Source organism: Eucalyptus grandis, chromosome 1 (genome assembly GCF_016545825.1).
Source record: "Eucalyptus grandis isolate ANBG69807.140 chromosome 1, ASM1654582v1, whole genome shotgun sequence".
NCBI lineage: Eukaryota > Viridiplantae > Streptophyta > Magnoliopsida > Myrtales > Myrtaceae > Eucalyptus > Eucalyptus grandis.
Window position 1 is genome coordinate 35714184 of NC_052612.1, and position 144179 is coordinate 35858362.

The following is a 144179-nucleotide window of genomic DNA, read 5'->3' on the forward strand; positions in this document are numbered from 1 at the left end:
GCGACGGCCGGGGTGGGTGGCGGCGACCGGCGGGTGGCGGTAGCGGGGGGGCGGCGGCCGACGACCGGTGACCGGCGGCGGCGACCGGTGACGGCCGGCGGCAGCGGCGACGGCCGGGGGTGGGTGGCGGCGACCGGCAGGTGGCGGCAGCGGCGGGGGCCGGCGGCCGGCGACTGGCGAAGGAGGAGGAGGAGGCAAGACGTCGTAGAGGAGATGAGAGTTACCGAAATTAGGGTTTGTGGGAGAAATTATTTCTGATTTTTTTTTTCATAAATAGAGAAGTAGATTTTTTCTATTTATGATTTCTCTTCCAAACCTATTTCTGGAATAGAAATCTATTCCAGAAATAGAAAAACGGAATAGGTTTATCAAACAGATTTCTCTTCCAGAAATAGGTCTGGAACAGAAAAACTATTTCTGGAACATAAATTTTGGTTATCATGCACCCCCTGAGTTTGCTGGTGGGGTGCCGTCGGTGGAGATGTCGCGGATGCGTGGGGCAGTGGAGCTGTAGCGTTGAACGTTGACTCGATGGAGCTGGCAGTAAGGAAGAAGCATCTTCGACTAAGCTGTTGGGGACGTACGGTAGCTGGCGGTCAACAGCCGGGGAGTCTGCGAAGACAAATGAAGGTGGAGCAGCTTCGGTGGCAGAGGAGAAATGGGCTAAGGAAAGGAGCTGCTACAGTCGCTGCTTGGGGAAAGGTTGACTTGGCAGCTGCAAAGGGGGACAGACATGTGGCAGCTTGGATGGAGATTCTGTGGAATAAGTTGCACAAAGGAAATAGAGGGAGTTACAGGCATGAGGGAGAGAGAGAACGATGTGAAGAGAGTTGCTCCATAGGAAATGAAAGAGAGGCAGCGAAGGTGGGAAGCAGCTGGAAGTGCGAAGGAAGCAATGGTAGGGGGGAAAAGTCAACAAAAAAATATCTACACAATTAATGTTTGGTCCCCCAAAGTCTCCATGTCTATCCCCCTTGTCCCCTCAATTACTTTCTTGCATATAATCCCACAAATTACTCAATTTTGGTGCCAAAGTTGTAGCCCCCATCCAAGGCTCCAAATTTCCCAAAATGAGCTTCAATTTCTTCACAAATTCCCTAATTCGATGTCCACTTTTGCTGCGGAGGAAGCCCACACCGTTTCCTCAAGTTCCCATCCCCAAATAACTCATGAAGGAGGCCAAAAATCCCTTCAATTTGGCCCATCCGAATTTTCGTTCTTTTCCGAATCGTCCGAATTGATTTTTTATAAAAATTTTGAACTCACCGAAAATTCTTCGGAGGATGAGTCGACATTCCTAAAATAAATCGTGACATGACAGAACTTTCACTTTCTGAAATCAAGTTCAAATTCGCGGTTAATTTCAATTTGATGCGATTTTAGCGTGACTTAACCTACCGGCTAGCTTTTAGAAACTTTTAATGCAATTGATCCGTGATCGATTATTTTTTAGCCACATTGTACATCCTCGACACATTGGTGACTCTCGATTTTCATAAAAATCTCAAGATTTCAAGTACGGGCACAGGGTACCAAAACGACAGAGAAATTGGTCTAGTTTCGATTGACAAGAATTGTGCAATTAGACGGAATCACCCACACTTAATCATATACCTTTGTTGAGTCGACCTATCTCCGATCTCTAATCGGTCTGTGCCGTAATGACCATTGCAGATTTGCACAGTCAAGCAGTCGATTCCTGATTGAATTCTAAAGTCTATTGCGTTTAGATACTTTAACAGCTTCACCTGATAGATTAGTTATCCCGTGAGTGATCAACTCAGGGAAAAGAACTATAGGCACGTCGATGAAAAGCCCGACTCATTCAATTAAAAATAGAATTGGAAAATGATGTCATAGAATATTGGAAAGAGTAGAAACAATATTGCGTATAAACCAGCAAGGAAAAGGAAATGGAAGATTTTTTAAAGAAATGATATTCTTTCTTTCATTCAGTGTATATTTCAAGATTGTCTTATGAGATTTTATTTTTATATTCAGACAAAATAGAGCCGTTAAAAGAGCTGTTATAAAATAATGGATAATTTATTTGAGAAATAAATTAAATGTTACAAAATGATTGAAAAGCCGTTATATGACCGTTAAGAAACCATTATATAACCATTAAAAATAATGATGGTCTTCAATGTGGTCATAACTTTTATCGAAACTATTATTATAAATATTTCAAAATAGTATTGAAATTTCCAACAATCCCCCACATACTTCAAAAGATTTTGAAAAAAAAATTAAGAATGATGCTGGGTTATTGGAGTGTAATGCATCAGAACTAGTGCTTGTTAGGCTATAAACTAGCCCTAGAAAAATGAAATATAATTCACGAAATTATTGGTGAAGTTTGAAACTTCTATGAACCAAAAATTTCTTTTGTGAATTATAATTTTCATTAATCACATTGCACTTCCACAAACTTTGTTGTTCAACGCAATTTTGCGCTAATAGTCCATGCGTATGCTTGATTTTTTCATAAATGCTTTAGAGATTTTCGCCAAAAAATTCTCATAGGACTAGCCCCACTCCATACTTATATAGGTGATTCCATCAAGTGTATTCTACAGCTTAATACGCTACCAATAATGGCTATGGAATTTCATCAAGAGCTTAGCTCAACCTCTTTTTCCTTGCAGTTTTGCACTATTCTCATCTTAGGATGGACAATAATTTTTAATAATGCATCACTAGAACAACAAATAACTTGTTATTACCCATATGGACATGGGATCGCCAATCACATAGGTTGGGTTACCATCACTGTTATTTTTCTTCAATTGGCTTAAGTCCCATTCCCCTCAATGTGTCATAAATTAATTTTCTTCCCACAGGTTTGGTCAAAGGATTGGTCAAATTCATTTCTGACTTTACAAAATCGATAAAAAATAATTCCATCTTTAAGCAGCTGCTTTACTACATCATGTCTCAATCAGATGTGTCTATTTTTACCATTGAAAGTTCTATTCTTTGCAATGGCTATTGCCGCTTGGCAATCATAGTGCATAAACACGGAAAGTGTCAGTTTCATTCCCAAATGAATATCCGATAAGAGGTTCTTTAACCACTCAGCCTCATTGCCAGCCAATTCTAGAGCCACAAACTCTGACTCCATTGTGGATTTAGCAAATATTATTTGTTTGGCTGATTTCCAAGTTACAGCACCTCCACTAAGGGTGAACACATATCCACTAGTGGATTTTGTCTCATCTGAATCCGAAATCTAATTAGCATCACTGTATCCTTCTAATACAGTGGGAAATCCACCATATAAAAGACCATAATTCATGGTTCATTTCAAATATTTCATTAATCTACTCAAAGCAGTCCAATTATCATCACTGGAATTTTGTGTATATCTGCTAAATCTACATACAACATAAGCTATATCATGTCGAGTATAATTTATCAAATGCATCAAACTCCCAATAATTTGACCATACTTGGAGAGCCACACCATTCCCTTTATTTTTCACTACTTGGATATTAGAATCATAAGGAGTATTTATATGTTTGACATCAAAGTGATCATATTTTTTAAGTAGCCTCTTCACATAATGCGCTTAAGTAAGCATTAGGCCACTATCACTCTTTACAATTCTAACACCCAGAATAATATTAGCTTCCCCCATGTCCTTCATATCGAATTTAGAAGTCAAAAAACATTTTTTTTTCATTCACAACATCAATACACGTACCAAAAATAAGCATGTCATCAAAATATAAAATAATAATTATAGATTCAACATCAACGGATCTGTGTATACACATTTATCTACTCCAATAGAGAAAATCCATTATTAGCTAGAACCTCATCAAATTTCTTATGCCATTGCTTTGGCGCTTGCTCTAAGCCGTATAAAGATTTAATGAGTTTACAAACTTTGTTTTCTTGGCCAGGAAAAATACAACCCTCATGTTGCACCATGTAAATTTCCTCTTCCAAATCATCATTTAAAAAAGCCGTTTTAACATCCATTTGGTGAACAACAAGTTTGTAAATAGAAGCTAAAGCAATTGAAACATGAATTGATGAAATTCTTGTAACTGGAGCACAAGTGTCAAAAATAATCAACATTTTGTTTTTGATTAAAACCTTTTGCAACTAATCTTGCTTTATATCAATAGAACTATCAAGATTATATTTCCTTTTAAAAATCCATTTACAACCAATCGGTTTTGCACCGGGTGGTAAATCAACTAATTTCCAAGTTTGATTTTGAAAGATAGAATCAATCTCGATTTTTATAGCTTCTCTCCAAAAATTACTTTATGTGGAAGATATTGCTTCAAAATAAGTCAAAGGATCATTATCAATAAGATAAGTATGAAAATATTCCCAAAAGAAGTTTATTCCCTTATTCTTTTGCTCCTTCTCAATTCATCATTTGAATTTTCGAAAAATGTTTCTATGAAGAGGTGCAAGAGAAATAGTATCAATACTTAATGGAAAAATATGCTAAAAAAATTCTGCATTTTTTGTCTCAACTATAGTATTATTATCAAACACGTCACTTTTTAATACAAGAAATCTATATGTAGCACTATGTTCAACATAACCAATAAACATGCAATCAAATGATTTATAGCCTATTTTCATTTTCTTAGAATTAGGAAGCATAACCTTAGCAAGACACCGCCACACTTTCAAATATTTTAAATTAGGACGATAACATTTCCATAATTCATAAGGTGTTTTACCTATTTTTATTATGAGGTATTCTATTTTGGATGTGACATGCAAATAAAATAGCATCACCCCATAAATTATTTGGAGCATTAAAACTAACAAGCATAGAATTCATCATCTCTTTCAAAGTCCTATTTTTCCTTTCAACTATGCCATTAGATTTGGGGGAATAAGGAAGTGTAGTTTCATAAATTATTCCTTCCTTTTCACAAAATTCGTTAAACAATACATATTCTCCACCTCTATCCAATCTAATTTTTTTTATCCTTTTATTCAATTGGTTTTCTACCTCAGCTTTATACAAAAGGAAAATATCAAAAGTTTCATCTTTATGCCTAAGCAAATAAACTTTAGTAAATCTAGAATAATCATCAATGAAGGTCATGTAATATTATTTACCTCATCTAGTCATAGTTTGTTTTAAATCTCCTAGATCAATATGAATTAAACTCAACAAATCTGATTCTCTATTTACATAAATACAAGGCTTTTTTTGTTAATTTTGTTTCGGCACATATTATACATTTATTAAAACATGGGTTTTTAATTCCAGAAATTAAACCTTATTTTTGTATTTTCTTAATATAAGAAATACTAACATGACCTAATCTACCATGCCATAAATCAATAGATTCAACCAAGTAAGCAAAAGTAGTAGCATTTTCATTAATAACATTGGAAACGTTAAGAACAAAAAGTCCTTGATTACAATAACCCTTTCCCACAAAGAAGTTATTTTTTGTCATTACAATCTTATTAGATTCGAATGACACCATCACCCCAACCTTTCCTAAAAGAGGTACAGAGACTAGGTTTGCCCTTATATTAGGGACATGTGATACATCATTTAGGGCTAAAGGCTTGCCATATGTGAGCTTGAGAAGAACTTTTCATTTCCCAAGAACTTGAGCTAATTTTGAATCACCAAGATAAATAATTTATTCTCCTTCCCCTACTAGGGTATAGGAGAAAAATGCATTTTTGTTTGCACAAATATGCTTGGTAACACCTGAGTCTACCACCCACTCTTTCACATTAGCCACGATGTTGGCTTGGGAAATAACTATAACAATTATATCATTAGAGTCATATACTTTAACCAAATTGACTTTTGGTTTAGCAGGATTGTAATTTCCCATTATTCTCTTTCTGCGGTGCGTTGCATGATGACCTAGTTTTCCACAAACAAAGCAAGAGCCTTTCTTTTTGAAGGTGGGGTGAGCAACCTTGGGTTTGTAATCAGGTTTTTTTATTATTATACCTATTTTGGCGATGTTGAAATTTGCCTTGCACCAAATTTGCCCTTGTAGCAATTTCCTTAGCTTTGGCAACTTTAATCTTCTTGCGAGTTGTATTCTCAATGATAATATGCACAATCAGATCGGCTAGTGACAATTGCTTGTCCTTGTGCTTGAGTTGTTGCTTGTAGTTATTCCAAGACTCAGGCAACTTTTCAATGCTCGCAAATAATTCTTGTAAATTGATGTTTTCTGCCTTCAAGTCCTCCACTAGCTTGTGATATTCATTGATTTGTGTCTTGATCTCCTTATCATTGAACATTTCCCATCGATAATAATTTTCGATTACAAATTTTTGTTTGCCCACATCTTTGACAATGTACTTTGTAACATGGAGTCCCATAATTGGTTTGCTTCCTTGTACGTATAGTAGACATCAAACAATTCATTATAAAGAGTACTAATAATTATATGCCTACATACCTTATTAACGTGTATCCATTGATCTCGCAGCTTGTTATCAGCTGATTCAGCCTCCGTAAGTGCGAAAGCCATGCCGTGCATATCTAGGATAGAGAAAACCCTTTCTTGCCACCTTTTGAAATTGTTGCCATTAAAAACTTCGATCTTCGATATGTCGGGGAATGGTTTGGCATAGGACATATGTGGTAGTGGTGGTAGTGCAACTAGACTGGTGGAGATTGAGGCATCAATAGCAGTATTAACTTGAGGCTCCATGGAAGTTATCCTTAAGATTGTTGGAAAAAGATAATGAGAATAAATAAATTTGTCTAAGGCGTGCAAGCGCAAAGATAAGTACACCTCAAGTGCCATAACTTGGCACAAAGGGACACTTAAGTGCCATAACTTACGAAAGGTACATTTAAGTGCCACATTTGAAGAAAAACGGATCACTTAAGTGCCACTCTGACCAAAGTCCGCCCAAAACGCTGACGTGTCAATTTTCCGGCGAAGCGAGTGCAAAACAACACCGTTTTGCAAGTTGACGTGGCCAAATAATGCAAAAACGGTATCGTTTTGGGCTGACGTGGTAAAACAATAATATAAAAATTAATTAAATTTAGTTAAAATATTTAAAAATAATAATTTTAATATTAAAAAATTTAAACAAATTTAAAAGGGGGAGGCGGCGAGGACCGCGCCGCCGCCTCCTCGCTGTCCTCGGGAAGGCCGGCGACAGAGGGGGAGGCGGCTGAGGACCGCTGCTGCCGCCTCCCCGCCGTCGCCAGGAAGGGCCGGCGACAGAGGGGGGAGGCTCGGCCGGGGTTGCCGGCCCCTGGCCACCGGCGGCGAGGGTTTGCGAGCCCTTCCCTAGATTCGGCGAGGATCAGCGACCCTTGGCCCGGTCGGGCGAGGGCCACCAACCCTTGCCGGATCTGGGTGAGGGGCGCGAGCCCTCGCCACTCGCCACAGATTTGGGCGAAGGTTGCGGCCCTCGCCCAGATCCGGCGAGGGTCGGCAGCCCTTGGCCTGGCTGGGTGAGGGCCGCCAACCCTCATCGCTGGTCGGCCGGGGTCGCTGGGCCCTTGGCCAAGGCCCGGCGACCCGGCCGAGCCTCCCCCTCCGTCGCCGACCCTTCCCAGCCACGGTGGGGAGGCGGCGGCGGCGCGGCGAGGGCCGAGCCGCCTCCCCCTCTTTTTTTTTTTTTAATATTAAAATTATTATTTTAAAATATTTTAACTAAATTTAATTTTAAATTTAATTTAATTAATTTTTATATTATTTTTTTATCACGTCAACCCAAAACAACGCCGTTTTTGTATTATTTGGCCATGTCAGCGTGCAAAACAGCAAAACGGCATTGTTTTGCACTCACTTTGCTGGAAAAATGCCACGTATGCAATTTTGCCGGATTTTGGCCGGATTGGCACTTAAGTGATCAATTTTGCTCCGATTTTAGCACTTAAGTGTACCTTTCGTAAGTTAAGGTACTTAAGTGTCCATTTCTGCCAAGTTATGGCACTTGAGGTGTACTTATCTCGCAAGCGCAAGCATTGTCCTTAAGAATAATTCCGCCCCTCAAAGTGTGAAACTCGGTGCAATAGGCTTCTGACAGCTATCTTTCAAGATACAACAGACCATCTTCTATATTCCACACTAAATATTGGAAGGAGCAAAAACAACGTTGTATATAACCTAGCAAAGAATAGGAAAGGAAAGATTTTTTAAAAGAAATGATATTCTCTCTTTCATTCAGTGTATATTTCAAGATTGTCTTATGAGATTTTATTTTTATATTTAGACAAAATAGAGCCATTAAAAGAGCCGTTGTAAAATAATGGAGGATTTATTTGAGAAATAAATTGAACATTACAAAACGATTGAAAAGCCGTTAAATGACCGTTAAGAAACCGTCATGTGATCGTTAAAAATAATGATGGTCTTCAATGCGGTTATAACTTTTTACGAAACTATTATTGTAAATATTTCAAAATATTATTAAATATCCAACAAGCTTCACATCGCAGAGCAACGCCAAGCCTCCACCACTTTGTCCTGACCAAATTGACATGATCAGGAGCCACTTGTTTAGCTCCTGCTCTTGATTGCAAATTTCAACAGCTAAGTTTGCCCTAATTCCTTATTTGTGGAGTTAGGATTTCAAGAGCACGATGACTTTAATCTAAATTGTTAATTTAAGGAAAACAAATGTGATGCAAGACCTCTTTTTTGATTATTTTACTATGTTGGTAAGCTACACCGACGTTTTACATTAAATTAAGTTACGACGGATTTTCCGGATACTCGCCAATGGCACTGAGGTGATCAATTTTCACTAAAATTGCATCAAAGTGATTGGGAAAAAGGTTGTGGCATTGAAACAAGCATTATACGAAAGTTATGATACTCGAAGCATCATTTTCCCAAGCTTTTATTGTTTGTAAGAGCCCCTTGAGCCTTTTACACAGTGTTTGTAGCAACAATAAATGAGCGACGCCGATGTTGTTTTCCACCGAATTCGCCACTCTTGAGCATTATTTTGATGCTTTACGTTTTTTGTTTCGAAAAACAAGCACCACCATTAGACGAGCTAGATTTGGAAATTTCGTTGCCATTCGCTGCCATGAGTGCCCTCATGCGCCTCTGCATTTTTCATTAAAAAAAAAAAGAAATCTGAAATTCTCATTTACAACTTCATTTCCAAGGCCAGTAAAACAACTTCATTTACAACTTCATTTTTCATTATCTCGGGTGGAATTCGCATGAAATGGATGGACTGACCAGCCCATAATGACCCCTGCTTCTTGAGCCATAAAACAACGCCTTCTTGAGCGGATTGCAAACCATGAGAATTCATTATGGAAACGAAAACGTACTACTTTTTTTTTTGGGGTAAAAAGAAAATTTCATTCATCTATCATAATTAAATACAAAAGTAACATAAAAATTTTCCTAGCAAACTAAATCCCAACAAAGACACAAAACAAACAAAATCCAAAAAAAAAAAAAGAGCACGGATGCACACTCTTATCCCAAAAGACGAGATGTATTACAGTATCAAAAAACAATCGGTGGTCGATCAACAAAACCGTTAGTGATAGGCACACATCGATATCTTTTTGTCAAAAAACTACAGCTTGCAATGTGCGCATAGAATGTGCATCCTCAATACCATCTGTCATATGGAGAGAATAATCTACTACAAATCAAACACTTCTATAAAAAAAAAAAAAAAACTCCAAAATCTAGAATTAGATTGAGAGATAAAAGCTTTCAAATTTAGATCTACATCTAAATCGGGATAGGAGAGCTTCCGCCAAATTTTAGAGTAGTTATAACAAATATTTTATTTTCTTTTTGGTTGGGGCATAGCAAATATTCCACGTTCCCCCAAAAAAACGAGGTATAAAATTACATAGGAATTTACGTTGCCCATGGGAGTCTCGGACGAGAGATTCTGAAGCGTCTCTTTTGGGGATGATGACTTCAGATTGTCCTTGCGTTCCCAAGTGGGCCTAATTGCATGTGAAATCCCCCATTTTCGACGTACTGACGAGTCCTATCAATACATTATAAGATTCGAGACTCGAAAGGTAAATATATTATCTTACAAATCTGAGAAAAGGCTTGCAATTATGTGAGTTTGTATTATTAAGCGGATGCTGAGTTTTCTAACAATAATCTGAATATCGATAGATGTATACATACAAGGTTGTCGTACACATAGGATGTGCAGTTGCTTTCTTTAATATAAAATTAGATTTCATAATTTAGTAATTTATCCATTAAGGTTTAACCGTCTCAGCATCTTGAATCAAAAAACAAGAATTCTGTCACCACTTTTGTATTTTCTTCAAAATACTTGAAAAACACAAAGAACAATGAAAATAGATATAACAAAAACTTAGCTGCTCTCTCTCGCTTTCAATGTTCTCCTCTTTATAGGATATATCCAAAATATTTATCTCCTAACGCTTGCAGATAACATTAGGGAACAAAATCAAGAATTCCCTAATTTGATATCCATCTTCCACTGCTTTTTTATTTGAATTTCTGATTTTTGCCATTCGTTTCCTTATCTTCTCCGTATCTCATTATTCTGCATAAACAAGGAAAATTCAAATAATCATAAGGAAATCTAAAAAATTTCTCATAGATATTGCATTAATTGTTGCCTAAAATAGGTAAAATAACTCTATTTTTTATAGAGTTATCAAACCCCCAAACTTAACATTTTGCTAGTTTTCGAGCAAAATCAAGCCATAACACAACCTAACAACCTCGACATATTTCCATAATTGCTCAAATTCACAATTAAAAAAAAAAGCACAAATTTCATCCAAACATTGAAATTGATTTATAAGTTAAGACTAATTCTAACTATGTGATCCAAGTGTGTGTGTGTGTGTGAGTCATCATCTTTTTCGAATTATATACAATCCAAATAAATTCACATTGACATGCAACCTCTAAAAAATTCTCAATAATTATGACCAAATCTCATAAGTTTGTTTTTTATTTCTCTCTCCACTAATGTAAGCTAATCATCAAACCAAAAATCAATAGGACTTTTCTTGGTTTGTAATGTAAGGCTAGGCTAAAGGTGAGATAACGGTAATTTTAAGCTCAAATCATCCATCAACAAGTTGATTTCTAGGATCTAATTAGAGCCAATGTCACTGTCCAATTTCACTCATTCAATATAATTTTTTTGCCACCATATATCATCATTCCTTCTTTTCTTTTTCTTTTCTTTTTTTCTTTCTCTCTCTTTTTTTTTTTTTTTTTTGAATTGCTTTATGGTGGAGTTTCTCCCAAAGTCTCTCCTAATATAACATGAAAATTTCCAACCCATTAAGTATCCAAAAGGCTCACTCAATTAAAAGTTGGATGGGAAACCATAAAAGTAATTTTTTTTTTTTTGATAATACACCCCAAACAACCGTAGCAATCACTTTTTTTTTTTTTTTCGTACTCCATTCCTCCCAAATTTCTATTAAGCTCAAATAACTTTTTATCCCAAAATAAAATCAACTTGTTCATAGGGCATGGGATAATGATATAATTTGATAATGGCTAGACTAAACATATGTGGGTGTCAATGAAAAATTGGGTAATAATTAAGGCTCAACGGAGTGACTAGGGATAAATAAACAGGGTTAGCTTGAAAAGCTCAATCGATCCAAAAATTGCCTAAATCATTTTCTTAGTTAAATGTAGTTTAGGATTTTGCCTCAAGAGTCAAACAAATTCTAAAATTTGGGTGAAATCTAAGAAATCACATACTTCACATGAATGTTCTCTAGATTTATACACAATTCAAAAATTAAGGACTTTTAGTGCTCAGTAAGTGGATCAACATAATCAAAGTTAAAATTAACTCACACATCAATTCCAAGTTTAAATAAAATTTAAATTTCCTAAGAATCGCAAAAATTCACAACTAGGAATGTAATCAGGATAAAAAAAAATTAGCCAAAATTTTTGTCTCCTCCCAAACTTGAATGAAGCAGTGTCCTCAATGTAAAAAATAGAAATAGGAAGAAGAAAACTCCCCTGGTTATAGGATAAGTTCATAGATGACCTTGATAATTAAACTCTTGAAATGTGATCCCTAAAAAAATTAACCTGGATAAAACAGAGAAAAGTTAATCTTTTTTTTTTTCTTTTGAAAAACATAAACTTAAAAATAAATGAAAAAAATAATTAAAATGCTTGGTTACCTCCCAAGAAGCGCTTGTTTTATAGTTTTCAGCCAAACTATCTTAGATGTCGCTATTCTAGAGGATGAAGTTCAATGGTGGTCTTTCGCTTGTTGTAACCACCTTCAAAGTAGGGCTTCAAACGCCTCTGAGGTTAAATAGTGGGTTTATATTGTTCCTCCATCAAAATTTTATGCATGCAAATTGAAGGACTAATTCCCTTGATATCAGCTATTTTCCATCCAATTGCACCCTTATGATCTCTTAATACTCTAAGGGGTTTCTCCTCCATCAAATCTATCAAAGAAGAAGATATAATTACCAGTAAAGAAGAAACTTCATCTAAATAAGCATATATCAAATGAGAAGGTAAAGGTTTAAGTTCAAAAATTGGAGGCTCTTCGGTTGATGGTTTAGGCTTTGTTATGTGTTGTCTCAACTCCTCAAATTTAATTATGTGTTGTCTCAACTCTTCAAATTTTATTGCATTTTGCCTTGAATATGGTGGAATTGCCTTCATGAAATTTGCGTACTTCTTTATCTCCTCATTCTGAATATCTTTGTCATTTGGTCAAATCTAACATGCTTGAAGTGGATCTTTAAAAATATTTTCCTGAAAAATCTTATTCACCAACTTTTTAATTGTCTCAACTCTAAAATAAGAATTAGCATCAGTTGGATATTTCATTGCCTTCAAAACATTAAATGAAACAAGATCATCTCGAACTATAAGAATCAACTTCCCTTATTGTACATGAATAAGAGCTCTTCTTGTTGCTAGAAAAGGTCGACCTAAGATAAGTGGTATCTCAAAATCTTCCTCCATGTTAAGAACTATGAAATTTGCAGGAAAGATCGTTCAAAAAAAAAAAAAAAAAAATCTGCAGGAAAGATAAATTTGTCAACTTTTACCAAAACATTTTCCACAATACCTCTCGGATATTTAATTGATCGATTAGCCAGTTGAAGTGACATTGTGGTTGCTTTTACCTCGTCCAATCCTAATTTCTTGAAAACTGAATAAGACATCAGATTAATACTTGCATCTAAATCACATAATACTTTTTCAAAGTAAGAATCCCCAATAGTACAAGGAATAGTAAAACTCACTGGATCTTTTAATTTCGGAGGTAATTTGTTTTGTAGGATGGCCGAACACTCCTCATTTAACTTCACAGTTTCATAATCCTCCAGTTTTCTTTTGTTTGCCAAAATCTCCTTAAAATTTTTTGCATAACTAGGCATTCGCGTTAGGGCATCTGCAAAAGGAATGTTAATGTGCAATTTTTTAAATACATCAAGAAATTTATAAAATTGCTTATCTATTTTTATGCTGCCAAAGTCGCTGAGGGAATGGAATTGGCGGCACATATGGCTTGGGCTTATCTGGAAAAAATTTACTCTTACTTGTCTCCTTTGATTGTTTATTGATCACATCTTCCTTGTCTTTGAAAATCTCATGTTTTACATCTTCTTCTCCCACTTATTTACCACTTCTCAGGGTTATAGCCTTAATGTTTTCAATTGGATTTTTCTCTGTGTTGCTCAGCAAAGAACCTTGTTGTCTTCCTGACATCATGCTTGCTAACTGACCCACTTGCATCTCTAAGTTTCTGATAGAAGCCTCTTGGTTTTGAAATCTCACATCTGTGCTTTTGATGAAGTCATGAGTCGTATTAGTAAGTTTGGTGACTATATCTTCCAAATTTGACTTTGTCTCTTCTGATTGTTTGAATCCCGGTGGTTTCGTCACATTCTGATTATTCTATGAAAAATTTGGATGATTGCGCCATCTTGGATTGTACGTGTTGGAGTAGAGATTATTTGGTGACCTATTAAAATTCTCAACAAAGTTAAATTTTCACTAGATTGTTTAAAAGTATTACCTACCTAACATTCTATGCTAACATGTCCTCCACCACAAAAATCACATGTCAAATTCTGAATTTTCATGGCTGAAACACTCATTTTATCTAGCTTTTTGTTGAGTGCTTCAAATTATGCAGCAATTGTAGCAAAAGCATCCACTTCGTGAACTTTACTAACTTTTCGCATTGATAGTCTCTCAGTAGGCCACTGATAACTATTTGACGCCATCTTCTCTAATAGATTGTAGGCTTCTTTTTGTGTTTTATTATTTAAAGTTCCCCCTGCAGCTGCATCAATCATAAAACGAAGATTTGTACTAGAGCCATTATAAAAAGTTTGTACTTGCATCCATATGGGTAGTTCGTGATGTGGGCATCTCCTAAGAAATTCTTTGAATCTTTCCTATGCTTCATATAATGATTCATTATCCATCTGCATAAAGTTAGTAATATCATTACATATCTTCGCAGATTTTGCAGGTGGAAAGAACTTACTAAGAAATTTCTGAGCCATATCATTCCATGTAGTAATTGATCCTGCAGGAAGAGAAGAAAGCCAACTCTTAGCTTTGTCTCTAAGAGAGAATGGAAATAATCTCAATCTAATAGCATCATTTGTAACTCCATTATATTTAATGGTGTCACAGATTTCAAGAAGAGTATCAATGTGAGCATTTGGATCATTTCTTGGTAGCCCACTGAATTGCACTGATTGTTGAAGTATCTGAATGAGCGACGGCTTAATCTCAAAGTCATTTGCTTGAATTGTAGCTCTTTCGATACTTGATGTGGCGCCTTAAACTATTGGTGTAGCATAATCTCTTAAGAGTCTACGTGGATTTTCATTATCACCATTTGCCATCTTCTTAGCATGATTTTTCTGTTCTCTTAGTCACCTTTTGAATTTACGCTCGATTTCTAGATCAAGCTCAGCAAGTTTCCCTTGTTGGCTAAGTGTCATAAATCGATGTTCACCCTGAAAAATAAAACAAAACAAAAACTAGATTAAACTTAGAATTATCTGGTATCAATATTAATTAGTATTAAACAAACGATCCCAAGCAACGGCGCCAAAAACTTGTTCGTAAAATTCTAAATGTAAGTGAACGTGTTGAACAAGTAATATAATGATAAGAAAGAGTATCGTCCCATGGAGATCGATGATTAATAAACTAATTAAATACTAAAATAGATTAATTCTAAGATTGATTTAACAGATCAAAATATAATTTAGAATAAATTAAAAATAAAATTTGGAGACTAAATGCAGTAAATCAATTAGATAAATATGTTAGAGCATCTGATTTACCATAACCACTAGATATGAATTTCAAATTGTTGTGGGTACAAGAACGATATCAAACATGTGATAGCGGAATTTCCTAATCTATTTACTATCCTATCTCTAGGTATAGCAAACCTACTCAGTTTATTAATCCACTATATCTCTATGTGAATTAAAATAAACATAAGTACATTAAAAATTATGAATATTCCCAGCTTACAATGAGTCTTTTGGATCACCTTATCACCGAAATCTACACAAATAACGCGGTATATCTCTATCCACGTTTAATTCATGGTTATATATTATAATGAGCAATTGCATATCATCACTTCTTAGTCTCAAACATGCACATAAGATCATTCAAGTGGTGGCAAGTCACTCAAAAGCATTATGTACAATAATATATAACTCACATGAATAAAATCAATTACAAACATAAAAATCATGAAATTCACATCATCATGGTTAGGCTACATCGTAGCCTAAAAAAAAAATTAGAACATAGTAGAAGAAGAAATAAAAATATAAACCAAACCTAGCATCTTGAATCAAAGAACAAGAATTTTGTCACCACTTTTGTCTTCTCTTCAAAATATTTGAAAAACTCACAGAACAATGAAAAACGATATAACAAAAACCTAGCTACTCTCTCTAGCTCTCAATGTTCTCCTATTTATAAGATATATCCAAGATATCTATCTCACAACGTTTGCAAATAACATTAGGGAACAAAATCAAGGATTCTCCTATTTGATATCCATCTTCCACTACTTTTTTATTTGAATTCCTGATTTTTGCCATTCTTTTCCTTATCTTCTCCATATCTCATTATTCTGCGTAAACAAGGAAAATTCAAATAATCCGAAAGAAATCCAAAAAATTTCTCATAGATATTGCATTAATTATTGCCTAAAATAAGTAAAATAACTCTATTTTTATAGAGTTATCATATTTCGACCTCATTGCTTTTGCGACCTTTGTTGATCTCTTTTTATACTCTTCAATAACCAATCTTCTCATTGGATAATCTTTAAGAGGCCAAGCTATCCGTTGGACAATTGTTGACAAGATAAATCTTGCTGATGAAGTCAATGAATTTGAGATTTATGAGATTTGCTCACCTATACTGTCACGCCCCGATCCTCGAGCGCGCGCACATCCCTCACCTTGGTCGATTAATAGCGATATCCTAGGATGCATCACCGACCCTTTCATTTTAATACGCATGCGGAAGCATATACAAAATCCCCATACAATAAAATAATGGGATAGGAAAGTAGGACTAAAAATCTCGAACTTTAAAAACAGCTACACTTATATACAATGTAAACCATAATGCATATATATACAAGGCACACTACTAAGTCAGGTCCTAAACATCAAGTTCTCAAAACAAGTCTACAGACAAGGGGTGGGGTTTCAATCCTCATCCGGATCCTCCTCTACGTCCTCCTCGGGATCCTCCTCGACAATCTCTCCTTCTTCCATGCTCCAACTGAAGTCCACTACTGAGCACTTCGGAGAGTCAGGATCATCACCAAGCTTGAGATCCTTTGGATCCACCACCGATCCACTCTTAGGATCTGTTGTCCCATTCCCGAACGCTACCTCTAAAATGTACAGAGGTACATTAGATTCCGATACATGGCCCACCCTTCGTCCATCACTATAATGGCGATACCACGACCGAAATCAGTGGGGGACCTTTTGGGGTTCACCCACATTATTCCAGACAGTGGATTTCACCAGTACATATTCCAAACTTTCAGGGTGATGGTGTATCGGAATATAATAACATATTTCAGTAATTTCTTCAGGTACACCAAAATGTACGGGAGGAGGTGAAGGTGCTGTCATCTAGGGACCTGAAATGTTGTCCCACAACGGGGTGAGACTACGTCTTAACGAGTCCTAAGACTTGATTAGGAAGAAAGTACGCCCTAAGGGCTGCCTAAGCACAAACATAGGTCGGAGGACTTACCTTTGCCTCTGTTCTATCCTGCAAGTCAGTATATATTAAATATACACAAACCACATCAATTCACCCAATCAAATCGAACTATCGATCAATCGACTCGATCGATTACATGTCACCATGACCTTCCTCTAGTCGATACATTCAATACTATGTATAATGTCCTATCAATCAGGACTGCTCACCCAAAGTTGAAAATAGATAGTATAACTCGTCCAAAGCTAATAATATAGTATATTATATATATATGCTCGCCCAAAGCTGATAGATTAGGACTCACAGGCCATCATAGTATACTATATATACTCGCCCAAAGCTGATAATATGGTATACTATATATGCTTACCTAAAGCTGATAATTATTGCTCGCCCGAAGCTAATGTAATAGGGCCCCCGGGCCAATATAGTATACCACCCAACTATACAACCAATTCATCATTTTTAACATATCCGATAAAAATAGCCGTGTATGGGTACACGGTCGGCCTTAACCAAAATACAGTATTTTCATCCTTGAAAATCCCACAATTTATATGTTCCACTAAAATATTTTTGACGTTGTAAACCGACGCTCGGTTATTTTTTAATCAATTACCAAAATTGATTAATTTTGGAATAAAATGCTAAAATCACAATTAAATCAATTCAGCACAATTTAGAACTCAAATAAATAAATAGATTGCACCACAATAGCCAACATAAAATTCCAGTCACCGGTTATCCCGATCTAATTTTCAGAAAATAAATAATTCATTAAATAATTATGGAAAATATTAAATAAATGCAATAAATCCAACTTAGGCATGTAATGCCTAATTGGACACCGAAATGGATATGGAAAATTTCCGAAGTACGTTAAATAAATATTAGGACATGTTTACTCACTAATTGCACTAACTAACCACCTAACATGCATCGGCAATTAATTAAATTCACTAATCCAATTTAATTTAACCACCTAATCCATCTTAGCCTAAACTAATCAACCCATAAGCGTGATTAACCTACTAAGCGAGGATTAGTGAGTTAAACTCACTTGTTTTGCGAGCTGAGCGATTCAAAACATCGGGAATGCAACAGGGCTCAACACTCTCCAAAGCGAGCCTAAATTTCGGGCTCGGGATCGACCTCAAAACGGGCCACGAAGCTGCTAGAAAACCCTCTCTATTTGTTGCTATTCTTGGTTGAAACAAAGGGCAACAAGGCTGGTTTCAGGCGGGAATGGACCAAGGAAGGTGGAAAGGGCCAAACCGGGCCTTGGCGGGGACTTACGGAGGTCTGAGGCGGGCCAAACAACTCCAACTGAGCTCCACCATATCTGAAACAACAGCTGGATCGGAGGAGCAAGCGAGATGGGGCGGAGACACGCACGGTGAGGCGGAGGGCTCGTGTGCGATGGCGGACGGTGTCCCAGCATGAACGGCGATCAGACGACGGCTGCAATGGCGTGCAGGGTGGACCGGCGGTCTTGCTAATCTTCTCCTTGGCTACTGGTTCCAAAACTTGCACAATGAGGAAGGCGAAGAGGGGTTCGGCCAGCTTGAGAGGGAGAGAGGGAGTAAGAGGGGGCCACTTAGTTTTATTTTTCCAACTCTTAGTCCCCTTGACCATCCTCAGCCACCATCACCTCCTTGGCCCTCATTCAGCCACCAATGCCTTCACTTTGCAACATTGAAATGGTCCAAAAACCATAGACATAGGGGGAGCTACGAATTTCAATGGTTTTCCTCTCAATTAGACACGATTTCCTTCTCAATTCAATCCCATTTGGCCCTCACAAATTCAATTAGCACCTCAACAATCATATTGATATTTTTCCATCCCACTTGCTTCCCAATTGCGCAACCAAAAATGGTCCATGACTTTTTTTGGACAAAAACGGCTCTACCTTGACTTTTTCCTAAAAAGTCGAGGTTTGCAAAAAAATCTTCTGAGACAAAGTTGATGCTCCTAGAATTAATTGTGACATGACAGAACTTTCAATTTTAGAAATCGGACTCAAATTCCTGGTTAATTTCATTTAGGCACGTTTTTAGCGTGACCTAGGCTACTAGGTAACTTTCAGAAATTTTTAGTGCAAATGACCCGTGATCGATTTTCTTCGAGCCACAATGAACCCACTCGACACATTGGCGACTCTCGGTTGTCATGAAAATCTGGAGGATTCAAATATAGACACAGGGTACCAAAATAATAGAAAAATTAGTCTAGTGCTAGTCGACGAGAATTTTCCAATTTAGTGGTGTCACCCATGAATAGCTACACATCTCAATTGAATCGACCTATCTCTGATCTCAAATCGATTTTAAATTGTGTCGTAATGGCCACTAAAGATGAGCACAGTCAAGAAGCCGATTCCTGGTCGAATTCTCAAGTCAATTGTGTTAAAATTCCTTAATGATTTCCCTAGATAGTCTAGTTATTTCGAGAGTGATCAGCTCTAAGTACAGTCCTATAGGCGCGTCGATGAAATGCCAAATTTATTTAATAGAAAACAGGATCGAAAATTTGGGATGTCACAACTCTTCCCCTCTTATAAAAATTTCGTCCTTGAAATTTAAACTATTACGAAACTTAAGCAAAAAGGTGGGGGTACAATTGTCTCATTGACTCTTCAGTCTCCCATGCTGCTCCTTCACTACCGTAGTGTTGCCAGACCACTTTGACCAACGGAATGGTCTTTGAACGCAGAACTTGCTCTTTCTTGTCCACAATCTAGACCAGGCTTTCAACGTAGGACACATGGTCATCCACGTCTAATTCTTCAAAATTAAGCATGTGGATTGGGTCAGGCTCGTACTTCCTCAACATCGACACGTGCAAGACGTCGTGCACTTGCACCAGTCTCGACGGCAACGCAAGATGATATGCTAAGGTCCCAATTCTCTCAAGAATCTCAAACGGACCTACGTACCTCGGACTCGGTTGCCCTTCTTACCAAAGCGTGAAGTTCCCCTCATTGGTGACATTCATAAAAACGTGATCACCAATTTGGAATTCCAAAGACCTCCGACGCTTATCTAGATAACATTTCTATCTACTATGAGCGGTCTTTAATCTGCCTCTGATCGCTGCAACGGCATCCACTGATTGCTGGACCAACTCGGGGCTTGTAATCTTCATTTCCCCAACTTCATCCCAACACACCGATGTCCTGCACACTCGGCCATATAACGCTTTGAAAGGAGCCATCTGAATGCTTTGTTGATAACTGTTGTTGTAGGCAAATTCCACAAAGTGTAACTGTTCTACCCAACTTCCTTTGAAGTCTAATACACAAGCTCTTAGCATGTCCTCGAGATTCTGAATTGTTCTCTTGGACTGGCCATCCGTCTGAGAATGATATGCCATACTGTATTGCAGCTTGGTACCTAAGGCACTTTGTAAGCTCTTCCAAAAAGCAGCGGTAAACCTCGGGTCTCGATTTGAAGTTATTGTAACCGGAACTCAATGTAGACAAACTACCTGACGCACGTACAGATCTATGTGTCTATCCAAACTGAGGTCTTTTCGAACTGCAATGAAGTGGGCCGACTTGGTTAGTTTGTCGACCACTATCCAAATCGAATTATTTCCTCTCTAACTCCTCAGTGGTCCAGTCACGAATTCCATTGCGATATGCTCCCATTACCATTCTGGGATCTCGAGAGGTTACAGAAATCCTCTTGGCTTACAATGCTGAGCTTTAAGCTGTTGACACGTTAAACACTTGGCGACATGCTTGGCGATGTCCACCTTCATACCTAACCACCAATAGCGTTGACGGAAATTCTGATACATCTCGGTACTACCAGGATGAATGCTGTAATTGTTACGATGCGCTTATGATAGAATATCCTCTCTAAGCTCCACATCATCAAGTACAACCAATCATCCTCGGAACCTCAGCGTTCCATCATCAGAAGCCCAAAAGTCAGCCTTCCTTTTCTCAGTGTCCTCTTGAAGGATCTTTTACACCTTAGTCTGTCGGTTGGAGTAACTTGATTCTGATCTGGAAATCCAGTTCAACTCTGAGGGTGGCCATAAGACTCAAAAGATGGCCTATCTCAAACTTGAATACTGAATCTCGAGCTCTCTTGATTAGGTTCCATTGCTTAAAAATATGAGCAATTGAAGACTTTCGACTTAAAGCATCGGCAACCTTGTTCGCCTTTCCCAAGTGATATAGAATATCACAGTCGTAGTCTTTCAGCAATTCCATCCATTGGCATTGTCTCATGTTCAACTCCTTCTGAGAGAACAGGTACATGAGACTTTGATGGTCCGTGAAGATCTGGAATTTTTCTCCGCACAAATAGTGTCTCAAAATCTTCAAGGTAAAGATAATCGATGCGAGCTCTAAGTCATGCATCGGATAATTCTGTTCATGAGGTCTTAACTGACGAGAGGTGTATGCAACAACTTTGCCATGTTGCATCAGCATGCAACCCAGTCCTCTAAATGACGTATCACTATAGATCTCGAACCTTCCAGGACCAGATGGAATGGTTAGCACAGGTGCGGTAGTCAGCTTTTGCTTAAGCTCTTAGAAACTACTCTCGCACTTGTCTGTCTACACAAATTTCTCTTCTTTCTTTAGGAGTCTTGTTAGTGGCAACACTAATGATAAGAACCCTTCCACGAACCGTTTGTAATAACTTGCCAAACCTAGAAAACTCCTGATCTCTATCACTGTAATCGGTCTCGGCCAGTTGATCGCGGCTTCAATTTTGCTCGGGTCCACGGAGATTCCTTTGCCTAAAATCATCTGACCTAGGAAAGTAACACGAGTTAACCAAAAATTGCACTTGCTGAACTTGGCGTACAACTGATGAACTCTCAGCGTCTGCAGCACTAATCTTAGATGGCTTTCATGCTCCTCATCACTTCTTGAATGCACTAGAATATCATCGATGAACACGATCACAAATTGATCTAGATATTCCTTGAATATTCGGTTAATCCAATCCACAAAGGCAGCAGGGGCATTCGTCAACCCGAATGGCATCATTGTGAACTCATAGTGACCATACCGAGTATGAAATGCTGACTTAGGATTGTCCTCCTTCCTGATTCTCAGCTGATGATATCATATCCTCAAGTCGATTTTAGAGAAGATCGACGCTCCTTACAATTAATCAAACAAGTAATCGATCCTCAGGAGTGGATACTTATTTTTGATCGTTACCTGATTGAGTTGCCGATAGTCGATGCACAAGCACAACGAACCTTCTTTCTTCTTTGCGAACAGAACTAGTGCTCCCCAAGGTGATGCACTAAGACGTATGAATCCCTTATCTAACAACTCTTGCATTTGCACCTTTAGTTCTTTCAATTCAAATAACGCCATCTGGTGAGGAGCCTTAGAGATTGGCTCTATCCCAGGTGCTAACTCAATCACGAACTCAATTTCTCTCTCTGGTGGTAATCCTGGCAATTCTTTCGGAAAGACATTTGGAAATTCTTGCACCACAGTAATGTCTTCCATCTTTAGCTCCTCAACTATTGTATCCACGACAGTTGCTAGGTATCCTTGGCAACCTTCGTCTAACAAACGAGTTGCCTCTTGCGACGAGATTAAGGAAATCGAGGGTCCTCCTCGATTCCCGACAAACTCGAAGCTCTCACCCTCTAACGAGTCAAACTAAATTGCCTTGCGATAGCAGTCCATTATAGCTGATTGCTTGGTGAGCCAATCCATGCCAATAATTAAATCAAAGGCATACATGGCTAGGACTAACAAGTCTATTTTCCCCACTTGCTCACCAATCACTAACTTGCAACCAGAACAACCTAAAGTAGCTATTACTTTATCCTTCAATGGTATAGATATGCAACCGCCGACTCTAACAATATAGGACTTAATCCTAACAACTTAACATATTGCTTGGCAATAAAGGAATGAGTTGCTCCTTAGTTGAATAAAGCGTAAGCAAGATGGTCATTTAGTGAAACCATACCTGTGATCACGTCAGGCGCAGCTTCTGCCTGACCCGTGTAATGGCGTACACCGTGCCTTGGATTGGTGGTCTTAGCTGACCTCCTTACAGTGCGTCCTGAGGCGCATACCCTCTAATCTGTCCCATAGGTGGTGGCGGCGGCGGCGGCAACTGTGGCGGCGGCGGCGGCAACTGTGGTTGTCCTCTTGGTTGGTTAGGACAATCTCTGATCATGTGGCCTTGTTGGCCACATCCAAAACAAACACCCGGCCTTCGAGGACACGGCGCTGTACCATGTCACCTTCTGCAAAAGCGACACAGGCCATTCTGACTTGACCCAGACTTTCCAACTCCACCCTTCCTATTGGGCGGAACCCAGAATCTACCTCCAGGCATGGGCCTCTTTCCATGATGGATTCCTTCTCGATACAAAGTAAACCTCGATCCAGACGAGGGGACTTGTTCATTCAAGCTCCTTTCAAGCAGCTGTGCTCGACGATAGATTTCTCGGTAATCGACCAAATCGAATGGCACCAGCGGTTGCTTCAACTCTTATTGAAGGCCATTCTTAAACCTTCGAGCCTTCTCCTCATGATCTTCAATTAGTCTCGAAGCACACTGAGATAACTCCACAAAATTAACCCCATATTGGTCAACGGTCATTGACCCCTGATGGAGTTGTAGAAATTCTTCTATCTTCTGCTCTCTTGCGTTCCTCGAGAAGTATTGTTCAATGAATGCCTGGAGGTATGCATCCCACATCGAGACTACTCCCTCAGGAAATACTGTCTCTTTGGTGGCTCTATACCAGGTGTTGGCATTGCCTTGCAATTGATATACTGTTAAGGTTACCATATCTGCCTCAGTGCACATCAAGAGTGCAAAGGCTTTCTCCAAGTCCTGGATCCAAAATGAAGCGGCCTCGGGGTCTCCAGTACCTGAAAATCTTGGCGGGCTTAGCTTCAAAAACTGTTCCACCAGCTTGTGAATCGACCTCTCTCTCTCTGCACTGCAACATTCTAAGGTTAAATCTTGGCGGGTGCGGCGGCTACGGCAGAACAACAGCGGCTCGATTCTGTGCATGTTGTGCCATCACATCTCTCATGGCTTCTAGCACTTGCATGATCCCCTCAATTCTGGGATCACTAGGGGCTGCTACCCCGGCACCAATTGGAGGTGGTGCCACTCCACTTGCACTAGCCTATGCTGGCGCTTGACCTCAGTCTCCTTGGGCACTGACCCTGGTCGACATTCTATACAGAGTTATGGCCTTACCAGTCCTCTTAACAGGATTTCTAGGCTCCTGATCACTCATGGCTTAGCTTTCTCTACTGAAGCTTGCTTCCAATTCCACGCCGAATTAGAAACAGAGTGATCCAAGCAACAAGCAATTCTACCAAACAACTATGACAGATATGCACTAGCATGAATTTAAAGGTCTTTCCTACCACTATCCCATGGTCCCTCCAATCCTAACAATTGCTCTAATACCACTAAACAGGGATGTCACGCCTCGATCATCGAGCACGCGCCCATCCCTCACCTTGGTCGATTAATAGCGATGTCCCAAGACGCATCACCAACCCTTTCATTTTAATACGCATTCGGAAGCAGATATAAAATCTCCAAACAATAAAACAATGAGATAGAAAGGTAGGATTAAAAATCTCGAACTTTAAAAACAGCCACACTTATATACAATGCAAACCATAATGCATATATTTACAAGGCACACTATTAAGTCAAGTCCTAAACAACAAGTTCTCAAAACAAGTCTACAGATAGGGGGTGGGGTTTCAATCCTCATTCGGATCCTCCTCGGGATCCTCCTTGACAATCTCTCCTTCTTCCATGCTCCAACTAGAGCCCACTGCTGAGCACTCCAGAGAGTTAGATCATCACCAAGTTTGGGATCCTTCACATCCACCATCGATCCACCCTTAGGATCTGTTTTCCCATTCCCGAACGCTACCTTTAAAACGTACGAGAGGTACATCGATTTCGGCACGGGGCCCACCCTTCGTCCATCAATATAATGGCGATACCACGAACGAAATCTATGAGGGACCTTTTGGGGTTCACCCACGTCATTCCGGACAATGGATTTCACAAGTACGTATTCCAAACCTTCAGGGTGATGGTGCATCGGAATATGATAACATATTTCAGTAATTTCTTCAGGTACACCAAAATGCACAGGAGGAGGTGGAGGTGTTGCCATCTAGGGACCTGAAATGTTGTCCCATAATGGAGTGAGACTACGTCTCAGCGAGTTCTACCCTCCAAAGACTCGATTAGGAAGAAAATACACCATGAGGTCCGCCTAAGCACAAACATAGGTCGAGGACTTGCCTTTGCCTCTGTTCCATCCTACAAGTCAAGTATATATCAAATATACACAAACCACATCAATTCACCCAATCAGATCTAACTATCGATCAATCGACTCAATCGATTACATGTCACCATGACCTTCCCCTAGTCGGTACATTCAATACTATCTATAATGTCCTATCAATCAGGATTGCTCACCCAAAGTTAAAAATAGATAGTATAACTTGCCCAAAACTGATCATATAGTATATTATATATATACTTGCCCAAAGCTGATAGATTAGGGCCCCTAGGCCATCATAGTATATTATATATGCTTGTCTAAAGTTAATAATATGTGCTCACCCAAAGCTGATAATATGGTATACCATATATGCTCACCCAAAGCTAATAATTATGGCTTGCCTAAAGCTAATGTAATAGGGCCCCCGGGCCAATATATTATGCCACCCAATTATACAACTAATTCATCATTTTTATCAAACCCGATAAAAGTAGCCGTGTATGGGTACACGGTCAACCTTAGCCAAAATACAGTATTTTCATCATTGAAAATTCCACCATTTATATGATCCCCCAAAACATTTTTGGTGTTGTAAACTGACGCTTGGTTATTTTCCAATCAATTACCAAAATTAATTAATTTAGGAATAAAATCCTAAAATCACAATTAAATCAATTCAGCACAATTTTGAACTTAAATAAATAAACAAGCTGCACCATAATAACCAGTATAAAATTCCAATAACCGGCTATCACGGTCTAATTTTCGGAAAATAAATAAATAAATAATTAATTATGGAAAATATTAAATAAATGTAATAAATCCAACTTAGGCTCGTAATGCCTAATTGGACGCCGAAACGGACCTGAAAAATTTCCAAAGTTCGTTAAATAAGTACTAGGATATGTTTACTTGCTAATTGCTCTAAGTAACCACCTAACATACATTGACAATTAATTAAATTCACTAATCTAATCTAATCTAATCACCTAATCCATCTTAGCCTAAAATAATCAACTTCTAAGCGTGATTAACCTACTAAGCGAGGATTAGTGAGTTAAAATCACTTGTTTTGCGGGCTGAGCGGTTCAAAACGTCAGGAATGCAATGGAGCTCGATACTCTCTCAAGCGGGGCTAACTTTCGAGGTCGAGATCGACCTCTAAATGGGCCATGAAGCTGCTCGAAAACCCTCTCTGTTGGCTGCAATTCTTGGCTAAAACAGAGGGCAACAAGGCTAGTTTAAGGCGGGAATGGACCAAGGAAGGTGGAAAGGGCCAAATCGGGCCTTGGCGAGGACTTACGGAGGTCGGAAGTGGGCCAAACAACTTCGGCTGAGCTCCACCACATCCGAAACAACAACTGGACCAGAGGAGCAGGCGAGATGGGGCAGAGACACACACGGTGAGACGGAGGGCTCGCGTGCGACGTGAACGGCGATCGAACGGCGGTTGCAATGGCATGCGGGGCGGTCTGGTGGTCTTGCTAATATTTTCTTTGGCCGCTAGTTCTGAAACTTGCACAATGAGGAAGGCAAAGAGGGTTCGACTAGCTTGAGAAGGAGAAAGGGGGCAAAAGGGGGCCACTTGGTCTTATTTTCCAACCCTTGGTCCCTTTGACCATCCTTAGCCACCAGCAACTCCTTGGCCCTCATTCAACCACTAATGCCTTCACTTTGCAACCTTGAAATGGTCCAAAAACCATAGACATAGAGGGAGTTACGAATTTCAATGGTTTTCCTCTCAATTGGACACGATTTCCTTCTCAATTTAATCCCATTTGGCGCTCATAAATTCAATTAGCACCTCAACAATCAAATTGATATCTTTCCTCACCAATTGATCCCACTTGCTTCCCAATTGCGCAATCAAAAACAGTCCATGACTTTTTCTGGACAAAAACGGCCGTACCTCGACTTTTTCCTAAAAAGTCGAGGTTTGCAGATAAAATTTTCTGAGACTATGTCGACGCTCCTAGAATTAATTGTAACATGATAGAACTTTCAATTTTTGAAATCGGACTCAAATTTACAATTAATTTCACTCAAACGCATTTTTAGCGTGACCTAGGCTATTAGGTAACTTTCAGAAATTTTTAGTACAAATGACCCGTGGTTGATTTTTTTCGAGCCACAATAAACCCACCTGACACATTGACGACTCTCGGTTGTCGTGAAAATCTCGAGGATTTAAATACAAACACAATGTGTCAAAACGATAGAAAAATCAGTCTGGTGCTAGCCGACGAAAATTTTCCAATTTAGTGGTGTCACCCAGATTAGCTACACATCTCAATCGAATCGACCTATCTTTGATCTCAAATCGATTTTAAACTATGCTGTAATGGCCTCTAAAGATGAGCACGATCGAGAAACCGATTCCTAGTCAAATTCTCAGGTCAATTGCGTTAAAATTTCTTAATGGTTTCCTTGGATAGTCTAGTTATCTCAAGAGTGATCAGCCCGAGAACAGCCTTATAGGCATGTCGATGAAATGCCCGATTTATTTAATAGAAAATAGGATCGAAAATCTGGGATGTCACATATACAATGAATCTTCCGGTTTCCAAAATTAAAGTAGCTCGAACTATGAAAAGTAATCAGTTTTTAGAATGTTTGTTTATCAATCAAAATATCATGCATAATTAGCATACTCCACTTAGATATTTCTTGAGATTGACAATCATTCAATTTCTGGCAATTTCTCCCTTAATATGAAAAATAATAGCTTATTGAAAAATAACTAATCTATTAGAAAACTAGTTAAACGTGGCATAATATTAGCAGATAAGAAATTTTTAAATAGTTTCACGAATTAAGCTATGACATCCTGATTTTCAGATTCTGATTTCGATTGGATAAAGTTGGGCATTTCATCGACGTGACTACAATGCTTTTCTCTGAGATGGCCACTCATGAGATAACTAGACTATCCAGGGAAGCCATTAAAGAATTTTAAGGCAATAAACTTGAGAATTCAACCAGGAATCGGCTTCTCAACCGTGCTCATCTTTAGAGGTCATTACGGCATATTTAAAAATCGATTTGAGATCAGAGATAGGTTGGTTCGACTGAGATGTGTGGCCGATCGTGAGACTTCACTAAATTGGAAAATTCTCGTCGACCGACACTAATTTGATTTTATTGTCGTTTCGGTACCTTGTGTTCGTATTTGAATTCTTGAGATTTTCACGCAACTGAATGTCGCCAATATGTCGAGTGGGTTTAGTGTGGCTCGAAAAAAAATCGACCACGGGTCAATTGCACCAAAATTCCTAAAAGCTACCCGGTAGGCAAGGTCACACTAAAAGCGTGTTTGATTGAAAATAACCGCGAATATGAATTCAATTTCAGAAATTGAAAGTCCCGTCGTGTCATGAGTCATTCTAGAAACGTCGACTCACATTTTGAGGAATTTCCGACTAGTTTGGGATTTTTACGGAAAATCGTTGCGGATGATTCAGAAAACAAACATAAATTCGAATTGGCCAATTTGAAGAGATTTTTGCATTTAGTGTGAGTGAGTTGGCAAATGGAAGTTATTTGGGTTTTTTCTGATTCGAATTGGACCTCAACCAGATTTGTTTGTTCAGAAAATCGGATTCTTAGTAAAATGAAATAAAAGTCGATTTCAAAGAAAATTCGTGGGATTAAAGGACTGTCTTATTTTGGACTTCAATTGTGCAAGTTGACTAAGAAATTGGCCCTGGGGTGACCAATTGACATAGTTGTTTTGAAACCGACCAAGATTACAATTTTAATTTTCATGTGATTTCTTCTTTTAATTCTTTTGGACCCACGCCGTTTTCCTCTTCCTCACGCACGCACACGCTCTTCTCTTTTGGCCGCACAAACCCTTTTCTCTCTCTCCGCATGCGAGCTTCCCACCCGCACGTTCTCTCTTTTTTTCTTCTCTCTCTCTCTCTCTCTCTCTCAGTTAGCTACCCCACCGACGTTTTTTTTTTTTTTCCTGCAGAGTCCAATTTCACTTTCCCATGTTTTGACCAACCCATGCTTATCCAACAATTGGATATTTCTTCCCCGCTGGCGTGGACATTTATTCTTCATCTGCACATGCTGTTTCTTTCTTTCTTCGGCTGAGTCGTGGTCCACCAAGGCTGACGACACTGCTTCCTTCTGTGCCGTTCGCTGTCCCCACGAAGACCGACGAGTGCAGCTTCTTTTTGTGCGGATTTCTGTCCATTTCCTTGCACAGCTTGCCCCACCTGCGTCCTTCTTCCTTCGCCATCGTCACTACCGCATCAACCACGTGCGGGTTGTTCACCACTCCACATCGGGCCGTCCTCGAAGCCCGCCGATTTCAGCCCAAACAATAACTATTCCAGCAGGTCCAGCAACTCAAACTTGGCCTGGTTTGCAGCTGTTTCAGCCACGGGCCATACTCCGACCCGTTACCACCGAGCTTAGTCCAAGCCGTGTTCAAATCAGCTCCACAACAACCTATTTCATCATTTTGCAGCAAGGAGTTTTGTGGGTTTCCAACAACTTCCCAAACCCGTTTTGAGGGTGTTCCAGGCCCCGAATCTTAGGCCCGCTTTGGAGTAAAACGTTCCCGACATTTCAATTTGAGCGGATTGTAAAATGGGTGAGTTTAGCTCACTAATCCTCGCTTAGTTTGCTAATTATGCTTAAGGATTGATTAGTGTTAATTAAGTAGGATTATGTGGTTAGATTAGAATATATTAGTGATTATTAGTTAATTGCAATGCATGTTAGGTGGTTAGACATAGTCATTAGGAAGTAGAAATGCTATAGTATTTATTGAATGTCTCTCGGGATTTTTCCCGACCTGTCTCGGCTTCCAATTAGGCATTACGGGCCTAAATTTGGATTTATTAGTATTTAATAATTAATTTTTGTAATTATTTATTTATTTATTTATTTTTCGAAAATTAGGCTGGGATAGCCGACGACCGAAATTTTTTGCTAATGATCATGGTGCAGTCCGTTTATTTATTTGAGCTTTAATTTGTGTTGAATTAATTTTATTGTGGAATTTTAGGAATTATTCCTAAATTGAATTGATTTTGAGTATTTAATAGATGAATAATCGGGTATCGGTTGTTAGTGCCAAAAGTGTTTTGGTAGACTACAGAGGGTGCGTTTTGGGAAAACTTTTGGGGAAAGTCTTTGGGAAAATGCAAAGACCATTGAGTTAAAGGTGTTTCGTAAATTATAGTTTGAAAGCTCTTTGTGAAGTATTTTGAGTGAAATGGTGTTTGGGGAATTATATTTGCAAAGCCTTTTGTTATTCATTAAAAAAAAAAAGTTGGCCGGCTAGAACAAGTAGTCGCCGACGAGGAGCAAGTGGTTCGGCGAAGGGCGGGGAGTTTGACACAAGCCGTTCGACAGAGGTAGGCGATCCGACGAGGGTTGCGCGACCCTCCGGCGAGCAAGTGCCAGATCACGCGGCCTCGCCGCGGAGGTCGTAGCGCGTCGGACAATCCTCCGCCGAGGGTCATAGGTCGCTCGACCCTCCGTCGCGGCGCGTCACCTGACCCTCCGTCGGGCGGCACCTCCAACCACCTCCGCAACAAGGTTGTGGGTCGCCGGAGGTCACGGCGAGGTGGAGGAGGTCGCACGCTATGACCCAGGCGACCTTCGCGACCCACAGCTGGGTCGCGGCAAGGTCGTGGGTCGCCGGAGGTCACGACGATAGCTCGCTGTGACCCAAGCGATCTCTGTGACTGCCACGACCAAGATCTGGGTCGCGGCGAGGTGGCAGAGGTCGCGTGTCGCGACCCAGGCGACCTCCGCCACCTCCGCGACCTAAGCGCGCGACCTCCGCGACTGGTCAGCGACGGTCACTAGGGTGCCACGACCACGCCAGCCTCTCTTGCCCGTCGACCCATCTCGCCGGCCTCTCTCACGAAGAAGAAGATGAATAGTGCCCGGGCCATTTCTGAAATGCTGAAAGCCCAAGACAACCCCCCACTTGCCTTGGGCTTTCAGCTTTGTGAAGGCTAGCACACTTGCTTTTGCCCAAGGGCCTTAAAGGTCTAAAGGACCTTGTAAAGTGGTTTTCAAACAGACCCATGATGTTACGCTGGCTCGATGACTAAGCACGTCATCTAGGAGAATGGGCATTTTGTATAGTGGATAAATGGTAGGTTATATATCACCTTGGAGAAGGCATGTGGGCTCGGTGATTAAGTTTCGTATCTCGAAAGAGACACGTGGGCTCGGTGATTCGATGCATCAACTCGGAGAATGCACGTGAGCTCAATGATTAAAGTATGACATCTCAAAAGAGACACGTGGGATCGGTGATTCGATGCATCACCTTAGAGAATGCACGTGGGCCCAAAGATTAAGAATGGCATCTTGGAAAAGACATGTGGGTTCGGTTACTAGAAGAGTTACCTTGGAGAATGCACGTGGGCTCGATGACTAGATATTTCATCATGAGGAATGTTCGTTATAAATTGAATGATCAAGTTAGTGGTCGAGTTGACATGTAATCGACTAGGTCGATTAATCGATGTATCGATCTGTGATATTATGATTGGGTGCATATTTAAACTGTGCTAATATGCAGGTGGAATCTGAGGCCAAGGTAAGTCCTCCGATCCGTGTGTGCTTAGGCAGCTCATAGTGTATTGGTTTACTATTCGAGTCTTAGGGGGTAGAACTCGCTGAGACGTAGTCTCATTGGTTGTTGAATAATCATTTCAGGCCCGTAGATGGCAACACCTCTACCTCCTCCCATGTGTCTTGGTTTGTCGAAGGAAATCACCGAAGAGAAGTTCCATGTGCCGATGCCTTGGCACGCTGAAGGATTGGAGTACGTAATAGTGAAGTCTATTTTCTAGGTTGATGTGGGTAAAACCCAAAAGGTGCCCCACCAATACCGGGCATGGTATCGCTATTTTAGCAATGGGCGAAGAGAGGGCCCAATACTGAAATTTGAGGTGCTTGTGTATGCTTTGGAAGTAGTGTATGGGGAGGGCATTGCAGAACCTAGAGGTGGAGAGGTGATTGACCCAGTGACTCCCGTCCTTGAAGGTCCAGGATCATCGAGTACTCTACGGTAGGTTCCAGCGGGAACGTGGAAGGAGGAAAGATCGTCGAGCAAGAGGAAAATCTAGATGAAGACTCAGTGGAGGACTGAAACTCCACTCCTGTTTGGCAAACTCTTAGTTGAGATCTGATGTGTGGTAGACCTGACCTTTTATGAATAGTATTGTAAAATATACTATAGATTGTGCTATGTATAAAAGTGTGGTTGTGGATTTCAATATGAAAAACATGGCTATGCTTTTCTATCCCATTGTTTTATTGTTTGAGGATTTATTATATGCTTCCGCATGTGCATATTAAAAAGAAAGGGTTGGCAATACATCCTAGGACGTCGCTATTAATCGATCAAGGTAAGGGATGTGTGCATGCCTGAGGATCGGGGCGTGACACAAGCTACTAGAAAAATCTCATGTCACTTCTCCTAGTGCTTGAATTTTGATCTAATTTAGTAGATGAGAATATTGCCAGGTAAAAATATATCAATTAGGATATTGCGCGTTGAAAGATAACCGCATCTTCGAAGCATTAGATATATAAAGTTTCATCTACTAATCACATCTTGAACGTCTTTGTACCGCTCTTCAAGCATGACAATGCTGTATAGTCAACACGTTTCTCTCCTCCCTTACGCGGCTCTCGCATATTTGATGCGGTCAATTATTTAGGTCGGAGGTCACTTAAAAAGAAGTCTCCTTTTGAGGCATGATCCACGTGAAATGGACCATTTTGTGGTCCACGCTGTCGTAATTAAGGATTCCAAGCAAACTGGTGGCTCTTGTAATGCTCTTCAAGAATGACAATGCTGTATCATCAACAGATTTCTCTCCTCCCTTAGGTGGCTCTCACATATTTGATACAGTAAATTATTTATGTCGAAGGTCACTTAAAAAGAAGTCTCCTTTTTGAGGTATGGTCCACGTGAAATGGACGGCTTTGTTGTCAACACTATCGCAATTACAGGCTTCCAAGCAAACTGGTGGTTCATAGATTGTTATTTTAAAACATTGTTTCGTGGCCACAAGACAGATGATCGTCATCGAACAAGCCTGACGATGATGAGATGTTTGAAAGTTTGGACAGAATTTGACTTTATCATTAGTAGATAATGTAATTTCACTAGACTAATAATAACAATTGTCCTAGATCCGTCCTATTAAGATTATAACTTTGGTATAGTATCCTTTAGTTCAACGAATTATTAATGGAAGCTCGTTAGCGAGAAGTCGGTGTCACGTTTTGATTATGCTTTCTCAGTCTTAATAATCAACGAGCTTCCATCATATGTTACATCTGCAGAGCAGATTTTCTATTGTGGGCATTGTAGGACACCACATACGGGGAAAGGGTTTTCAATGTGAGAGATGTCCTACAATTCAAAGCAACCCTAACCAAACCTACATTAATTTTGTGTTAGCGACGCCCTATCCAATAGGGGCGGCTAAATTTTGGGGGCATTAGATTTGGCTATTTCTTCAGGGGGTGTGTCTACCAAAAACAATTGCTACAACTGGAGCTCATTCATGGACACCAACTTTGTGTTAGTGACGTCCTATCCATTAGGGGCGGCTAAATTTTGGGGGCATTATATTTGGCGATCTTTTCAAAGGGTATGTCTACCAAAAACAGTTGCTACAATTGGAGCTCATTCTTGGACACCAACTTTGTGTTAGCGACGCCCTATCCATTAGGGGCGGCTAAATTTTGGGGGCATTAGATTTGGCTATTTTTTTAGGGGGTGTGTCTACCAAAAACAGTTACTACAATTGGAGCTCATTCATGGACACCAACTTTGTGTTAGCGACGCCCTATCCATTAGGGGCGGCTAAATTTTGGGGGCATTAGATTTGGCTATTTTTTCAGGGGGTGTGTCTACCAAAAACAGTTGCTACAATTGGAGCTCATTCATGGACACCAACTTTGTGTTAGCGACGCCCTATCCATTAGCGGCGGCTAAATTTTGGGGGCATTAGATTTGGCTATTTTTTCAAGGGGTGTGTCTACCAAAAATAGTTGCTACAATTGGAGCTCATTCTTGATTGATCGTGATTTGGCTATTTTTCCAAGCTCATGATTGATCGTTGCAGGATATGTCTTTCGCTGTGCGACCTTTGTTTGTTTGTTTTTGATGGCTTTTTAATTAGTGATGGGCCTAAGTTGGCCCGTCCGCCCATGCTGGGCCCAAAAGGCCCGGCTCACGGGAGTAGGGCCCGTGGAAGGGGAAGGTCTAAAAGGGAGGAGAGAGAGAGAGAAGACACCTTTTGGCAAAAAGTGACGTACGTCTTCTTCCCTGCGCATTCTCCCTCCAAAAGAAACAGTAAGCACAAAGGCCACTGTGTTCTTCCCTTCAAGCGTCATCGGATCGAACAAAGGACAAATTTCTCTTCCTCGATCTTCGGCAATTGGTGTTTAATCTGTGGCTAACAAGGTACGCTCGAATCCGTGGTGTGCTTTACGATCGGTGATACGTGTTTTCCCGGGCTTCGTCTTCCGCATTGATTTAGGGGTTCGATTTAGTGTCGAATCCGGTTTTCGAGGATCAGTCATTCCCAACATTGGTATCAGAGCCCTAGTTCACGTTTTCCCAATCAATTTGATGTTTTTTGATTGATTTTTCGCAAAAAATCTTCGGCCGTACGGATCGGGGCGAAAATCCCGACACCCGAGCACTGTACGTCCTTTTTTATGAGCTTCAGTAAGTCGGAATCAAATTCTGAAGGCACTGCGTGAAAGGAGTCATCGAGATGAGTCCGACGACATGTTGTGCGTCGCCGGACGACGCCGCACGCGCCCACACGCGCGGCCACAAGCCGCTGCGCGTGGGCGCCACACGCGAAGCGTTGGCTTCGGCCAGCGCGTGCGTCACACGCGTCGGCGGCGAACCGGCGCATCGGCGCCAGCGGCCGGCGAACCGGCACGCGCCGGTCCGCAAACCGACGCGTGCTGACGTCAGCATGACGTCACCCAACAGTCAATAACCACTAGGGTGACGTCATCGATGACGTCAGCACAGCGACGTTATCGCCGGCCGGCGACCCGACCGGCGACCCGACGCGACCCGCGTGAGACCTGGCACGTGCGTGGAACGTGCCGGATGACGTCTGCGTGATGTCAGCCCGCGCACGCACACGGCACGTGCTGTCGGTTCGCGCGAACTGGGCCCACCAGCCCGACCGGCCCGACCGGTCCGACGACCGTTGACCGTCGACCTCCGTTGACCGCCGTTGACCGTTGACCACTGTTGACTTTGACCGTTGACCCGAAAAAAAAAGAAAAAAAAAAAAAAAAAAAAGAAAAAAAGGGAATTTGTTTCTTTTTCAATTATATCTGTATGGGTTATAGGTAATCCATTTTTTTATTCTGCATTTGTTGCATGAATCATGGAAAATTATGTATTTTCCATTTTGTTTATTATGGATTATAAGTGATCCATTTTTAGTTGTGCATTTGTTGCAGGAATTATGATGCGTTATGCAAGGATACCTGCAATCCCAAAAACGGACGAAGGAAGAGCTAGACTGAAAAGGCTGATGAAAGGGTTAGCTGATTATCGGTGGCTTGATGGTGATTTAGTATCACATATGGTCAAGGTCAATCAGATGATACAGAAATCATCGGAATGGTTATCTTATGCCGGACTTTGAGAAGGTGCTGGCTTTGATGAACACTCTTCCACCCGAATGGCAAGCAGCAGTGTTAGATCGGCTATGGGAGGTCAACGTGGTCCCGGATTACGGGGGGCTAGTGGAAGCTTTTGTAAGAGAATACTATAGGATTGAGTTGGCCAAAACTTCAACCCTTAGATTGAGCGCCACATGGCGCAGAGTGAATGCGCCTTGGTGGCGACATGAGAGCTCTCCAAGAGTTTTTTCCATGGTTGGCAAATGTGCCTTCAAATTTCTCAGATATTATGGCTGATAGATTAGAAGGGACATTCCCTATTTATTTCTTTGATTAATTATGTAATGTTTACTACCTGATTGTTGTTGATGTAGCAATCGATATGTTAGTTGTATCATGTAAAAGCATTGTTATTTTATTCGATGTTAAGATTTTATTTGCTTTCTCGCTATTGCTGGTTCTTTGTGGGTAATTAGTGTGGGTAGTAATAGAAGTTTTTGTAACTTCACAGAATTTATTTGCATAAGACAATTATATTAATAATAATTTTGAGTTAGGATTTTTGGAGGATGATTGGAAACATAGTGACCTTTTGATTCTGAAGCCTTACTTGAAATTATTCATTAATATAATGGGTCTATGCAAATAGGGATGCATAAATGATAGGCATTAATTATTCATGCATGTATGTCTGATGTGTTCAGAACGATGGTTCAGCAACTAAGAATGTAATTGCTGATATGAACGGCTACAATTGTGAAATATTGAATATGAAGATTCAATATGTGCTGGAAAAGCAAGAAGCACTAGAAGCTCTTGACCATGTTATGGAAGATCTTGAGAATACTTTGTGGGCTACCTTGAGCTGGTAGAGGACCGCTTAACGGCATGTGAGCTGAGAATAGATATTTGCAATGCTGGTTCTAGCTCATAAAGGGTTTTGAGCTCTAAGCGCAAGCGTATTGATTCGTTCAATATGTGGGAATGCAAAGGATCAAATCCTTATTGCAAGAGATCAAAAGTTAACCAACACAAGAGAGGAAAACGTCCTCAAGTGAAGAAAATGTCAAGGGTGAAATGTTACAACTGTGACAAGAAGGGTCACTATGCTCGCGACTGTCGTGAGCCAAAGAAGGTAAACACCTCTTGTACATTTGAGAACTTTGATTATGTGTCAAGTTCTAAATTATTGGCTGAATCCAATCCTTTGTGGACTGTAGATTTAGGAGCAACAGACGATGTAGCGAAGGATAAGGGATCCTTCGTGGAATTCCGACGAATACCAACGGAACCGAGTGGATCTATGTGGAAAACAATCCAGAGCTGAGGTTAATAGGGATTGGCACCTGCCAACTGAACATGTGTGGTGGACGCAACTTGTTCCTACATGATGTTCTAAATGCTTTGGAGATTCGTTGAAATTTAAGTGTCTGTTTTGCTGTTGGTTAAGCTTGGTTTTAATATGAACTTCCATAATAGAGCTATAGATTTGTATTTGGATACAAACTACTATAGTTGTGGTCACTTTCTAGATGGTTTTATTGTACTAAATGTTGACTGTGGTGATGTCAATATATGTTATTCCTTTGTTTCACGTCTCCTACTTCATATGATAATGATGTGAATGTGTGGCATGCTTGACTTGGTCATATTGGCCAACAACATATGAATAGACTAGCCAAAGAGGGCTTGTTGGGCAATATTGAATAAGTCGATTTGTCCATATGTAAGCATTGCCTAGAAGGGAAAACGACAAGGAAACCATTTGGAAAAGGTAAAAGAGCTGACGTTCCTCTGCATTTAATCCATTATGACGTTTGTGGTTCAATGAATGTGAGAAAAAGGCATGGGACTGTTTACTTCATCACTTTTAATAGATGATTATACTCGATTCGGATGTGTCTATTTGATTTCTTATAAATCTGAAGCATAAGTTGTTTCAAAAGGTTTATGAACTTGGTAGAAAATCAATTAGACAAGAAAATAAAAGTATTGAGATTCGATCGAGGTCGAGAATATTTATCTGATGAGTTCAGAAAATAATGTGATGAAAAGGAATAGAAATATAGTTGTCTATTCCATATACTCCTCAACAAAATGGTGTTGCAGAGAGAAGAAACATAACCCTACTGGAGATGGTTAGGTCCATGATGGTGTATGCTAACTTACATATCACTTCTTGGAGTGATGCGTTGTTAACTACTGCCTAAATACTTAACCGGGTGCCTTCCAAATCAGTTAGTTCCACTCCATATGAGTTATGGATAGGTAGAAACCGGACTTAAGTTTCCTTAAGCCATGGGGTTATGTTGCCTATACTCATATGTCCTCTCACAAGTTTGGGAAATTGAGTCCCAGATAAAAGTAGAGTATTTTAATGAGATACTCAGAACACTCGAAATGGTATGTGTTCATAGGTGAGCAGGAAAGTGGGAGAATAACTGAATTTTGAATCACGGGATGTCACATTCTTAGTGGATGAATTTCCTAAGAAAGGCGAAATAGGGGAAGATTACTTCCTATTTGAAACCTTGGATCAAAATAATGATGTCAGTGGAGTTCGTCCAAGTGGGAGTAATATGAGAAGTGATTAATTGAATTCAACTCATTCTCAAATTACAATCACATGATGAGATGATATCGTTATTATCTAATCCGAGTGGGAGCATAATTGGGAATGATGTGCTAAGTGTACAATCTCCCATACGGTGAAAAAGTTGCCAAAGTATTCCCCGTCGACGTCTTGACATTGAAGGGGAAACTTTTATGATTGCTCCGCAAGATGAGGATGAGCCAAGAAATATTAATGAGGCTCTTAAATGCCCTAGTAAGGAAAAATGGATTTATGCAATGAAAGAGGAGATGGAGTCAATGAAGTCAAACCAAGTCTGGGAACTGGTTGATCTTACAAAAGGGACGCAGAGCTATTGGGAACAAGTGGGTTCTCAAAATAAAGCGAAAGGCTGATGGCTCGATAGAAAGCATAAGGCTCGCCTTGTGGCGAAGGGGTATAATCAACAGGAAGGAATTGATTATGTAGAAACATTCTCTCATGTAGTGAGATTTACCTTGATTTGCATAATTCTGGCAATAGTGTTTGGTATGGATCTTGAGTTACATCAAATGGATGTAAAGACTGCTTTCCTCAATAGAGAATTAGAGGAAGAAATAAATATGGAACAGCCTGTTGGTTTCATAGTAAAAGGCTAAGAAGAAAAGGTATGTCGACTTTGGGGGTCGATATATGGCCTTAAGCAGTCGTCAAGACAATGGTATATACGATTTCATAATGCCATAATAGCATATGACCTTACAATGATAGATGAGGATCATTGTATATATATCAAAATATCCAAGGATCAATTTGTGATCATATCATTATATGTTGATGATATACTAATTGCCGGAAGTAATATAGAGTTTATTCATACTGTCAAAAGTTGGTTGTCTTCCAACTTTGAGATGAATGATATGGGATTGTAAACCCATAAACACTCCTATTGCAAAAGGTGAAGGATTGAGCCATAGAGTGTGTCCAAGGACTCCACAAGAGAAGGAACAAATGAAACATGTTCCTTATGCTAGTGCTGTTGGGAGCTTGATGTATGCTATGATGTGTACAAGACCTGACATATGTTATGTAGTTGGAATGGTGAGCAGATACCAATCCAATCCAGGTCAAGCACGTTGGAAAGCCGTTAAAAGAATACTAAGGTATCTAAAGGGGACTGCTGATTATACGCTGAGTTATTATGGAAAGGATCTGCGACTCTAAGGCTATTCTGATGATATTGGGGAGGAGATTTAAATAAAAGGAAATCTACCTCTAGGTTTGTTCTCTTACCGAATAATGGCACCATGTGTTGGAGCAGTAAGAAACAAAAGTGTATAGCCTTGGCCACGATGGGAATTGAGTTCGTGGCATTATCAGCAGTAGTATAAGAAGATGTTTGGCTTAAGAGATTTTTTGGATCATTTAGGTGTTATTGGAAGTGCTGCAAATTAATTGTTGGTTAATTATGATAGCCAAGCAGCAAAAGCGTACACCAAGGATCCAAAATATCATGGCAAGACCAAACATATAGATACCAAGTATAATTTTGTCATGGATATGATTGCACGAAAAGATGTGAACTTAGAGTACATACTACGCATAGAATGGTAGCAGATCCTATGACAAAGCCGTACCTAGAGATGTGTTTTGTGGTCATATGAAATCTCTAGGACCGCGTAGAGGCTAATGTACTGAATATTATAATTTTCCCTAAGTGTTCACATATGATGAATTTATGTTTTTCATCATTAATGCCTATGAATCTTTGTTTGATCTTTATGCATCTTAATGCTCAGTGCATTACTTTAAGTTAGGAAAGTATGTCGGACAGATATGAGATTAGCCCACTCACATGGGTAATCGCCTCTATTTACTGTGTGATAAATAGAGATAAGACTGTTTTTAAGCTTATTATCTAGGTGATAATCGAGAGCTCAAGCTTAAAACACGTATGTCGCCTTAATCTGGGTGTTAAGATGAGGACATAATACTTACTATGTCCGAGAGTAAAATACCCCACATATTTTACTTTATCTGTCTATGATGCCGGATGTGAGTTCGATGAATTTAGTGAATGAGTAGATACGTGAACTCAAGTTAGACATTGGGTATGTCTGAACTATCATCTGTACGGTGTTGAAAGGTGTAGACATACGCTCCATGGGAAATGAGTTGATACCGTAATACGTATTTCATACTACGTATGCATGAGACGACCAATAAGAGTGGCAAAAGTTTGATCTCAACTTTTTTATGTCGTGTGAGACTCTTGAGGAAAAGAGTTCCTCAATTTTTTAGTCCCCTCATGACTCTTACTTATTCTCAAGATTTCTATTTAGTGTTTGCTATCTTAGGATGTTGCCAATGGTCATGAGTTTGATTCGATCTAATGGGACATTTCTAGAAAAGCAAGCTGAACTGAAATTGAGAGTCTGAAAGAAAGAGGAAGACCGATTTTGGAGAATCACATTGTAGTTTTGTATTCACCGGTTAACCAATTATGACTGTCTTTGTGATAATCATAATTGTGAATACAATATATCATTGTTTGAAAGAGATCAAGAGAGATATAAATGTGATTAATCGATCTAGGGTACTGCATACTAAATCTACTCGGAGTGTGATGCCCATTATGAGCTGCTATATATTCCTAACAGATGTATGGCAACAAGCTCTCAAAGTATGCTGGTCGCACGGATTATTCACCGGTATGAATGTTGAAGAGAGGTAAAGAGAATTCTGTTCAGCCCACCATGTGCGAGTGGGAGATGATGGCTTTTTAATTAGTGATGGGCCTAAGTTGGCCCGTCCGCCTATGCTGGGCCCAAAAGGCCCGGCCCACGGGAATAGGGCCCGTGGAAGGGGAAGGTATAAAAGGGAGGAGAGAGAGAGAGAAGACACCTTTTGGCAAAAAGTGACGTACGTCTTCTTCCCTGCGCATTCTCCCTCCAAAAGAAACAGTAAGCACAAAGGCCACTGTGTTCTTCCCTTCAAGCGTCATCGGATCGAACAAAGGACAAATTTCTCTTCCTCGATCTTCGGCAATTGGTGTTTAATCTATGGCTAACAAGGTACGCTCGAATCCGTGGTGTGCTTTACGATCGGTGATACGTGTTTTCTAGGGCTTCGTCTTCCGCATTGATTTAGGGGTTCGATTTAGTGTCGAATCCGGTTTTCGGGATCAGTCATTCCCAACAGTTTTTTTTTTTTTTTTGGTCGGCTGCTGTGCGACTTTAAAAAGAACAATCATCGAAAGATGATCCTCCGTTAGCTTGGTACAGTTTCGTGAAGTCAGTTGATTTTGCGCTCTGTTTTTTTCTGCAACTCGCAGTTTTCTATTTTCACTATCTAGTCAATCACGACGGGAACATTCCCGCTTCAATCCTTCTCCAATTGTAATAGCAATTCCTCTTACAGTTACCGGTAGATCCCTAAACGGGGAGACACATATGGCCCCGGCTCACTTTGCAGACCGCTTCGTCCTGGACCAAATTCACACGATCGGGAGCCACTTGTTAAGCTCTTGCTCTTCATTGCAAATTTTGGCAGCAATAGCTCATTCACTTCGCAGTGCAACGCGAAGCCTCCACCACTTCGTCCTAACCAAAGTGACATGATCGGAAGCCACTTGTTTAGCTATTGCTCTCGACTGCAAATTTCAACAGCTAAGTTTGCCCTAATTCCTTGTTTGTGGAGTTAGAGTTTCAAGAGCACGATGAATTTAATCTAAATTGTTAATTTAAGGCAAACAAATGTGATGCAAGACCTCTTTTTTGATGATTTTACTTTGTCGGCAAGCTACATCAAACATTTTACATTAAAATAAGACTACGATGGATTTTCCAAATACACAAATCGTCAATGGCACTGAGGTAATCAATTTTTCACTAAAATTGCATTGAAGAGATTGGAAAAAGGTCATGACACTGAATCAAGCATTATACGAAGATTATGATACTTGTTGTTTGAGGAAGAGCCCCTTGAGCCTTTTACACAGTGTTTGTAGCAACGATACATGCGCGACGCTGATGTTGTTTTCCACTGAGTTCGCCGCTCTTAAGTGCTATTCTGACACTTTATGTTGCTTGTTTCGAAAAACAAGCACCATCATTCGATGAGCTAGATTCGAAAATTTCGTAGCATTCGCTGCCACGAGTGCCCTCATGCGCCTCTGCCCCCATCGGGTTCCCACGCCCTGTGCCTTCGTGCACCAAAGCTCCTTCCCATGTATTGTTGACGTCATCACACATCAACATTGGCGAGGCGTCTAGTCACTGCACACGTCATGTATAAAACGTTTTGCATGTAGAAAAAAATAAGTCATCTAAACTTCCATTAAGACCCAATCTGATTGAAATTTAAATTTTTAAGTTCATTTTCACCTTACCTTTTAAATGTTTAAAGAACCCATGTACAACCTGATTGTAAAAATGAGTCAAAGAATGGGTCTATTATTCATTCTAGCACCTCTAATTCCGAAGCACCGTGTTCTTATTCATCCGAATTAATAATGGTGTGTCGAGAAGAGCTGGTTCAGAAAAAACTAAAAATAAAGTACATAAATGACAATGCTTAGAGAATGGCTCGAGTAAATAGGAAAAATCTGCTCTAAAAGCAGCTACAAATTGTCTCCGTCAGGGGGCTCCGCACCAGCCCCTATATAAAGGATGGTTGGCATACTAAGTGACTCGCAACAGAATTCGCAATGGCTCTTCCTGCATTGTCCACAAGCTTCCTCCCCTCCTCAATTCACCATAACCAGCCATCTCTCGTATTCTTTAGGCACCTCTGCTCCTCCTCCTCCGCCGCCACCTCCTCCACCTCCTCCGGTGCTCAATTCGTGACATGCACTTTGAAGATTGAAGCTCAAGAGATCGGGAGACGGTCGGCGAATTGGCAACCTAACGTTTTTGACTACGACTTTCTGCAGTCACTCAATGTTGATTACACGGTAATGAATTTTCTTTTGTTTTTTGGGCATAAAACCCAGCCTAGCTTAAGTACTAAGGGAAATATTCGCATTTGGTCCTCAAACTTGGAAAAATTTCGCAAAAATTTTTTTGGTCATAGTTCTGACAATTTCGAGTTTTTCATGCGCTAGGAGGATAAATACTCAGAGGAAGCCCAAAGGTTGAAGAAAGAAGTCAAGGGTCTATTCGACAGGAAGATGAATTCGGTGGCCAAGCTCGAGTTCATTGACGCGGTTCAAAGACTAGGACTAGGATACCAATTTGAGATGGAGATCAAGAACGCTCTAAGTTCCATCTATAACAACACCGAAGATGCTCAACTTTTGGATGATCTCTATGCCGTTTCCCTTCAATTCCGGCTACTTAGACAACATGGATTCAACATATCGCAAGGTACTCGCCAACTATTAATTTTTTGTGAATTATGTCAATGCATCAAAATTTACCCTTCCATTCCTTTTGTTGAATATATAGATGTGTTTCAAAGGTTTATGAGCAAGTCGGGCACATTCAACGAATCCCTCAATGAAGATGTGAAGGGGCTTCTTGGCCTTTATGAAGCATCTTTTCATGTATTGGAAGGTGAAACCATACTTGATGAAGCTTGGACCTTTGCTTCCAAGCATCTGAAGGATCTAAACCTCGATAAAATTCCCACTAATTTAGCGACCCACGTGGATCATGCATTAGAAATGCCAATCCACTGGAGGCCAAACAGGTTGGAGGCTCGGTGGTTCATTGACATGTGCGAGAAACAACAAGACATGATCCCCTCTTTGCTACGATTGGCTAAATTAGACTTCAATTCAGTGCAATCAATCTACAGAAAGGAAGTCAGCACTCTGGCAAGGTACAAAATCAATCCAGTAGCATGGGAGCGCATTTTGATCGACTTAATCATCATATGACTATTTTTTCAGGTGGTGGGTTGAACTAGGGGCGAACAAGATGACCTTCGGTCGGGACAGGCTAATGGAAAACTATTTTTGGAGCATGATTATGGTTTTCGAACCTCAGCATATAGCTTTCAGAGAAATGAATGGGAAGATCGCTAGTATGGTGACACTTATCGATGACGTTTATGATGTATATGGGACGCCCGAAGAGCTTGAGCTCTTAACAGATTTCATTGTCAGGTTTGCCTAGTATCACCACTGTCATCATTTTCCCATGTAACTATTATTGCCAAGAAAAAAGACGGAATTAATTAGTCTATGAATGCGATGGAAAAAAATACTAAAAATTATATATTGCCAAATATATTCTTCAATGTGCTTTGGACATATCATGGTTTACGTAGGTGGTTTGGGCTAATAAAATAATGGTTGGCATTAATTTTCATTATTCTTATTGAATGACGGTAAAATCCATGAGATTGCTAAAATGGTGATAACTCATTAAGGTGGGACATCACAGACGTCGATAGGCTTCCTCCAATAATAAGGGATAGTTTCATGGCCTTGTACAACACGACCAATGAAATTGGGTATTGGACGATGAGAGAGCGAGGAATCAACCCCATCCCTCACCTGCAGAAATCGGTAATTTCAACTTGCTAAATCTTTCACCCAGTAATTTTTAGTCCATGTCAGTCAGCTCATTTTTCTACTTCTAACTTTCGTTATGACTTCTCTTTGAACTTTTGAGAATCCGAAAGAGTATGAGAAGAGAACGTCCCTCGACTTGGTCACCGACTCACTTTTCCGAGTTTCAATCCTATAGTGGGCTGAAGAATGCAAGGCGTACCTGAAGGAGGTCCATTGGTGCAGCAAGGGCATTAAACCGACCCTGAAGGAATACATGGATGTTGCGACGTATTCAACCGGAGGGCTGGTTATGCTGTTGGCCAGTTACTTCCTAACCACAGACAAATTGACGGAAGAGGGACTTAATTACGTGTCGAAAATCCCGAGCATCATGCATTGTTCTTGCAAGATGCTTCGACTCATCAATGATTTCAGTACATCATCGGTAACTTACTTTTATATTGGTCTTCTCCTTGTAAATAGTGGCTCATAAGAAAAAAAGAGTACATCTTTTTTGTTTCTTTGATACGAAAGTGGGATGAGTATTTGGATTTATGCTTATAACCCAACAATAATTGTCCATGCTTAGTATGAATTGGCCGAGGAGATAACTTGAAGGCGCTGGAATGCTACATGAATGAAACCGGCGCGTCGGAAGAGGCTGCGCGTGAACACATTATGCATAAGGTGCGTGAGGGCTGGAAGTTGATGAATAGAGCCGTGTTTGAAGACTACCCAATTCCCGGATTAAGGCCTTTTCTTGGTGCCTGTTTAAACCAGGCACGAGTTTCTCATACTTTTTACCGATATGGAGATGGATTCGGCCGTCCCGATAATGATACCAAGGACTATCTTGCGTCAGCTATATACAAACCCGTGCCCCTTGATTAGGCATGCATTATTGACCAGTGGTCTTGCTTATGGAGAGACCCTTTGATCTCATGTCTTTCTTAGTTTTTGGGGTGTCTCTGTGAGCTCTAAGATGTCGAAACTATTTTACATGAAGTCTATCGATGGACTTCGGCATAGAAGCACATGCTATTCCGTGCTTTGTGTGGTCGTTGATTATGTAATCACAAATAATATTCGTGGCGATCGAAATTTTTATATTATATTGAATATTTAGCTGTTTGTACTGGAGAAAAATTGAAAAGAAAAGGAATATATAGAACAAAATAAAAATAAAAAATAAAAATCGGTCGACTTTGACCGACGCTGGTTCAATGCCAATTTGAAACGGTGGCTGTACAGAAAGTTTTCTTCTACCATTGAGTTTCATTGAAACGGTGTTACAAAGATTCTCCAACGTCCAGAACAGTGCGAGGCTATTTTGAAAGATTGAAATGTCGATTGATTAGATTGGACCGAGTTTTGTGTTCTTCTCCAACAATACTGCTATCTTTCTATATCGTTCTTTGGGTTTGAATTCATAATCAAAGAAAACTTTGAAATTCATTATTCTACAGACCCGAAAAAAAGGGGGACTACGTTATTGTATTCCTACGTGAGACATTATATCTTAAAGTCAATACTTTCATTGAAGCCGTTTCCACAATAATAAGAATGTAACTATCTAGAAAGTATCCTGAAAAGTGTCTTCACTCGTTCCAAAAACATCCGAATCAGGATAAAGCTTTCGGTGTGTCGTCGACAAGTCAGGTGCATACTACCATCACAAGTCAATAACAAAGACAGATGGCTGTTATTGATAAATTAGAATCGGTGCAAGCTGGAAATCGATAATGCAAAGGAAAGATGCCAGTTGATCATGAAATAGATAAAGATTGCAGGAATAAAGAGGAAGCCAAATGGTAACTACTTATGGATAGGACCCCACAATTGAGCATGAAATAGAATTAGTAGATAAGAAATTTCTAAATAGTTATGCCTATCACGCTACTAAACTATCTCCTGTTATTTCTCCTAATGCTTAAATTTTGATCTAATTTAGTAGAAGAGACTATTGATTGGGAAGATATATCAATTGGGAAGAGACTATTGATTGGGAAGGTATATCAATTGGGAAATTGCACGTTAAAAGATAACCGCACCTTCAAGCATTAGATATACAGAGTTTCATCGAGAAAGCACAAAAATGGGCTTTGCAGGTTCCTGTAGTGTGACATCCTAGATTTTTTACTCTATTTTCAATTCAATAAATTGGGCATTTCATCGACACGCCTATAGTACTGTTCTCAGAATTGATCACTCGTGAGATAACTAGACTATCTAGGGAAGCCATTAAGGATTTTAAGGCAAATAGACTAGAGGATTCGACCAGGAATCGACTACTCAATTGTGCTCATCTTTAGATGCCATTATAACACGTTAAAAATCGATTTGAGATCGAGATAGGTCGGTTTGACAAAGATGTGTGGCTAAACGTGGATGACTCCACTAATTTGGAAAATTCTCATCGGCCGGCACTAGATTGATTTTTCTATCATTTTGGTACTCTATGTCCGTATTGGAATCCTCAAGATTCTCACGACAACCGAGAGTCACCAATGTGTCGAGTGGGTTCATTGTGACTCAAAGAAAATCGACCATGGGTCATTTGCTCTAAAAGTTTTAAAAGCTACCCGGTAGCTTAGGTCACACTAAAATTGTGCCGGATTGAATTCTGTCATGTCACAATAAATTCTAGGAACATCGACTCAATCTCGAAGATTTTTCTGCAACCCGAGACTTTTTAGAAAAAAAGTCGTCCTAGGGCCGTTTTTGTCCAGAAAAAGTCAGGGATCGTTTTTTATCGCGAAATTGAAAAGCAAGTGGGATCAGTTGGTGAGGAAAAATACAAATTTGATTATCAACTCAATAATTGAATTTACAAGAGCCAAATTGAATTGATTTGAGAACCGATAAGTGTCCAATTGGAACAAAACCTTAGCAAATTCGTATGTCCCCCACTCCCACAACATTTGGACCATTTCAAGCTTCTAGACGGGGAGCATGGGTGGCTGGATTGTGGCCAAGGAAGCCAAACTTGGCTGAGGTTGAGTCAAGGGGACAAAGGAGCAGAAAATTAAATCAAGTGGCCCCTCCAACCCCATCTTGTTCCCCTCCCTCTCGCAGCTACCGTCCACAACTCTTCTCCTCCCTCCTCCTTGCCGTTCAATGCAAGTAACCACCTAGGAGCACCGCTCGAACCAGCTAGCAGCCTGTCCGACCGCTTGGAAGCCGGCGCCGCCATTGCTGCTAACCGGAGACACACGCAAGCCCACGCGAGCCGCACGTCTTTCCACTATCTAGCGATCGCCGGAGTCCCTGCAGCCGCCGTGAACCCCTGTTCAACCACCAATTGCCTCGCCAAGCCGTCCGCCCGCCTCCGCAAGCTTCACCTCACTAAATCAACCCCAATTCTTTCTTTTCCAGCACCAAACAGAGAGCAGGAAGAGTGGCTCTTCAGGTCATTGTTAGGCCCGTTTTGAGATGGTTCTGGGCCCCGAAAGTTAGGCCCACTTTGGAGAAAGTCGGTCCCCATTGCGTTCCCTACATTTTGAACTGGGTGGATTGCGAACCAAGTGAGTTTTACTCACTAATCCTCAATTAGTAGGTTAATTATGCTTAGGATTGGATTAGTCTAAGTTAAGATTGATTAGGTGGTTAGATTAGATTAGATTAGCAAATTTAATTACTTGTCATTTCATGTTAGGTGAATAGTTAGTGTAATTAACGAGTAAATAGACTCTAGTATTTATTGAACGAGTCTCGGAAATTTTCCGGGTCCGTTTTGCTTCTAATTAGACTATAACGGGCCTAAGTTGGATTTATTGCATTTAGTTATTATTTTTCGTAATTATTTATTTATTTATTTATTTTCTGGAAATACAACTAGGATGGTCGGTGACCAGAATTTCGTGCTGATTGTAATGGTGTTCTCTGTTTATTTAATTAAGCACCGGTTTGTGAAATTGAGTGAATTGGTGATTATGGAAAATTATTCCAAAAGTGAATAGTGTCGGTGTTTGAGAGGGAAATAATCATGAACGGTTGTGAGTGGACCTAGAAAGCCGCCGAAGTATGGCCATGCCCAATTGGGCCGAGATTCGCCAACGAATTTGGAGTCGGTCATGCCTAATCAAGCCGTGATTTGCCACCTATTAAAGGTTGTGCCCATCGTGCCGTGATTCCCCACCTGTTAGAGGTTGTGCTCAATTGGGCCAAGATTCGCCACCGAATTTGGAGTTGGTCGTGCCTAATCAAGCCATGATTTGCCACCTATTAAAGGTCGTGCCCATTGGGCCATGATTTGCCACCTATTATAGGTTGTGCCCATTGGGCCGTGATTACCACCTAAGATAGGTTGTGTCCTTGGGACCCTAAATTATAGCTAAGAATTTTATAGACTCGCTCATTGAGTCGTGAGTAAGAATTGAGATTGAATAGTTGAGATGACCGTGTGATGGTCTTGATGACATGTAATCGACTAAGTCGATTGATCGATGGTACGATATGTTTGAGTGGATGATGTGATTGTCATGTTTATGAATTGAAGTGACTTACAGGAAGGAACTGAGGCCAAGGTAAGCCCTCTGACGCCTAGTTGTGCTTAGGCAACCCTTAGGGCGTAATTTTCTTCCTAATCGAGTCTTAGGAGGTAGAACTCGCCGAGACATTGTCTCACCGGTTATTGTATAACCATTTCCAGGTCCTTAGATGGTGTTGATGAAGGACCAAAAGCCCCAAAGTTTAAGAGGTGAAGCCCGAAGAATCAGCAATCTTGTCCAACTAGCTAGTCGTAGGACAATTCTCTTTTATAGCGAGCCGATCACTTTTGTAAACCTTTATGTATAGACTTGTGTTTTTATAAAAGATTGGTTTTGGTTTGAAAAATTGGTCCTACTTTCCTATCACATTGTTTTATTGTTTGGGGATATATATCTGCTTCCGCATGTGTATATTAAAATGAATGGGTCGGCGATGCGTCCTAGGACACCGCTATTATATCAACCAAGTAAGGATGGGCACGTGCTCGGAGGATTGGGCCGTGACATCCCAGTCTAGTGGTATCAGAGCGTGGTTGTTAAAAATTGGAGTGATAAGGTGCGATGGATATGGGATAGTAAGTTGGAGAGGCCTTTAAATTCATGATCGGTGCATGTCGATGATAGTTGTGTGGTAAAATTGTTTGCCGTGTGTGTATCGCTCATCTTCTAATCCGGTGTGGATTTGGAAGATAGGTTTAAGTAGAGATTGAACCATGAACGAGCCGGCGAGAACTCGAGTAAGAGAATTGTTAGGCCTATAGCTCGGGTTAGGACGCCGACCAGGGTCGGTACCCGAGGAGGCAGAGGTAGGGCACAGGCACAGGCCAATGCCAGTGGAGTAGCACCACCTCTTGTTGGTGCTGAGGTAGTAGCCCCCAATGATCCCAAAATTGAAGGGATCATGCGGGTGCTAGAAGTCATGGGGAATTAGATGGATTAGCAAGCTCAGAATCAAGCCACCGCTGTTGAAGCCGTCGCTCAAGCCACCGCTATTGCTGTTATTGCCGTTACTAAAGCCGCCCCGCTACCGCACCGCCGCTACACCCGCCGTCGCCCCGTTAAAGTTTCACTTGGGAATATGGCGGTGAGAGGCCGATTCACAAGTTAGTATAACAATTTTTGAAGCTGAACCCGCCAAGGTTCATTTGTCAAGGAGAACCTGAAGACGCATCGCTCTGGATTCAAGATCTAGAGAAAGCATTTACACTGCTGATGTGCAATGAAGAGGAGAAGGTGGTACTGGCTATTTACCAACTTCAAGGCGATGCGAACATTTGGTGGAGAGCCGCCAAGGACACCGTATTCCTGGAAGGCGTGGTCCAGGTGTGGGACACCTTCCTCAGAGCTTTTAATGATTAGTACTTCTCGAGGACTACCCGAGAACAAAAGATGGAGGAGTTCCAACGTCTTTGCCAAGGGAGTATGACAATTGACCAATATGGGGTCAAGTTCGCGGAGCTTTCACAGTATGCTCCGAGGTTGATAGAAGACCCTGAAGAGAAAGCCCGAAGATTCAAAAGTGGTCTTCGTTCTGAGTTGAAACAACCTCTGCAACTGTTGGATTTGATTGATTATCGAGAAGTCTATTGTCAAGCTCAAATGATAGAAAGATGATTGAACGAGCAAGCTGCCTCGTCTGGATTGAGGTTTAGTTCTTTCAGAAAGGGGATCCGTCAGGGAAAGAAGCCCATGACGGGAGGTAGATTTCAGATACTGCTCAACATGGAGTGAACCAATGCCCCCGAAGGACAGGCGCCTGTTTTGAGTGTGGCTAGCTGGGTCACATAGCTAGGAACTGTCCTCAAAGATAGGGGAGACCGCAACAATTGCCGCCGCCGCCACCGTTGGGTCAAATCAGAGGGAACATGCCTCTGATTACACTGCAAGGAGGACAGTTTAGACCTCCAATTCAAGGCACGGTGTATGCTATCACTCAAGGCCAGGCAAAGGCTGCACCTAACGTGATCACAGGTATGGTTTTGCTGAACAACCATCCTGCTTATACTTTATTTGATCCAAGAGCAACACATTCCTTTATTGTCGAGCAATTTGTTAAGTTGATAAGATTGAATCCTGAATTGCTAGAATCTGCTGTTAGCATATCTACACCATTAAAGGATAAGGTGTTAGTTGCTTTGGGTTATTCTAGTTGCAAGTTAGAGATTGGTGAGCGAGAGGGGAAAATAGATCTGTTAGTCCTAGCCATGTAGGACTTTGATTTGATAATTGGCATGGACTGGCTCACCAAACAACGAGCTAAAATGGACTGTTATCGCAAGTCGATTCAATTTTACCCATTAAAAGGTGAGAGCTTCGAGTTTGTAGGGAACCAAGGAAGACCCTCGATTTTCCTAATCTCGTCGCAAGAGGCAACCCGTTTGTTAGACGGGGGTTGTCAAGGTTACCTGACAACTGTTGTGGTACAACAGTTGAAGAGTTGAAAATTGAGGATATTGCAGTTGTGCAAGATTTTCCTGATGTTTTCCCAAAAGAATTGCTAGGATTGCCGCTAGAGAGAGAAATTAAGTTTGTGATTGAGTTAGCACCCGGGACAAAGCCAATCTCTAAGGCTCCTTACCAGATGGCTTTATCAAAGTTGAAAGAACTGAAGGTGCAGATGCAAGAATGATTGGATAAAGGATTCATACGTCCTAGTGCATCACCTTGAGGAGCACCAATTCTCTTTGTCAAGAAGAAAGATGGTTCGTTGCGTTTGTGCATCGACTATCGCCAACTCAATCAAGTAACGATCAAGAACAAGTATCCATTGTCAAGGATAGATGACTTGTTTGATCAGTTACAAGGAGCGTCGATATTTTTGAAAATCGACTTGAGGACAGGATATCATCAGCTAGGGATCAAGAAAGAGGACATTCCAAAGTCAGCATTTCATACTCGGTATGGTCATTACGAGTTCACTGTAATGCCATTCGGGTTGACGAATGCTCCAGCTACTTTCATGGAATTGATGAACCGAGTATTCAAGGAATATCTGGATCAATTTGTAATCATGTTCATTGATGATATTTTGGTATATTCGAGAAGTGCTGAGGAACATGAAAATCATCTGAGATTAGTGCTCCAGACCTTAAGGATTCATCAACTATATGCTAAGTTTAACAAATGCAAGTTTTGGCTGACTCGTCTTGCGTTTTTAGGCCACGTGATTTCAAGAAAAGGAATCTCCGTGGACTCGAGCAAGATAGAAGCAGTGATTAATTGGCCGAGACCGACTACAATGACAGAAATCCGAAGTTTTCTAGGTTTGGCAAGCTATTACAAAAGGTTTGTGGAAGGATTTCCAGCTTTGGCGTCGCCTCTAACAAGACTCCTGAAGAAGGATGAGAAGTTCGTATGGACAGATAAGTGTGAGTGTAGTTTTCAAGAGCTGAAGCAAAAGCTGACTACTGCACATGTGCTGACAATTCCATCTAGTCTTGGAGGGTATGAGATCTATAGTTATGCATCGTTCAGAGGACTGGGTTGCATGTTGATGCAATATGGTAAGGTTGTTGCATACACTTCTTGCCAGTTGAAACCTCATGAACTGAACTACCCGACGCATGACTTGGAACTCGCAGCAATCATATTTTCGTTAATGATTTGGAGACATTACTTGTATGGGGAAAAATTTCATATCTTCACGGACCATCAGAGTCTCAAGTACTTGTTCTCTCAGAAGGAGTTGAATATGAGACAACACCTGTCGCGACCTAAATTTCGGGTGTACCACCTAAAACTAGGTTAATGGACTACTAAGTCTTTAAACTTAGATCGGGCTCTCCCAAGCCCATACCAATTCGCGACTTAAGGTTCAAATATTTAACATGCAAAAGATTATTAACTAGGAGACGCTACTAATCAGTTTATGGTAGGTCGATTAGACACCTAAGTAAAATAAATGGAGATTTATTTTACTCCTACGAACCAAAGATTAAGGGTACGGAGACTTGGTTACACTAGATTTCTCTAATGCCCTTTCGGTACCATTTCTTTTTAATTTTCAAAAATGTTTTTTTTTTTTTGCAGGCAGCTAATTTATTTTAACCTAAATTACTATCAAAAATGCGGTGACCACACGGGTGCTCATCCATTATTAAAACATTCAAATAAATAAATTGCATCACACAAAGCAAGCAAACATTTTTTTTTGGGTTTTCTTAAAAATTAGAATTCTTTTATAAAAATGCATTTTAAAACTAAATGACTTAATCTTATTAATGTGCAAATTCTAATTAAATGGGCCTATTATGCAAACTAGTTATTATGCACCTTATGACCTAACTTTACTAACAAATTCTAATTAAATGATCCTATTATGCGAACTAGTTAACATGCACCTAGATTTTTGTATTTTTGCATTTTTTATTTGAAATTCAGAATTAATAAAAACCCTAATTAAACTATCTAAGAAGGGATATTTTTCTAATTTATTCTAGGGATTAATTTGACTTAAACCCTATCCTATCTTAGAAAACTATTTTTTGAAAAAAATGAGATAATTAAAATGCGCGAACATTATCTAAAACTACTAAAAAAATTATTTAGGTCCAACCCTAACTTATTTCTAAAAATGCAATCCTAAAAAAATTATAATTTACTAAACCTACATGTATGATTTATTAAACCTATATGCTCATGTAGAATTTTGATTTTCTGATTTTTTTTAGTTTTCTTTAAGATAAGTGATTATTAAATAAATATTAAATCTAAACCATCAACAAAATAAAGGATTAAAATAATCAAAAAAATAACCCGTTGTCTCACAGGTCAAATTAACGATTATTCTAACCCTAATTATCACGACAAAGAGTTCAAAATAATTAAAAATCCGATCCGAAGTCTTACGGATCAAATTAATAATTATATTGATTCAACAATTAAAATCCTATTAAAATGCCCAAAAATTAATATAATTAAAAAAATGATCCGACGTCTCACGGATCAAATTAATAATTATAATAATTTGGACAAAACCCTGCAGATAATGCTTATAATATACATAAAATGAACATCGAGATCTAATGTTCTAATTTACACAATAACAACTAAACCTGATAAAAAAAATAAAAGGTAAAATAATAATAATAATAAAAAGTAAACTACCTTGACTGTTTTTTATTAAAAAAAGAAACCGACGATTTGCACCGGGGTCATGGTCGAGCTTTAGCACGAGAGTTGGGGGCGGGAGCAGCGAGAGCAAAGCGGTGGCAGTGACTCTCGGAGCTCCGATGTAGGCTGGGCGGCGGTGACGACGTGGAGGTGCTAACATTGCTGGTAGCAGGCGGAGGTGCGGCACGGCGCTGCTGGTGCTTGAACACCGGGCGAAGGCTGGCGGGCAGGTGCAGTCGTCTGGCAGAGGTGCAGTCAGAGGGTAGCACAGGAGGTGGTGCGGCGTCCGGCGAGGCGGCAGAGCAGCGGCGAGAACTCCTGTGGTGTCGAGCAGAGGTTCGGAGCTTCAGGGTATGGGCGCCAGGTGGTCGCGGACGGTGGCACGGCTACAGGCGTTGGGCTTGCAGGTTGCTGGTGACGGGCAGAGGAGACGTCGGCACGGGGCTTCGAACGGAGGTGCAGCGAGCAAAGGGGGCTCGAACTTCGGCTGCCGAGCAGCGTTGGCGCGGCGAGCAGGGACCAAGCTCCGGCCGCTGGGTAGTGACCGGCAAGGGAGACGAGCGGGGTTGCTGGTATGGGCTCGCGGGTGAGGCGATGGCGTGAGCTCGCGGGTGCGGAGGCGTGATTCGGAGGGAGGTGGTCATTGGGTGCTGTCTCGCGGGCGGAGGCGCGGAGCAACGGTGGCACGCACGGGGACCTGCAGCGGTGGAGAGACGGGCGAGGAAGAAGAACAGCGTTTCTTCCTTTTCGTTTTATTTTTTTATCTTTTCCGCTGACTTGTCCCCTCACATTTCTCTCTGTCTCTTCTCTGCATCTGCTTTCGCTCTTGTACTTTTCAGCAAAAGGCCAAGACTTCTGCTAACTTTTTCTTCTTCCAAGATTCCTTCTCTTTTTTCTCACGCTTGCATTTTTCTCTTTCTTTCACGAATTTGCACTTGCACAAATTCTTTCTTTCGCCGCCTCTTCACATCCGTACAGATCGACTTATTTTATAGTGATTTCTAGACAGCCACTCTCCATGGCAACTTTCGAGTTTCCATCTTCTGTCGCATTAAATCACGGCTGCAAATCGGAGCATGATTTCGTAATCAACTCGATCTTGCACCGATTCCTTCCATTTTATCAAAATCCTTGCCCTTTGTTCACCTGATCTTTAATTGCTTCTGCATTTATGAAAATCTGAATATCCATCAGAATTTCAAATTTCCATGCATAATCAATCAAATCAATTTCCCCCATTTTTTTATTTGTTCAAAATACAATTTTATTTTTCCAAAATTAGGTGTCAACAACGCCGATGGATGGAATTGCTGAAGGACTATGATTGTGATATCTTATATCACCCAGGAAAAGCAAACAAAGTTGCCGACACTTTAAGCCGAAAGTCATCAATTGCCCACTTAGTGGTTAAGGAGTGGAATCTAATCGAGCGAGCTCGAGATTCGGTGTTCAAATTTGAAGTAGGCCACCTTTCGAGGCCACCCTTTAGAATTGAGCCGGATGTGTAGATCAGAATCAAGTTACTTCAACCGACAGACCTAGATGTTTAGAAAATTTTACAATAAGATATCAAAGAAAAGAAAGTTGATTTTCAGGTTTATGATGATGGAACACTAAGGTTCCGAGGACGATTGGTTGTACCTAACGACGTGAAGCTTAGAGAAGATATTTTATCAGTAGCTCATCGTAGTAGTTACAGCATTCATCCCGGAAATACCAAAATGTATCAGAATCTGCGTCAACACTATTGGTGGTCTGGTGTGAAGGTGGATATCACTAGGCATGTCACCAGGTGTTTGACGTGTCAACAGGTCAAAACTTAACATTGCAAACCAGGAGGACTCTTACAACCTCTTTAGATCTTAGAGTGGAAATGGGAGCATATCACAATGGACTTCGTGACCAGATTACCAAAGAGTTAAAGAGATAATGATTCGATTTGGGTAATAGTCAATAGGCTGACAAAGTCGACTCACTTTATTGCAATGCAAAAAGATCTTGACTTGGATAGGCACGCTGAGTTGTACGTGCACCAAATAGTTTGACTGCATGGAGTGTCGGTTACGATAACTTCAGATCGAGACCCAAGGTTTACCGCTACTTTTTGGAAAAGCTTACAAGGTGCTTTAGGTACAAAGCTCCAATATAGTACATCATATCATCCTCAAACAGATAATCAGTCTAAGAGGACAATTCAGACTCTTGAAGATATGTTGAGAGCTTGTGTACTGGACTTTAAGGGAAGTTGGGAAGAATAACTTCATCTCGTAGAGTTCGCTTACAACAACAATTATCAACAGAGCATTCAGATGGCTGCTTTTGAAGCGTTGTATGGCTAATCGTGCAGAACACCAGTGTGTCGGGATGAGGTCGAAGAAAGAAAAATTACAAGCCCAAAATTGGTTCAGCAATTAGTGGATGCCGTGGCAGTGATCAGAAACAGATTAAAGACCGATCAGAGTCGTCAGAAAAGTTACGCAGATAAGCGTCAAAGGCTTTTGGAATTCCAAGTTGGTGATCACATTTTTCTGAATGTGTCACCAATGAGGGGAACTTTGCGCTTTGGTAAGAAAAGGAAAACTAAGTCCGAGGTATGTAGGTCTATTTGAGATTCTTGAGAGAATCAGGACCCTGGCATATCGTCTTGTGTTGCCGCCAAAATTGGTGCAAGTGCAGAATATCTTTCACGTGTCGATGTTAAAGAAGTATGAGCCTGACTCGACCCACGTGCTCAATTTCGAGGAATTGGACGTGGATGACCGTGTGTCACACGTTGAAAACCCGGTTCAGATTATGGACAAAAAAGAGCAAGTTCTGCATACAAAGACCATTCCTATGGTCAAAGTGGTTTGGCAACACCACAGAACTGAAGGAATAACCTGGGAGACTGAAGAATTGATGAGACGTTTGTGCCCTCACCTTTTTGTTTAAAGTGTGTAAGGTTTAAATTTCAAGGACAAAATTTTTATAAGAGGGGAAAAGTTGTGACATCCTAGATTTTCGACTCTATTTTCAATTCAATAAATCGGGCATTTCATCGACGTGCCTATAGTGCTATTTTAAGAGCTAGTCACTCATGAGATAACTAGACTATCTAGGGAAGCTATTAAACATTTTAAGGCAAATAGACTTAAGGATTCGACCAGGAATCGGCTACTCGACCATGCTCATCTTTAGAGGCCATTACAGCATAGTTAAAAATCGATTTGAGATCAGAGATGGGTCGGTTTGATAGAGATGTGTGACTAAACATGAGTGACTCCACTAATTTGGAAAATTCTCGTCGGTGGGCACTAGAATGATTTTTCTATCATTTTGGTATCCTGTGTCCGTATTTGAATTCTCAAGATTTTCACGACAACCGAGAGTCACCAATGTATCGAGTGAGTTCATTGTGGCTCAAAGAAAATCAACCACCGATAATTTGCTCTAAAAAGTTCTGAAAGCTATCAGGTAATCTAGGTCATGCTAAAATTGCACCAGATTGAAATTAACTGCATATTTGAATCCGATTTTAGAAATTGAAGGTTCTGTCATATCATAATAAATTCTAGGAATGTTGACTCAGTCTCATAAGATTTTTCTGCAACCCGAGACGTTTTGGAAAAAAGTCGTCCTAGGGCCGTTTTTGTCCAAAAAAAGTCAGGGATCGTTTTTTATCGCTAAATTGTGAAGCAAGTGGGATCAGTTGGTGAGGAAAAATACCAATTTGATTATCAACTCAATAATTGAATTTACAAGAGCCAAATTGAATTGATTTAAGAACCGATAAGTGTCTAATTGAAACAGAACCTTAGCAAATTCGTATGTCCCCCACCCCCCACAACATTTGGACCATTTAAAGCTTTTAAATGGGCAGCATGGGTAGGTGGATTGTGGCCAAGGAAGCCAGACTTGGCTGAGGTTGAGTCAAGGGGACAAAGGAGAAGAAAATTGAACCAAGTGGCCCCTCCAACCCCATCTTGTTCCCCTCCCTTTGTAGCTGCCGTCCATAGCTATTCTCCTCCCTCCTTGCCGTTGAATGCAGCAACCACCCAGGAGCACCACACAAACCAATCGACAACCTGTCCAATTGCCTGGAAGCCTAGTGTTGATGTCGCTGCTAGCCAGAGACGCGCGCAAGCCCGCGTGAGCCGTGCGTCTTTCCACCGTCCCAACTGAGCCGTTGGGCCCTTCTCGCCATCTTGTAGATCATCGGAGTCTCTACAGCTGCCATGAACCCCCATTCAGCCGCCGATTGCCTCACCAAGCCGTCTACTCACCTCCACCAGCTTCACCTCACCAAATCAGCCCCGGTTCTTTCTTTTCCAACACCAAATAGAGAGCAGGAAGAGTGGGTCTTTAGGTCACCATTAGGCCCGTTTTGAGGTGGATACGGGCCCCGAAAGTTAGGCCCGCTTTGGAGAAAGTCGATCCCCATTGCGTTCCCGACATTTTGAACTGGCCGGATCGCGAAGCAAGTGAGTTTCTCACTAATCCTCAATAAGTAGGTTAATTATGCTTAGGATTGGATTAGTCTAAGTTAAGATTGATTAGGTGGTTAGATTAGATTAGATTAGTAAGGTTAATTACTTGCCATTGCATGTTAGGTGAATAGTTAGTGTAATTAGCGAGTAAATAGACTCTACTATTTATTGAATAAGTCTCGGAAATTTTTCGGGTCCGTTTCGGCTTCCAATTAGGCTATAACGGGCCTAAGTTGAATTTATTGCATTTATTTATTATTTTTTGTATTTATTTATTTATTTATTTTTCGGAAATTCAATCGTGATGGCCGGTGACCAAAATTTCGTGCTGATTGTAGTGGTGTTCTCTGTTTATTTAATTGAGCGCTACTTTGTGAAAATTGAGTGAATTGGTGATTATGGAAAATTATTGCAAAAGTGGAGAATATTGGTATTTGAGTAGGAAATAATCATGAATGGTTGTGAGTGGACCTAGAAAGCCGCCGAAGTATGGCCGTGCCCAATTGGGCCGAGATTCGCCAACGAATTTGGAGTCGGTCATGCCTAATCAGGTCATGATTTGCCACCTATTAAGTCGTGCCCATAAGGCCGTGATTCCCCACCTGTTAGAGGTTGTGCTCAATTTGGCCGAGATTCGCCACCGAATTTGGAGTCGGTTATGCCTAATTAGGTCGTGATTTGCCACCTAGTGAAGATTGTGCCTATTGGGCCGTGATTTGCCATCTGATAGAGGTTATGCCCAATCGGGCCGTGATCTGCCACCTATTAAAGGTTGTGCTCATTGGGCCGTGATTACCACCTAAGATAGGTTGTGTTCTTGGGACCGTGAATTATAACTGAGAGTTTTATAGACTCTACTCGTTGAGTCGTGAGTAAGAATTGATATTGAATAGTTGAGATGACCATGTGATGGTCTTGATGACATGTAATTGATTGAGTCGATTGATCGATGGTACGATCTGTTTGAGTGGATTATGTGATTGTCATGTTTATGAATTGAACTGACTTGCAGGAAGGAACTGAGGACAAGGTAAGCCTTCTGACGCTTGGTTGTGCTTAGGCAGCCCTTAAGGCATAATTTTCTTCCTAATCAGGTCTTAGGGGGTAGAACTCGCTAAGACATTGTCTCACTAGTTATTGTATAACCATTTTCAGGTCCTTAGATTGTGTTGATGAAGGACCGATGCCCTGGAGTTTAAGAGATGAAGCTCGAAGAATCGGCAATCTTGTCCGGCTAGCTAGTCGTAAGACAATTCTCTTTTGTAGGGAGTCAATTCCTTTTGTAAACCTTTGTGTATAGACCTGTGTATTTATAAAATGTTGGTTTTGGTTTGAAAAATTAGCCATATTTTTCTTATTCCACTATTTTATTGTCTGGGGATTTATATCTGCTTCTGCATGTGTATATTAAATGAATGGGTCGGCGATGTGTCCTAGGACATCCCTATTATATTGACCAAGCAGGGATGAGCACGTGCTTGGAGGGTCGGGAAGTGACATGCAGCTCTGTGTGTTTCAAGGGGTGACTGCCAAATCGGTCAAGCATTCTTTGTCACCCATCTCAATCAATCGCAAGTAATGCAAGATTGGATTCCCATCTCCTAAGGCCATTAACGTAACCGAAAATAGATGCCAACTATTCAATTTCTTTCCACACCTTCTTTTTTTCTTTTTATTGCAATCTCGGGTTTTCTTTTAAAATGTGAACTTCCAAGATTAAAATTTATAATAATCTCTGTATAAGCCATTTTTCACCCCTTACCTTATGTGCATGATAGAATGTTTCGTGACCTCTGCAAGGGGACTAGAGACTAGGCTCCATTCGTTTCACAAAAAATGTAAAATTTCCAATATTTGTTTTTTAAGAAGTTATTTTCAGAAAAATAACCATATTTTCCAACATCCAATTAAAATTTAAAAATGAACTAGAAAGTATTCTTCGCTATTCAATAAGGAAAATATTTTCTTGCATGCACTCATTTTTAATAATTTTTTATTAGTTATTTTTAAAAAAGATTTTTAAATTTTTAATTCTTTTTTCTTTTTCTTTCTTTTTCTTTCTTTTTTTCTTATCTTTCTTTTTTTTTTTTCCTTCTTCCTTGGCCTATTGCTAGCTATGGCGATAGCCAGCAATAGGCCATTGGCAAGCTCCGGCCTCACCCTAGGCTAGCAAGGTTTGAGCTCGCCAGATTCCGACATGGTCAAGCCTCGCTGGATTGGGCAAGACCTAAGCTCGGCTTCGCCAAGTCAGGCGAGGCTGGAGCTAGCTTGTGGCTGGTCGCCAACCGCCATTGTGGTCGGCGATCAACCAAGGAAGAATAAAAAGAAAAAAATTAAAAACTCAATTTTTTAAAAATAAACTAGCATAAAAAGATATGTAGCTCTCACAAATTTAATATAATCAAATTTTTATGTCGGTGGTCCCTTAAAATGTTTCCTTTTTGAGGCATGATCCACGTGAAATGGACAACTTTGTTGTCTACCCTTTCGTAAATACATGCCTCCATGCAAACTGGTGGTCCATAGATTGTTCTTTTAAAACATTTTTTCGTGGCCACAGGACAGATGATTGTTATCCTACAAGCCTGGCGGTGGGTCTTGGATCACATATGTTGAACTTGCAACAAATAAAACGTGTTTCCCAAGGGATCATGATATTAGTGTCGATAGAACTCTATGCATGTTGAAAGAATGAAGTGCAATGCTTAGAGAATGGCTCGGGCGAATAGAAAAATTTGCTCAAATAGCAACTACAAACTTCCTTCATGTTTGATACTCCGTAACAACACCTATATAAAGGATGGTTAGCATACAAAGAGATTCACAACAAATTTCGCGATGGCTCTTCCTCCTCAATTCGCCATAGCCAACCCTCTCTCTTTTTCTTTAGACACCCTCGCTCCTCCTCTCCCTCCTCCTCCACCTCCTCCGGGCCTCAATTTGTGACGTGCGCTTTGAAGATTGAAGATTAGGAGATTGTGAGATGCTCAGCGAATTGGCAGCCCAGCGTTTGGGACTATGACTTTGTGCAGTCACTCGGTGTTAATTACATGGTAATGACTTTCTTCCTTTTTTAGCACAAAATCTTGGGGGCAATTACCAAGAAAGACCAAAACTATTGCACTCCTACAACTTATGTCCCAAACCTTTCAATTCGGTCAATTGAGTTCTAAAACTTTTGATGCTTTGCCAATAAAGTCCATTTGGTCAATTTTGACTAAATATCGCTGATATGGATTATTACCGTCTTATTTGGTGTGGCCGATGCTAACGTGGACAATTGTTATATTTTTTATATTTTCTTTCTTTTCTTTCTTTATTTTTCCCTTTTCATTGCTAGTGGTTAGTCATGGGCCATTGGCCATAGGTGAAAGTTGACGAGCACTAGCCTTCCCTAGGCAAGACACGCCCTCAACCGCCACAAGTGAGGGTGAGTGCCGACAAGGCCCTCCTTACCAAATTTAGTGAGGACGAACCCCACCCAGGCCAGGGCAGTATCCCCGGGCATCGCCTAGGCAAGGGTGAGGCTTGGCCAACCTCACACTGAACTTTGGCTTTGCCAAATTTGGCAAGAGTTGTGACATCCTGGATTTTCAGTCCTGTTTGCAATTGAATAAACCGGGTCTTTCAACCATCGCCCTTAGCGGCGCAGCTGGCTCGAGCTCTCTCCCCCACACGAAGGGGAGAAGTTCAAATCCCAGAGGCATCAATACGGATTCTTACCTAGAGTACTGTGGTGGTGGGTCCTGCAGTCGCTCCCCCAGGGTTTGCTTGCCGGATGTCGGCTTATGGGGTTCCCTGGGTTACCAAAATAAATAAATAAATAAATAAATTAGGCGTTTCATCAATGCGCCTATAGTGCTATTTTCAAAGCCGATCACTTGTGAGATAACTAGACTATCTGGCGAAATCATTAAGAGATTTTAATGCAATAGACTTGAGGATTCGACCGGGAATCGGCTACTCAATCGTGCTCATCTGCAAAGATCATTTCGACACTGAAATGTGTGATTAAACGTGGGTGATTCCACTAAATTGCAAAATTCTCATCTATCAGCACTAAACCGATTTTTCTGTCGTTTTGGTACCCTACATCCGTATTTGAAACATCGAGATTTTCACGATCACCGAGAGTCGCCAATGTGTCAAAGAGGTTTATTGTGGCTCGAAGAAAATCAACCATAGGTCATTTACACTAAAAATTTCTAAAAGCTACCCGGTAGCCTAAGTCACGCTAAAATCGCACCAGATTGAAATTAACAACGAATTTGAATCCGATTTCAGAAATTGAAAGTTCTATCATGTCGCAAGTCATTTTAGGAACTTTGACTCTATCTCTAAAGATTTTTTTGCAAACCGAGACTTTTTGGGAAAAAGTCGAGGTAGGATCGTTTTTGTCTAGAAAATTTCAAGGACCGTTGTTTATCGCGCAATTAGGATGCAAGTGGGTTCAATTGGCAAGGAAAAATGCCAATTTGATTAAGGGTATGATGGTTGAAATTTTGAGGGCCAATTTATGTTGGTTCAAGATGGATTTGGTGTCCAATTGGAGAGAATCAATGCAAATTCGTATGCCCCCCTTGGACCCAACAATTGGACTAGTTCAAAGGCTTCTAGAAGGCATTTTATGGCTGCAAATGGTTGAGGGATTCAGCTAGGTTGTGTGGGCCAAGTCAAAGGAGACAAGAGGATAAGTGAAGACCAAGGGTGGTCCCCCTCCCTCCTTCTCCTTCCCCTCTCTTTCCCCATTGTCGAGCAGCCTTCTCCCCCCTCTCCTTCCTCCCTCCTTCCTCTCTCCCCCACCCCATCGTCGAGCACATCTTCCCCCTCCTCCTTCATTTGCTGCTTTGAACTCAACAAACCTAGAAAACCAAGCTTAGCCTCCTTTCGCTGTCGCAAGCTCGCCGGAGACTGCCTACACGCCGCACCGTCGCACGCCTGGTCCCCGCGTCCCGAGCCTTGTCCATCGCCGTCCCTGGTCGTCCAGCATCCCCTGGCCTTCATGGAGCTCGCTACCATACAGCCTGCCAGAAGTCCCGCCTGGACCGTTGAAGCCGCCGGTCCTCCTCCTTGCCGTTTCTACGCCAAGTTAGCCGTCGGTTCCTCCCTTCTCAGCCAAGATCAATAGCTGAAGCCAACAGCAAGCCTAGGACTTTAAGGCCCATTTCTGAGCCTTTCTGGATCTCGCTTGGTGTTGTTGTGGGTTAGTTTATCGCTTGCCTTCACGTCCCTGTCGTTTTGATCCAAGTGGATCCTTAATCAAGTGAGTTTACTCACTAAACCTTACTTAGTAAGTTAATTATGCTTAAGGGTTGTTTAGATTAGTTTAAGTATGGATTAGTGATAATTTAGAATAGTCAAATTAGCCTTAGAATGAATTAGTGTTAATCTAACTAGTGAGATTAGCACCATTGATGATGGATTAGTCGAATCTAGCGAAATTCCTGCAGTTCTGGTTTCTGGATCCTCATAGTTTGCTATTTTTGTGGACCAAAATTTGCTACGAATTTGATGTTGATTTCTTCTTAAGAAATGTTTTAGACATCCTCAGCTACAACATATGTTTTTCTCAAGATTTTTGGGGATTTAAAAGGAGATATCAGCTCCGTCAATTTCAAACAGAACCTGACTTTTTGCTGGAACTTGTGACCTTTTAGGATTCTAGGGGTCTTTATCAACTCTTATGGTTCGAATTTAAATATAGTTTCTTCATAAAAGTTGTTTACCACACATTATAGTTTAACATACTCAAATTTTAGACCAAATTCACATATTTTGAACCTCAAACTAAACTGATTTTGGAAAACAGACTTTCTGGAAAACAGACACAGTTTTTGTACTGGATTGAGCGATTTACTAGGCCAAATATAGAAGGATTTGAGTTAAGGTGTCTTCATAAAAAATGTTTTTTTGTGTGTCTTTTACAACATATTCAAATTTTGGAATTTTTTGAACTCGTTAGATTAGGTTTCTGGATTTAAACTTGGAGATGTGCGAGTGGGCTTATTCTACTGGTTAGGGCTGGTTATGATTTTGTAATGGTTTTTTATGCTTTGCTTGCTGGAAATTGCACATTTGTTGATATAAGGTTGGTTTGTGACATACCTAGAGATTATGCTTAATGATCGTGTGAAAGTTAACAGAACCCGTCCCCGGCGTATGTCAGTGGATATTACCCTTCCTGAGCGTGTGTCGGTGGATATTACCCGTCCCCGGCGTGTGACGGGTAAAACTGCCCGTGTGGGCAGTAATAATTAATTAATTAGAACGCATGTTTAGTTGAATTGATGGATCGACGTATGTCGGTAATTTCTTGCTTCGATGTGTATCGGTAGTCCTTGCTCGTGTGAGTAGTGATTGACTTAGACATTCCAAATGGGGTGTGAATTTGCTATGCACACATGATTGTGATATGACTTGTGCTGACCTGTAGGGAGGATCTAAGCCAAGGTAAGTTTCTGTGATTTTATGATTGTGTAGTTAGGACACCCTAGCTGTATTACCCTCCTAATCGAGGTTTAGAGCATGAACTCGCTGGGATTTATTTCTCACCCTATCATGGGCTTTATTTTTCAGAACCGTAGGATGGAAGACCTGGAGCCGAGCTGAGGTGATCTGAAGTATAGGTCAGATAGAACAATTCCTTTTGAGAGTCGGTCTTTGGAAGTCTTGTGATGGTAAACTTTTGTTTATGACTCAATTGGTCTATATCAGCATGTTTTGTTTTTAAATCTGATGTCTTGCTTTTCTATCCCGAGATGGTTACTGTCAGGAGATTTGTTATTTGTTTCTACATGTGCAATAAAATGAAAGGGTCGGCGACTCATTCTAGGAAGTCACAAAATTTTATTGACCACTGAGGGATGGGCACGCGCTCGAGGATCGGGGCATGACAAGGGTGGCCTTTGCCCTCAACCAGGTCTCACCCTTGCTAGATCTGGCAAGAGAGGCTCGCAGGCATCACCTATGGCCGACAACCAACTGCTAGCAAAAAGAAAAGGAAAAGAAAAAGAAAGAAAAAAAATCATAAAATATATTTACAAATTGTCTACATCAGCGTTAACCGTGCCATGTAAGACTACCAGCATTCACGTCAACGATTTCCTAACAAAATTAGTCATGTGGACTCCATGAGCAAGCTCTCAAAAGACTTAGGACTAAATTGGCCAAGTCGAACAGATTATAACTTAATTGACACAACTGTAATAAGTTTAAGATTTTCTTGATAATTTTTCCCAAGACTCAATAAGTTCTATGGAAAATATTCACATTTGATCCTAAATTTTTTATCTTTTTAACGTTTGGTCCATGAACTTGTGGAAATTTCCTATCAAATTTTTAGGTCTATGGTTCCAGCAATTTGAAGCTCATGCGTATGTCAATTCTAGCTGGATGTGGAAAAATTTGAGACCATTGTGGATATTCAATTCACGAAACTACAATAACAATAACCTAAGATAACTGTAAGCAAATTTTAGTAACATTATTTTATTCCATAATGTCACTGCTTATTTGAATATCGAACCTTTTTTGGGCATCGATCAATACCTCGGCTTCACTTTGCTAGAATTAGCAACGGAGTAACTGCATTCCACAAGTTCAAGCACTTGATTGTGCAAATTGTAAGTTTAAGGATCTTATTGACTATAAAAACAACATAAGTACAACAATTGAATGTATACTTTTCTCCTATTGTTTATGTACTTCAATGGGATGAGTCCACAAACATAAGAACGACCTAGAAATAAAAAGAAAATTTTACTTTGAATTAGATTTATGGATGTTTACTTCTTATGTTCTTCTATATATGATTTATATACGACATTCAAATGAGAATCGATCTGTTTTCATACAAGAGGCAATATTGAACTCTGCTTATGCATTAACTTTGTTTAGGATCTCATTTTTTGGGTTTTTCATGGGCTTAGGATGATGAATATAGGGTGCAAGTCCAAAGGTTGAAGGAAGAAGTCAAGGTCTATTCGACTAAGAGATGAATCATCTGGCCAAACTCAAGTTCATTGACGAGGTTCAAAGACTAGGACTAGGATATCATTTCGAGATTGAGATCAAGAGCATTCTTAGTTCCATCTATAACAACATTGAAGATACTCAACTTTCGAATGATCTTTATGCCGCTTCCCTTTGATTCCAGCTACTTAGACAACATGGATACAATGTACAGCAAGGTATTCACTAATTAGTTAACATTTTGTAAATCATGTTGATGAATTGAAATTTACCTAAACATTCCTTTTATTGGAAATGTAGATGTGCTTGGTTTATGAACAAGACTAGCACATTCAACGAGTTGCTTCACAAGGATGTGAAGGGGCTTCTTAGCCTTTATGAAGCTTCTTTCCATGGATTAGAAGGTGAAACCATACTTGATGAAGCTTGGCACTTCGCTTCTAAGCATCTAAAGGGTCTAAACCTCAGTGAAGTTCCCACTACTTTAGCGAGCCACATGAATCATGCATTAGATATGCCGATCCATTGGAGGCCCAACAGGTTAGAGGCTCGGTGGTTCATGATGAGAAACAGCAAGACATGATCCCCTCTTTGCTACAATTGGCTAAATTAGACTTCAATTTAGTGTAGTCAATCCACAAGAGGGAAGTTAGCGATTTGGCAAGGTATACACAAGTATTCTTTAAATGTTCATAAATGCAGCCACCATCACGTTTGAGGTGGAATGCACGGAGGAGTGCATTGTGATTGACTTTGTCATCTCATGACAAATTTTTCAGGTGCTGGGTTGATCTTGGGGGAACAAGATGACCTTCTTTAGGGACAAGCTAGTGGAAAACTATTTTTGGAGCAGTATAATGATTTTCGAGCCTCATCATAAAGCTTTCAGAGAATTGAATGCAAAATTCGGTTGTATGGTGACACTTATCGATGACGTTTATGATATGTATGGGATGTCGAAAGAGCTTGAGCTCTAAATAGATTTCATTATTAGGTTTGCTTAATGCCACCACAATCATCATTTTCCCTTGTAACTATTATTGCCAAGAAAAAAGACAATTAATTAGTTTCAACAGAATGGAAAAATATACGAAAAATTATATATTATTAAATAAATTCTTCGATGTGTTTTAGACATACCATGGTTTAGTCAGTGTCGCGACCAAATTTTTTGGGATGTGAACCACCTCGGGCTCTCCCAAGCCCATACCAATTCGCGACTTAGGTTCAAGTTCTTAGCATGCAATTGATTTTTAATCATGAGTCGCCACTAATCTATTTTTTAGCGGGTCGATTAGAAACCCAAGTAAAGTAATGGGAGTTTCACTTTACTCCTACGAACCAGAGACTATGGGTACAAGAACTTAGTTACACTAGATTTCTCTAATGCCCTTTCGGTACCACTTCTTTTTAATTTTTAGAAATATTTTGCAAGCAATTCAGATTGATTTTAAATTTATTTCCTAACATGTGAGGTGATCATGCGGGTGCGCAAACCACTAATTTAACACCCAATAAAAAGTAATGAATAAATTGCAAAAATAAACTTACCTCAAAGCAACGAAAGCATCTGCAATGTTAAATTAGAATCCACATCAACAACCCTAGATATGATTTCTAACTAACACGCAATTTCTTTTTTTATTTGTTTTCACTTTTTTAGTGAAAATCATGCAATATGTAATGCAATATAACTAAATAACCTAGTTCTAATGTCATGCAATTTCTAATTAAATTGACCTAACAACAATCTCTAAATGACGTGCATTTCATGAATCTATTTTTAATGACATACAATGACTTTTTTTATTTTTCCTCAAAATGCAATATATCCTAGGGAATAGAACATACATTTTTTTTGTATTTTTTCATGTAATTCGGAATTAAATAAAATGTGAAAATTATCTAATTATATTATAATCCTATTTAATTTATATTAGGAATTAGGTTGAGCCAAATCCTAATTTAAACTAAAACATTATCTTAACCTAAATAATCCTAAAATGCAATATATCTATAAAAAAAAAAAATACCTAAACTTATAACAAATTAAGAAAAAGTATTATATAAAATTAAACTAAATGCAGTTTAACCCTAATGTAATGATGTACAAAATATGCCCTAATTATACATGACATATGTATGATGATTTTTTTGTTTTTGTTTAATTTCGAAATTAATAATTGCCAAATAATTAAACATGCAATCCAAATTAAAAATCTAGCAACCTAAATTGATTGATTTGATTTTTTTTATTTTTGATTTTAAAATTCGAAATAAGATTCCTATTCTAAATATGTAAACCCTAAAACATGCAATATTATAACTCAAACACATTTCAAGATAAATAAAGCAATCAAAACCATCCAAAATTACCAAAAAAATATCACATATCCTTTTAGATCAAGGGATGATATTTCGCTAGCAAAATCGATAATTGATCTTAAGCCTTAAAGATCAAAATATCAATTTTATTCCCACTTAATTAATTACTTCATCTAAAGCCTTATAGATTAAATAAAAAAACCTGGTGTGGTTGCGAATCAGGTGATATGTTGAAATTTCCAATCATATATTAAAGACTAATTATACTAAAAAAAACACAAGATAAAGTAAAATAACAATAATAAAATAAGATAAATAAATAGAAGAAAAAACTACCTAAATTGATTTTCTTTTCTTTTTTTTTTTCCAGGCGAAAATGATGGTTGCTCCGGTGAGGGAATTCGCCGGCAACGGTCTCCGGCGAAATAGGGCGACAGCGAGGGGTGTTGCGGGGGAGGCTGTGGCGTCGGAGCAGAGGAGGGTTGCGGCATCGGGTGCTGGTGTAAACGCGGGTGAAACGAGCAGCGGTAGCGTGGGCGCGAGGCTGGTTGTCGAGCGCCAGACAGAGGCGAGCAGCGATGGTGCGAGCTCCGGCGGCGTCGGGTCACGGTAGGGATAAAGGCAGCGGCGGCTGAGCGTCGAGCGGAGGCGAGCAGCGGCGGTGTGGTCACCGTGGCGTCAGGCAAAGGCGAACGGGAGCACCGAGACTTCTGGTGCTGCAAATCGACGATGGCAGAGGCGGAGCTGGGGTGCTCGGGTTGTGGCTGCTGCAGGGGATGATGGCAGGCGGAGCAGAGGCGGCTCGGCGAACGTTGGCGGACGGCGAGCGGAGCGGCGAGGAGCGCTGCAGGCATCGGCAGAGCAAGAGCGGCGTTGGGTGGGCAGAAGCGGCTTGGGCGAGACCGGCGAAGCAGCGGTGGTGGCTAGCAAAGGCAGTGCCGACGCGGTGGCCGATGCAGGCGCGGGCAGGGCCTGCCTCGCAAAGAAGATGAACAGTGCCGCTCCCCTTTTTTTTCTCTCTCTCTCACTTCACTTGTCCACCCACACGTCCCTCTCTCTCTGGCGCACTTTCTCTGCTGACTTTTGACTATTTTTTTTCTTTCCAAAAAAATTTTCCCTTGAATTTTGAACTCAAAAACCATAGGAGAAAAGTCCCCCTGACATGAAATTTTTTTCTCTTGATTTTTTTGAATTCGCTCCACCCTTAGTTACGAAAAATGAACCTCTTTTTATAGTGATTCTAAATAGCTGCTTTGTATGGCATATTTCAAACTTCCATCTTCTGTTGCATTAAATCAAGGATGCAAATCAGAGCATGATTTCGCAATCAGCTCGATTTTGCACCGATTCCTTCCATTTTATCAAAATCCTTACCCTTTGTTTACCTGATTTTTAATTGTTTCTGCATTTATCAAAATATGAATATCCATCAGAATTTCAAATTTCCATGCATAATCAATCAAATCGATTTCCTCCTTTTTTAAAATTTTTCCTTTTATTTGTTCAAAATGCAATTTTATTTTTCCAAAATTAGGTGTCAATAGTCAGCTTGTTTTCCTTCTACGTGATTGATTGGTTTGGGCTAATAAGGTAACAATAGGCACTAATTTTCATTATTATTACTAAAAAACTTATCGAGTCACGATAAAATTCATAAGATTGCTGAAATGGTGATAACTTATCTAGGTGAGACATCACAAACATTATCACGCCCCGATCCTCGAGTGCACACACATCCCTTTGTGGTCGATACAAATGCGACGTTCCCAAGACGCGTCACCGACCCAATCAGTTAAGCATATGTGAAAGCGAAACAATAAACCCCTGACAGCAAACAGCATGGGATAAAAAAGTAGGGCAACATTTCACAAAAGCCACACTCTTATAAAACAACTGGGTTTAGGTACAAAACGAGTCTAGTCAAAAATCTACAAAAGATCGGCTCTCAAAAAGAAGCTGTCCTACGACAAACTAGTTGGACACATACGCCAATCCTTCGGACTCCACCTCCACAGACTCCGGGCTTTGGGTTTTCCACAACCACCATCTAAGGACCTGAAAAGTTAAGCCCACAACGGGGTGAGACATTGTCTCAGCAAGTTCACCCCCTAAACCCCTATTAGGAAGGAAATACACCCAAGGGTGGCCTAGCCACACAATACATAGAACTTACCTCGCCTTAGTTCCCTCCTGCACGTCAGCACAGTTCATATACACAATGCATATAATCATAGCACACAATAATTGAAACGCCTCATCAATTCAATCAATCACAGGGGTCTCGATTATAAGGCCAAACCGTTATGACACGTCTCATACCATGCCACATAGTTTTGTCTTATAATCAGGTGCATCTAACTCAATCAATCATACATTCCAATTGTTAATTATGCCCCTCTAGGGTACCGCCTACTTGAAGTTTGGTGGTCTACTGACGTAGCTAGGCATCGTCTCACCCCATTGAGCACAGCTACATCTCTCAAAGATGGCTTTCCCGAAAGAGTATAGATCCAGAATCTACTCCGACCCAAATCCCATATAGGGTAATGTCTGGCGTAAACGCTTGGGATGGGTTCCCTTAACCAACACACGACCATTCAATCTCAACCTAGTACACCGTGCATTTCACTCACATGCCTCAATTAAAATAATGATCCTAGCCTATTTTCTTCGTATTAAAAATACCCCGTGAAAATAGTCGTGTGTGGATACACGGTTAGACTCAACCCAAAAAGTTCATAACCTTCTTTTTAAAATCCCACTATTTTATATAGTATATAAAACCATTTTTGGTGTTAAAACTCGACACCCAAGATTTTCTGAATAAATATCGAAATTCACAAATTTTGGAATAATTGACCAAATTTACAATCAGCACTCAATTTGTACAAATTAACATCCAATTGCGTAAATTGAACACACCATTACAATCAACACGAAATTTCAGTCACTGGTTATCTCGGTCTAATTTTCGAAAAATAATAAATAATAAAATTTTTACCAAAATTAATTAAATAATTCAATTTAAATACTAAAAATACTAACTTAGGCCGTAATTACTAAATTAACCGCCTAAACGAACCGAGAAAATTTCCAAACCTGTTTAGATAAATATCACATTCTATCTAGGCCTTAATTAATCTAATGTAACCACCTAACATGCAATACTAAATAATTAAATCACCAATCTAATCTAACTAACCACATAATCCTTAATTAACTTAAAATAAACACCCATTAAGTATAATTAACCTCCTAAGCAAGGTTTAGTGAGTAAACTCACTGGATTAGCGAGCCAGTGAGTCTACGCGACAGCGTCGCGGAGACGGGCGGCAAACCTCCTAACGGCAACACCCGACGAGGCCCGAAAAAGTCTCCCGAATCTCTTAGCTGGGCTGAGAGTTCAGTTTCTATTCTTGGCTTGCAGGGACGGAACTGAGCTACTTGGACGGCTAGAACAGCGAGAGAGGGCAGCAAGCTACTGTTCCGGGCGACGACGGCTACTCCGATGGCTTGGACGGCCACAACGAGGCTCCGATTGAGCTCAATGGCGGTCTAGGGCACAATAGGAGGCAAGACGACACGGGACGAGTGGACTGTGCACGCGCAAGACACGCGGTTTGCAGCAGGCACGCGACGGCAATCTTGGCTGCACCGGTGGTGGTCGACGACTAGGGGGTGTCTCTGGCTTTCTCTGCAACTTGGAGCTCTTAAAATGGTCACAAATGGAGAAAGGTGGCTGCTGAAGGTAGAAGAGGGCTGCTGGTCAAGGAGAGGGCCACCAAAATATCCAAAATACTCAAGAACATGGCCCTACCAAGCTTGGCTGTCTTCCTCAGCCATTTGCAGTTGCCAAAGCTTTCTTGACAAGCCTCCCAAGGGTCTAAATGTTGCACACCATGGGGGGCTACGAATTTGTGCATTGTCCACTCAAATTGGATTCAATTCATCTCCAATTCTCCTTCAATTGAACTCAATCCGGTCCCCATAAATTCAACAAAGGTTTCCACACTCCAACTCACATTTTTCTCGCCAATAGAACCAATTTGCATCCCAAAAACATGATCAAAAATGGTCCTTTGAATTTTCCAAACAAAAACAGCCCTACTTTGAATTTTTTGCCAAAAATCTTGGTTTGCAGAAAAATCTTCGGAGGATGAGTCGACATTCCTAAAATAAATCGTGACATGACAGAACTTCCAAATTCTGAAATCGGATTTAAATTCGTGGTTAATTTCAATCTAATGCGATTTTAGCGTGACCTAACCTACTGGGTAGCTTTTAAGAATTTTTAGCGCATTTGACCTGTGGTCGATTATTTTTTAACCACATTGTACATCTTTGACACATTGGCGACTCTTGGTTGTTGTGAAAATCTCGATGTTTCAAATATGGACACAGGATACAGAAATGACAGAAAAATCGGTCTAGTGCTGTTTGATAGAAATTTTGCAATCAAGTGGAATTACTCACACACTAATCGCATATCTTTATTGAATCAACCTATCACCGATCTCTAATCAACTTTGACGGTGCCGTAATGACCCTTACAGATTAGTATGGTTGAGCAGTCGATTCTAAGTCGAATTCTCAAGTCAGTCACATTTATATTCCTTAGCGGCTTCACCTGGTAGACTAGTTATCTCATGAGTGGCCAACTGAGAGAATAAGGCCATAGGTGTGTCGATGAAAAGCCCATTTCATCTCATTGAAAACAGACTTGAAAATCAAGATGTCACAACTCTTCCCCTCTTATAAAAATTTCATCCTCGAAATTTAAACCTATTACAAATCTTAAACAAAAAGGTGGGGTACAGTTGTCTCATCGAATCTTCACTTTTCCAGGTTGCTCCTTTAGTGCCGTGGTGTTGCAAGACCACTTTAACCAATGGGATCGTCTTGGTGCGCAGAATCCGTTCCTTCCGATCCACAATCCGAACCGGTCTTTCCATGTACGACACCCTGTCGTTCACGTCTAACTCTTCAAAATTTAGCACGTGGGTCGGGTCAGGCTCATACTTCCTCAATATCGACACGTGAAAGACGTTATACACTTGCGCCAAGCTCAACGGCAATGCAAGACGATACGCTAGAATCCCTATTCTTTCCAGAATTTTAAAAGGACCTACGTACCTCGGACTCAATTTCCCTTTCTTGCCAAAGCGCAAAGTACCCCTCGTTGGTGACACCTTCAGAAAGACGTGCTCACCAACTTGGAATTCCAATGGTCTTCGACGCTTATTTGCGTAGCTTTACTAGCGGCTCTGAGCGGTCTTTAATCTATCCCTGATGATGGTAACTGCATCCACTGATTTCTGAACTAACTCTAGGCCTATGATCTTCCGTTCGCCAACCTCATCCTAACATACTGGCATTCTACATGCTCTGCCATACAACACTTCAAATGGAGCAATCTAAATGCTCTGTTAGTAGCTGTTGTTGTAGGCGAACTCAACAAGATGAAGCTATTCCTCTCAGCTTCCTTTGAAATCCAAAACGCAAGCTCACAGCATGTCTTCGAGGGTTTGAATCATCCTCTCAAACTGGCTATCCGTCTGAAGATGATAAGTCGTACTATACTACAGCTTCGTTCCTAAGGCAATCTGCAAACTTTTCCAAAAGGCAGCTATGAACCTCTGGTCTCTGTCAAATGTAATCGTCATCGGCACTCCATGTAGATGAATAATCTGACGCACATACAATTTTGCATGCCTGTGCAAATCAAAGTCCTTTCATACTGCAATGAAGTGAGCCGACTTCGTCAGTCTATCGACCACTACCCAAATTGAATCATTACCCCTCTAACTCCTCAGTAAGCCCGTCACAAAGTCCATTGTGATATGTTCCCATTTCCACTCGAGAATCTCGAGAGGTTGCAGAAGTCCTCCCAGCTTACAATGTTGTGCCTTTACTTGTTGACATATCAAACACTTGGCGACATACTTGGCGATGTTCGCCCTCATATCGAGCCACCAATAATGTTGACACAGATTCCGATACATCTTCGTACTACCAAGATGAATATTGTAATTGCTACGATAAGCTTCTGATAAATCTCTTCCTTAAGTGCTACATCATCAGGTACACACAATCATTCTCGAAACCTCAGTGTTCCGTCCTTAAAAATCTGAAAGTCAGCCTTCCTCTTCTCGGTATCCTCTTGCAGGATTTTCTAAACATCCGGATCTATCAACTGAAGCTTTTTTATCCTTATCTGCACTTCCGACTCAATTCTAAGGGTGGCCATAAGATTTGCAAGGTGGCCTACCTCAAATTTGAAAACCGAATCTCGAGCTCTCTCTAGTAAACTCCATTCCTTAACCATCATATGCGCAACTAAAGACTTCCGACTCAGTGCCTTGGCAATTTTATTCGCCTTTCCTAGATGATACAGAATATCACAATCATAGTCCTTCAGAAGTTACATCCAGCAACGCTGTCTTATATTCAACTCCTTTTGAGAGAATAGATACTTGAGACTTTGATGGTCAATTAAGATTTGGAACCTTTCTCCACACAAGTAATGTCTCCAAATCTTCAGAGCGAAAATAATCGCGGCGAGTTCTAAGTCATGCGTTGGATAATTCAGCTCATGAGGTCTCAACTAATAGGATGTGTATGTAACAACCCTATTATCTTGCATTAGTACGCAACCCAGTCCTCTAAATGACGCATCACTATAGATCTCATATCCTCCAGGATTAGATGGTATGGTCAGCACTGGTACAGTAGTCAGCTTCTGCTTAAGCTATTGGAAACTAAACTCACACTTATCTGTCCACACGAATTTCTCTTCCTTCTTCAATAGTCGAGTCAACGACGAGGCTAACGCTGAAAATCTTCCCACGAACCATCTGTAATACCCTGCTAAACCTAGAAAACTTCTTATCTCTGTCACGGTTGTCGCTCTTGGCCAATTGATAACTACTTCAATCTTGGTCGGGTCCATAGAGATTCCTTCGCTTGAAATCACGTGACCTAGAAAAACAACACGAGTCAACCAAAACTCACACTTGCTAAACTTCGCATACAATCCATGATTCCTCAATGTCTACAGTACCATCCTCAAATGCCTTTCGTGCTCTTCAAGATTTCTTGAGTACACTAGGATATCGTCGATGAACACGATCACAAATTGATCCAAATATCCTTTAAACACCCGGTTCATCAGATCCATGAAAGCAGCTGGGGCGTTCGTCAAACCAAACGGCATTACAGTGAACTCGTAATGGCCATATCGAGTACGAAACGTTGACTTCGGTATGTCCTCATTTCTGATCCTCAGCTGATGATACCCTGTCCTCAAGTCGATCTTAGAAAAAATCGACGCTCATTGCAGTTGATCAAACAAGTCATCGATTCTCGGTAGTGGATACTTGTTCTTGATCGTCACCCAATTGAGTTGGCGATAATCGATGCATAAGCGCAACAAACCATCTTTCTTCTTCACAAATAGAATTGATGCTCCCCAAGATGATGCACTAAGACGTATGAATCCCTTATCCAACAATTCTTACATCCGCACCTTCAGTTCTTTCAACTCAAACAATGCCATCCGGTAAGGAGCCTTAGAAATTGGATCTATCCCAGAGACTAACTCGATCACGAACTCAATCTCCTTCTCTAGCAGCAGACTTGGCAATTCCTTCGGAAACATGTCTAGAAACTCTTGGACTACTGCAATGTCCTCGATCTTCAGCTCCTCAACAGTCGTATCCACGACAGTTGCCAAGTAACCTTGGCAACCCCCATCTAACAAACAGGTTACCTCAAGTGACGAGATTAAGGAAACTGAGGGTGCTCCTCGACTACCAATAAACTCAAAACTTTTACCCGCTAACAGGTTAAACTGAATCGCTTTATGATAGCAGTCCATCTTAACTCGTTGCTTGGTGAGTCAGTTCATGCCAATTGTCACATCGAAATCATACATGGCTAGGACTATCAAATCTATCTTCCCCTCTCACTCACCAATCACTAACTTGCAACCAGGACAACCCATCGTAGACAACACCTTATCCTTTAACAGTGTCAATATACTAACCACTAACTCCAACAACTCAGGACTCAATCCTATCAGCTTAACAAATTGCTCAGCTATAAATGAATGAGTTTCACTAAGGTCGATGTCACGCCCCGATCCTTGAGCGCGAGCCCTTCCCTCACTAGTCAATTAAATAGAGATGTCCTATGATGAATCGCCGACCCATTCATTTTAATATATGCATGCGGAAGCAGATATAAATAATCCCCAGACGATAAAACAATGGGATAGGAAAGTAGGGCCAATTTTTTAAACCAAAACAAACCTTTTATAAACAACCAGGTTTATCTTCAAGACCAGAATATTTACAAAAAGGTCGACTCATTCCAAAAGGAACAGTCCTATAATCTACTAGTCAGATTTGATTGCCGATTCTAGTCTATCCACCTTTCCAAATTCCGGGACTTCCGGTCCTCCGCCAACATCATCTAAGGACTTGAAACTGGTTATACAATAACCAGTAAGATAATGTCTCGGCAAGTTCAACCCCCTAAGACTCGATTAGGAAGCCAATACGCCCTAAGGGCTGCCTAAGCACAACACGGGTCAGAGGACTTATCTTAGCCTCATTTCCACCCCGTAAGTCAATATCATTTACAGATGCCTCAAGTCACATCAATCAATTAATTCATAACATCATATCAAATCATTGATCAATCGACTTGGTTGATTACATGTCACCACAACCCGTTATTGGTCAGCTCTTCTCATACTATCTATAAAGTCCACTCATATCAGGACTACTCACTGCTAAGCTAATAAATAAATAGTATAACTCACTTCTGAGATGATCAGGTATACTGCTCTTTGCTAAGCTGCCATATTACCCTTAGGCTGATATAGTATATCGACAATGTTCAATCTAAGCTGATAAGGTATACTGCTCTCTCCTAAGCTGACATATCGCCTGTAGGCTGATATAGTATACTAGTATACTGCTCTCTACTAAGCTAACATATCACCCGTAGGCCAATATATATATCATCTCAATCATACAACTAATTCAACCTCTTTTATCATTCCCAATAAAATAGCCGTGTGTGGGTACACGGTTGGCCTTAGCTAAAATATAATAATTTCACATTTTTAAACATCTCACTAGTTTCAACAGCCCATAACATATTTTTGGCGCTGTAAACCGATGCCCGGTAATTTTCCAATAAATTACCAAATTTAATTAATTTATGAAGAAAATCCTAAAATCACAATTAAATCAATTCTGCACAAATTAGAGTTCAAATAAATAAACAGACCGCACCATAATAATCAGCATAAAATTCCGATTGTCGACTATCCCAGCCTAATTTTTGGAAAATAATTAATTAATTAATTAATTACGAAAAATATTAAATAAATGCAATAAATCCAACTTAAGCCCGTAATGCCTAATTGGATGCCAAAATGGACCTGGAAAAATTTCAAGGTTCGTTAAATAAATAATAGCACGTGTCTACTCGCTAATGGCACTATCTAACCACCTAACATGCATCGACAGATAATTAAATTAACTAATCTAATCTAATCTAATTTATTCACCTAAAACATGCTTAATTAATTTCATCAACACCTAAGCATCATTAGCTTACTAAGTGAGGATTAGTGAGTTCAACTCACTTGTTCGGCGAGTCGGACGATTCAAAACGTTGGGAACGTGATGAGGCTCGACTCTTCCCAAGGCAGGCCTAACTTTCAAGACCCGGAACCGCCTCAAAACGGGCCTACAAACTTGCTGGAAACCCACAAATTTGCTCTCTGGTTTGGCTGCAAAACAGAGGAAATAAAGCTAGTTTAGAGAGGCAAGACCGGCGGAGGCAGGCGGATAGCTCGATGAGGGAAACGACGGCTCCAGCAGGCTTCCACGGACACTCACGGCTGTTGGACAGCCTCCTAAACCCACGGACAGAGGCGGACGACGGGCTAGGACGCACGGACAGGCAGCACAGGCGAGCAAATGCATGACGTCAAGCTAGCTACTCCAGCGGGCGTGCGGTGGTGTCAAGGGCGGTCCGGCATAGCCGAGAGGCTTCGACGACTTCTCAGCTAGTTGCTAGAAGCTTGCAAAGCACAATGAAGATAGCAATGAGGGTGGACGGCAACTTGGAGGGAGAGAGGGGCAAAAGGGGGCCACTTGGCTCTTGGTTTCTCCTATCTTGTCCCTTTGACCTCATCCTCAGCCACCAGCACTTCCTTGGCTGCAATTCAACCACCCATGCCTCTCTTTGCAACATTGAAATGGTCCAAAAACCATAGGCATAGGGTGACATATGAATTTCAAGTGATTTAGCTTCAATTGGACCCTTTTTCTTTATTAAAGCAACACCAATCAGCTTCAATAAAATCAATCAAGCCACCATCGATCATCTTGGCATTTTTCCTCACCCATACAATCCACTTGATTCTCAAATTTGCGATCAAAATTGATCCCTGTCTTTTTCTGAACAAAAACGGTCATATGCCAACTTTTTCCCAAAAAGTATCGGGTTGCAGAAAATTCTTCTAAGACTGAGTCGACGTTCCTATAATTTATTGTGACATGACAAAACTTTCAATTTCTAAAATCAGACTCAAATTCGTGGTTAATTTCAATTTGACGCGTTTTTAGCGTGAACTAGACTACCGGGTAGGTTTCAGAAATTTTTAGTGCAAATGACCCATGGTCGATTTTATTCGAGCCACAATGAACCCACTCGACACATTGGCGACTCTCAGTTGTCGTGAAAATCTCGAGAATTCAAATACGGACATAAGGTACCAAAACGATAGAAAAATCAGTCTAGTGCCGGCCGATGAGAATTTTCCAATTTAGTGGTGTCACCCACGATTAGCCATACATCTCAATTGAGTCAACCTATCTCTGATCTCAAATCAATTTTTAACTGTGTCGTAATGGCCTCTAAAGATAACCATGATCAAACAGCCGATTTCTGGTCGAATTCTCAAGTCTATCACACTAAAATTCCTTAATGGCTTCCCTAAATAGTCTAGTTATCTCGAGAGTGATCAGCTTTGAGAACAGCCCTATAAGCGCGTCAATGAAATGCATGATTTATTCAATAGAAAATGGGATTGAAAATTTGGGATGTCACAGTCGAATAAAGCATAAATAGCGTGGTCATTCAGCAAAACTGTACCTGTAATCACATCAGGCGCATCCTCAGCCTGTCCTCTCGTGATAGCGTACGTCCTTCCTTGAGCTGGAGGTCTAATCAGTCCACCCTGCTGTGCATTCGGTGGCGTGATTCCTAGGTTCTAACCCATCAATGGCGGCAGCGACAGCAACTGCAGTCCCATTTGTCTTCTAGGACAGTTCCTGGCCATGTGACCTTACTGCTCACACACAAAACAAGCACCCATCCTAGCAGGGCACAGGGCTGATCTGTGTCATTTTCCACAGGAATGACACACGCCATTCTACCCTAGTGCTGACTTTCCGATCCCACCAATCTTGTTAGGCAGAATAGGATACCTTCCTCCAGTCATCGGTCTCTTTCCAAACCGATTCCCATCTTGATTAGAACTAAACTACAACCCAGATGCAGTGGCTCATTCATTATGGTCTCTCTCTATCAGCTGGGCCCGTTCATACATGTCATTGTAGTCCTTCAAATTGAGTGGAGCCAGCGGGCTTCTCACTTCCGGTCTGAGTCCATCTCTGAATCTTCTGGCTCAGTCTACTAGATCCTCAACCAGTTTGGGGGCATACTACGACAACTCAGCGAACTTCGCTTCGTACTGATCTACTGTCATTGTACCTTGGCGAAGGCGCTAAAATTCTGCCATCTTCAGTTCTTTGGCACTATCAGAGAAGTATTTGCCATTGAACACTTCGATAAAGGCGTTCCACTCCAGAACCACGCCTTCCGAGAATACTATTCCTCTGGTGGCTCTCCACCAAGTGCTTGCAATACCTTGCAGCAAATATACTACAAGGACAACCTTCTCCTCCTCAATGCACCTCAGCAATACAAATGCCTTCTCTAAGTCTTGGATCAAGAGGGCTGCAGCCTCAGGATCTCCTGCGCCAGTGAACTTCGGCGGGTTCAATTTCAGAAACTGTTCCACCAACTCATGCATCAGCCTTACAGCAATCACGTTCCTAGGTGGAACCTCGACAGGTGCGGCGGCAGGTGCGGCAACAGTTGCGGCAGCAGCAGCATCAACAACAACATTGGTGGCAGTAGTGGCGGCTGTAGTAGCGGTGGCTGTAGTGGTGGCTGAAACAATGGCAATGGCAGCTTGATTATGGGCTTGTTGCTCCATCCGATTTCCCATCGTCTCTAGCGCCTACATGATCCCGTCCATTCTCGAATCACCAGGGGCCGCTACCCTAGCACCAACAGGAGGCGGTGCTACTCCACTAATGCTTGCCTAAGCTAGCGCTCTACCATAACCTCCTCAGGTACCGACCCTAGTCAGCGTCCTACCCCAAGTCATAGGTCCAATGGTTCGCTTTCTAAGAGTCCTCTGCTCTTAATCACTCATTGCGCAGGATTCTTACAGAAACCTGCTTTCCAATTCCATACAGAATTAGAAACCGAGTGGCCACATAAACAAGTTACAAATCAACTATCAATCACATGCATCAATATATTAAAACGGCCTTTCCTACTAACTATCCCATGACCCGTCGCACTTTATCACTCCAAACACTAACCTGCTCTGATACCACTTAAACAGGAATGTCATGCCCCGATCCTCAAGCACGCGCACATCCCTCTATGGTCGATACAAATGCGACGTTCCCAGGACAAGTCGCCGACCTAATCAGTTAAACACTTGCAGAAGCGAAACAATAAATGCCTGACAGTAAACAGAATGGGATAGAAAAGCAAGGCAACATTTTACAAAAGCCACACTCTTATAAAACAATTGGGTTTATGTACAAAACGAGTCTAGTAAAAAATCTACAAAAGATTGGCTCTCAAAAAGAAGCTGTCTTACGACAAACTAATTAGACACATACGCCAATCCTTCGGACTCCACCTTCACAGACTCCGGGCTTCGGGTCCTCCACAACCACCATCTAAGGACCTGAAAAGTTAAACCCACGACGGGGTGAGACATTGTCTCAGCAAGTTCATCCCCTAAACCCCTATTAAGAAGGAAATACACCCAAGGGTGGCCTAGTCACACAATACAGAGAACTTATCTCGCCTCAGTTCTCTCCCGCATGTTAACACAGTTCATATACACAATGCATATAATCACACCACACAACAAATGAAACGCCTCATCAACTCAATCAATCACAAGAGTCCCAATTATAAGGCCAAACTGTTATAACACATCCCATACCGTACCACACAATTTTGTTTTATAATCAGGTGCATCTAACTCAATCAATCATGCGTTCCAATTGTTAATTATGCCCCTCTAGAGTACGGCCTACTTGAAGTTCAACAGTCTATTGGCATAACCAGGCATCCTCTCACCCCATTGAGCACGGCTACATCTCTCAAAGACGGCTTTCCTAAAGGAGTATAAGTCCAGAATCTACTACGACCCAAATCCCATATAGGGTAACGTCCGGCGTAAACGCTTGGGATGGGCTATCTTAACTAACACACGACCATTCAATCTCGACTCAGGACACCATGCATTGCACTCACTTGCCTCAAATAAAATAGTGATCATGGCCTATTTTCTTCGTGTTAAAAATATCCAGTGAAAATAGTCGTGTTTGGGTACACGGTTAGATCGAACCAGAAAAGTTCATAACCTTCTTTTTAAAATCCCATTGTTTTATATAGTATATAAAACCATTTTCTGTGTTAAAACCCGACACCCGAAATTTTTTGAATAAATATCGAAATTCACAAATTTTGGAATAATTGACCAAATTTCCAATCAACACTCAATTTGCACAAATTAACATCCAATTGCATAAACTGAACACACCATTACAATCAACACGAAATTTTGATCACCGACTATCCCGGTCTAATTTTCGAAAAATAATAAATAATTACATAATTATCAAAATTAATTAAATAATTCAATACTAACTCAGGCCGTAATTGCTAAATTAATCGCCTAAACGAGCTGAGAAAATTTCCGAACCTGTCTAAATAAATAGCACATCCTATCTAGGCCTTAATTAATCTAATCTAACCACCTAACATGCAATACTAAATAATTAAATCACTAATCTAATCTAACTAACCACCTAATCCTTAACTAAATTAAACTAAACACCCATTAAGCATAATTAACCTCTTAAGCAAGGTTTAGTGAGTAAACTCACTAGATTAATGAGCCGGTGAGTCCACAGTAATGGCGTTGCAGAGACGGGTGACAAACCTCCTAGCAGCGACACCTGATGAGGCCTAGAAAGGCCCGGAAAAATCTCTAGAAGCTCTCAACTAGGCTGAGAGTTATGTTTCTGTTCTTGGCCTGTATGGATGGAACCAAGCTGCTTGGACGGTTAGAATGGCGAAATAGGGTAATGAGCTACTGTTGCAGGCGACGGTGGCTGCTCCAGTGGCTTGGATGGCCACAACAAGGCTCTGGTTCAGCTCAACGGTGGTCTAGGGCACAATAAGAGGCGAGACGATGTAGGATGAGCGGACTACGCATGCAGGAGACGCACAGCTTGCGATGAGCGCGCGACGGTACTAGACAGCGATCTTGGCTGCACCGGCAGTGGTCGACAACTAGGGGGTCTCTCTGGTTTTCTCTGCAACTTGGAGCTCTCAAAATGGTCACAAATGGAGAAAGGTGGCTGCTGAAGGTAGAAGAGGGCTACTGGTCAAGGAGGGGGCCACCAAAATATCCAAAATACTCAAGAACTGGCCCTACCAAGCTTGGCTCTCTTCCTCAGCCATTTGCAGCTGCCAAAGCTTTCTTGGCAAGTCTCCCAAGGGTCCAAATGTTGCACACCATGGGGGCTACGAATTTGTGCATTGTCCACTCAAATTCGATTCAATTCCCCTCCAATTCTCCTTCAATTGAACTCAATCTGATCTCCATAAATTCAACCAAGGTGTCCACACTCCAATTCACATTTTTCCTCGCGAATAGAACCAACTTGCATCCTAAAAATGCAATCAAAAACGGTCCCCTGAATTTTCCGGACAAAAACGGCCCTACTTTGAATTTTTGCCAAAAATCTCGGTTTGCAGAAAAATCTTCGAAGGATGAGTCGACGTTCCTAAAGTAAATCATGATATGATAGAACTTCCAAATTCTGAAATCGGGTTCAAATTCGTGGTTAATTTTAATCTGACACGATTTTAGTGTGACCTAACCTGCCGGTTGTATGCCAAGTTCAGCAAGCGTGAGTTTTGGTTAACTCATGTTACTTTCTTAGGACATGTGATCTCAGGAGAAGAGATCTCTATGGACCCAAGCAAGATAGAAGCAGTGATCAACTGGCCAAGTCCAACTATCGTGATAAAGATCAGAAGTTTTATGGGTTTGATAGGCTATTACAAACGGTTTGTGGAAGGGTTCTCATCATTAGCATCGCCTTTGACAAGACTCCTGAAGAAAGATGAGAAATTTGTATGGACAGACAAGTGCAAAGATAGTTTTCAAGAGCTGAAGGAAAAGCTGACTACCGCACCTGTGCTGACGATTCCATATGATCTTGAAAGATTCGAGATCTATAGTGATGCATCATTCGAGGACTAGGTTGCGTGTTGATGCAACATGGCGAGTTGTTACATAGACCTCCCGTCGTTGAGAACTCATGAACAAAATTACCCAACGCATGACTTAGAACCCATGGCGATTATCTTTGCCTTAAAGATTTGGAGACATTATCTGTGCGGAGAAAAAATTCAAATCTTCACGGACCATCAAAGTCTCAAGTACCTGTTCTTTCAGAATGAGTTGAACATGAGACAGCGCCGATGGATGGAATTGCTGAAGGACAATGACTGTGATATTCAATATCACCTAGGAAAGGTGAACAAGGTCGCCGATACTTTGAGTTGAAAGTCTTCAGTTGCTCATATACTGATTAAAGAGTGGAACTTAATTGAGAGAGCTCGAGATTCGGTATTCAAGTTTGAGGTAGGCCACCGTCATCCTCAGAATTGAGCCGGATGTCCAGGTGTACAGAAGATACTTCAGGCGGACACTGAGAAAAGAAATGCAGACTTTCAGGTTTCTGATGATGGAATACTGAGATTCCGAGGACGTTTGGTTGTACCTGACGATGTAGAGCTGAGAGAGGATATCTTATCAGAAGCACATCGTAGCAGTTACAACATTCATCCTGGTAGTACCAAGATGTATCAAAATCTGCATCAACACTATTGGTGGTCAGGTATGAAGGCGAACATTGCTAAGCATGTCGCCAAGTGTCTGACGTGTCAGCAAGTGAAAGCTCAGCATTGTAAGCCAGGAGGACTTCTGCAACCTCTAGAGATCCCAGAATGGAAATGGGAGTATATCACGATGGATTTCGTGACCGGATTACCGATGAGTCAAAGAAGAAATGATTCAATTTAGGTAGCAGTCAACAGATTGATAAAGTCGGCTCACTTCATTGTAGTTCAAAAGGAACTGAGTTTGGATAGGCATGCAGATAGTAAAGACCGCTTAGAGCAAGGAAAAAAGTTACGTAGATAAGCGTCGGAGGTCTTTGGAATTCCAATTTGGTGTTCACGTTTTTCTAAAGGTGTCACCAATGAGGGAAACTTCGCGCTTTGGAAAGAAAGAAAAACTAAGTCCGAGGTACGTAGGTCCGTTTGAGATTCTTGAGAAAATCGCGAACCTAGTGTATCATCTTACATTGCCACCAAGATTGGTGCAAGTGCACAACGTCTTTCATGTGTCGATGTTAAGGAAGTATGAGCCTGACCCGACTCATGTGCTCAATTTCGAGAAATTGGACATAGATAACCGTGTGTCATACGTCAAAAGCCTGGTTCAGATAGTGGATCGAAAAGAGTAAGTTTTGTGTACAAAGACCATTCCATTGGTCAAAGTGGTTTGGCAACACCACGATACTAAAAGAGTAACATAAGAGACTGAAGAATCGATGAGGCAATTGTACCCCCACCTTTTTTATGAAGTTTTGTAAGGTTTAAATTTCGAGGATGAAATTTTTATGAGAGGGCTAGAGTTGTGACATCCTAGATTTTCAGTCCTGTTTCCTACTGAATAAATCGAGCATTTCATTGACGTGCCTATAGGACTGTTCTCAAAGTTAATCACTCTCGAGATAACTAGACTATTTAGGGAAGATATTAAGGAATTTTAATGCAATAGACTTGAGAATTCGACCAGGAATCGACTTCTTGACCATGCTCATCTTTAGAGGTCATTACGGCATAGTATAAAATCGATTTGAGATTAGAGATAGGTCGACTCGACTCAGATGTGTGGCTAATCGTGGGTAACACCACTAAATTGGAAAATTCTCGTCGACCGACTCTAGACTAATTCTTTTGTCGTTTTGGTACCCTGTGTTCATATTTGAATCCTTAAAATTTTCATGACAACCGAGAGTCGACGGTGTGTCGAGTGGGTTCATATTGGCTCGAAGAAAATCGACCACGAGTCATTTGCACTAAAAATCTCTAAAAACTACCCGGTAGCCTAGGTCACGCTAAAAACGCGTCGAATGAAAATTAACCGCGAATTCAAGTCCGATTTCAAAAATTAAAGATTTTGTCATGTTACAATAAATTCTATGAACGTTGACTCAGTCTTAGAAGATTTTTTTGAAACCCGAGACTTTTTTACAAAAAGTCGGCATAAGACCGTTTTTGTTAAGAAAAAGGCCGGGTTTTTTTATCACAAATTTGGGAAGCATGATGGTTATGTGGATGAGGAAAAATATCGATTTGATCGATGGAGGGTCAATTGAATTTATTGAGACCAAATGAGTTTGAATTGAACAACAACCTAAGTCCAATTGAAGCCAATTGCTTGGAAATTCGTATGCCCCCATAGCCTAGCCAAATTGCACCATTTCAAGGTTGTGGGGAGCCTTAGTGGCTCATTGTGAGCCAAGGAATGATACTTGGCCAAGGAGGAGCCTTGGAGATCAAGTTGTGGAAAAAAATGGCCATGTGGTCCCTTTCCTCTCTCTCCTTCCTCTCTCTTTCCCTCATTGTGCGACAACCCTCCTATCCACCTTCCTCCATCTTTTCACACACCAGCAAAAGGCCAGAGAAAGTGCAGCAACCACTGGACAGCAGCCCCTCCACGTCGCACGCCACCGTCATTGGTTTCGCCCTCACCTGTGTGCCGCGCGCACCACCGCCCTTCGCTCACCCTCACTCAATTCCAGCAGCTATCCCAGCATTCCAGGAGCTGTCCGAGCATCTCAGACTGCCGTGAGTGGCTGCCAACCGCCGTTCAAGCTCCACCAAGCCCCGCCAAGGTCTAATTTTGCTTCCTCGAGCCATCCCCACCTAAACCGAGAGACCCCCTTGCCATTTCAGCCTTTAACTAGCCAAAATAGAAGCAGAAAGAAGTGGGTTTCCAACCACCTTGTAGGTCTATTTTGAGGTGTTTCCAAGCCTCGAAGCCTAGGCCCGCTTTGGAGAAAAGTGTCTCTCGCGCCGTTCTCGTCGGTTTGATTCGACCCATGTGTTAATCATGTCACGCCTCGAACCTCGAGTGCGCGCACATCCCACTCTGGTCGATACAAAAGCGACTTCCCAGGACACATCGCCGACCCATTAAATTTTATTATGCATGCGGAAGCGAAACAAATCCCCTGACAACATTTAACTTGGGATAGAAAAGCAGGCAATTAATCACAACCAAACAAGCTTTCTTATAAACGCATAGGTTTATATACAACATTGGATGGTTTACAAAATAGACAGGCTCAACAATTAGGGAACTGTCCTATGACCAACTTGTCAGACACATTCGCCGATTCTTCAGCCTCCACCTTCCGAACTCCAGGACTTCCGGTCCTCCACGACCGTCATCTAGGGACCTGAAATATTATCCCACAACCGGGATGAGACTACGTCTCAGCGAGTCCTACCCTCTAAAACTCAATTAGGAAGAAAATGATATTGCTAGTATAAACACCTAGAGGGGGGGTGAATAGGCGCACAAACAATTTGTCGATATACGGAAGCAACAGATTGAAATACGATCGATGTAGAGAGAGTAAGGAAGAGAAAATCAAACACGGGATTTATAGTGGTTCGGCTTATTCCAAGCCTACGTCCACTCTTCCGCACCGACAGCCCACCGGCTGGATTTCACTATGATCAAAAGAGTAGTTACAGCACGGCTTTGCCTTGATTCCACAAAGTGTAGATGTACTTTGCCACACCTCCTCAAGGTCTCTCACAAATATAGACTCTCTTTTGTATACAAGTATTCGCTCAAAGGATTTATCTAAACAAATAGGAGCTTCAGACTTTGGAATTTTTCTATCGTGCACTCTCTTTAAACAACTAAGAACGTCTTCCTTATATACTCCTTTATGCCATCATACCCGTTGGCACTTTCCAAAGGAATTCCTCCACTCTACCCGTTGGACGGAATCAATTAGGAAGATCGTTTGAGCTATTAAAGGAACGTGTTGATAGCCCATCAATCATGTTCGCCCATACAATCAGGATCTCGGTTTCCATAAGTAGAACCTTCCAATAATATTTAGACAATCATCTAATCTTCAGTCATTGAATCAATCTTGATCAATCAAAGGATTACGATACGTCTTCTCCAGCCACGAGATCTTCTCCGGATGATAAGGTTAAATCCTGAACAAAACATCTAGTTCGGGATAACCTTTCTTCAACGGATCGAGACTGTCAATGAGGATAGACTTTGAGTCTTGAGTCCGGCTGTCCGAAGTCTTCGGACTTTAACCAACGAGTCCGCCGACCTTCGACTAGACCGATGGAAACGTTTTGTCAACTTCAAAACTCTTCACGAGGATTTCTCCAATAATCTCCCCCTTTTTGATGGTGACAAAACCTTCCCTGCAGATTTGGATAACTTTGACCGCAAAACATTTCTCAACCACATATGCATATCTTATAGAAATAAATGGCTAATAGAATAACACTAGAATCTGCAACCACAAAAAATAGGTTAGTCCTGTATATGATTAAGCCATTCATAAGATATCAATATTGATCAATAAAAGCAGTAAAGTCAAGTCCAAGTCTAGGCAGTTCTTGTCCAGACACAAAACAAAGTCAAAGTCTGTCAAAAACAAATAGACAGTTAAACACAATCCAACAAACAATTAAAACAAACAGTTAAAAAGATTGAAATTGAAAGTTTTCAAATCATGCATCTCTCCCCCTTTTTGTCATCATTTACAAAGGATGAGATGAAATCAAGATTGCTTGGGAACGCGGACAAGCTGGAAATCTTCCATAGATCGAACAATGCCTTCCGGCCTCTTAAAGTCTTCCTTCAGCTATACAACCTCCTCACTCTTGGCATTGGCCTGATTCTGAATAGAGAGAGCTTGCATCTTTTCATTTAATGAACAGGAAGAAGCTTGACCTTCATTCTTCAAACTTTGAACTTCGCATCCCAAGGCATAAATCTGACCTTTCATCTCCAAGAGAATATCCATGATTCTACGAAAATCTGCTCCATTATCAGTCTGAGTACTTGCTTCTGCTCGTTCTGATGGAGTAAAAGCAGACGATGGTGGATCAGCATAATCTCGCAGGTTGGGCGATGAAGCTTCATGACCTTCCTCTAGAAATTGAGATGCATAAACATCTTTTGGGTGCGGGCGGCGAGCGACGACTCCTTCACTTTCATCCGGAAATGAAGATGTCACTCCTTTCTCCGAACTCCCCCTGTTTTCATGCCTACGAGGTGGAGAAGAGATTTCCTCGGGTTCTTCTTCTCTTCTTTCTTCTTCAGGTCTTTCTTGCTCTGCTTCTTGCTCTGTTTCCCTTTCTTGCTCTTCCTTCTCCTTTGCTTCTCTTTCTTCTTCTTCCTTCTCCTCTGCTTCTTTCGTCTTTTGTTCCGATTCTTCCTGTGGAACAGGACGACCTAAATTCCTCAAAGCCATTGCAGAGATTGTGATGTCTTCGTCATCATCTTCATCCTCAACGAGGAGAGCTCTTCTTTTCTTTGATGAAGCAGCCATGGGCTCCTTCCCTTTTCTCTTAGCAGCAGAAGAGAATTGATGAGATTTGGTAGGAGTCTTCTCCTTGAATTTCTCCAATTCCTTGCTCAGTTCCTTCAGACGCATTTTGGTTACCATTTTCAGTCCTACCACCATATGATCGCATGATCGAACACAAAAGATTTGCAGAGGCTGAATATTCAGATGTCTGAATAACTTCGTAACAAGGCTTGGGTAAGGGAGTTGACCTCTGTCCTTCATCACTGCTCTATACATATGAAACATAACAGTATGAGGGAGAGAAAACTTCTTACCACGAGAGGATGGCATACATCAACTTTGCCTCAGAACTTGACACATCAGTTTTGGAAGTTGATTTCGGCCGAAGGCAATTGATCACAATTTTGTGAAGCAAGATATTGAATGCATTCATCCGTGAGTAAGTGATCTTCTCATCTGTTCTCCTGTCATTCACCAGTTCAAGTGTAGCCCCAGCAATGGAAACTTTGATTGGTTGACATCTGCCTCTCTCAACTTCTAGCACATCTGCCAGCATATTCATGTCCACAACATAGTCTTGTTCTTTAACACTGAAGGAGAATCTATTCGCATCCAAAAAGCTAAGATTTGAATAGAAATATGCAGTCAATTCAGTATAAGCCTCAGTAGAGTCAGAGCAAAACTTCTCAAGTTGAAGATAACTGAACTTTTCCCTCAAGTTCACTTTCACAGCATCCAGAAAATCAAAGTCCACACTTCTAGGGTTTATTACCCCACGCTTCAACAATTTCGAGTACAGATCCTTTTGTTCCTTTGATCTGAACAAATCTCCCATTTTTCCTTGAATTTCAGCCGCAATACCCATTTTCGGTTGAAATAGACTGAACAGATTGTCATCATCATTCCCATCTACAGGATTCGGCCCCCAGTCACGAGGATCACTTGGGATATTCGCAAGGGTTTCCTCAGCCACCCCTTTACGAGCGATTCCCAAACTTTCCATTCTTTTCAGAAAGATATATTCGTTCCTATATCCTTTTTCTCTAACAAAATCATCAACATAGTTCAAAGGAGTATGAATTCCTTTTAAAGCACGATATAGCTTGTAGATAAAAGCGGGCTTTTGAACTCTTACGGGGTCTGCCTCCTCGATGATTTCTTCCTGATGCTGATCAACAACGCCTTGAGGACTGGATGGTGGAGAATGACGCTGCTGAGAATGTTGTGGGCTCGGTTGCTGATCTGGAGCAACTTCATCTTTAGTAAGATCGAAGTGCGTAGGCCCCTTACTCATTCTCTGTGGTCCCCGCTTGCGATTCTTGACGACTTTCGTGAAGAAGACATCTTTAATGAGTGTTTGGAAGTTTCCTTGCTTGACTTTCCCGGAAAAGATGACAACTTTTTGAAGATTTAGCGAAGAAGACAAACGGGAATGGAGGATCGATGCTTTCTAGGGTTTTTTTTTTTTTAGAGAGAGTAGAAAAGAGAAGAGAAATCGACAGTGCTCTTTCGGTTAAAAAGAAGAGTAAACAAACCGTCATAAAGGAAATAAAAATATGCCTTTTCAAAATAACTGTCTTCATCCTCAAAAATAGTTATTTCAAAAATAACTTCCCTTGTTAAAATGAATCAATGCAATATTTATGTTAATTAAATATAGCAACAATTTAAACACAGTCGATGATCGTACCTTTTCAAGATAAGATTGAGAGAGAAAGACTTATACCAAGGTCGAGCCAAGACAGTAGATAAAGTCTTGTAAGCCGAGTCCGAAAGTCTTTAGACTTTAATATCCTCATACCTCAAAATGTTGAGTCTGGACCGTATAGACTCAAATTGATTTTTCTCCAAAGGCTTTGTGAATATATCCGCCGATTGATTCTTTGAGTCAACAAATTGAATTGAAACATCTCCATTTTGAACATGGTCTCTTATAAAGTGATGTCGAATCTCTATATGCTTTGCTCTTGAGTGGAGAATTGGATTTTTGGTGAGATTGATAGCGCTGGTGTTGTCGCAATTAATCTCCGTGCATGAGTCTTCAATTTCAAAGTCTCTTAGCTGTTGTTTTATCCATAGAATTTGCGAACAGCAGCTTCCAAGAGCTACATACTCGCTTCGTTGTTGAAAGAGACACGGTGCTTTGTTTCCTTGAAAACCAAGACACGCCCGCTTCCAAGCAAGCGGCAAGTTCCTGAAGTGCTCTTTCTATCAACTCGCAACCGGCCAGATCTGCGTCTGAATATCTCAGAAGATTAAAGTCTCCCTTCTTAGGATACCAAAGACCGATGCTTGATGATGAAGCGACGTATTTAATGATGCGTTTGGCAGCACTGAGATGGGATTCTCTAGGATCTGATTGAAACCTAGCACAGATGTAAACACTCAACAAAATATCAGGTCTAGAGGCAGTAAGATAAAGAAGTGATCCAATAATGCTCATGTACAGCTTTTGATCAACTTTCTTCCCTTCTTCATCTTTGTCTATCTTTAAAGAACTTGACATTGGAATGTCGACCTTTTTGCAATTCTCCAGTCCAAACCTTTTGACAAGATCATTCACATATTTTTCTTGATAAATAAAAGTTCCTTCCTTCAATTGTTTTATTTGAAGACCAAGAAAGAATGTTAATTCTCCCATCATACTCATTTCAAACTCATCCCGCATAGACTTAGAAAATTTCTTGCCTGATTCTCATTAGAGGATCCGAAAATAATGTCATCCACATATATTTGAACAAGTAAGAAACTTTTGTTTTCCTTCTTGATAAATAAGGTCGTATCTACTTTACCTTTGACAAAACCATTTTGAATTAAGAACTTACTCAATCTGTCGTACCAAGCCCGAGGTGCTTGCTTTAAACCATACAAAGCCTTTTCGGCCCGAAGGCGAGTCGGCTTCTTTGGGTCTTCAAACCCTGGTGGTTGTTCCACATATACTTCCTCATGGATAAATCCATTTAGGAAGGCGCTTTTTACGTCCATTTGGAATAACCTGAAATTCTTATAACAAGCAAACGCAAGTAATAGTCGAATAGCTTCTAACCTTGCCACTGGAGCGTAAATCTCATCATAGTCTATTCCTTCTTCTTGCGTATATCCCTTGGCCACGAGTCTTGCTTTATTTCGTACGACTTTTCCTTTCTCGTTCATCTTGTTTCGAAAACCCATTTAGCTCCAATAATGGTTTTACCTTTAGGTTTGGATGTCAATTTCCAGACATCATTTAAGCTGAACTGTCTGAGCTCTTCTTGCATAGCTTCAATCCAGCTTTCATCAGATAAAGCTTCTTCTATGCTCTTTGGTTCAATTTCATAAACGAGTGCCACAGCACTAGACTCTTCTCGCCTTTTGGATCTGGTGCGAATTCCTTCATTAATTTCGCCGATTATAAGATCTTTGGGATGACTAGACTTATGCTTCCAGTTACTCGTTGATTTGTCTGGTTGATGATCTTTTTCTTTGTTTAGATCTTCACGAACATCTTGAAGCTGGTTTTCCAGTCCGAGATGCTTCTTGAGTTGTAGACTTTGGAGGGTGCAGCGAGTTCGAGACTCTTCTTGATGAGTCCGACTTGATTCATCTTGCGTTGAGTCTTGAAATTTGACATTCATTGACTCCTCCACAGTCTGGCTCTTCTTGTTATAGACTCTGTAGGCTTTGCTTGAAATAGAATATCCAAGGAAGATACCTTTATCTGATCTTTCTTCAAACTTACCAACTCGATTTTTTGCATTTTTCAATATGAAACATTTGCACCCAAATACATGAAAGTATAAAACAATAGGCTTCTTATCTTTGAATAACTCATAAGGGGTTTTCTGAAGAATAGATCTTAAGAAGACTCTATTGATGATATAGCAAGCTGTTGAACAGCTTCAGCCCAAAATCGAGAAGAAATTTTACTTTCAATTAAAAGAGTTCTAGCCATTTCTTGAAGAGATCTGTTCTTTCTTTCCACAACTCCATTTTGCTGAGGAGTATATGGAGAGGAAAACACATGCTTACAGCCAAATTCATCACAGAATTTTGCAAAATCTTGATTTTCAAATTCACCTCCATGATCTGTTCTTATACTTGATATAACACAACCTTTTTCATTTTGAATCATTTTAGCAATTTTTTTTAAAATACGAAAAGGTTTCAGACTTACTTGCAAGGAAATATACCCAAGTAAAACGGGAGTAATCATCAACAGTTACTAGGCAATACTTCTTACCCCAATACTTTGAGTTGGTTGGTCCGAAGAGATCCATATGCAGCAACTGTAGTACTTGATTAGTAGAGACATAATTAATTGGCTTAAAAGAATTTCTTACCTGCTTTCCCAGAATACATGGAGTGCATGAATCAGTCTTTTGGTATGGCAATCTGGGTAGTCCTCGAACAAGCTGTTTTGAAGAAATTTTGGCTAATTGCTTCATGTTGACATGACCAAGCTTTTTGTGCCATAAGCTTGCTTCGTCTTGAATTGAGATAAGGCATTGCGATTCATTTGGTTTCACATCCGGAAGATAGATATTTCCATGTCTTCGACCCATGAAAGATTGAGTAGAGTCTTTACTGATTCCAGAACATGTTCCTTCTTGAAAGAAGATCTTGAAACCAGTATCACACAATTGACTAATGCTGAGAAGATTGTAATTGAGTCCTTCTACTAGGGAGACATTACTTATTGTGAGAGTACCAATTTTCACGGTTCCAAATCCCACAATACTTCCTTTGCTATTTCCTCCAAATGAAACTTTTCCACTATTTACTTGAGCAAGCTTTATAAAACAATTTGAGTCTCCGTCATGTGTCTTGAGCATCCTGTCAAGATACCACTTTACCTGTTTCTTGACAGAGACCTGCATTTAAAATAAAGTCTCAAGCTTTCTTTGGTACCCAAACTTTCTTGGGTCCTTTGGTGTTAGTAATATAAACAGTATTAGCCCATACTTTCTTAACAGGTTTCCATACCATAGGACACTCTTTTTCAAAGTGATCCGGACTATTACACTTTGAACATTTGAGAGCATTTCTTCCTACGGGTTTAACAAAAACTCTTTTGAAGTGATTTTTGTAAACTTCACTCGAAAACCTTTTCTTGATTCTTTCTTTTACTTTAGGAAAATCAATCAAGGGAATTGTTTCTTCTGTCATACCTAGACCAGACTTATTGAAGTAAGGTCTTTGCGCCGAAAGAATTTTCTCAAGTTTTTCAGACCCCATAGAGAATTTCTTTGATATATTAGATAAGTCTGTTTTTAAACAAGCATTTTCTTTCAAAAGATTGGAAACAGACATGTCTAGACTTTTAACTCTTTCTTCTAAAACATTTTCTTTTAGTTTTAGAGCTGAGTTTTCTTTTTTTCAGTTTGGAAATTTTTTTGAGAGAAATCTTAAGACTAAAGCATAGTTCATCAATATATTTAGAAACTTTGACAGGAATTTTAAAATTACTTGCCTCAAATTCACCGTCCGAGTCGATCCCGAGTCGATCCAGTCCGAGTCCGATTGTGCCATCGACATAGATTGGCATATTCATTATCACTTTCTTCACACTCGGTATCACCTGTGTTTCAGCTTTGAGTGCTTTTCGAAATTTTTCAGCTTTTCCTTTCTTCTTCTTCAAAAGAGGACAGTTGGGTCCGATGTGTCCTTTTTTCTTGCATTCAAAGCAGACTACATCTTTATTTGGTTCCTCATCATCAACAGACTTAGTCTGCTGTCTTTGAAAGCATTGTTTCTTTGAGTTGAACCTTCTTCCTTTTCTGTTTAGTTTTCTGAATCTTCTTATCATGAGAGCAAGCTCCTCATCGTCCATATCATCTTCAGAATCTGTATCATCAGAATCATCATTTGATTTTAATGCAATGGATTTCTTACCTTTTGGATCTTCATCTTCATTGATCCTTTCCACTTCATAGGACTGAAGAGTTCCAATCAGCTCGTCGACAGATAGTGGCATAATTCTCTGCGTCTCTCTTATCGAAGTCTTTATGTGATTCCAATCCCTTGAGAGTCCACGCAAGTAGCTTGTTTACCTTCATGGGATCGAAGTTGGTTGACCTTGATTTTCAAGACCATTCACAATATCTCGTAAAACGACTAAACATGTCGGATATTGATTCTCCCGGTTTCATTCGAAGGCTTCGTATTGACCAAGAAGAATGTTGATTCTTGTTTCCTTCACTCGATCTGTTCCTTCATAGGTGATATGCAATCTGTCCCAAACTTCTTTTTGCTGTACCACAAGAAGATATTCTATTATATTCAGTTGGTGATAAAGCACAATATAAGGAGTAAATTGCTTTTGCATCGAGTGTCCGTCTCTTGGTTTTTTCTTCCCGAGACATTCCGCTGGATTCTTGAGTTTCTTTTCCTCTTCGAGACCGATGCGTGATAGGAGTAATTCCTTTTCTACAACGTCCCATTCCGAGAGGATCCTTTGATCGTAGGAAAGCTTTCATTTTGTTCTTCCGGATGTTGTAATCCTTTCCATCAAAGTAGGGTGGTCTGGTATTACTTTGCCCTTCCATCAGCCCTGGTGCTAACATACTAGCCATGGATCTTTTACTATGAAGTAAAACACTTCAGATAAAGTAAGTACACGAGCTCTGATACCAATTGATATTGCTAGTATAAACACCTAGAGGGGGGGTGAATAGGCGCACAAACAATTTGTCGATATACGGAAGCAACGATTGAAATACGATCGATGTAGAGAGAGTAAGGAAGAGAAAATCAAACACAGGATTTATAGTGGTTCGGCTTATTCCAAGCCTACGTCCACTCTTCCGCACCGACAGCCCACCAGCTGGATTTCACTATGATCAAAAGAGTAGTTACAGCACGCTTTGCCTTGATTCCACAAAGTGTAGATGTACTGCCACACCTCCTCAAGGTCTCTCACAAATATAGACTCTCTTTTGTATACAAGTATTCGCTCAAAGGATTTATCTAAACAAATAGGAGCTTCAGACTTTGGAATTTTTCTATCGCGCACTCTCTTTAAACAACTAAGAACGTCTTCCTTATATACTCCTTTATGCCATCATACCCGTTGGCACTTTCCAAAGGAATTCCTCCAATCTACCCGTTGGACGGAATCAATTAGGAAGATCGTTCGAGCTATTAAAGGAACGTGTTGATAGCCCATCAATCATGTTCGCCCATACAATCGGGATCTCGGTTTCCATAAGTAGAACCTTCCAATAATATTTAGACAATCATCGAATCTTCAGTCATTGAATCAATCTTGATCAATCAAAGGATTCGATACGTCTTCTCCAGCCACGAGATCTTCTCCGGATGATAAGGTTAAATCCTGAACAAAACATCTAGTTCGGGATAACCTTTCTTCAACGGATCGTAGACTGTCAATGAGGATAGACTTTGAGTCTTGAGTCTGGCTGTCCTGAAGTCTTCAGACTTTAACCAACAGAGTCTGCTGACCTTCAGACTAGACTGATGGAAACGTTTTGTCAACTTCAAAACTCTTCACGAAGATTTCTCCAACAGAAAATACGCCTCAGGGCGCTCTAGCCACACAAATAGGATAGAGGGCTTACCTCGCCTCAGTCCCTTTCCTGCACGTCAGTACAATTCATATTCAACAATACTCGCACAAGCTGAAACTACCGACATACCCATCGGTCTATCAATTCAGTCAATCCAATTGATATCATACGATCCACACATCTATCAATTCATATCATCTATTAAACCATACCATCTATTCATCCATCAATACAATTACGGCTCGCACAAGCTGAAATGGATGCAATGCTCTCACAAGCTGATATAGATGGTAGCTCGCACAAGCTGATGTATACATAGATGATAGCTCGCACAAGCTGATATATGGATCGTTGCTCTCACAAGCTGATAAACGATCATTGCTCTCATAAGCTGATAAATGATCATTGCTCTCACAAGCTGACATACAGTGCTCACACAAGCTGACAATGATGCTCACACAAGCTTATACATATATAAACCAATTGCTCGCCAAAGCTGATAATTCAATAATAAACCAACTCATACCTCAATTCAATCAATCAATCAATCCAATCGATTTAAAGCGGTAATACAAACCAATTACGGTGCTAAAAGCCAACACCGGGTATTTTCAAGTTAAATACCACAACTTCATCAATTTCACACAATTCCACACTTTTGGAATTATTAACCATAATCATCAATCACTCAATTTCTCAATTTAAACATACAATTAACACAAACCGACCGCACTTCTTTGCGATCGCGCGAAATTCTAACAACCGGCCATCCCAGGCATAATTTTCGAAATTATTAAATAATTAAATTTAATTCCGAAGATTAAATAATTAAATATTATATTATAATAATATAATTTAATAAAATAATATTTAAAAATTCGAAATAATTAATTAATTAAAAATAATTAATTAGGGCTTAAACAAGATTACACTAATTTAATCATACAATTAGCCCTAATTAAACATCCATTAAACTAATCATACAACTAATCTAATTTACATTAAAATAATCTAATTTAATCACATAAACCTAATTAGACTAATCTAAACACCCCTTAAGCATCATTAACTCACTAAGCAAGAATTAGAGGATAAACTCACCGGTTTTGCGCGCCGGTGAGTTCACGGCGACCACGACACCAAGCCGGTCGATAAACCCCAAAGCGGCGACACCAACGGAGGCTGGGAAGACACTGAAAATGGGCCTCGAAGTCTGGAACTTCTTGCTGTCTTCTGCTTCTGATCTGGGCTGAACTGCAGAGAAGAAACAAGCAACTTCAACGGCGAAAACAGGCCGATCGGAGCTCCGGCGAGCGGGTGGTTGGCAACCGGCAGCTCCCGGGGGTCTTGGGGATCTTATAAGAGGTTGGGATGGGCAAAGGAAGGGTCGGAAAGGGGCGAAACAGCAAGAAAACGCGGAACAGGCAAAGCAGGGCGGAACCAGACGGTCCGGCGAGCGGCAGCTTCTCTCAGGATTTCGGGACGACTGGAGAATCGTTCCGGAGAGAAGAGGGATGTTACGGAACGGGCTAGATGCTCTTGTGACAACGGTGGGTGGAGCGTTCTCTGATTCAACCTGGAAGTTAACTTTTTACTCGGATCTTTGGCGAAAGGTCGGTTGGAGCAGAAACTGGAACGAGGAGAAAATAGGGCAGGAAATGGAGTCCGATGGGCATGCGACGGTGGAGGGCTGTTGCTGCTCGGTTTCTCTGGTTTTTGCTCCTTTAACAACAATGGAGAAAGCCACAAATTAAGGGAGAAGAAGGCTGCTGAGCAAGGGGGTCTCCTTGGGCTCTTTAGAGCTCAACACTTGCCATTCTCCCATTGGCTTTGCCCCCACCATGACATCACATGACCTCAGCCACTCTCTCTCCTCAAGCTTCCTCCACAAGCTTGTAATAGGTGCAAAATGTCCCTAGCCTCATGGCATACGAATTTTAGACATTTGTGCATCAAATTCAATCAATTCTCACTCAATTCCATCCAATTGAAGCTCAATTAAATTAACCCATGTGTCCTCGACCTTCTCATGACATTTCCCCATCAAATGATCCAATTTGCATCCCGAAGATTCGATTAAAAATGGCCCTCTGACAATCCCGAACATAAACGGCCTTACTTTGCTTTTTCCGCTAGAAATCTCGGTTTGTAGAAAAATCTTCTGGAGATGAGTCGACATTCCTAAAATGAATTGTGACTTGACAGAACTTCCAATTTCTGTAATCGGGTTCAATTTCACGGTTAAATTCAATCTGGTGCGACTTTAGCACGTCCTAATCTACCGGGTAGCTTTTAGGAATTTTCTGTGCAATTGACCTGTGGTTGATTATTCTCAAGCCACAAAGTGCATTTTGGACACCTTAGCGACTCTCGATTGTCGTAGAAATCTCGAGGTTTCGATTACAGACACAGGGTACCCAAAACGACAGAAGAATCGGTCTAGTGCCGGTCGACGAGGATATTGCGATCAAGTGGAATCACCCACACTCTAATCACATATCTCAGTCGAATCGACCTATTACTGATCTCTGTTCGATTCTGACAGTGTCGTAATGATCCTTGCAGATTAATACGGTCGAGTAGTCGATTCATGGTCGAATTCTCAAGTCTATTGCGTTTAGATTCCTTAACGGTTTCACCTAATTGACTAGTTATCTCGTGAGTGGCCAACTCAGAGAAGAAAGCTATAGACGCGAAGATGAAATGCCCGACTTATTTAATTGAAACCAGAATTGGAAAATCGGGATGTCACAAATCAAGTGAGTTTTGCTCACTAACCTTATTAGTATGCTAATGATGCTTAGGGGTTGATTAAATTTAATTAAGTGCAATTATGTAGATAGATTAGATTATAATAATTAAATTGGGGATTTACCTATGCATGTTAGGCAAATGGTTAGTGTACTTAGCAAGTAAACAAGTCATATTATTTAATGAACGAGTCTTGGTAATTTTCGGGCTCATCTTGGCTTCCAATTAGGCATTACCGGCTTAAATTGGATTTATTGCTATTTAATAATTAATTTTTGTAATTATTTAATTATTTATTTATTTTACGAAAATTAGGCTGGGATAGCCGACGACTGGAATTTTATGCTAATTATCATGGTACATTCCATTTATTTATTTGAGCATTAGTTCATGCTGAATTGATTTATTGGTGATTTTAGGATTTATTCCTAAATTAAATTAATTTTGATAATTAATTGAAAAATTACCGGGCATCGGTCTACAATGTCAAAAATCTATTTTTTTACAACTGAAAGGAGTGGGTGAATAAAAAGGAAATTATTATATTTTGGCTAAGACCGACCGTATGCCCACACGTGTGTACTTTTATCAAATATGATGAAAAGGGTAAAATTGATTGTATCTTCGGAACAAAAATACTATAATGGCTTGATGATTCGTATATCATCTAGGGAATGGACGTTATACTATTATAACTCAATGACTATCTTGTCATCTTGAGAAAGAATTGCTTGTATACCGGCTCGATGACTCTATAGGTCATCTTGGAGAATGGACGGTATGAAATGTCGGCTCGGTGATTCTATAGATCATCTTAGAGAATGGACGACATGCCATAATGACTTGGTGACTTAACATGTCATCTTGGAGAATGTACGTTATGATGAATATACTCGGTGACTCTATATATCATATTGGAGAATGAATATTATAATATACTAGCTCGGTAACTCGATAGGTTATCTTGAAGAATGAATAGTATATTATAGCGGCTCGGCGACTTAGTGTGTCATCTTGGAGAATGAATTGTACAATATATTGGCTCAGTAGCTTGATAGGTTATCTTAGAAAATGGACAGTATTGAATAAAATGACCGGAGAATGGTCTAATTGACATGTAATCGACTAGGTCAATTGATCGATGATTCGATCTGTGGTGAGTGATTGGGTGCCTATTTGAACTGTATTGAATTGCAAGTGGAATCTGAGGCCAAGGTAAGTCCTCTGACCCGTGTTGTGCTTAGGCAGCCTTTAAAGCGTATTGGCCTATTAATCGAGTCTTAGAGGGTAGAACTTGCTGAGACGTTGTCTCACTGGTTATTGAATAACCATTTTCAGGTCCTTGGATGGCATTGGTGAAGGACTAGAGGGCCAAAGTGTAGAAGAGGAAGCTTGAATAATTGACGATCCTATTGGACTAGTTAGTCATAAGGCAATTCTCTTTTGATGGGAGTTAATTCCATTTTACAGACTCTATTTTAGGAATTGGTAGTTTAAACCTGACTTAACAATTCGACTTGTATAAATTTGCACTATGATTGGCAATGTATATAAGTGTGGTTGATTTTAAAGTGGAAATTTGGAATCCTACTTTCTTATCCCATTGTTTTATTGTCTGGGGATTTCATATGCTTCTACATGGGTATATTAAAATGAATGGGTCGGCGATACCTCCCGAGACGTCGCTATTAATTGACCAAGGTAAGGGATGGGTGCGTACTCGAGGATTGAGGCGTAACAGCGACTCTCAGTTGTTGTGAAAATCTCGAGATTTCAAATACGGACATAAGGTACAGAAATGACAGAAAAATCGGTCTAGTGCCGTTCGACAGAAATTTTGCAATCAGGTGAAATCACCCACACACTAATCACATATCTTTATTGAATCAATCTATCACTGATCTCTAATCAACTTTGATGATGCCGTAATGACCCTTACAAATTAGTACGGTTGAGCAGTCGATTTCAAGTCAAATTCTCAAGTCAATCGCATTTATATTCCTTAACGGCTTCACCTGGTAGACTAGTTATCTCATGAATTACCAACTCAAAGAATAAGACCATAGGCGCGTCGATGAAAAACCCATTTCATCTCATCGAACATGAACTTGAAAATCATGATGTCACAAACATAGCTAGACTTCCTCCAACAATAAGAGATAGTTTCATGGTCCTATACAGCATGACCAATGAAATTGGATATTGGACAACGAGAGAGCAAGGAATCAACCCCATCCCTTACCTACGGAAAGTGGTAATCTTGACTTACTAAATCTCTCACTTAAAAAAAATACTTGTCCACATCAGACAAGTCATTTTTCTACTTCTAACTTTCGTTATAATTTCTCTTTGAACATTTGAGAATCCCAAAAAATGTAGGAGAAGAGAACATCCCTAGACTTGGTCATTGACATACTTTTCGAATCTCAATCCTATAATGGACCGGTGAATGCAAGGCGTACATGAAGGAGGTACATTGGTACAACAAGGGCATTAAACCAACACTGAAGGAGTACATGGACAATGCGGTGGATTCAATCGGAGGGTTGATTTTGCTATTGGACAGCTACTTCCTAACCACAGACAGATTAATGGAAGAGGGACTTGATTACGTTTCAAAAATTCCAAGTGTCATGCACTATTCTAGCAAGATCCTTTGACTCAACAATGATCTCAGCACATCATCGGTAACTTAATTTGACATTTATTTTTCTCCTTGTAAATAATCACTTATAAAAGAAGAGTACATCATTGGAGTGTTCATGATGATGTTCTATTCTTTTTCATTATTTGATACGCATGCGATATGAATAATGGAACTTATATTTGTCACCTGTCAATGTCGTCCACTTAGTATGAATTGGCACGAGGAGACAACTTCAAAGCATTGGAACGCTACATGAATGAAACTAGCGCTTCAGAGGAGGTTGCACGGGAACACATCAGGCATATAGTGCGCAAGACCTGGAAGAGGATGAACAAAGATGTGTTTGAAGACTACCCATTTCTCGGGTTCAAACCTTTCCTTAGTGCCTGTTTGAATTTGGCACGAGCTTCTCAGTTCTTTTACCAGTATGAAGATGGACATGGCCTTCCCAATCACGAAACCAAGGACCAAATTTCGTTAGCCTTATTTGACCCCGTTCCCCTCGATTAGGGATGCATTATACACCAAGGTCTTGCTCTCTAAGAAAGCCTTTAATATTTAGCTTTTGGGGTGGCTCTGTGAGCTCTAAGATATTGAAATTGATGTAATATTGATAGGTGTTTGTACTAATGAGAAAACCTCTGGGAAAATTGTCCAAAAAGTCCTAAACTTATTGCACTTTTGCCAATTCAGTTCTAAACCTTTTAACTTTGCCAATTAAATCCTAAAAATTTTCACTTCTTGTTAATTCAGTCCATCCGGCCAATTTTGGCCGGAAAATGCTGACGTGGACGCTGACGGTACCACGTAGAAGCTGCCGGAGCGACGTGGACAATTTTTAATAATTTTTTGAATTTTTATATTTTTTTATTATTTTTCTGGTTTTTCCCTTTTTCTTTTTTTCTTTTTTTTTTTTTTGGCTTTCTTGGCCTTTTCCGGTGGCTGGCCACCAGCCACGGCGACGGCCGGCCACCGACCATGGCCAACCGGATGGCCTCGCCGCCACAAGCGAGGCCCCGCTGTGCGAGGAGGAGCCCGGCGAGGGGACCCCTCACCCAAGCGGCGTCGACCTCGCCCAAACCAGATCTGGCGAGGCCAGCCCTCACCCCTGGCCGGGCGACGAGCGAGAGTAGGAATCGTCGACGAGCAACAGCGACGATTTTGCATTGAGTAGACAGTGACATCTCACCCGTCGCCCGGCCGGGCGAGGACCGGCCTCACCAGATCTGGTGCGGGCGAGGTCGATGCTCGCTTGGGCAAGGGTGAGCCCCGGCGAGGCCAGCTCTCGCCCAGGCCAGGGCAGCCTCACCCGGTGTCGCCGTCACCCGGCCGACGCCCGGCAAGGCCACCCTGGCCAAGGCGGCCTCACCCAAGCGACCCTCGCCGGGGCTCCTCCTTGCCCGGCCAGGCCTCGCCTGTGGTGGGTGAGGCCAACCAGCTGGCCATAGCCAGTGGCCGGCCGTCACTGTGGCTGGTGGCCAGCCACCGGAAAAGGCCAAGAAAGCCAAAAAAAAAAAAAAGTAAAAGAAAAAAAAGGGAAAAACATTTAAAAAAATTCAAAAAATTCAAAAAATTATTAAAAATTGTCCACATCAGCTCCGGTAGTCCTACGTGGCACCACCGGCGTCCACGTCAGAATTTTCCGGCCAAGATTGGCCGGATGGATTGAATTGGCAAGAAGTGAAAAGGTTTAGGACTCAATTAGCAAAGTTAAAAGGTTTAAGATTGAATTGGCAAAAGTGCAATAGGTTTAGGACTTTTTGGACAATTTTACCGAAAACCTCTTAACATAATTAAAATCAACAAAACTATCCATGGTTTATATTGATCTTGATAAATGCAAAAGTCATTTGTGTTGTAGGGAATATCCGCTTTAAAAGAACCTTTGATATGACCAGTAAAACAAATTTAAATGACTAAAAGAACAAGGTTTTAAGTTGACAAATTCTGAATCGCTATCGCTATTAAAGTGTCTTGGGAAGAATTGTTAAATACAATTGAGAAGCCACAATCAACTATTGCACGGATATAAACAGCGTACTGCTTGGATATAAGCGGCCTACTGTGTAAATATCAACAGCATGCTGAATGGATATGAATAGAGTATTACAAAAGCTTAATATAAACAAAGGCCTATGAAAGTTTGATATCTATAGATAGTAGGAGAGCTGGATATAACACTGTGAATATAAGCACAACACCTACACTATTTGTGACGACAATTTTGTCGCAATTTTCAAGATAATTATTTAAATGTATTATCTCATTTCTTAATAGCTTGTGATCTGACATGGATTCCCAACTTAGAAGATTTGGATTGACCATCAATATAAAGATTATATGTACAAGATAAATCAATTATGTGAGATATATTTCTTGATTGACAATCATCCCAAATGCAAAATACTTTCTATAGTTGAAGCACTCAAATTTTGGGAACCAAGATTTGATTGTGTATGTGATTAAATTTACGGGAATTTTGATTGATCAATTTTAACAGACCCAAATCTTCTTAACAATTGTCCAATGGTTAGACTGGAGGTTGATTATTTGAAAATTGTCCAATGGGAAGTTTAGATGCTGAGAAATATAAAAGAAGACCAATTCACCGAAGAGATAAAGAGACTGAGAGTTTGTGATTCCAAAATTTGAGAAAACTTTGCCTACATTTTTGTCATCTTTTGTGAGCCTCATATTGTAATCTTTTGAGAAGTGTTGGCCATATAATAACTTATGTTTAGGTGTGAGATAATGAGATATATCTGCTTGGATATAAACGGCACCAGTTTTGACATAAGTGCTTGAGCATAAGTGACATAATCTATGAAAACTTTTCAACGACTAACTAGCAAAATCTATCCGGTAGGTTATTAGTTTGGGAGAGTAGACGCAAACTTATACCATAATGAACCATTCTAAGCTCCGAGCGCATTGTTCTCCATCTCTCAATTAATGGTTGTTATATAGTAAGGGCACCTTTAGAAAGCAAACAGTGCAACAAATGGGGATTTTTTTATTTAGATATGTTGAAAGATAAATGTTGGTCCTTATAATTATTCGGTTCATCTGTCTCTCTCCCAAACACACACAGAGGCAGACACATAACTCAGATGTCTCTTCAAAAAAACTCAAATATCTCTTCCTTACCTTGGATCCAAAAAATGAAAGGCCATAACTCATCACGCAATCACCTGACCCGCACACGCCCTCACAGAGAAAAAAAAAGGTTATGGGGCCTTTGTCCCCGTCGCCAGGTGACTTGGGTTCCCAAAGATTACGACATTTCATCTCCTCCTGATCGCCATTGCCACAAGAGAGTCACCACCACGGCGTCGGATGGTTTGAGAATCTCCAGATCAAATATCTACCGTAGGATGCTCATCTTAGAGGTGCCAATGAGGAGGCCCTGGCGGTGAGCTCAAAACTGAGGTTCATTTAAGGGGAAGAGGGTGCGCAATAAACCGACCCCAGAACTGGACCGATCGATATTGGACTGGGCCTCGCAAAGCTAGTGGGAGCTCGTCCCAATGAAGGGACTAATCGTGCAGGCCGATAAGCACCGAGGCTTTGTCCCTCGCCACCATTCACGACTTCCTGCATGTCTCATTTCGAAAACGAAATCTGAAACTCCCATTTACAACTCCATTTGCTACAAGGCCAGTCCCTCTATCTTCTCGGGTGCACTTCGCATGAAAAAGGATGGACCGCCCAGCCCATAATGACACCGACTTCTTTAGCCATAAAACCAGACTCCTTTTAGCCCATTTTAGTCGACCAAAAAAAAAAAAAAAAAAAAAAGAACAAAGCATCCACTCAAAAAAAAAAATAATAATAATAACAATATTCGGGACCTCTAGAAAAGCACGCCATAATCAGTGCCTTAACCTTTCAACCAATCGCTTTAGTATGATCTTTTTTTTCTTTTTTTTCTTTTTTTCCTTGAGTCGCGCGATGTTTGAAAGTGTGAGAATCAATTATGCGAAAAAAAAAATGTATGGCTCGACAAGCCATATTTTCTTCTTTCTTTTTTCTTGAGGGCATAGCAAGTGTCCCCCACATCCCCGTGAGATAAAAAAATTAAAAAAAAAAAAGGCAAATTATTCCATGGGGATTTTGGGCTGCATGCGGGAGTCGGGGACAAGAGGGGGATTATGAGGCATCTCTTTCGGGAATGTTAATGTTTGTTGTCCTTGCGTACGCAAGTGGGCAATATAACTACACGCCAAATCCCTCCCCCTCCCCCACCCCGTTTTGGAAGGCTGTTTTCACGCGCAAATCTCTCGAGCTCCAACCAAGACAAACAATGCATCCAAAGCCACCAATGAATTGAAAAATCCAAGGCGCGATGACGATTCCACGACGGAACGACGGGTCCAAAGATGAAGAGGTAGAAGATGACCACAGCAAGAAGCGAAGGCTTAAAACCAAAGTTTCGTTTCATGCTAAATCAAATGGCAAAAGGAAAGGTAAATAAGATAGTGGCGGTGTATGCCACCCTAATCTAGCTAAAACTACCAGTGATAATCCCTATCAAGATCATTCTGTGTTTTTTGTACGAATATCTCAGATGTGAATTAGATGTATTTCATAAAAACAAAAATAAGTGAAAATGTGTTGATTTGGGTCGTGGAATTTAGCGGTGATTAATTTTATGTGAAATATGACAACACGACATATAATTATCGAGAGAAGCTTGAATTTAACACACGTTGCGACACGGAATGGGCAAAGAGAAATTCAAGTCAAACGAATGGTTTTTCATTAATTTTTAATGAGGCACGGAAATTTATTTGATAACGAAACAAATGGATGGACAATTCAAATAAAATAAGGTTAATAGATCGAAAAAACCTCAAATTATTATATTTGTGAAAAAATTATCTTAAACTAACTTTTACCATCAAAAAGCTCAAACTGATACACAGATGACAAATTTACCCACAATTAGTTTTCTTTAAAATTTACCATCAAATTACTAAATTGAATAATACATGACAGTTAACGTATGTACTAGCTTGAGGATTTACTTTCCATTTACCATAAATGGACATGTTTGTGGTTTTTTTGTGATATTAATTCAATGTAACAGAAACTAAAATACAATAAATTTATCATAAATATATCAATTTGGACTTTTTGTGATTAAAATATTTGTTTGGAGTAAATTATCATGGATGCGTTGATTTAGAATTTGTTTGTAATTAAAAAATTAATTTAAAATTAATTTACCATAAATGTACGAATTTAAAGTTTTTCTTGACATTAACCTCATGAAATATGACGGTTACATTCCAATTTTCGGTTTTAATACATGCTGGCATGCTGCGAGTGTATTCTCCCGGAAGCAACCTCCCCCACGTGACTCCGGACTCTCCCCGCCCCACAGCTCGACCTCGCTCGTGCGTAGCTACTGTTCACCGAGCGTGTCCAAGTGAAGTGCTCGCTGGCTCCCTCCCTCCCTCGCTCCGCGAAGTTCCCGTTCTCTTCCTCCTCCTCCGCCTCCTCCTGCTCGGCCTTTCTCTTTTTCAACGCTCCGTACGGTCTATTTAATACGCAAGATTCTCAGTGCCCGTTTTTTCAATTGCAGAGGCATTGAGGTGGGTTCGCCACTCCTGCATTAGTCTCCTTTTTTTCCCCCGGCCTGTTCATCTTGCATTCACATTCTCTGCGTTTGCTGCTGCGAAACCCATAGGGTGAAGGCATGAGAGCGAGGCTGGGCGGCAGCCTCGCGCCTCGGCGTGTTCTGCTAGCGATTCTTTGTAAGCGTTCTTGTTCTTGTTCTTGGTTTTTTTTCACTGCCGGTATCTTTATTTGGCATTAATCTTCCCTTTTGGCAAATTTAACAAATTGGGTTGTCTTGAATGCTTATTTTTGGAGGACCCGAGTGTGCTTGATTTCCTGCTTTCCTCTGTCGTGTCAGTTCTCTACTCTTCTGCTTATCAAGAATCTAGCTTTTTAAATTTCTGCCGCCGGACAGCCAACTTTGATTCCAGATCCAGTTTTTGTCGACGCTGTTGTTTTGGTGCAATTTCTCCGTAGTTCGATGCTTTGGAGTTTGGACCTCATATTGGAAAATATTTTAAGGTGAAAAAGCTGTTAAAACCAAAAGGATAGGGACGAATTTTAGCAGAAGGTATCTCAGCAACAAAGCGTGTGGAAGCAGAAGGTGACATGGGAACGAAATGTTTGACTTCTGAGAGGATTTGTTGGTGTTGGGAATAACGGATCCCCGAAAACCGGATTCGACACTAAATCGAACCCCTAAATCAATGCGGAAGACGAAGCCCGGGAAAACACGTATCACCGATCGTAAAGCACACCACAGAGTCGAGCGTACCTTGTTAGCCACAGATTAGACACTGACGCCGATAAGAGGAAGAAAATCTAGCCCTATTCAATCCGATGAAGCCTTGAAGGGAAGACAGTGTCGCCGTTTGCTTACTGTTTTTGTTTTAGGGGGGAGAGAACGTTGGAGAGAAGAAGACGTACGTTCATCAAAACGTTGTCATCTCTCTCTCTCTCTCTCCTCCCTTTTATACCTTCCCCCATCCACGGGCCTTATTCCCATGGGCCGGGCCTTTTGGGCCCAACATGGGCGGACGGGCCTTAAGCCCATCACCAATTAAAACCATCATCTCCCACTCACACTTGGTGGGCTGAACAGGATTCTCTTTACCTCTCTTCAACATTCATACCGGTGAATAATCCGTGCGACCAGCATACTTTGAGAGCTCGTTGCCATACATCTGTTAGGAATATATAGCAGCTCATAATGAGCATCACACTCCGAGTAGATTTAGTATGCAGTACCCTAGATCGATTGATCACATTTATATCTCTCTTGATCTCTTTCTAACAATGATATATATATTGTATTCACAATTATGATTATCACAAAGATAGTCATAATTGGTTAACCAGTTAATACAAAACTACAATGTGATTCTCCAAATTCGATCTTCCTCTTCCCTTCAAACCCTCAATTTCAGTTTAGCTTGCTTTTCTAGAAATGCCCCATTAGATCGAATCAAACTCATGACCATTGGCAATATCCTAAGATAGCAAACACTAAATAGAAATTTTGAGAATAAGTAAGAGTCATGAGGGGACTAAAAAATTGAGGAACTCTTTTCCTCAAGAGTCTCACACGACATAAAAGTTGAGATCAAACTTTTGCCACTCTTATTGGTCGTCTCATGCATACGTAGTATGAAATACGTATTACGATAATAACTCATTTCCCATGGAGCGTATGTCTACACCTTCAATACCGTACAGATGATAATTCAGACATACCGAATGTCTAACTTGAGTTCACGTATCTACTCATTCACAAAATTCATCAGAACTCACATCTGGCATCATAGACAGATAAAGTAAAACGTGTGGGGTGTTTTACTTTCGGACATAGTAAGTATTATGTCCTCATCTTAACACCCAGTTAAGGCAACATACATATTTTAAGCTTGAGCTCTCGATTATCACCTAGATAATAAGCTTAAAAACAGTCTCATCTCTATTTATCACACAGTAAATAGAGGCGATTACCCGTGTGAGTGGGCTAATCTTATATCTATCCGACATACTTCCTCAACTTAAAATAATGCACTGAGCATTAAGATGCATAAAGATCAAACTAAGATTCGTAGGCATTAATGATGAAAACACAAATTCATCAAATGTGAACTCTTAGGGAAATTACAATATTCAATACATCATCCTCTACACAATCCTAGGGATTTCATATGGCCACAAAACACATCTCTAGGTATTGGCTTTGTCATAGGATCTGCTACCATTCTATGCGTAGTATGTACTCTAAGTTCACATCTTTTCGTGCAATCATATCATTGACGAAAGTATACTTTGTATCTATATGTTTGGTCTTGCCATGATATTTTGGATCTTTGGTGTACGCTTTTGCTACTTGGCTATCACAGTTGACCAACAATGAATCTGCAGCACTTCAAATAACACCTAAATGATCCAATAATCTCTTAAGCCAAACACCTTCTTATACTGCTGCTGATAATGCCACGAACTCAGTTTCCATCGTGGACAAGGCTATACACTTTTGTTTCTTACTGCTCCAACATATGGTGCCTATTACTCGGTAAGAAAACAAATCCATAGGTAGATTTTCTTTCATTTAAATCTCATCTTCAATCAGCATCTAAATAGCCTTTGAGTTGCAGATCCTTTCCATAATAACTCAACGTATAATCAGCAGTCCCCTTTAGATACCTTAGTATTCTTTTAACGGCTTTCCAACGTGCTTGACCTTGATTGGATTGGTATCTACTCACCATTCCAACTGCAAAACATAAGTCAGGTCTTGTACACATCATAGCGTACATCAAGCTCCCAACAGCACTAGCATAAGGAACATGTTTCGTTTGTTCCTTCTCTTGTGGAGTCCTTGAACACAGTCTATGGCTCAATCCTTCACCTTTTGCAATAGGAGTGTCAATGGGTTTACAATCCCATATCTTTCAATTCAAAATTGGAAGACAACCAACTTTTAACAGTATTGACAAGCTCCATATTGCTTCAGGCAATTAGTATATCATCAACATATAATGATATGATCACAAATTGATCCTTGGATCTTTTGATATATACATAATGATCCTCATCTATCATTATAAAATCATATCCCATTATGACATTATGAAATCGTATATACCATTGTCTTGACGACTGCTTTAAGGCCATATATCGACCTCAAAAGTCGACATACCTTTTCTTCTTGGCCTTTCACTATGAAACCAGCAAGTTGTTCCATATATATTTCTTCCTCTAATTCTCCATTGAAGAAAGCAGTCTTTACATCTATCTGATGTAACTCAAGATCCATACTAAACACTATTGCCAGAATTATGTGAATCAAGGTAAATCTCACTACAGGAGAAAATGTATCTTCATCATCAATTCCTTCCTGTTGATTATACCCCTTCGCCACAAGGCGAGCCTTATGCCTTTCTATCGAGCCATCAACCTTTCGCTTTATTTTGAGAACCCACTTGTTCCCAATAGCTCTGCGTCCCTTTTGGAAGATCAACCAGTTTCCAGACTTGGTTTGATTTCATTGACTCCATTTTCTCTTTCATTGCATAAATCAATTTTTCCTTACTAGGGCAATTTAGAGCCTCATTAATATTTCTTGGCTCATCCTCATCTTGTGGAGCAACCATAAAAGTTTCCCCTTCAATGTCAAAACGTCGACAGGGAATACTTTGGCGACTTGTTCGCTATATGGGAGATTGTACACTTAGCACATCATTCCCCATTATGCTCCCACTTGGATTAGATAATGACGATATCATCTTATCATGTGGTTGTAATTGAGAATGAGTTGAATTCAATTCATCACTTCTCATATTACTCCCACTTGGACTGTCACGCCCCGATCCTCGGGCACGCACACATCCTTCTACCTTGGTCGATTTTATAATGCGATATCCAGGACTATGTATCGCCGACCCTTTCATTTATTAAGCACATGCGGAAGCAGTTAAAATCCCCAGACAATAAAACGATGGGATAGAAAAGCAGGGCCATATATTTCATATTGAAATTCATAACCAAACTTTTATACAAACCATAAACCACTTTGAAACTATTCACATCAAAATGGATTCTCAAAAGAAGACAGGAACTTAGACAAACTAGGCCGTACTCAAGGCCCCTCTCAGGATTGCCTTCTTCCTTCAAAAATCTTTTTCCTTAAGATTCGCCTCCGAGTCTTCCTTCTCGGATTCCTCCTTCTCAGCTCTTCAGCGGGGTCCTGAAATGGTTTTCCCCAAACTGGGATGAGACTACGTCTCAGCGAGTTCTACCCCACTAAGCCCGATTAGATAAACTATTATACTACAGGCTGCCTAAACACGCACAGGGCAGAGGACTTACCTTGGCCTCGATCCCACCCGCAAGTCAGTACAATTCATAATAGGCACCCAAGCAATCATATCACCGATCGAAGCATCGATCAAATCGACCTAGTCGATTATATTCCAACAAGACCACTCACGGTCATTTCCATTCAGGCAATCAATTCACAACATCAAATCAAAGCATCGACCTAGTCGATTACATGCCAAACAAATCAATCCCCACTGTGGGATATTTAAAAGCTAGGCCACGTGCATTCTCCAGACGACCTTCCAAGTCTCCGAGTTCACGTGCCTCGAACCTTGGGCCCACGTGCATTCTCTCGGGCGACCTTTTCGCCAAAGTGATGCATCAAGTCACCGAGACCACGTGCCCTTTTAGATGCCCGGGCCCACGTGCATTCTCTTAGGTGCATCTCACCAAAGCGATGCATCAATTCGCCGAGACCACGTGCCCTTTTAGATGCCATTCCGGAATGCTGGACCCACGTGCATTCTCTAAGGTACTCGCTTACCAAAGTGACGCATCGATCACCGAGCCACGTGTCCTTTTAGATGCCAAATCCTGTCACCGAGCCACGTGCATTCTCCAGACGACATACCGAGTCTCCGAGCCACGTGCATTCTCTCGGCGACCTTTTCGCCAAGGTGACATATTCAACCACTGAACTCACGTGCATTCTCCAGGTGACATTCCAATTCACCGGGCACACGTGTCCTCTTTCAAGTGGTTACCAGTTCACTTTCAATATCGACAACCAATGCCCAACGATTTCTCAATCAAATAATTAAATCAAGTCAACAAAGCATTATAAATGCTTAATAACATACTTGGCCATTCACCAATCAATACTCAATCAAATAATTAAATTAACTCAACAAAGCATTATAAATGCTGAATAAACATACTTGGCCATTCACCAATCGATAATTCAATCTCAATCGATTCCAATCAATTTAGGTAAATCCCTAAAATATCACAATTTACTCAATTCCATACAACGTAGAACTCAAATAAATAAACGGACTGCGCCACGACGATCGGCACGAGATTTCGGTCATCGGCCATCAAAATCTTAATTTCCGAAAAATAATTAATTTATTTATTAATTTCGAAAATTAAATAATTAATATTAAAAATTCAATTTAGCTCAAAATAAAGCCCGATTACATAAACGGACTTCACCACAGTCATCAGCATAATTTTCCGGTCCCGAGCCATCTCAGTTGAATTTTCAGAAAATAAATAATTATTTAATTTAATTCCGAAAATTAATATTTAAATACAAAAATATCCACTTAGGCCCGAAAAGCCTAATTGGAGCCCACTAAGGGTCGGGAAAAATCCCGAGGCACTTCCAATAATTAGTAGACCACGTCTACTTGCTAATTACACAATCAATTTATCTAAATCACATCACAATTGACTAATAATTGCTAATTTATTCTAATCTAACAACCTAAACATAATTAATTAAATCTAAACCAGCTTAAAGCATAATTAGCCACTAATCCTGGATTAGTGAGATTACTCACCAAATCGCGCACAAATCGGATCAATCCGACGGCGGCGACGCGAGGAACGATTCTTCCCAAAGCACCGCTCGGGTTCGGGGCCGGGAAACGGCCCAAAACGGGCCCGAACCAGCTGGAAACCCATTTCGTGGGTCTGCTGGAATGGCTGGAAAAACACACAAACAGCAACCTACAACCACGGCAAGGGCGGCAAGGCGCGGGGAAGGCCGGTGGAGGTCCGGCGAGGTCAAATGGCGGCGGAGATGGCTGGACGGGCTGGAACAGGGCCGAGAGGCCGGATTGCACGAGGAAGGGGTGGCAGCACGCGACGAACTCGGGGCGTGCGCGGACGGCGAGACGGTGGCCTGGCGGCGAGTTGCGGCGGTGCGGTTCGGCTCCGGTGCGGCGGCGATGGGCGACGGGCTGCTGTCTCGGCTTCTTCCATTTCTGGTTCTGCTCGCCCGAAGAAGAAAGAAGAAGAAGGGGGTTCGGTCACGTGGGGTTGGGGGAAGAAGAGAGAGGAGAGAGAAGAGAGAGAAGATAAGCTTGGACTAGTCAAAGGGAAGAGAGAGAAAAGGTGGGCGGTGGGGAGGCTACGCACAAAGGGGGAGGGGAAAAAGGGGGAAGGAGAGAGAAGATAGAGAAAAAAAAAAAGAAAAGGGAGAGAGAGAAAAATAATTCAAATAATAATACTTCTCTTATTTCTTTTCTTTTTCTCTTTCCCTTTCACTTTCTATTTTCTTTGGTCTTCAAATCTTCCTCCGATAATTTCTTTCTTGAAATTTCGGACTCGGCAATAAATTGATAGACGATGAGACGGTCCTAAAATGAATTGTGACACGTCCGAATATTCGATTCCCAAAACCGAATTAAATTTCATGATTAAAATCGACCGGACGCGATTTTAGTCCAATCCAACCAATTAGGTAGCTTTTAGGGATTTTACCGCGGTTATATCCCTTAACGGCTTCACCCAATAGGTTAGCTAACTCGTGAGTGATCAGCTCAGAGAAAAAGGACCATAGGCACGTCGACGAAATGCACATTTCATTTTATCGAAACGGGGTCGAATTTCGGGATGTCACAACTCTTCCTCTTATAAAAATTTCGTCCTCGAAATTTAAACCCTTTCACACTTTGCTCAAAAGGTGGGGGTATAATTGTCTCATCGACTCTTCAGTCTCCCAAGTCGCTCCTTCAACACCGTGGTGCTGCCAGACCACTTTGACCAACGGAATGGTCTTTGTACGCAGAACTTGCTCTTTGCGATTGACAATTTGAGCCGGGCTTTCCACGTATGACACACGGTCATCCACGTCCAATTCCTCGAAATTGAGCACGTGGGTCGGGTCAGGCTCATACTTCCTTAACCTCGACACGTGAAAGACGTCATGCACTTGCGCCAAACTTGGCGGCAACGCAAGACGATACGCTAGGTTTCCGATTCTTTCAAGAATCTCAAACGGACCTACGTACCTCGAACTCAGCTTGCCTTTCTTACCAAAGCGCAAAGTTCCCCTCATTGGTGACACTTTCAGACAAACGTGATCACCATCTTGGAATTCCAAAGACCTTCGACGCTTATCTGCATAACTTTTCTGCTTGCTCTGCGCTGCCTTTAATCTGTCTCTGATCACTGCCACAGCATCTACTGATTGTTGAACCAACTCTAGGCCTGTTATCTTCCTTTCTTCAACTTCATCCCAACACACTAGAGTTCTGCATGCTCTGCTAGACAACGCTTCAAATGGAGCTATCTTGATGCTCTGCTGATAACTGTTGTTGTAGGCGAATTCCACCAGATGAAGTTAATCCTCCCAACTTCCTTTGAAGTCTATTACACACGCTCTCGCATGTCTTCAAGAGTCTCGATTGCCCTTTCGGACCGGCCACCCGTCCGAAGATGATACGCGTATCGCATCTGAAGCTTTGTACCTAAAGCACTATGCAAGCTCTTCCAAAAAGCAGTAAACCTCGGGTCTCTATCAGATGTTATCGTAACCGGCACTCCATGCATACGAACCACCTGACGCACATACAGGTCTGCGCGTCTATCCAGACTCAGGCCCTTTCGAACTGCAATGAAGTGAGCCGACTTTGTCAGCCTGTCGACTACTACCCAAATCGAATCATTCCCCTTCTGACTCCTTGGTAGTCCAGTCACGAAGTCCATCGTGATATGTTCCCATTTCCACTGGGATCGCGAGAGGTTGCGAAGTCCTCCCGGCTTGCAATGCTGGGCTTTTACTTGCCGACAAGTCAAACACTTGGCCACATGCTTGGCGATGTCCGCCTTCATACCGACCACAAAAGTAGTGTTGACGCAAATTCTGATACATTTTAGTGCTTCCAGGATGAATGCTATAACCGTTACGATGTGCTTCGAGATAAAATTTCTTCTCTAAGCTTAACATCGTTAGGTACAACCAAACATCCTTGAAACCTTAGAGTTCCGTTATCAGCAATCTGAAAATCAGCTTTTCTTTTCTCGGTATCCTCTTGAAGAATTCTCTCGCATGTCCTGGATCTATCGGTTGAAGCCGCTTGATCGACTTGGACATCCGGCTCACCCCGAGGATGGCCATAAAACTTGAGAGGTGGCCTACCTCAAATTTGAATTCCGAATCTCGAGCTCTCTCGATTAAGTTCCACTCCTCAATCAAGATTTGTGCTATTGAAGACTCCCTACTCAATGCATTGGCAACCTTATTTGCCTTTCCCGGTGATATAAAATATCACAGTCATAATCCTTCAACAATTCCATCCATCGACACTGTCTCATGTTCAACTCCTTCTGAGAGAACAAATACTTGAGACTCTGATGGTCCGTGAAGATCTGAAACTTTTCCTCACACAAGTAGTGCCTCCAAATCTTCAACGCGAATATGATGGCTGGGAGTTCTAAGTCATGCGTCGGGTAATTCCATTCATGAGGTCTCAACTGCCGGGAAGCGTATGCAACAACTCTGCCATGTTGCATTAGCACGCAACCTAATCGCCTGAATAACGCATCACTATAGATCTCGAATCCTCCAGGATCAGATGGAATCCTCGGCGAGTGCAGTGGTGAGTCAGCTTTTCCTTCCCTTCAGCTCTTGGAAACTACGCTCGCACTTGTCCGACCATACAAATTTTCTCTTCTTTCTTGGGAGCTTTGTCGAGGCGACGCTATTGATGAGAACCCTTCCACAAACCGTCGCAATAACTCGCTAACCCCGAAACTTCGATCTCTCGACACCGATGTCGGTCTCTGCCAATTGATCACGGCTTCTATCTTGCTCGGGTCGACGGAGATTCCTTCTCCGGAAATCACATGACCTAAGAACGCAACACGAGCCAACCAAAACTCGCATTTGCTAGACTTAGCATACAGCTGATGAGCTCTTAAGGTCTGAAGCACTAATCTCAGATGATTCCCATGCTCTTCATCACTTCTCGAATAGACTAAGATATCATCAATGAACACAATCACAAACGATCCGATATTCCTTGAACACTCTAATTGTCAAATCCATGACAGCAATCGGAGTGTTCACCAAGCCAAACGATCTTACAATATTCTCGTAAAGACTATACCAAGTACGAACAGCTGTCTTTCGTACAACCTCCTTCCTGGTTCGTAATTGACGACTTCATAATCTCAAGTCGACCTTTAAAACATCGATACTCTTTGTAACTAGTCACATCATTCATTGATCTTTGGCAAGGAACACTTGTCCTTGATCTTCCCTAATTGAGTTAACAATAGTCGATGCACACTCGCAATAAACCATCTTTCTTCTTCTCACAAACAAAACTGATGTTTCCCCAAAGTGATGCACCGATACACACGAATTCCTCATTCATCAATCTTCACATCTGCATCTTCAATTCAACCAATTCTGATAACGACAGCTGGTAAGAAGCCTTCGAGAATGGCTCTATCCTGGTGCTAGCTCAATTACAATTTCAAACTCTCTTTCTAGCAGTAACTCAAGCAATTCCTTTGGAACTATCTTAGAAATTTTCTGTATCACGGCCACCTTCTTCTCATTCTATTTCTCAACTGACACATCCACTACAGCTGTCAGATCAATCTTGGCAACCTTTGTCTAACAAACGGATTGTCTTTAGCCAACGAGATTAATGAAATCAAAATTCTTTTCGACTCTTAATAATCTTGCTATTTTCGCAAGCTAATAGACTAAACCGGATTATTCCATGAACAAGGTTCATCATCACAAGATGCTCCATAAGCCCACACTATTCATGTGGCATTAATTTCACACTTCAGCAACTAATCAAGCACAATTGTTGCTAATGATTTCCCCTTTCTCACTTTTACTTAACAATTTAAGTTCAACCAACTCAGCACAAACTCAGCTACGATGATCTGATAAGATCACCTCCAACACATTCTTTCTCTAATCGGTGCAAGATCAATTCTACTCCCCTTCCTTTCGCCATCCTAGTGGCGTTCTACCGCAGTAGCGATGCCTATGCTACCTTGGACTTCCACTGACAATCCTTCACTTGATGGCCATGCTAGTCATCATCACAACATGTTCTAGTCATCCTCGGACACTGGATTTATCCATGCTTCCTTCTACAATTCTGACACTTATCTGGTGCATCTTCTATTTTCTATTAGGCGAAGGCATGCACTCTTTCTGGTTGCCCCATCATTCTGCTAGGACCACTCTTGACCAGATATCCCTGTTAACTATACTCCAAATAAATTCGCATCCTATGAAGGACATAATACCGATCTCCATCATCACGTCTGAAAACAACCTGATCTATTATGCTCAGAGCTGACTTGACTATCCCACCCTTCCTCGTGAGTGGAATAGAATTTTCTCTCAACCTCAGTCTTTTCCCTGACCGATTTCCATTTCTGCCTGAACTGGATCTATACCTCAACTCGAATGCCATGACTCGCTCCCGGATCACACCTCCACTCTGAATCTCAGCATGCAAGGCGACAACAACGGTTGCGATAGCGACAACAACAACAACGGCTTGATCCTGAGCTTGCTGGCTCATCCAGTTCCCAAGGAACACTAGCATCAGAACGATCCTATCGAACTTAGGATCATTCGACGCTGCTACACTAGTACCAACCTGCGGTGGTACTCTTACACTCGAGCAGGCCAGAGCCAACACTCTGCCACAACCACCTCAGGTACTGACCTTTGTCAGTGCATCATCCCGAGTCACAGAGGACATTGTCCTCCCACTAGGAGTTCTCAGCTCCTGCTCGCTCATGGTTCAGTCTTACACTGCAACCCGTCTTCCAAATCCACACTGGATTAGAAGATGAGCGATCCACACACAACAAACAAATTTAGCATTCAACTAACACAGACATGCATCAGCATGAATTTAAAGGCCTTTCCTACTAACTATCCCATGGTCAACGCTCCTTATCACTCCAATCTTCAACCTCGCTCTGATACCACTTAAACTGGATGTCACGCCCCGATCCTCGGGCACGCACACATCCTTCTACCTTGGTCGATTTTATAATGCGATATCCCATGACTATGTATCGCCGACCCTTTCAATTATTAAGCACATGCGGAAGCAGTTAAAATCCCCAGACAATAAAACGATGGGATAGAAAAGCAGGGCCATATTTTTCATATTGAAATTTATAACCAAACTTTTATACAAACCATAAACCACTTCGAAACTATTCACATCAAAATGGATTCTCAAAAGAAGACAGGAACTTAGACAAACTAGGCCGTACTCAAGGCCCCTCTCAGATTGCCTTCTTCCTTCAAAAATCTTTTCCTTAAGATTCGCCTCCGAGTCTTCCTTCTCGGATTCCTCCTTCTCAGCTCTTCAGCGGGGTCCTGAAATGGTTTTCCCCAAACCGGGATGAGACTACGTCTCAGCGAGTTCTACCCCACTAAGCCCGATTAGATAAACTATTATACTACAGGCTGCCTAAACACGCACAGGGCAGAGGACTTACCTTGGCCTCTCGATCCCACCCGCAAGTCAGTACAATTCATAATAGGCACCCAAGCAATCATATCACCGATCGAAGCATCGATCAAATCGACCTAGTCGATTATATTCCAACAAGACCACTCACGGTCATTTCCATTCAGGCAATCAATTCACAACATCAAATCAAAGCATCGACCTAGTCGATTACATGCCAAACAAATCAATCCCCACTGTGGGATATTTAAAAGCTAGGCCACGTGCATTCTCCAGGACGACCTTCCAAGTCTCCGAGTTCACGTGCCTCGAACCTTGGGCCCACGTGCATTCTCTCAGGCGACCTTTTCGCCAAAGTGATGCATCAAGTCACCGAGACCACGTGCCCTTTTAGATGCCCGGGCCCACGTGCATTCTCTTAGGTGCATCTCACCAAAGCGATGCATCAATTCGCCGAGACCACGTGCCCTTTTAGATGCCATTCCGGAATGCTGGACCCACGTGCATTCTCTAAGGTACTCGCTTACCAAAGTGACGCATCAGATCACCGAGCCACGTGTCCTTTTAGATGCCAAATCCTGTCACCGAGCCACGTGCATTCTCCAGGACGACATACCGAGTCTCCGAGCCACGTGCATTCTCTCAGGCGACCTTTTCGCCAAGGTGACATATTCAACCACTGAACTCACGTGCATTCTCCAGGTGACATTCCAATTCACCGGGCACACGTGTCCTCTTTCAAGTGGTTACCAGTTCACTTTCAATATCGACAACCAATGCCCAACGATTTCTCAATCAAATAATTAAATCAAGTCAACAAAGCATTATAAATGCTTAATAACATACTTGGCCATTCACCAATCAATACTCAATCAAATAATTAAATTAACTCAACAAAGCATTATAAATGCTGAATAAACATACTTGGCCATTCACCAATCGATAATTCAATCTCAATCGATTCCAATCAATTTAGGGTAAATCCCTAAAATATCACAATTTACTCAATTCCATACAACGTAGAACTCAAATAAATAAACGGACTGCGCCACGACGATCGGCACGAGATTTCGGTCATCGGCCATCAAAATCTTAATTTCCGAAAAATAATTAATTTATTTATTAATTTCGAAAATTAAATAATTAATATTAAAAATTCAATTTAGCTCAAAATAAAGCCCGATTACATAAACGGACTTCACCACAGTCATCAGCATAATTTTCCGGTCCCGAGCCATCTCAGTTGAATTTTCAGAAAATAAATAATTATTTAATTTAATTCCGAAAATTAATATTTAAATACAAAAATATCCACTTAGGCCCGAAAAGCCTAATTGGAGCCCACTAAGGGTCGGGAAAATCCCGAGGCACTTTCAATAATTAGTAGACCCCGTCTACTTGCTAATTACACAATCAATTTATCTAAATCACATCACAATTGACTAATAATTGCTAATTTATTCTAATCTAACAACCTAAACATAATTAATTAAATCTAAACCAGCTTAAAGCATAATTAGCCACTAATCCTGGATTAGTGAGATTACTCACCAAATCGCGCACAAATCGGATCAATCCGACGGCGGCGACGCGAGGAACGATTCTTCCCAAAGCACCGCTCGGGTTCGGGGCCGGGAAACGGCCCAAAACGGGCCCGAACCAGCTGGAAACCCATTTCGTGGGTCTGCTGGAATGGCTGGAAAACACACAAACAGCAACCTACAACCACGGCAAGGGCGGCAAGGCGCGGGGAAGGCCGGTGGAGGTCCGGCGAGGTCAAATGGCGGCCGGAGATGGCTGGACGGCGGGAATGTGGGCCGAGCAGAGGCCGGATTGCACGAGGAAGGGGTGGCAGCACGCGACGAACTCGGGCGTGCGCGGACGGCGAGACGGTGGCCTGGCGGCGAGTTGCGGCGGTGCGGTTCGGCCCGTGCGGCGGCGATGGGCGACGGGCTGCTGTCTCGGCTTCTTCCATTTCGGTTCTGCTCGCCCGAAGAAGAAAGAAGAAGAAGGGGTTCGGTCACGTGGGGTTGGGGGAAGAAGAGAGAGGAGAGAGAAGAGAGAGAAGATAAGCTTGGACTAGTCAAAGGGAAGAGAGAGAAAAGGTGGGCGGTGGGGAGGCTACGCACAAAGGGGGAGGGGAAAAAGGGGGAAGGAGAGAGAAGATAGAGAGAAAAAAAGAGAAAAGGGAGAGAGAGAAAAATAATTCAAATAATAATACTTCTCTTATTTCTTTTCTTTTTCTCTTTCCCTTTCACTTTCTATTTTCTTTTGGTCTTCAAATCTTCCTCCGATAATTTCTTTCTTGAAATTTCGGACTCGGCAATAAATTGATAGACGATGAGACGGTCCTAAAAATGAATTGTGACACGTCCGAATATTCGATTCCCAAAACCGAATTAAATTTCATGATTAAAATCGACCGGACGCGATTTTAGTCCAATCCAACCAATTAGGTAGCTTTTAGGGATTTTACCGCGGTTATATCCCTTAACGGCTTCACCCAATAGGTTAGCTAACTCGTGAGTGATCAGCTCAGAGAAAAAGGACCATAGGCACGTCGACGAAATGCACATTTCATTTTATCGAAACGGGGTCGAATTTCAGGATGTCACAACTCTTCCCCTCTTATAAAAATTTCGTCCTCGAAATTTAAACCCTTTCACACTTTGCTCAAAAAGGTGGGGGTATAATTGTCTCATCGACTCTTCAGTCTCCCAAGTCGCTCCTTCAACACCGTGGTGCCGCTGCACCACTTTGACCAACGGAATGGTCTTTGTACGCAGAACTTGCTCTTTGCGATTGACAATTTGAGCCGGGCTTTCCACGTATGACACACGGTCATCCACGTCCATTCTCGAAATTGAGCACGTGGGTCGGGTCGCTCATACTTCCTTAACCTCGACACGTGAAAGACGTCATGCACTTGCGCCAAACTTGGCGGCAACGCAAGACGATACGCTAGGTTTCCGATTCTTTCAAGAATCTCAAACGGACCTACGTACCTCGAACTCAGCTTGCCTTTCTTACCAAAGCGCAAAGTTCCCCTCATTGGTGACACTTTCAGACAAACGTGATCACCATCTTGGAATTCCAAAGACCTTCGACGCTTATCTCGCATAACTTTTCTGCTTGCTCGCGCTGCCTTTAATCTGTCTCTCGATCACGCCACAGCATCTACCGATTGTTGAACCAACTCTAGGCCTGTTATCTTCCTTTCTTCAACTTCATCCCAACACACTAGAGTTCTCGCATGCTCGCTAGACAACGCTTCAAATGGAGCTATCTTGATGCTCTGCTGATAACTGTTGTTGTAGGCGAATTCCACCAGATGAAGTTAATCCTCCCAACTTCCTTTGAAGTCTATTACACACGCTCTCAGCATGTCTTCAAGAGTCTGAATTGCCCTTTCAGACTGGCCACCCGTCTGAAGATGATACGCTGTACTGTACTGAAGCTTTGTACCTAAAGCACTATGCAAGCTCTTCCAAAAAGCAGTAAACCTCGGGTCTCTATCAGATGTTATCGTAACCGGCACTCCATGCATACGAACCACGACGCACATATGGTCCGCGCGTCTATCCGCACTCAGCCCTTTCGAACCGCAATGAAGTGAGCCGACTTTGTCACTGTCGACTACTACCCAAATCGAATCATTCCCTTCGACTCCTTGGTAGTCCGGTCACGAAGTCCATCGTGATATGTTCCCATTTCCACTGGGATCGCGAGAGGTTGCGAAGTCCTCCCGCTTGCAATGCTGGGCTTTTACTTGCTGACAAGTCAAACACTTGGCCACATGCTTGGCGATGTCCGCCTTCATACCTGACCACCAGTAGTGTTGACGCAAATTCTGATACATTTTAGTGCTTCCAGGATGAATGCTATAACTGTTACGATGTGCTTCAGATAAAATTTCTTCTCTAAGCTTAACATCGTTAGGTACAACCAAACGTCCTTGGAACCCTAGAGTTCCGTCATCAGCAATCTGAAAATCAGCTTTTCTTTTCTCGGTATCCTCTTGAAGAATTCTCTGCATGTCTGGATCTATCGGTTGAAGCTGCTTGATCCTGACTTGGACATCCGGCTCAATTCTGAGGATGGCCATAAAACTTGAGAGGTGGCCTACCTCAAATTTGAATTCCGAATCTCGAGCTCTCTCGATTAAGTTCCACTCCTCAATCAAGATTTGTGCTATTGAAGACTCCCTACTCAATGCATTGGCAACCTTATTTGCCTTTCCCGGGTGATATAAAATATCACAGTCATAATCCTTCAACAATTCCATCCATCGACACTGTCTCATGTTCAACTCCTTCTGAGAGAACAAATACTTGAGACTCTGATGGTCCGTGAAGATCTGAAACTTTTCCTCACACAAGTAGTGCCTCCAAATCTTCAACGCGAATATGATGGCTGGGAGTTCTAAGTCATGCGTTAGGTAATTCCATTCATGAGATCTCCACCAACGGGAAGCGTATGCAACAACTCTGCCATGTTGCATTAGCACGCAACCTAATCGCCTGAATAACGCATCACTATAGATCTCGAATCCTCCAGGATCAGATGGAATCCTCAGCACAGGTGCAGTAGTCAGCTTTTCCTTCCCTTCAGCTCTTGGAAACTACGCTCGCACTTGTCTGACCATACAAATTTTCTCTTCTTTCTTCAGGAGCTTTGTCAGAGGCGACGCTATTGATGAGAACCCTTCCACAAACCGTCTGCAATAACCTGCTAACCCCAGAAACTTCTGATCTCTGACACTGATGTCGGTCTCGCCAATTGATCACGGCTTCTATCTTGCTCTGTCGACGGAGATTCCTTCTCCGGAAATCACATGACCTAAGAACGCAACACGAGCCAACCAAAACTCGCATTTGCTAGACTTAGCATACAGCTGATGAGTTCTTAAGGTCTGAAGCACTAATCTCAGATGATTCCCATGCTCTTCATCACTTCTCGAATAGACTAAGATATCATCAATGAACACAATCACAAACTGATCCAGATATTCCTTGAACACTCTAATTGTCAAATCCATGACAGCAACTGGAGTGTTCACCAAGCCAAACGATCTTACAATATTCTCGTAAAGACTATACCAAGTACGAACAGCTGTCTTTCGTACAACCTCCTTCCTGGTTCGTAATTGACGACTTCATAATCTCAAGTCGACCTTTAAAACATCGATACTCTTTGTAACTAGTCACATCATTCATTGATCTTTGGCAAGGAACACTTGTCCTTGATCTTCCCTAATTGAGTTAACAATAGTCGATGCACACTCGCAATAAACCATCTTTCTTCTTCTCACAAACAAAACTGATGTTTCCCCAAAGTGATGCACCGATACACACGAATTCCTCATTCATCAATCTTCACATCTGCATCTTCAATTCAACCAATTCAGACAACGACAGCTGGTAAGAAGCCTTCGAGAATGGCTCTATCCTGGTGCTAGCTCAATTACAATTTCAAACTCTCTTTCTAGCAGTAACTCAAGCAATTCCTTTGGAACTATCTTAGAAATTTTCTGTATCACGGCCACCTTCTTCTCATTCTATTTCTCAACCGACACATCCACTACTGTTGTCGATCAATCTTGGCAACCTTTGTCTAACAAACGGATTGTCTTTAGCCAACGAGATTAATGAAATCAAAATTCTTTTCGACTCTTAATAATCTTGCTATTTTCGCAAGCTAATAGACTAAACCGGATTATTCCATGAACAAGGTTCATCATCACAAGATGCTCCATAAGCCCACACTATTCATGTGGCATTAATTTCACACTTCAGCAACTAATCAAGCACAATTGTTGCTAATGATTTCCCTTTCTCACTTTTACTTAACAATTTAAGTTCAACCAACTCAGCACAAACTCAGCTACGATGATCGATAAGATCACCTCCAACACATTCTTTCTCTAATCGGTGCAAGATCAATTCTACTCCCCTTCCTTTCGCCATCCTAGTGGCGTTCTACCCATGATAGCGATGCCTATGCTACCTTGGACTTCCACGACAATCCTTCACTTGATGGCCATGCTAGTCATCATCACAACATGTTCTAGTCATCCTCGGACACTGGATTTATCCATGCTTCCTTCTACAATTCTGACACTTATCTGGTGCATCTTCTATTTTCTATTAGGCGAAGGCATGCACTCTTTCTGGTTGCCCCATCATTCTGCTAGGACCACTCTTGACCAGATATCCCTGTTAACTATACTCCAAATAAATTCGCATCCTATGAAGGACATAATACCGATCTCCATCATCACGTCCGAAAACAACCCGATCTATTATGCTCGAGCTGACTTGACTATCCCACCCTTCCTCGTGAGTGGAATAGAATTTTCTCTCAACCTCAGTCTTTTCCCTGACCGATTTCCATTTCTGCCTGAACTGGATCTATACCTCAACTCGAATGCCATGACTCGCTCCTGGATCACACCTCCACTCTGAATCTCAGCATGCAAGGCGACAACAACGGTTGCGATAGCGACAACAACAACAGCGGCTTGATCCTGAGCTTGCTGGCTCATCCAGTTCCCAAGGAACACTAGCATCAGAACGATCCTATCGAACTTAGGATCATTCGACGCTGCTACACTAGTACCAACCTCGCGGTGGTACTCTTACACTGAGCAGCCGCAGCCAACACTCGCCACAACCACCTCAGGTACGACCTTTGTCGTGCATCATCCCGAGTCACGAGAGGACATTGTCCTCCCACTAGGAGTTCTCAGCTCCCGCTCGCTCATGGTTCGTCTTACACCGCAACCCGTCTTCCAAATCCACACCGGATTAGAAGATGAGCGATCCACACACAACAAACAAATTTAGCATTCAACTAACACGGACATGCATCAGCATGAATTTAAAGGCCTTTCCTACTAACTATCCCATGGTCAACGCTCCTTATCACTCCAATCTTCAACCTCGCTCTGATACCACTTAAACTGGATGTCACGCCCCGATCCTCGGGCACGCACACATCCTTCTACCTTGGTCGATTTTATAATGCGATATCCCAGGACTATGTATCGCCGACCCTTTCATTTATTAAGCACATGCGGAAGCAGTTAAAATCCCCAGACAATAAAACGATGGGATAGAAAAGCAGGGCCATATATTTCATATTGAAATTCATAACCAAACTTTTATACAAACCATAAACCACTTTGAAACTATTCACATCAAAATGGATTCTCAAAAGAAGACAGGAACTTAGACAAACTAGGCCGTACTCAAGGCCCCTCTCAGGATTGCCTTCTTCCTTCAAAAATCTTTTTCCTTAAGATTCGCCTCCGAGTCTTCCTTCTCGGATTCCTCCTTCTCAGCTCTTCAGCGGGGTCCTGAAATGGTTTTCCCCAAACTGGGATGAGACTACGTCTCGCCGAGTTCTACCCCACTAAGCCCGATTAGATAAACTATTATACTACAGGCTGCCTAAACACGCACAGGGCAGAGGACTTACCTTGGCCTCGATCCCACCCGCAAGTCAGTACAATTCATAATAGGCACCCAAGCAATCATATCACCGATCGAAGCATCGATCAAATCGACCTAGTCGATTATATTCCAACAAGACCACTCACGGTCATTTCCATTCAGGCAATCAATTCACAACATCAAATCAAAGCATCGACCTAGTCGATTACATGCCAAACAAATCAATCCCCACTGTGGGATATTTAAAAGCTAGGCCACGTGCATTCTCCAGACGACCTTCCAAGTCTCCGAGTTCACGTGCCTCGAACCTTGGGCCCACGTGCATTCTCTCAGCGACCTTTTCGCCAAAGTGATGCATCAAGTCACCGAGACCACGTGCCCTTTTAGATGCCGGGCCCACGTGCATTCTCTTAGGTGCATCTCACCAAAGCGATGCATCAATTCGCCGAGACCACGTGCCCTTTTAGATGCCATTCCGGAATGCTGGACCCACGTGCATTCTCTAAGGTACTCGCTACCAAAGTGACGCATCAGATCACCGAGCCACGTGTCCTTTTAGATGCCAAATCCTGTCACCGAGCCACGTGCATTCTCCAGACGACATACCGAGTCTCCGAGCCACGTGCATTCTCTCAGCGACCTTTTCGCCAAGGTGACATATTCAACCACCGAACTCACGTGCATTCTCCAGGTGACATTCCAATTCACCGGGCACACGTGTCCTCTTTCAAGTGGTTACCAGTTCACTTTCAATATCGACAACCAATGCCCAACGATTTCTCAATCAAATAATTAAATCAAGTCAACAAAGCATTATAAATGCTTAATAACATACTTGGCCATTCACCAATCAATACTCAATCAAATAATTAAATTAACTCAACAAAGCATTATAAATGCTGAATAAACATACTTGGCCATTCACCAATCGATAATTCAATCTCAATCGATTCCAATCAATTTAGGGTAAATCCCTAAAATATCACAATTTACTCAATTCCATACAACGTAGAACTCAAATAAATAAACGGACTGCGCCACGACGATCGGCACGAGATTTCGGTCATCGGCCATCAAAATCTTAATTTCCGAAAAATAATTAATTTATTTATTAATTTCGAAAATTAAATAATTAATATTAAAAATTCAATTTAGCTCAAAATAAAGCCCGATTACATAAACGGACTTCACCACAGTCATCAGCATAATTTTCCGGTCCCGAGCCATCTCAGTTGAATTTTCAGAAAATAAATAATTATTTAATTTAATTCCGAAAATTAATATTTAAATACAAAAATATCCACTTAGGCCCGAAAAGCCTAATTGGAGCCCACTAAGGGTCGGGAAAAATCCCGAGGCACTTCCAATAATTAGTAGACCACGTCTACTTGCTAATTACACAATCAATTTATCTAAATCACATCACAATTGACTAATAATTGCTAATTTATTCTAATCTAACAACCTAAACATAATTAATTAAATCTAAACCAGCTTAAAGCATAATTAGCCACTAATCCTGGATTAGTGAGATTACTCACCAAATCGCGCACAAATCGGATCAATCCGACGGCGGCGACGCGAGGAACGATTCTTCCCAAAGCACCGCTCGGGTTCGGGGCCGGGAAACGGCCCAAAACGGGCCCGAACCAGCTGGAAACCCATTTCGTGGGTCTGCTGGAATGGCTGGAAAAACACACAAACAGCAACCTACAACCACGGCAAGGGCGGCAAGGCGCGGGGGAAGGCCGGTGGAGGTCCGGCGAGGTCAAATGGCGGCCGGAGATGGCTGGACGGGCTGGAACAGGGGCTGAGCAGAGGCCGGATTGCACGAGGAAGGGGTGGCAGCACGCGACGAACTCGGGGCGTGCGCGGACGGCGAGACGGTGGCCTGGCGGCGAGTTGCGGCGGTGCGGTTCGGCTCCGTGCGGCGGCGATGGGCGACGGGCTGCTGTCTCGGCTTCTTCCATTTCGGTTCGCTCGCCCGAAGAAGAAAGAAGAAGAAGGGGGTTCGGGTCACGTGGGGTTGGGGGAAGAAGAGAGAGGAGAGAGAAGAGAGAGAAGATAAGCTTGGACTAGTCAAAGGGAAGAGAGAGAAAAGGTGGGCGGTGGGGAGGCTACGCACAAAGGGGGAGGGGAAAAAGGGGGAAGGAGAGAAGATAGAGAGAAAAAAAAAGAGAAAAGGGGAGAGAGAAAAATAATTCAAATAATAATACTTCTCTTATTTCTTTTCTTTTCTCTTTCCATTTCCCTTTCGATTTTCTTTCGGTCTTCAAATCTTCCTCCGATAATTTCTTTCTTGAAATTTCGGACTTGGCAATAAGTCGATAGACGATGAGACGGTCCTAAAAATGAATTGTGACACGTCCGAATATTCGATTCCCAAAAACGAATTAAATTTCATGATTAAAATCGACCGGACGCGATTTTAGTCCAATCCAACCAATTAGGTAGCTTTTAGGGATTTTACCGCGGTTATATCCCTTAACGGCTTCACCCAATAGGTTAGCTAACTCGTGAGTGATCAGCTCAGAGAAAAAGGACCATAGGCACGTCGACGAAATGCACATTTCATTTTATCGAAACGGGGTCGAATTTCAGGATGTCACATGGACGAACTCCACTAATATCATTATCTTGATCCAAGGTTTCAAATAGGGAGTAATCTTCCCCTATTTCGCCCTTCTTAGGAAATTCATCCACTAAGAATGTGACATCCTGTGATTCAAATTCAGTTATACTCCAACTTTCCTGCTCACCTATGAACACATATCCTTTCAAGTATTCGGAATATCTCATGAAAATACTCTTATTTCCTTTGGGACCCAATTTCCTAAACTTGTGAGAGGACTCATGAGTATAGGTAGCACAACCCCATAACTTAAGAAAACTTAAGTCCGGTTTTCTACCTGTCCACAACTTATATGGAGTGGAAGCAATTGATTTGGAAGGCACCCGGTTAAGTATATAGGTAGCAGTTAACAACACATCACTCCAAAATGTGATATGTAAGTTAGCATGCGCCATCATGGACATAACCATTTCCAATAGGGTTCTGTTTCTTCTCTCTGCAACACCATTTTGTTGAGGAGTATATGGAATAGACAACTATATTTCTATTCCTTTTTATCACATTATCTTCTGAACTCATCAGATAAATATTCTCGACCTCGATCGGATCTCAATACTTTTATTTTCTTGTCTAATTGATTTTCTTCCAAGTTCATAAACCTTTTGAAACAACTTATACTTCAGATTTATGAGAAATCAAATAAACATATCCGAATCGAGTATAATCATCTATAAAAGTGATGAAATAAATAGCCCCATGCCTTCCTCTCACATTCATTGAACCACAAACGTCAGAATGGATTAAATGCAGAGGAACGTCAACTCTTTTTCCTTTTCCAAATGGTTTACTTGTCGTTTTCCCTTCTAGGCAATACTTACATATGGACAAATCGACTTTTTCAATATTGCCCAACAAGCCCTCTTTGGCTAGTCTATTCATATGTTGTTGGCCAATATGACCAAGTCTAGCATGCCACACATTCACATCATTATCACATGAAGTAAAAGACGTGAAACAAGGGAATAACATATTGATATCACCACAATCAACATTCAGTACAATAAAACCATCTAGAAAGTGAACACAACCATAGTAGTTTGTATCTAAACACAAATTTACACCTTTATTATGGAAGTTCATACCAAAATCAAGCTTAACCAACATAAAAAACAGACACTTAAATTTCGACGAATCTCCGGAGCATATAGAATATCATGTAGGAACAAGTTGCGTCCACCACGCATGTTCAATTGGCAGGTGCCAATCCCTTTAACTTCAGCTCTGGAGCTGTTTCTCACATAGATCCACTTAGTTCCAGTTGGTATCGTCGGAATTCCACGAAGGATTCTCTATCCTTCGCTACATGATCTGTCTTTCCTGAATCTACAGTCCACAAAGGATTGGATTCAGCCAATAATTCAGAACTTGACACAAAAGTAAAGTTCTCAAATGTACAAAAGGTGTTTACCTTCTTTGGCTCACGACAGTCGCGAGCATAGTGACCCTTCTTGTCACAATTGTAACACCTCACCCTTGACATTTTCTTCACTTGAGGACGTTTTCCTCTCTTGTGTTGGTTAACTCTTGATCTCTTGCAATAAGGACTTGATCCTTTGCATTCCCACATATTGAACGAATCAATACGATTGCGCTTAGAACTCAAAGCCCTTTCTAAGCTAGAACTAGCATTGCAAATTTCTATTTTCAGCTCACATGCCGTTAAGCGGTCCTTTACCAGCTCAAGGTGGCGCACAGCATCCTCAAGATCTTCCATAACATGGTCAAGAGCTTCTAGTGCTTCTTGCTTTTCCAGTACATATTGAATCTTCATATTCAATATTCCACAATTGTTGCCGTTCATATCAGCAATTACGTTCTTAGTTGCTGAATCATCGATCTGAACACATCAGACTTATATGCACGAATAATTAATGCCTATCATTTATGCATCCCTTTTTGCACAGACCCATCATATTAATGAACAATTTCAAGTAAGGTTTTAGAATCAAAATGTCACTACGTTTCCAATCATCCTCCAAAATCCTAACTTAAAACTATCATTAATATGATTGTCATATGCAAAATCAATTCGTGAAGCTACAAAAACTTCTAAACTATCCACAGCTAATTACCCACAGCAACCAGCAATAACAGAAAGCAACATATAATTGATATCCAATAAAACAATAATGCTTTCAACATAATACAATAATCCATTACACTAAGTAATATACACAGAAGAAAATATCGACATAGAAAAAGATATTCACACTCAATAACATCCCAAACTAATCTAAGAAATAATTAGGGAATGTCCCTTCTAATCTATTAGTCAAAACATCTGAGAAAACTGAAGGCACATTTGCCAACCATGGAAAAACTTTTGGAGAGCTCTCATGTCGCCACCAAGGCGCATTCACTCTGCGCCATGTGGTGCTCAATCTAAGGGTTGAAGTTTTGGCCAACTCAATCCTATAGTACTCTCTTACAAAAGCTTCCACTAGCCCCCTGTAATCCGGGACCACGTTAACCTCCCATAGCCGATCTAACACTGCTTGCCATATAGGTGGAAGAGTGTTCATCAAAGCCGGCACATTCTCAAAGTCCGGCATAAGATAACCATTCCAGATGATTTCATATATCATCTGATTGACCTTGACCATATGTGATACTAAATCACCATCAAGCCACCGATAATCGCCTAACTCTTTCATCAGCCTTTTCGTCTAGCTCTTCCTTCGTCCGTTCTCGGGATTGCGGGTATCCGTGCATAACGCATCATAGTTCCCGCAACAAATGCGAACTAAAATAGATCACTTTTAATCCACAATAAACAAAATGGAAAATACATGATTTCCATGATTCATGCAACAAATGCAGAATAAAAAATGAATTACCTATAACCCACACAGACATAATTGAAAAAGAAACAAATTCCTTTTTTTTTTTTGGGTCAACGGTCAAAGTCAACGGTCAACGGTCGGTCAACGGGTCAACGGTCAAGTCATCGGACCAGTCAGACCGGTCGGGCCGGTTCGCTCGAACAGCCTGCACGTGCCGCGCTCGTGCGCGGGCTGACGTCACGCAGACGTCATCCCGCACGTGCCGCGCGCGTGCCGGGCATCGCGGTTCGGGTCGGGTCGCCGGCCAGTGACCGCCCGGCCAACCGGCGTCATTGCTGACGTCATCGGTGACGTCATCAGTGACGTCACCCCCAACGGTTACTGACCGTTGGGTGACGTCATGCTGACGTCAACACGTGTCGGTCCGTTGACCAGCGCGTGCCGGTTTGCCAGCCGCCGGCGCCCATGCGCCGGTTCGCCGCCGGCGCGTGTGGCGCATGCGCTGGCCGATGCCAGCGCTTCAAGTGCGTGGCGCCCACATGCAGTGGCTTCTGGCCGTGCGTGTGGGCGCGTGCGGCGTCCTCCGGCGACGCACGACATGTCGTCGGACTCGTCTCGACGAGCCCTTTCTCCCAGTGTCTTCGGAATTCGATTTCGACTTACGAAAACTCAGAAAAATGGCCGAACAGCGCTCGGGTGTCGGGATTTTCTCCCCGATCCGTACGGCCGAAGGTTTTCGCGAAAAATCAATCAAAAAACGTCAAACAAGTCGGGAAAAACGTGAACTAGGGCTCTGATACCAATATTGGGAATAACGGATCCCCGAAAACCGGATTCGACACTAAATCGAACCCCTAAATCAATGCGGAAGACGAAGCCCGGGAAAACACGTATCACCGATCGTAAAGCACACCACGGAGTTGAGCGTACCTTGTTAGCCACAAATTAGACACCGACGCCGATAAGAGGAAGAAAATCTGGCCCTGTTCAATCCGATGAAGCCTTGAAGGGAAGACAGTGTCGCCGTTTGCTTACTGTTTTTGTTTTAGGGGGGAGAGAACGTTGGAGAGAAGAAGACGTACGTTCATCAAAACGTTGTCATCTCTCTCTCTCTCTCTCCTCCCTTTTATACCTTCCCCCATCCACGGGCCTTATTCCCGTGGGCCGGGCCTTTTGGGCCCAGCATGGGCGGACGGGCCTTTAGCCCATCACCAATAAAAACATCAGTTTTTGAGGAAGTTCAATGAAGAATTGCTAAAACTAGGGATGCGCTTTGATTTCCAAAGAGGGCTATGAAAAGGCAACCGGCATCACGTTTCAGGTCCATAATGCAGAATAAATTGGTGGTGTCTTGTGTGGATGCAAGTTTCTTAGCCAAGTTGTGCTGCAGAACACATTGTTATGAATACTGATGAAAAGCTAAATTGATGGTTTTGCTGGGAGTCTTACTGACTGACCCGATTAGTTTCTTGCAGCGATGGTAGCTTATCAGATTGGGTTTTCTGTGTAGTTAAGATAGTGAAGGTTTTCAAAGCCCTTTTTTCTTTGCGACAATTACTTGCAGGAGAATTAGAATGTGCTTATGGGTTTCTAGGTGGTAAATCAACTGAGCTAAACTCAGCAGGATGGTCTGTAATATTCCTGCTAACAAAATCATTCTCCAGTCTGTGGGAAACTTGTGATACAGAAGTTATAGTGTCTATTTTGTGCAATGTTCTCTCAGACTGAAGGAAACTCAGAATGTTGCTTTCACAACTTTCTAAGGTGGCTTCTAGGGTCTGCTTGGACCCAAATTTGTAATTTCCAAGTTATGTTGTGTTGCTTTAGAACCATTTACTATTCAAAAGTGAGAACTTTAGTGTTATTAATTTTATCGTACAGCAAATCAATGCAAGTGGGTAACCCTCTGCTTATCAGCAATATTCACGTCTTCCTTCGTGTGTATGACAGGCTATCAATCATGTAGCTCCTTTGTCTCTGCAGGTTTAAATGTCTCCTATTCCAGCTCAGTTCTTGGTGATGAACACAATGCTTTAGTTTCAATAAAGAGAAGTGCTGTGACTCCAAAAATCTCGCCCAGTGCAGAACCTCAACCTTTTCTTCCTAGTTTAGCTCCTGCACCATTGATTCCATTCACAAATGCCACTGTGCCCAAATTATCAGGTGCGATTCACTTGCTCAAATACCATAGGAACAAAGGTTTGCCTAAACAATGTCACTTATGCTTGGCTAAAAGTATCCCGCGTGTGCTTGGGGCAAACGACGCTGAGTTTCCTGAGTATGACTATTGTGGAAAGCTTCCCAATTACCATGCTTTTAGAGCACCCTTTTCTTTTAGTTAGCTTTTGACCTGAATATTGAAGCTCCCATTTGCATCACTTCTTCTCGAATCACGTACAACAGTGGATTATTCATGGACACGTGACAGGATTTTGGGCAATGATGCAGGGTAACTGCATCCATGATTGCAAACTGATGTGAAATGTGACAGTTACTCTGGCATTGACTAAACCCTGTGTCTTCTTTGTACGAGAGTTTGAAGCATCCTGCATTTTCTTGTGTCCACACAGATTTTGGTCAATCAAGGCCTATCCCACTTGACTTTCTTGACTGGAGTAGAACTATCTTTTTGTGGAGGGCAGTGCACATGGCCTAATTTTCTACTGGTTTTGGTTTTGGTTCATCAGGACTTTGCAGCTTGAATTTTTCAGCGGCACAAAGCATCATGAGTATAACAGCGACGGACTGTTGGGCTTCATTTGCGCCATATTTAGCTAATGTGGTATGTTGTCCTCAGTTTGATGCCACGCTGGTCATTCTCATGGGGCAGTCTAGTAAAAACTCTGGGATGCTTGCTTTAAATGCAACTCATTCCAACCATTGCCTCTCAGATGTTCTAACAATCCTAGAGGCTCAAGGTGCCAATGGAACTCTTCAAAGCATATGCTCTGTTTCTCCTGCAAACCTCACCGCAGCCTCCTGCCTATCACTGATGTCAATGAGTTTGAGAGCAGCGTGGACACCTCAAGACTTCTAACTGCTTGTCAAAAAATCGATCCTGTCAAGGAGTGCTGTGACCAAACTTGCCAAAACGCAATTTTAGATGCAGCCCAGAAACTATCCTTGAATGGCATGTCGAGTTCAGATGGGAATCCTATCTCACCTGAGCACTCAAATAACGTTGATGATTGTAAGAATATTGTCCTGCGATGGTTGGCGAGTAAACTGGATCCCTCCTCCGCTAACAATGTCCTTAGAGGCCTCTCCAATTGCAATACAAACAAGGGTAAGCATGCATCTGAATGTGTAATTAATTGGATGGCTAATGTTTGTTGAATTTTCCCCCACCCGCGGCTTCTTTAGCAAGCTTTGCCAGCTGCTTCCCTCCTTCGGCTTCTCCTCTTTTCTCCCCTTCGACGCCGACTCCATCGGTTCCTGCTTTGCTTTTCATTTTCCTTCTTTTCTTCCGTCGAAGCAGCTCTCTCTCCACCAAAATCTCTCTTGTAGCGCTTTCTCTCCACCGAGACAACGCCTGCAGCTACCACACGTCCGCACGCCTCCACACCTCTCCATTGTAGCCACATCTTCTTTCATTCTCAGCCTCCACCGAAGCAACCCTCTACCCCAGCGAATCGAAGTCCAGCAGCACCGAAGCATTTCACCGCCTGCCACACGTCCGCAATTCAACTCCACCGAAACAGCCTCTGCCTTGCCGCGTGTTGTGCGTGTTGTTCCCTCTCCGTGCCCCAGCTTCTTCGAGACATCACGCCGGTCAACCCAGCAATGCCCGAAGCCCCATCGTTGACCCGTGCAGAGCCTGCATGCGCCAGCTGCCACCTTCGTCCGTCTCTCTCCAGCAAGCTTCGCGTTGTCACCAGCAGCTCCTTGCTGCTTCCTTGTTCGGCCCAGCTCACTCGTGCCAGCCCCACTCACAAAGCAAGCCCAGCCCGCAGCCCAAGCCTAGGACCAAGCCCAACAGTTGCTGTGGGCTTGCAAAGCCTTTTTGGCCCATCCCAAGTGTCTGTTGACGCCACCAAAAATTCGGGTTTCAGCCTTTGTCGCGGTAAAACGGTTTTCGCGCTAAAACGGTGAGTTTATGTACTAAACTCTACTTAGTAAGCTAATGACGTTTAAGGGGTGTTTAGTTTAAGTTAAGTAGGGACTAGGTGGTTAGTTAGATTAGATTAGTAATTTAATTAGTTAATTATGCATGTTAGGTGGTTAGAACGGCTTAGTTAGGGACTAGATAAGCTGTATTATTTATCTAGATTGGTTCGGTAATTTTTCCGGCCCGTTTCGGTATTTAATTGGGCATTTTCGGCTTAAGTTAGCCTTTTTAGAATTTAAATTGAATTATTTAATTAATTTTGGTAATTATTTAATTATTAAATATTTTTTGGAAATTAAACCGGAATAGCCGGTGACCGGAATTTCGTGCTGATTGCAATGATATGGTTAATTTCTGCAATTGAATGTTAAATTGTGCAAATTGAGTGCTGATTGGAATTTTGCGTATTTAATTCCAAAATTTGTGAATTTCGATATTTATTCAGAAAATCCCAAGTGTCGGGTTTTAACACTGAAAATGATTTTATATACTATATAAACCAAGTGGAATTTGAAAAAAAAGGTTATGAATTTTCCGGGTCTAATATGACCATGTACCCACACACGACTATTTTCATCGGGTGTTTTTAATACGAAGAAAATAGGCTAGGATTACTAATTTAATTGAGACATTTGAGTGCAATGCATGATATCCTAGGCCGAGATTGAATTGTCATGTATTGGTTAAGAGAACCCATCCTAAGCATTTACGCTGGACATTACCCTATATGGGATTTGGGTTGCACTAGAGTCTAGACCTATACTCCTTCGGGAAAGCCTTCTTTGAGAGACGTAGCCATGCTCAATGGGGTGAGACAATGCCTAGCTATGCTAGTAAATCGCTGAACTTCAAGTAGGTTATACCCTAGAGGGGCGTAATTATCAATTGGAACGCAAGTTAGAAATAGATGCGCCGGATTATGAGACAAAATCAAAATTGTGTGACATGGTATGGAACGTGTCATAACGATTTGGCCTTATAATCAGGACCCATGTAATTTATTGAGTTGAGTAAGGCGTTTCAATTGTGGCGTGCATCGATTTTATGCATGATGCATATGAACTGTGCTGACCTGCATGGTGAATTTGAGATGAGGTAAGTTTTTGTGATTGTATGATTGTGTAGTTAGGGCACCTCTTGGCGTATTACCCTCCTAATCGGGGTTTAGAGCGTGAACTCGCTAAGATTTATATTTCACCCCGTCGTGGGCTCAATTTATTTCAAGACCGTAGAGTGGAGGACCTGGAGCCGAGCTGAGGGTATCTGAGGTGTAGGTCGATAGGACAGTTTCTTTTTGTGAGGCAGCCTTTTGAAGTCTTTTGGTTATAGGCTTTTGTACTTGACTCAGTATGTTTATAAAAACATATTTTGTTTATGATTCCGTTTCCTACTCTTCTACCTCAAGTTGTTGATGTTGGGGGATTAAATAATTTGCTTCTGCATGTACAATAAAATGAAAGGGTCGGTGACTCGTCCTGGGAAATCGCAAATTTTTATCAACCACCAAGGGATGAGCACGCGCTTGGGATTCGGGGCGTGACAGATAAGGGATGTATGGATTCTCGAGAAGAGAGGAGCCGTGGGGTTCCCCCCGCCATGTTGTTTTTATTTTATGCCTTTGTTTAAATTGATTTTGCTTCCATAAAAGAAAACCCAAAAGATATATTTAAGTTGGATTAGATCCTCGTTGGAATAATGCCTATTTTAGGATAGTTTGCCTATTTAGATTAGACATTTTATTTATTCCAAATTTTTGAAATAAAAAACACCAAAACATTAATTTAGGACATTAGATTTTCCTTTTTGTTAATTTGAATTGCATGTTCAATTATTGGGCAATGTTAATTTTGAATTTTATAAAAAGCAAAAGAAAACATAAAAAATATTATGCGTGTATCACCTAGAATTAGGTCATTCCTTGCATGTCACCTAGTCATTTCATCTTTAGGATCACATGACATGTTAGGATAGTTGCATTTAATATTTTATTGTCATTAAATCATGATAAATAATTAATGACATGTGACATACAGTTTGCATAATAGGTTACACGTTACATGTCCTTTGAGTTAGGCATTTTGTGCGTTTGCATTCTGCGTAGACTTAGTTTCATTTATATAAGAGAAAATCCTAAAAAGTTGAGTGATTGCGTGTTAATTAGAAATCATATCTAGGGCTATTGATGTGAATTTTGAGCTAATATTGCAGATATTTTTATTGTTATGAGATAAATCTTGTAATATATTTATTATTTTATTTGATGTTAAATTTGTGGATTGTGTACCTGCATGGTTACCTCACATGCTAAGAAGTAATAAAATAAATTCAAGTTGTATGATAAAAAAATTTCATGAAAAGAATTATATCAAAAGTGTATTAAATAAATCTAGTATAACTAAGTTCTTGTATCCAAATTTTCTGGTTTGTAGGAGTAAAATAATTCTCCTGCAAATTATAAACTAATTAGTGATGATTTCTAAATAAAATTTATTTGCATGCTAAAAGCTTGAACCTAAATCGCGAATTGATATGAGCTTGGGAAAGCTCAAACTAAGTTCAAACTTAGTAATCCATTAGCCAAACTTTAGGTGGTTCACTTGAAATTAGGTCGCAATGTGCATGTTAATGGTTTAGAATTAAAATTGACAAAGACTGTTTGCAAAAATATTTTTGAATTAAAAAGAAAAGGTACAAAAAGAGTATTAGATTTATCTAACATAATCAAGTCACGAATATGTAGCATTTGGTTCGTAGAATGATCTCTAATTGTGTGACATCCGAAATTTTGCTCAACAAGATAGCGAGTCTTGAATGCTTCATGGTCCATGCTATATTAGCAAGCTCGTCATCTGACCGCACCATTCGCACCACCCCCAAGACCTCCCCCGTGGCTTGTCCCCGTCATTGCCGAGACAACTCAGCCGCAAAACCTCGAGCCAGGCGAAGTTATCAATCGTAACACTGCAACACCGTGTCATTGCCGAACCGGACCAACTCAGCGACTGGCACCACATCAGCGTGACCGGTTGCTGCTGATTTACACCATGTGACGCCACACAATCCTCCAAGCTGCGACACATCCCCTTCCCCAGCTGACCTTCCATTCCATCTCGCCGAATTGGCCACAGATCGAGCCATCGTTCACCCCATCTGTTGCGGCAAGTGAGGGACGATGCATCAAGGGATGCTGACTCAATAATCACCGCCAGAGGAAGAACAGCGCCGACTGTGGGAGAGAGAGAAAGAGTGAACCGTTCGTCCCCTGCCCTCACGCCCCCTTCAACTCCTCTTCATCATCCGTTGTAGCCAGTGAAGTGCAGAAGTCAGCAACGAAGGGACCCCTCCTCAGCGTAAGAAGACTGAGTTTTTCTCCCAATTTTACACTTGCGTCGTCACCATCAGCCTCATCTTCATCCTGCCAAGCCACCACCGCAACTCACTAGGACCCGAGACAAGTAGATATCCTCCGTTCTATCCTATGTCGATCGATTGTTGTTAATTCATGAACGTGAGTTAGTTCCTTGTTTAATTAGAAGTTTCGATTGCGGACCTAGCTACATTGTCGAGTTTGAAGTAGTTGGGCTTGTGATTAGGTCATAGGAGCATGGACAGTCGATATTGAGTAAGTGCGAGGACTGAAATGGCCAAAAGCCTAATTTAGATTAGTAAATAGACATAGGCAGATTCAGTTTTTAGCTCGAGCCCAAATCTTGCTAATTTTGTACCAACTTATGCGAGATGAATTTTATGGGGCATTCTTCAAAAAATTTATTCTTTGTTGGCTGTTCTATGACATGTTTTAATTTCATAATTTTTGGACTTTATATGACAAAAATATATTTGAAAAACCACAGGATTTGAAATCTGTTTTTGGGTTCACTAAACGGACCTCTTTCTACTTTCCATTTTCCACAAATTTTTCGGTCGAGAATCCTAACATGTGTCCATCATAAAAGTTGTAGAGTATGTCCTAGGCTATCGCATATTTTCCATAATTTTTCGGTCACATTTGTCAGAAAAATGTTTATTTTCATACTCAACTGCATTCTAGAAATCCTTACCATTTTGGGCACGTATTACAAAATTATTTAGAACTATATGAGCTGAATCAGACTTCGAGTCCTCACTAAAAATGTCCATCGAGGTCCTTTCTACCTCATATTAAAGTTTCATAACTTTTTAAATCCGTTTACCTAAGCAACAACTATCTATTCTAAAGACGTATGGGATGCCTTATAAGGTCAATTTAAGGTCTAGAGTATGGGATTCCTCTTATAGTTCATTCAATGTAAGCGTGAGTGAAAATATGTCAAAGGGATAGGATGACTGGGAATTTGAGTTCCTGAGTAAAAGTAACATCAGCGTACTTTTTAAATTGAATGATGGAATTGTTGTATCGTGATGTGGATATGTGACTGAGAATGCCGTCAATCCTTGAGACGACGATGCTTTGATTTGTAATAGGAATGCCTAGAGGGGCAATTGAGTTCCTCCAGATACTTGGAAGGTGTAACGTACTTCCCCTAGAGATCCTTGCATTGCACTACCGAATGGGTGCGAGATGCCCAGGAGTAATGGGGTTCCCCGGATGATGATGGTAGCATGAATTTATATTAAATATAACTTGAGTACTTTTGAACTGAGCTACTGATTATCTATAGGGAAAAGTTATTACTTGTATTGATTTGTCATGTATTTTGAAAAGGTTCTCAAATAAGTTGATGTGCAAATGATTTACTAAACTTTCTATTAAGGCTTTCTTTGTTAGTAATAATTGATTTGTGTAGTATAGACCGTTGGACTTTCTACTTTGTGGATTTAGACTCACTGGTTGTTGACTTTATCTTTTCACATTAATAGAATGTCAATCCTACCTGCCTCCCCTATGGTCTTTTATGGAGTACCTATTGACTTCACATGGGAAGAGGATGAATTCATTGACCCCAGTTTTGCGGATATATTTTATTTGAATCAAGTCACGTATGGTCGTTGTTATAGGGCCTCCGACAGGGTAGATCACTCTTGGGTTCATCAAGATATACGCCCACATCAATGGGCACACGGTGGGTCCACTCCCACTATTCGCCAATGGGTCAAGAAATGGAGGTAGCCTTGCCTCATAGACAGGAGGTAGGAGGGAAGCTGGATTTTTTAGAGCTCAGAAGATTTTTGATAGAGTTAGGGGCTAGGGGGCAACCACGTGTACAGCTGGGTGGGGATGGGATGACCAACATACAAGGCGGTGTAGTCAATAGTACGAACTTTTTGAATTCTTCAGTGTACCCCACTTGTTGCTGATGTACATATATAAATAAATAAGAAATGAAGTTACCCTGTTTATAGATGTCCACATGTACCTCAGGATTAATCTAGTCCCTTACACTTCCACATGCTTAAAAAAAGTGAAACGAGAAAGATAATGGCACTAGTAGTTCTACATTAGTCGTGACATGTTGGGGACATCACAAATTGATTCGTAATAGAATAGCGGAAACTCCAAATTAAATCGATTTGCATGTTTAATTAATTAAATCATAATACCAAAGTTAAGATCAATATAGATTTGGGAGAGTTTAAGCTAAGTATTTATTTAGTAATCTATTAATATTTCCTTGATAATTCACCTCTAGGAAAGTCACTACAAGCTTCCTACGAAATTGCAAAAGCTCATCTATTCGTACCCCCCTTGTTTTAATTCTTTATTTTGGACCCAACCATCACATCTAACGTTCATGATTGTTTATTTTCTTTTTTTCCTTTTTTATACTTCAATCTTCCATTTTGCTTATTTAATCAAACATCTTGTTGGGAATGACTGATCCCCGAAAAACCGGATTCAACACTCAATCGAACCCCTAAATCAATGCGGAAGACGAAGCCCGGGAAAAACACGTATCACCGATCGTAAAGCACACCACGGAGTCGAGCGTACCTTGTTAGCCACAGATTAGACACCTATGCTGATAGAGGAAGAGAAATTTGTCCTTTGTTTGATCCGATGACGCTTGAAGGGGAGAAAACAGTGGCCTTGTGCTACTGTTTCTTCTTTTTTGTTTTTTTGTGAGAGAGAGAGAGAGAGAGCGAGGGAGAGAACGTACGTACGTTCTCCCTTCCAACCAATGCCATCTCTCTCTCTCTCTCCTCCCTTTTATACCTTCCCCCTCCACGGGCCCTATTCCCGTGGGCCGGGCCTTTTGGGCCCAGCATGGGCGGACGGGCCTTAAGCCGATCTCATCTCTTAAATCCATCATCTCCCACTAGCATATGGTGGGCCAAACAGAATTCTCTTTTACCTCTCTTCAACATTCATACCGGTGAATAATCCGTGCGACCA

General features: G+C 41.1%; 1 protein-coding gene, 1 non-coding gene and 2 pseudogenes across 2 annotated transcripts; all 4 read left to right on the forward strand.

Annotated features, from left to right (window-relative positions):
• The first annotated feature begins 14328 nt into the window (after nucleotides 1-14328).
• On the forward strand, nucleotides 14329-14434 carry LOC120289092. The gene has a single exon (XR_005547050.1). It is a non-coding gene; the product is annotated as a small nucleolar RNA R71 (small nucleolar RNA).
• Nucleotides 14435-43388: 28954 nt separating this feature from the next.
• On the forward strand, nucleotides 43389-45702 carry LOC120292023 (alpha-terpineol synthase, chloroplastic-like). Its single transcript, XM_039309885.1, has 6 exons — nucleotides 43389-43649; nucleotides 43800-44061; nucleotides 44143-44518; nucleotides 44589-44804; nucleotides 45071-45209; nucleotides 45391-45702. The coding sequence occupies exons 1-6, from the start codon at nucleotides 43404-43406 to the stop codon at nucleotides 45685-45687; spliced, it is 1536 nt and encodes a 511-aa protein (XP_039165819.1). The 5' UTR covers nucleotides 43389-43403; the 3' UTR covers nucleotides 45688-45702.
• Nucleotides 45703-59717: 14015 nt separating this feature from the next.
• On the forward strand, nucleotides 59718-104039 carry LOC104454915 (annotated as a pseudogene).
• Nucleotides 104040-109001: 4962 nt separating this feature from the next.
• Nucleotides 109002-137084, forward strand: LOC120286373 (annotated as a pseudogene).
• The last annotated feature ends 7095 nt before the right edge of the window (nucleotides 137085-144179 follow it).

Coding starts and splice junctions, on each gene's coding strand:
- LOC120292023 (XM_039309885.1), top strand. CDS start 43,404: ATGGCTCTTCCTGCATTGTCCACAAGCTTCCTCCCCTCCTCAATTCAC. Junction 44,805..45,070: donor TTAACAGATTTCATTGTCAG/GTTTGCCTAGTA, acceptor TAACTCATTAAG/GTGGGACATCACAGACGTCG. Junction 45,210..45,390: donor TCCCTCACCTGCAGAAATCG/GTAATTTCAACT, acceptor TCAATCCTATAG/TGGGCTGAAGAATGCAAGGC.